Source organism: Ixodes scapularis, unplaced genomic scaffold, assembly GCF_016920785.2.
Source record: "Ixodes scapularis isolate PalLabHiFi unplaced genomic scaffold, ASM1692078v2 PGA_scaffold3__209_contigs__length_174095766, whole genome shotgun sequence".
NCBI lineage: Eukaryota > Metazoa > Arthropoda > Arachnida > Ixodida > Ixodidae > Ixodes > Ixodes scapularis.
This window is the reverse complement of record NW_024609868.1, coordinates 116630805-116758466: the sequence shown is the minus strand read 5'-3', so window position 1 is coordinate 116758466 and position 127662 is coordinate 116630805. Positions and strand designations below refer to the sequence as shown.

Here is a 127662-nt window from a genome sequence, read left to right as displayed (position 1 = left end):
TTTCAATAAATTGTTTTAGACATCCAACTGAAACCTTCGGGATTAACGCTGAAGCCATACATCGGCAGGCCCATCGTTCCAGAGGGAATGGGTCAAGTGGAGATGCGATATAACGGGCAAGTCAAACGTCACGAAATACGAGTAGTGAAGAATGGGTGACCCACCATACTAGGAAGGGCATGGCTTCAGGACTTTTAAGTTAACTGTAAGGAAGTGCACAACGTGTGTGCTTAACTCTCGCAAGTGGTCTACTGAAACACGATTCCGTCTGTGAACGTCCGGGAGAACGGAAGGACTACGCCGTGGAACTCTGCTGAAAGGGGATGCTCAGCCAAAGTTTTTCAGAACAAGGTCAGTTACATACGCCCCGGACAAAGATCGAAGAGGAGTGACGTTTTTTTCGAGAAAGAGCGCATAATCACTCCTGTGGTGAGGAGTGAGTGGGCGACACCAATCGGTCCAGTGATGAAGGCAAATGAATAAGTGCGCATATGCGGAGATTACAATGTTACAATCAATCCAGCCTTGAAGTCAATCAGGTACCCACAACCGAACTGAAGATCTCTTTGTGAAGATTTCTCAAAGGGAGAAGCTCACCAAACTAGATCGCAAACAAGCATACTTTTAGGTCCCATTGGTGGAATAATCAAGAAATGTCACTGTGATCAACACACACAAAGGGTTGTACAAGATGAACAGAGTGCCATTTGGAATAACCCCAGTATCAGTTATCTTCCAACGCGTCATCGAAGAACTCGTTGGAACTTGCCGTACACAGGTACATTTCAGGATAACGTCATGGTAACTGACAAGAACAGTCAACATCACCTGCGGAACCTGGACATTGTAATGCAAAAACTAAAGAAAAATGGCCTTCGCTTAGGAAAATGGAAATGCTGCTTCATTCAGGACTCCATCGAGTACCTAGAACATGTCATAGGCATGCGAAGGATCCACGCAAATTCCAAGATGATGAATGCGATCCTATACAAGCGAAGACGCCAAGGAACTAAAAAGAACTCGGAGCATTTCTTTGGCTGCTGCACTACTACGAAAACTCCACCAGCAACACAGCTGACATCGTATATCCGCTAGAGAAGTGCTACGAAAGACAAAAGGTGGGAATGGTCGAGATCATGCCAGAGAGCCTACAACGAGGCGATGACGCAACTCACCAAGCAGAGCCTGCTAGTGCACTATGACACCGCACTTCCTCTGGAGCTGCACTGTGACGCATCGAGCCATGGCATTGGTGCAGTACTTCAACACATACTACCAAACATGTAACGGAGGTAGATCGCCTTTATGTCAAGAACGCTCTTTAAAGGTGTGCGAAACTACTCTCAGATCGATAAAGAAGAGCTGAACCTAATCAAGGCGTAAAGAAATTTCACCTGTATTTGTTTGGACTCCACGCTGTGGACAAGTCACAAACATGCGGTATCGATTTTCAACCCCAGTTAGAGTATCCCAAGCGTCGTTGCAGCAATAATACAGCAATGAGAGACCGTGTTGTCAAGGGTATGACTTCGGATTAAAGTGTGTGTCAACATATATATGAACGTAGTCGCAGACTTGCTGTCAAGACTCCCAATGATTGACAAGGGCGCTACAAAATCATAAACTACAAGAATGAACAAAATCAAATATCTTCATCTCGGAAATTTTCAAGCATTCCCATTGACAGATAAGCAGATCAGCAGTAAGCCACAAAAGGACACCATGTTGTCTAAAGTTTTAGGACTCAGCATGGAAGGATGGCCGGAAGAAGTGAATTCCGAGAACCTCAACCCTTACTTCCATCGCCAAACGGAACTCACCATGGAGCTAGACTGGTTAATGGGGGGAACACGAGTCATCGTACCCTCGAGGTCCTGAAAACCCGTTTTTAACGACTTGCATCAAGGTCAAGCAGGGATGACAAAGATGAAGAGACTGGCACAACACTCCGTGTGGTGGCCGCTCCTGGACCCTCACATAAAAAAACAATGGTCCGGAGTTGTCGATCGTGCCAGGAAATGACCAACGAGGCACCCAAATTTCCCATACACCAGTGGGTATACCCAAAAAAGAAATGGCAATGCCTGCATGCAGACTTCGCAGGATCTTTTCGAGGAAGAAATTTATTGCTGATCATTGATGCCTACTCGAAATGGCCCGAGGAGTAGCTCGACAACCATGCCATGAGCCAAGAGCCATGAACCGAGCCATGAGCTCGACAACTTAGGCAGCCACCACAAAAGTGTTTCTAACTCGTTTTGCAAGATATGGACTGTCAGAAATATATTGTGACGGACGATGGCCCGCAATTTCGATCAAAAGAACTTCGAGATATCATGACAAGAAATGGAGTGCGGCAAACTTTCTCACCATCAAACCATCCCGCAACGAACGGTGCAGCAAAAAAAAAAACTTCGTGGGAGCATTGAAAAAAGTCTGTCAACGCAAGCCTGAAGTCGGGGCTGACCATCGAAGAAGCAGGCCAAAACTTCCTGGTGGCATACCGGACGACGACGCACATGACAACTGGCTTAACACCTGCCAATATAATGACAGGAGAACTTCGCACAGGGTTCGACCCTTTTAGAACAGGGGTCTCTTATTGGCTAAAGGGCCGCATTAGGCACATGTCCGAGTCTTGAGGGCCAAAAAAAGAGTAAGCATAAAAGAGAGAAAAAAAACTGAATAAAAAACCTAGATAAGCATTTCAACACAAAAGTTATTGTTTGAGTTATTACTTCCATTTGAAATTTTGTATTTAGATAATTATAATTTTACACAAAAACTGACCAAGAAAATTAACCAGCCATAAATCCAATCGAATGGAAAATTTAGCACATTTTCCCAGTGCAACAGACTAATTAGAATAATAAAAGTAATGCTGACAGTATGCAACATTTTTCACAAAGGACACTAAGCACAATGTACATGAGAACGCAAAGAAATTTTAAGATACTTATAGGGACATGAAGCAGAGGATTAAGAAGGGTGACGCTGGTGACAAACTTTAACAAATATTTTCAGAGAGTTTTGGCGGCCAGAAGTTCGGACGTCGCGTCGACTGCGACATTCTCGTTCACTCCAATGAGGACGGGGGGTTTAGTGCAATAAACTGGTATCCCGGTCACCAGGCAAAAGTGACCCCCACTTGGCTGCCGCCCTGTCGTACAATTTTGACCACTAGACACGTGACCGTATCAAATCTTGAGGCTTTTAAGCAAAACTGAGCCATGATTTGTATTGCGACTGCTGTAAGAAACATGATAGACACTTTTTTTAATATTGTTAGCCCCAGAGATCAGTGTTTAGCACCGATAAAAACCCAAAATAGAGCACCGCGGCTAACGGCATCTAGTGGAGGCATTGGGAAGCTGCCCGAGTTTTTGTCGTAAAAGCACATTTTGGACTTCAAAGAAACGATACACAAATTATCTCGTCGGTATTTGTATTAAAGATGAATAAACAATTATTTGTGCGCGGTGCTTCGTTAAAATCTAGACGTAAAACCATAAGGTCACGTGTCTAGTGGTCAAAATGTGCAAGATGGAGGCGGCCAATTGAAAGTCACTTTCAGCTGCCAGTTTATCGCTCTAAGGCCGTCTACCTTCGTACTTTCTGCCGGGACTTCCGGCACCGACCACCAGGATCGCAGTATCCGACAGCATGACACTCCGACCTTTGTGATGTCATTCATTGCCACTTAGGAACCACTTTTGATGTACGGGCGGGATAGGACGTTAAACACACCAGTTGTAGACGCCTTCAGCAACACTACCAGAGGCAAAGGGGAAGCGCTCGGAGGCATGACGTTTAAAGTCGGGAGAAAGCTATTCTGGAAGTCGGGCTTCCCATCGGGCTTCTATTCTTTTTCGTTAATATTTGATTCCGGACATTTTGGTATTTGAACATCGTAGTGCCGTTTACATAATGTTCCAAAATACCATTTTAAATTCACCCATTTGTGTAATAGAGCGTCTATTTGTTGTCATCTTGTTTTGTCTTTTATAATAACATTATATATCTCTAATATGTTTCTGGGGTTGGGTTTGAGAGTTTTTATATTATCTCCACAATAAAACAAAATCTAACTACAGTCTTATGACCAGAGGCCGACTGTCGTCTCATAGCCGCTGTCGCCACCTCGGAAGGTAGAACCGCATGAATCTCGACTCGGGATCGTGCCCCTTTGTGCGTACTTTCTTGTGCTTCTCAGATTCCGGTGCCCACAATCCAGACAATACCAAATATCTCCTGGACGTCCCAAAAATATGCAGACGTCCCATGCTCCAAAGCCGACATTCGACAGACATCCCACCGACATCTTATTAGTCAGGAGGAATCATTAAAAAAATGTCCCAGATTGGCTGTGATCAGGACATGAAATTATAAGTGCAAAAACTCAAAATTGCCCTAAAAACATTGTGTCGATTTCTTTAGTTTTCATGATAATTGAAAGTATACATCACGCGCTCTCGTTGCACACGTACTGCTTCCGCTTGTTTCTGAATATTGTTTTTGTACACCTCCTGCCTGGGCGTTTTACAGAATGTTGGTAGTATCACCCAGGGATGGGCAAAATACATGCAAATATGCATCGAAATACAAATACAAAATATTTCGTCAAAAATGTATTTAATTACAAATCTAATTACATTTCCAAAAAAAAAAAAAAGCATTTAAGCAGAAGATACAAATACAACCAAATGTATTTGGTCTCCTCCAAATACTTTTCCAAATACATTCCTCAAAATTTGCGTCAGCGACTTCAGGGCACCTACAACGCGTTTCTGGGTAGCTCATTTTAATTTTGCCTAGTACACTCGGGAGTTAGTGTGCGAGGCTCTAGTAACGTAATAGAAATATATTCACAAAAAAATGTAATCAGGTTGGACGTGATAGGTGAAAAAAGTACACAGCTTCAAGCAGCTTTTTTGTCGATTACATTTTGGTATAGACGAACAAAGAACCGAGACGAACAAGACGCGCAGCAGTAGCTAGAGAATATTTTACTGTTGCAACTCGCACTAGTTACGAAAATCTGGACGACCGCGCATTGAGAATGTTCCAGGCAAAGATATGGATGGAAATCAGGCTGGAAAGCATCACAAGTTGTCACAGGCAGTTATTTAGCCAGTCTGCCTGTGAACGTCGATTTCGACACTATTCTTGCCCTGGACTAGAACCGCAATCACAAAGTCACCAAACGCTTGTGCTTGATGAGAGACACTGCATTCGGTGCAGAACGTAGTTTTCTTCCTGCCCTGGACAGTGCCTTTAAAATAAAGCCGGAGGAAAAAAAAAAAAGGAAAAAGCCCCACGGCCGAATAAAGGATGGAGACTATATCTTACAGCCACATGCAGAAAAAGAAGAATTGTAACTTTGGCAATGACATTTATTTAACGTAGTAGAGGCAAGTGCCGCGGGCGCCCGGCGTGCCCGGGCGCCCGCGGTGAGCGAGACGCGAACTGCCGCAGGAATGGTGTATGAAAAGATGAAGAGTTTGTTGGTTTGTTGTTGCCGTTGGCGTTGAGATGAAGAAAGAGCAGCTTTGGACACGTCTTAGGATGAGCAAAACGAGTCGTGACAATAAATTTGAGGGATGTATTTTCGCCCACCAAATTGTATTTAATTACAATTGTATTTGGAATAACCACGTTGTAGTATTTAAATACACACATCATTTGCATTACCAAATTTGTAATTAAATACAAATGCAAAATACACAAAGTATTTGAAATACGTATTTCAAATACTTGTATTTGAAATACTGCCCATCCCTCGCGTCATGCATGCGGCCGCAGCACCGTAAGTTTAAGTTTCCAAAGGCTGAAATGTTCATTTGCTCTGTAGTAACATCTACGCTAAAAATAGCACTAAATTTTCAGATGGCCAGAAATTTGCGACAGGCGCTTCTAGTTCCCTTATTTCTCTCCTCGTGGCGTATTCACCTTTAACTCTTACGCCGTGTGCAAATTCCCGCCAAAGGCCCAAAGCGGCGTTAGTGCCGAGTTAAAAAAAAAAAGTATTACCCTCAAAAATAAAAAATAATGAGACAATGAGCGTCTTCCGATTGCAACCTACTGATAACTTTCTCATTCCTTGTTACCACCGCATGGCGATACTGCGTTCTAAGGAAGAACATCGGAACTTCTAAACGATTTGCCAGAATTCCTCTCACGCATTTCTATACAGGTCTATAGTTTACTTGGAGTGCGATATAGTTAGGTACCTTTAGATATACCTGTGTTGTGACTGAGTATAAGGCGTAAAACGTATGCTTTTATTAGTGGTTCATTCCGTAGAGGATATATTAAAGGATGGATTGTCAGCTTATGTAATTCAGGCACATCACTTTTTACGCGTTGATTTATATCCACTCTCTGCCTGGTCTATTGTCGTCACCAATAAAAAAGAGCACATGAATTCAGAACAAACAATAAACGTTTAATGAGGCGTAATTGTGCCTACAAACATAAAGAGAAAGGTTCCACGCACCTCGCGTGGGCGACGGAAGGGTGACTGACCCGAACCAGCGCATTACCGCCACTTTCATACACGCGGCACGGTCAGAAATGTTCTGAGCGAGAACGCTCGATGACTGTCAAGAATGATCGGACATTTTTTTATACTTCGTTTCAGCTTCCGTCCGAGCGCAGCCAAAGCTACGTGTGGCCGGAGCCAATCACACGCCGGCAATAGGTCACGCGATCTCGCCTGCACTTTTGTATCACTCCGCTGCGCCGCTGGTAGTCCGCGCCGCCCGCGCTTGCCGAGTATTTCGTCTGCTACGGCTGTATCAACGGTACCGTCTGCTACAAATTTAAAAAGTGCCCTTTCAAGTTCTGAAATTTAGTCACAGGGGATGTCAGTACGTAGGCTGGCCGCTGGCGTCCGTGTCCGAGCTTTCCACCATTTCGGCATAGTTTCGAGATGTACGTACACATTGCAAAGTGCCCGATGACCCGGCCGTTGATGTTTCGTTGTATTGTCTGGATATGCCAGAGCTCGAGACGCGGTCCTTTCCACCAGCTTTTCGGCGTTCAATGTGATAGGCAGGTAAAAGGGTGCCCTGATTTCGCCGCGTATCAGTGAATTGTAGTGGGCCGGACGCTTTTCTTGTTTACAACGCATTCGGGGTACGACGCGACCGGAGTCTCCTGCTGAATTTGAAAGTAGGCATTCATCACGACCTCTCTCGCCTGAGGCCCAAACGTGCCTTTGCAAAAGGGCTTTTTGAAGCGACTTGGTGAGGAAAGCAGCGAAGCACGTGATTCGACCATTACGGGAGCAAAATCACTAAGAAAAAAACCGAGCGCTGCAGCAGTGTTGCCAGCAGATGTACGTGTTTTCACCAAACCACATGCATTTACATATATTAATAAAAACATAAACTTTAGATATTTAATTCTTTTAGTTGCCAATCATTCTTAGCAGTACACATCTGGAATATTGTGCAATGTTTATGCACAAAAAAGTTATATAAAAAAAAACTTTTGTGGACTACTTTGTGGTGCGTAGGAATGCTCTTCTCGAAGTTGCGAACCGTCCCTCAGCCTGTGGCTGCGCTCGGACGGAAGCTGAAACGAAGCATAGAAGAGTACAGAACTAATAAAATGAGAATCCGGGCTGAGCGGGATTCGGACCCCATCCCTCTGTGCGATAGTCGCATGCGTTACACCGTCACGCACGCGTCATTATCGCCTATACTTCGTTTCAGCTTTAAGTCCAGTCGCAGCCGACGCTACGAGCTGATAGGACCAATCAGAGAGCGTCAAAAAGTCACATCATGGCTTTCGTCGCGTTTATGTCCCTGTTCTATCATGGCTGAACCAATCATAAACATAAAAGGACCAGTGACTTGCGCTTTTAACGCTCCCCAATTGGTCCAATTAGCTCGTAGTGTCGTCTGCGTCTGGACTTAAGCTGAAAATAAGAATAAGAACAATTCTTTATGCGGCATTTATACCACGTCTAAATGTACTACAATATTGAATTTATTACATTTATATCATGTATACAGGGTGTTTGTTTAGGACTTTCTCATCGTTCTTAGAAATACATTAACGATACACTAATGCAGTATAATCACGTAAGTTATACGGCCAGGGGGACATTATATAAGGGGATGCTCGTCAAAATAAGCTCAATAATTAACTGAACTTTATTGAATAGTTTGATTTGGTAAAAATGAACATATTGTTCAAATTAGAAAGTTGCTAGCGTTATCGAAAACCACTAAATCAGTACATTTTAGAAGGAATCGCAGCACATCGGAAAAGCGGTGGTGCGCTGAAGTTACAACTAATGCAACATTACGCAAGCCTGATGGTGCGAAGACGCGGATGACCGTTTCATCATCCGCGTCCATCATGCCAGATTATCAAAAATCAACGCATACCAAGTAGCATCATTTCAAAGTGGGGATGGTGCGGCCGTTTTTACGTATTCGTTCATCCTTTTTTCTTTAATTGGGCCACCCGCGCCTAGGCAGGAAACTTTTTAGGGACAATCCAGTCTTCAAATAAAGCGCAATAAGAAATTTTAAGCCCTTGACCCCAACCTGCTACTATGGCAAATACTTAAAGGACCCATGAAACGAATTTTAGGCTGGAGTAAATCAATTTATATTGGGATTTTACTAATAGCACATCGTTCAGTGGTCCAACAGAACAAAAGTAGAAAGTCAGAAGCCTGACTTTCGCTACGAAAATGTGCAAAACATAGCGGACTATTTAGTACCTCCTTCCCTTCGTAAACTCTCCGCCTTTTCACTGTGATACATCCGCGGACCCCGCAGCGCGTCACCGGGCTACTAGCCACCATAACCGGGCCCCCCGCAGCGCGTCACCAGGACCCAAGCGCACGTCACACGACACCGGACCTCACTTAATCCCTTTACCCCTAAGCTGACATGGCGGTGGAAGCTACGCGCTTGCCGGACCAATCAGCCGCCTACCTTTCATCACCTGACCTCATTCTCTGCGGGTCGGTATGCGCGAGAGAGCATGATCACGTGGAAAATGTGTGGCTGGCCCAACGAGCACGTAGCTTCCAAAGCACTGTCAGCCTCAGGGCGAACGGGGCGGGAAAATCAACTAGTCGGAGTTTTGAGCGACGGGCTAATCTTCTAGGGGGACAATGGCTGTGTCCGGCTAGTCAAGCGAGATTCCGAGCAAGAGGGGACTCCCCCCTTTCCGACTTCTTGAACTGTTTGGTACAATGCGCGATTTATGAGTTGAGGAGGAAAGCTAAACAGAAAAAAGTTAAAAAAGCGTTTCATGACTCCTTTGAAGGACCCATGAAACGAATTTTGGGCTGGAGTAAATCAATTTATATTGGGATTTTACTAATGGCACATCGTTCAGTGGGCCAAAAGAACAAGAGTAGAAAGTCAGAAGCCTGACTTTCGCAACGAAAATTTGCAAAACATAGCGGACTATTTCGTACCTCCTTCCCTTCGTAAACTCTCCGCCTTTTCACTGCGATACATCCGCGGACCCCGCAGCGCGTCACCGGGATACTAGCCACCATAACCGGGCCCCCGCAGCGCGTCACCAGGCCCAAGCGGACGTCACACGACACCGGACCTCACTTAATCCCTTTACCCCTAAGCTGACATTGCGGTGGAAGCTACGCGCTTGCCGTACCAATCAGCCGCCTCCCTTTCATCACCTGACCTCATTCTCTGCGGGTCGGTATGCGCGAGAGAGCATGATCACGTGGAAAATGTGTGGCTGGCCCAACGAGCACGTAGCTTCCAAAGCACTGTCAGCCTCAGGGCGAACGGGGCGGGAAAATCAACTAGTCGGAGTTTTGAGCGACGGGCTAATCTTCTAGGGGGACAATGGCTGTGTCCGGCTAGTCAAGCGAGATTCCGAGCAAGAGGGGACTCCCCCCTTTCCGACTTCTTGAACTGTTTGGTACAATGCGCGATTTATGAGTTGAGGAGGAAAGCTAAACAGAAAAAAGTTAAAAAAGCGTTTCATGACTCCTTTGAAGGACCCATGAAACGAATTTTGGGCTGGAGTAAATCAATTTATATTGGGATTTTACTAATGGCACATCGTTCAGTGGGCCAAAAGAACAAGAGTAGAAAGTCAGAAGCCTGACTTTCGCAACGAAAATTTGCAAAACATAGCGGACTATTTCGTACCTCCTTCCCTTCGTAAACTCTCCGCCTTTTCACTGCGATACATCCGCGGACCCCGCAGCGCGTCACCGGGATACTAGCCACCATAACCGGGCCCCCGCAGCGCGTCACCAGGCCCAAGCGGACGTCACACGACACCGGACCTCACTTAATCCCTTTACCCCTAAGCTGACATTGCGGTGGAAGCTACACGCTTGCCGTACCAATCAGCCGCCTCCCTTTCATCACCTGACCTCATTCTCTGCGGGTCGGTATGCGCGAGAGAGCATGATCACGTGGAAAATGTGTGGCTGGCCCAACGAGCACGTAGCTTCCAAAGCACTGTCAGCCTCAGGGCGAACGGGGCGGGAAAATCAACTAGTCGGAGTTTTGAGCGACGGGCTAATCTTCTAGGGGGACAATGGCTGTGTCCCGCTACACAAGCGAGATTCCGAGCAAGCGGGGACTCCCCCCTTTCCGACTTCTTGAACTATTTGGTACAATGCGCGATTTATGAGTTGAGGAGGAAAGCTAAACAGGAAAAAGTTGAAAAAGCGTTTGATGACTCCTTTAAAGGGGTGATGTGACAATTTTGGTACTTCGCGCAAATACCGCTTAGAACGGATCCCTGACGTTAATGACTTATGAAACACGCGTTCGTTTTTAACCCCACGCAATAGAAGTCCCAGAAAAATATTAAAGAAAAAAGAGCAGCCTTCATTCCCTCAACTCGCAGCCACAACAAGCGGTCACGTGATCTGGAGCCGATTATATGCCGCCAATGTTGATCGCAGCCACGCGCTGGGGTTGGCAAAGCGCAGGACACGCGCTGAGTTCCAGACATTGTTATGGCTCGGCTGTTGTCGTCGTTGCAGCGATTGGACACGGGCCGCTACCCGAATGCTCCTCGAGCTAGTAATTATCACGAGCCCAAATCGAGTGCCCACGCAATGCTCGGGTCCAATCTATGAACCGCATTAAAATATCGTCATTGGGGTGAACTGCGATTCCCGCGTGACGTCATCAAATTTCGCAACGGACGGATTGAATGGAAATGATCGCTTTTGTCCTTGAAATTACACCGAAACAAAGGAGTTTCCAGGCCAGTTCCGTTGCGTGCCAGTATCTTTGAGTCCCACTAGTGCCAGTTAAAGTCACTGGATCCTGGGAAAGTAGCGTCATTGCCTTCCCTACCTGCTAGCCGGACACAAACAGATACTAACATACAGACGACCCAAACCTAGCGAGACGATTGGCTAATCGGTCTGCGTTGCCATGGAAATAGCCATCTTGGTCCATTGAAATCTTCGAAGCTTGCAGAGGGTCGTTTTAAACCACTCGCACCAAGATTACCATGGAGCATTATCGTACTAGAGGCGTTCCTCGCAAAATATAAGAGTCTTTGGCACTCTGTATGCAGTCAACTTATTATTCATGCCCATCTCCACGGATCTCTTACAATTATATTGTTCTTCTTGCGTATTTCAATACAGTAAACTTATTTTTCAGTGCCTCCAAGCACAGACACAGCATCCGGTGGTGGTACGCCGGATGCTGTTTCGCCGGTGTGTGGTTAGCATAATCTCGGTATACAAAAAAACACTCTATAAAGCTACCCGTCACAAGCGAATCTAGATCGGCTCATCAAGAACGTAGAGGTCAAGGAGAAATTGCTCAGTTTACGGACCAAGATGGCGACCACACGGTGAGCTCGGCGTTACTTTCCCAGGATCCAGTGACTTTAGTGCCAGTAAGCTCGTGTAAAGTGAAAAATATTCCAATTGAATATCGTTGCACCGCTCCTTTAAAAATACATTATTTTTGAAAAAACCGGTCTCAAAGTGCAGATGGTTCGGCCTTTTTTACTCGTTCCTCTTTTGATATTTTTGCACGTGCGCCTCGCCAGGAAACCTTCTTAGGACAACCCAGACCCCAGCTACAGCTGGAGCATAAAAGTTAGAGCCCTCGACCATATACTGGTATTGTGGAAAAGGTTTCGAAGTGAGTTCTTTTTGAGAAAACCGGTCTCAAAGTGCGGATGGTTCGGTCGTTTTTACTGGTTCCTCTTTCGATATTTCTGCACGTGCGCCTCGCCAGGGAACTTTTTTAGGACAACCCAGACCCCAACTAAGCCTGAAGTATAAAAGTTAGAGCCCTCGACCATATACTGGTATTGTGGAAAAGATTTCAAAATGAGTTCTTTTTGAGGAAACAGGTCTCAAAGTGCGGATGGTTCGGCCTTTTTTACTCGTTCCTCTTTTGATATTTGTGCACGTGCGCCTCGCCAGGGAACTTTTTTAGGACAACCCAGACCCCAGCTATAGCTGGAGCATAAAAGTTAGAGCCCTCGACCATATACTGGTATTGTGGAAAAGGTTTCGAAGTGAGTTCTTTTTGAGAAAACCGGTCTCAAAGAGCGGATGGTTCGGACTTTTTTACTCGTTCCTCTTTTGATATTTGTGCACGTGCGCCTCGCCAGGGAACTTTTTTAGGGCAACCCAGACCCCAACTAAGCCTGAAGTATAAAAGTTAGAGCCCTCGAACATATCCTGATACTGTGGAAAAGATTTCAAAGTGCGTTCTTGTTGAGAAAACCGGTCTCAAAGTGCGGATGGTTCGGCCTTTTTTACTCGTTCCTCTTTTGATATTTGTGCACGTGCGCCTCGCCAGGGAACTTTTTTAGGACAACCCAGACCCCAGCTATAGCTGGAGCATAAAAGTTAGAGCCCTCGACCATATCCTGGTATTGTGAAAGAGATTTCAAAGTGCGTTCTTGTTCAGAAAACCGGTCTCAAAGTGTGGATGGTTCGGCCTTTTTTACTCGTTCCTCTTTTGATATTTGTGCACGTGCGCCTCGCCAGGGAACTTTTTTAGGACAACCCAGACCCCAGCTATAGCTGGAGCATAAAAGTTAGAGCCCTCGACCATATACTGGTATGGTGGAAAAAGTTTGGAAGTGAGTTCTTTTTGAGAAAACCGGTCTCAAAGTGTGGATGGTTCGGCCTCTTTTACTCGTTCCTCTTTTGATATTTGTGCACGTGCGCCTCGCCAGGGAACTTTTTTAGGACAACCCAGACCCCAGCTATAGCTGGAGCATAAAAGTTAGAGCCCTCGACCATATACCGGTATTGTGGAAAAGGTTTCGAAGTGAGTTCTTTTTGAGAAAACCGGTCTCAAAGTGCGGATGGTTCGGTCTTCTTTACTCGTTCCTCTTTTGATATTTTTGCACGTGCGCCTCGCCAGGGAACTTTTTTAGGACAACCCAGACCCCAACTAAGCCTGAAGTATAAAAGTTAGAGCCCTCGATTATATACTGGTATTGTGGAAAAGATTTCAAAATGAGTTCTTTTTGAGGAAACAGGTCTCAAAGTGCGGATGGTTCGGCCTTTTTTACTCGTTCCTCTTTTGACATTTGTGCACGTGCGCCTCGCCAGGGAACTTTTTTAGGACAACCCAGACCCCAGCTATAGCTGGAGCATAAAAGTTAGAGCCCTCGACCATATACTGGTATTGTGGAAAAAGTTTCGAAGTGAGTTCTTTTTGAGAAAACCGGTCTCAAAGTGCGGATGGTTCGGCCTTTTTTACTCGTTCCTCTTTTGATATTTGTGCACGTGCGCCTCGCCAGGGAACTTTTTTAGGACAACCCAGACCCCAGCTATAGCTGGAGCATAAAAGTTAGAGCCCTCGACCATATACCGGTATTGTGGAAAAGGTTTCGAAGTGAGTTCTTCTTGAGAAAACCGGTCTCAAAGTGCGGATGGTTCGGTCTTTTTTACTGGTTCCTCTTTTGATATTTGTGCACGTGCGCCTCGCCAGGGAACTTTTTTAGGACAACCCAGACCCCAGCTACAGCTGGAGCATAAAAGTTAGAGCCCTCGACCATATACTGGTATTGTGGAAAAGGTTTCGAAGTGAGTTCTTTTTGAGAAAACCGGTCTCAAAGTGCGGATGGTTCGGTCTTTTTACTGGTTCCTCTTTTGATATTTGTGCACGTGCGCCTCGCCAATGAACTTTTTTAGGACAACCCAGACCCCAACTAAGCCTGAAGTATAAAAGTTAGAGCTCTCGACCATATACTGGTATTGTGGAAAAGATTTCAAAATGTGTTCTTTTTGAGAAAACCGGTCTCAAAGTGCGGATGGTTCGGCCTTTTTTACTCGTTCCTCTTTTGATATTTGTGCACGTGCGCTTCGCCAGGGAACTTTTTTAGGACAACCCAGACCCCAGCTATAGCTGGAGCATAAAAGTTAGAGCCCTCGACCATATCCTGGTATTGTGAAAGAGATTTCAAAGTGCGTTCTTGTTGAGAAAACCGGTCTCAAAGTGCGGATGGTTCGGCCTTTTTTACTCGTTCCTCTTTTGATATTTGTGTACGTGCACCTCGCCAGGGAACTTTTTAGGACAACCCAGACCCCAGCTACAGCTGGAGCATAAAAGTTAGAGCCCTCGACCATATACTGGTATTGTGGAAAAGGTTTCGAAGTGAGTTCTTTTTGAGAAAACCGGTCTCAAAGTGCGGATGGTTCGGCCTTTTTTACTCGTTCCTCTTTGGATATTTGTGCACGTGCGCCTCGCCAAGGAAATTTTTAGGACAACCCAGACCCCAGCTATAGCTGGAGCATAAAAGTTAGAGCCCTCGACAATATACTGGTATTGTGGAAAAGGTTTCGAAGTGAGTTCTTTTTGAGAAAACCGGTCTCAAAGTGCGGATGGTTCGGTCTTTTTTACTGGTTCCTCTTTTGATATTTGTGCACGTGCGCCTCGCCAGGGAACTTTTTTAGGACAACCCAGACCCCAACTAAGCCTGAAGTATAAAAGTTAGAGCCCTCGACCATATACTGGTATTGTGGAAAAGATTTCAAAATGAGTTCTTTTTGAGGAAACAGGTCTCAAAAAGCGGATGGTTCGGCCTTTTTTATTCGTTCCTCTTTTGATATTTGTGCACGTGCGCCTCGCCAGGGAACTTTTTTAGGACAACCCAGACCCCAGCTACAGCTGGAGCATAAAAGTTAGAGCCCTCGACCATATACTGGTATTGTGGAAAAGGTTTCGAAGTGAGTTCTTTTTGAGAAAACCGGTCTCAAAGTGTGGATGGTTCGGCCTTTTTTATTCGTTCCTCTTTTGATGTTTGTGCACGTGCGCCTCGCCAGGGAACTTTTTTAGGACAACCCAGACCCCAACTAAGCCTGAAGTATAAAAGTTAGAGCCCTCGACCATATACTGGTATTGTGGAAAAGATTTCAAAATGAGTTCTTTTTGAGGAAACAGGTCTCAAAGTGCGGATGGTTCGGCCTTTTTTACTCGTTCCTCTTTTGATATTTTTGCACGTGCGCCTCGCCAGGGAACTTTTTTAGGACAACCCAGACCCCAGCTATAGCTGGAGCATAAAAGTTAGAGCCCTCGACCATATCCTGGTATTGTGAAAGAGATTTCAAAGTGCGTTCTTGTTGAGAAAACCGGTCTCAAAGTGCGGATGGTTCGGCCTTTTTTACTCGTTCCTCTTTTGATATTTGTGCACGTGCGCCTCGCCATGGAACTTTTTTAGGACAACCCAGACCCCAGCTATAGCTGGAGCATAAAAGTTACAGCCCTCGACCATATGCTGGTATTGTGGAAAAGGTTTCGAAGTGAGTTCTTTTTGAGAAAACCGGTCTCAAAGTGCGGATGGTTCGGTCTTTTTTACTGGTTCCTCTTTTGATATTTGTGCACGTGCGCCTCGCCAGGGAACTTTTTTAGGACAACCCAGACCCCAACTAAGCCTGAAGTATAAAGGTTAGAGCCCTCGACCATATACTGGTATTGTGGAAAAGATTTCAAAATGAGTTCTCTTCGAGGAAACAGGTCTCAAAGTACGGATGGTTCGGCCTTTTTTACTCGTTCCTCTTTTGATATTTGTGCACGTGCGCCTCGCCAGGGAACATTTTTAGGACAACCCAGACCCCAGCTATAGCTGGAGCATAAACGTTAGAGCCCTCGACCATATCTTGGTATTGTGAAAGAGATTTCAAAGCGCGTTCTTGTTGAGAAAACCGGTCTCAAAGTGCGGATGGTTCGGCCTTTTTTACTCGTTCCTCTTTTGATATTTGTGCACGTGCGCCTCGCCAGGGAACTTTTTTAGGACAACCCAGACCCCAGCTACAGCTGGAGCATAAAAGTTAGAGACCTCGACCATATACTGGTATTGTGGAAAAGATTTCAAAATGAGTTCTTTTTGAGGAAACAGGTCTCAAAGTGCGGATGGTTCGGCCTTTTTTACTCGTTCCTCTTTTGATATTTGTGCACGTGCGCCTCGCCAGGGAACTTTTTTAGGACAACCCAGACCCCAGCTATAGCTGGAGCATAAAAGTTAGAGCCCTCGACCATATACTGGTATTGTAGAAAAGATTTCAAAATGAGTTCTTTTTGAGAAAACCGGTCTCAAAGTGCGGATGGTTCGGCCTTTTTTACTCGTTCCTCTTTTGATATTTGTGCACGTGCGCCTCGCCAGGGAACTTTTTTAGGACAACCCAGACCCCAACTAAGCCTGAAGTATAAAAGTTAGAGCCCTCGAACATATCCTGATATTGCGGAAAAGATTTCAAAGTGCGTTCTTGTTGAGAAAACCGGTCTCAAAGTGCGGATGGTTCGGCCTTTTTTACTCGTTCCTCTTTTGATATTTGTGCACGTGCGCCTCGCCAGGGAACTTTTTTAGGACAACCCAGACCCCAGCTATAGCTGGAGCATAAAAGTTAGAGCCCTCGACCATATACTGGTATTGTGGAAAAGGTTTCGAAGTGAGTTCTTTTTGAGAAAACCGGTCTCAAAGTGCGGATGGTTCGGCCTTTTTTACTCGTTCCTCTTTTGATATTTGTGCACGTGCGCCTCGCCAGGGAACTTTTTTAGGACAACCCAGACCCCAGCTATAGCTGGAGCATAAAAGTTAGAGCCCTCGACCATATACTGGTATTGTGGAAAAGGTTTCGAAGTGAGTTCTTTTTGAGAAAACCGGTCTCAAAGGGCGGATGGTTCGGCCTTTTTTACTCGTTCCTCTTTTGATATTTGTGCACGTGCGCCTCGCCAGGGAACTTTTTTAGGGCAACCCAGACCCCAGCTACAGCTGGAGCATAAAAGTTAGAGCCCTCGACCATATCCTGGTATTGTGAAAGAGATTTCAAAGTGCGTTCTTGTTGAGAAAACCGGTCTCAAAGTGCGGATGGTTCGGCCTATTTTACTCGTTCCTCTTTTGATATTTGTGCACGTGCGCCTCGCCAGGGAACTTTTTTAGGACAACCCAGACCCCAGCTACAGCTGGAGCATAAAAGTTAGAGCCCTCGACCATATACTGGTATTGTGGAAAAGATTTCAAAATGAGTTCTTTTTGAGAAAACCGGTCTCAAAGTGCGGATGGTTCGGCCTTTTTTACTCGTTCCTCTTTTGATATTTGTGCACGTGCGCCTCGCCAGGGAACTTTTTTAGGACAACCCAGACCCCAACTAAGCCTGAAGTATAAAAGTTAGAGCCCTCGAACATATCCTGATATTGCGGAAAAGATTTCAAAGTGCGTTCTTGGTGAGAAAACCGGTCTCAAAGTGCGGATGGTTCGGCCTTTTTTACTCGTTCCTCTTTTGATATTTGTGCACGTGCGCCTCGCCAGGGAACTTTTTTAGGACAACCCAGACCCCAGCTATAGCTGGAGCATAAAAGTTAGAGCCCTCGACCATATACTGGTATTGTGGAAAAGGTTTCGAAGTGAGTTCTTTTTGAGAAAACCGGTCTCAAAGTGCGGATGGTTCGGCCTTTTTTACTCGTTCCTCTTTTGATATTTGTGCACGTGCGCCTCGCCAGGGAACTTTTTTAGGGCAACCCAGACCCCAGCTACAGCTGGAGCATAAAAGTTAGAGACCTCGACCATATACTGGTATTGTGGAAAAGATTTCAAAATGAGTTCTTTTTGAGGAAACAGGTCTCAAAGTGCGGATGGTTCGGCCTTTTTTACTCGTTCCTCTTTTGATATTTGTGCACGTGCGCCTCGCCAGGGAACTTTTTTAGGACAACCCAGACCCCAGCTATAGCTGGAGCATAAAAGTTAGAGCCCTCGACCATATCCTGGTATTGTGAAAGAGATTTCAAAGTGCGTTCTTGTTGAGAAAACCGGTCTCAAAGTGCGGATGGTTCGGCCTATTTTACTCGTTCCTCTTTTGATATTTGTGCACGTGCGCCTCGCCAGGGAACTTTTTTAGGACAACCCAGACCCCAGCTACAGCTGGAGCATAAAAGTTAGAGCCCTCGACCATATACTGGTATTGTGAAAAAGGTTTTGAAGTGAGTTCTTTTTGAGAAAACCGGTCTCAAGGTGCGGACGTTCGGCCTTTTTTACTCGTTCCTCTTTTGATATTTGTGCACGTGCGCCTCGCCAGGGAACTTTTTTAGGACAACCCAGACCCCAACTAAGCCTGAAGTATAAAAGTTAGAGCCCTCGAACATATCCTGATATTGTGGAAAAGATTTCAAAGTGCGTTCTTGTTGAGAAAACCGGTCTCAAAGTGCGGATGGTTCGGCCTTTTTTACTTGTTCCTCTTTTGATATTTGTGCACGTGTGCCTCGCCAGGGAACTTTTTTAGGACAACCCAGACCCCAGCGATAGCTGGAGCATAAAAGTTAGAGCCCTCGACCATATCCTGGTATTGTGAAAGAGATTTCAAAGTGCGTTCTTGTTCAGAAAACCGGTCTCAAAGTGCGGATGGTTCGGCATTTTTTACTCGTTCCTCTTTTGATATTTGTGCACGTGCGCCTCGCCAGGGAACTTTTTTAGGACAACCCAGACCCCAGCTATAGCTGGAGCATAAAAGTTAGAGCCCTCGACCATATACTGGTATTGTGGAAAAAGTTTCGAAGTGAGTTCTTTTTGAGAAAACCGGTCTCAAAGTGCGGATGGTTCGGCCTTTTTTACTCGTTTCTCTTTTGATATTTGTGCACGTGCGCCTCGCCAGGGAACTTTTTTAGAACAACCCAGACCCCAACTAAGCCTGAAGTATAAAAGTTAGAGCCCTCGATCATATACTGGTATTGTGGAAAAGATTTCAAAATGAGTTCTTTTTGAGGAAACAGGTCTCAAAGTTCTGATGGTTCGGCCTTTTTTACTCGTTCTCTTTTGATATTTGTGCACGTGCGCCTCGCCAGGGAACATTTTTAGGAAAACCCAGACCCCAGCAATAGCTGCAGCATAAAAGTTAGAGCCCTCGACCATATCCTGGTATTGTGAAAGAGATTTCAAAGTGCGTTCTTGTTGAGAAAACCGGTCTCAAAGTGCGGATGGTTCGGCCTTTTTTACTCGTTTCTCTTTTGATATTTGTGCACGTGCGCCTCGACAGGGAACTTTTTAGGACAACCCAGACCCCAGCTATAGCTGGAGCACAAAAGTTAGAGCCCTCGACCATATACTGGTATTGTGAAAGAGATTTCAAAGTGCGTTCTTGTTGAGAAAACCGGTCTCAAAGTGCGGATGGTTCGGCCTTTTTTACTCGTTCCAATTTTGATATTTGTGCACGTGCGCCTCGCCAGGGAACTTTTTTAGGACAACCCAGACCCCAGCCATAGCTGGAGCATAAAAGTTAGAGCCCTCGACCATATACTGGTATTGTGAAAGAGATTTCAAAGTGCGTTCTTGTTGAGAAAACCGGTCTCAAAGTGCGGATGGTTCGGCCTTTTTTACTCGTTCCTCTTTTGACATTTGTGCACGTGCGCCTCGCCAGGGAACTTTTTTAGGACAACCCAGACCCCAACTAAAGCTGGAGCATAAAAGTTAGAGCCCTCGACCATATACTGGTATTGTGAAAGAGATTTCAAAGTGCGTTCTTGTTGAGAAAACCGGTCTCAAAGTGCGGATGGTTCGGCCTTTTTTACTCGTTCCTCTTTTGACATTTGTGCACGTGCGCCTCGACAGGGAACTTTTTAGGACAACCCAGACCCCAGCTATAGCTGGAGCACAAAAGTTAGAGCCCTCGACCATATACTGGTATTGTGAAAGAGATTTCAAAGTGCGTTCTTGTTGAGAAAACCGGTCTCAAAGTGCGGATGGTTCGGCCTTTTTTACTCGTTTCTCTTTTGACATTTGTGCACGTGCGCCTCGACAGGGAACTTTTTAGGACAACCCAGACCCCAGCTATAGCTGGAGCACAAAAGTTAGAGCCCTCGACCATATACTGGTATTGTGAAAGAGATTTCAAAGTGCGTTCTTGTTGAGAAAACCGGTCTCAAAGTGCGGATGGTTCGGCCTTTTTTACTCGTTCCTCTTTTGACATTTGTGCACGTGCGCCTCGACAGGGAACTTTTTAGGACAACCCAGACCCCAGCTATAGCTGGAGCATAAAAGTTAGAGCCCTCGACCATATACTGGTATTGTGAAAGAGATTTCAAAGTGCGTTCTTGTTGAGAAAACCGGTCTCAAAGTGCGGATGGTTCGGCCTTTTTTACTCGTTTCTCTTTTGATATTTGTGCACGTGCGCCTCGACAGGGAACTTTTTAGGACAACCCAGACCCCAGCTATAGCTGGAGCACAAAAGTTAGAGCCCTCGACCATATACTGGTATTGTGAAAGAGATTTCAAAGTGCGTTCTTGTTGAGAAAACCGGTCTCAAAGTGCGGATGGTTCGGCCTTTTTTACTCGTTCCAATTTTGATATTTGTGCACGTGCGCCTCGCCAGGGAACTTTTTTAGGACAACCCAGACCCCAGCCATAGCTGGAGCATAAAAGTTAGAGCCCTCGACCATATACTGGTATTGTGAAAGAGATTTCAAAGTGCGTTCTTGTTGAGAAAACCGGTCTCAAAGTGCGGATGGTTCGGCCTTTTTTACTCGTTCCTCTTTTGACATTTGTGCACGTGCGCCTCGCCAGGGAACTTTTTTAGGACAACCCAGACCCCAGCTATAGCTGGAGCATAAAAGTTAGAGCCCTCGACCATATACTGGTATTGTGAAAGAGATTTCAAAGTGCGTTCTTGTTGAGAAAACCGGTCTCAAAGTGCGGATGGTTCGGCCTTTTTTACTCGTTCCTCTTTTGACATTTGTGCACGTGCGCCTCGCCAGGGAACTTTTTTAGGAAAACCCAGACCCCAACTAAGCCTGAAGTATAAAAGTTAGAGCCCTCGACCATATACCGGTATTATGGAAAAGATTTCAAAATGAGTTCTTTTTGAGGAAACATGTATCAAATTGCGAATGGTTCGGCCTTTTTTACTCGTTCCTCTTTTGATATTTGTGCACCTGCGCCTCGCCAGGGAACTTTTTTAGGACAACCCAGACCCCAGCTATAGCTGGAGCATAAAAGTTAGAGCCCTCGACCATATACTGGTATTGTGGAAAAGGTTTCGAAGTGAGTTCTTTTTGAGAAAACCGGTCTCAAAGTGCGGATGGTTCGGTCTTTTTTACTGGTTCCTCTTTTGATATTTGTGCACGTGCGCCTCGCCAGGGAACTTTTTTAGGACAACCCAGACCCCAACTAAGCCTGAAGTATAAAAGTTAGAGCCCTCGACCATATACCGGTATTGTGGAAAAGATTTCAAAATGAGTTCTTTTTGAGGAAACATGTATCAAATTGCGAATGGTTCGGTCTTTTTTACTGGTTCCTCTTTTGATATTTGTGCACGTGCGCCTCGCCAGGGAACTTTTTTAGGACAACCCAGACCCCAGCTATAGCTGGAGCATAAAAGTTAGAGCCCTCGACCATATACTGGTATTGTGGAAAAGGTTTCGAAGTGAGTTCTTTTTGAGAAAACCGGTCTCAAAGTGCGGATGGTTCGGCCTTTTTTACTCGTTCCTCTTTTGATATTTGTGCACGTGCGCCTCGCCAGGGAACCTTTTTAGGACAACCCAGACGCCAGCTATAGCTGGAGCATAAAAGTTAGAGCCCTCGACCATATCCTGGTATTGTGAAAGAGATTTCAAAATGAGTTCTTTTTCAGGAAACCGGTCTCAAAGTGCGGATGGTTCGGCCTTTTTACTCGTTCCTCTTTTGATATTTGTGCACGTGCGCCTCGCCAGGGAACTTTTTTAGGACAACCCAGACACCAGCTACAGCTGGAGCATAAAAGTTAGAGCCCTCGACCATATACTGGTATTGTGGAAAAGGTTTCGAAGTGAGTTCTTTTTGAGAAAACCGGTCTCAAAGTGCGGATGGTTCGGCCTTTTTTACTCGTTCCTCTTTTGATATTTTTGCACGTGCGCCTCGCCAGGGAACTTTTTTAGGACAACCCACACCCCAACTAAGCCTGAAGTATAAAAGTTAGAGCCCTCCACCATATCCTGGTATTGTGAAAGAGATTTCAAATTGCGTTCTTGTTGAGAAAACCGGTCTCAAAGTGCGGATGGTTCGGCCTTTTTTACTCGTTCCTCTTTTGATATTTGTGCACGTGCGCCTCGCCAGGGAACTTTTTTAGGACAACCCAGACCCCAGCTACAGCTGGAGCATAAAAGTTAGAGCCCTCGACCATATACTGGTATTGTGGAAAAGGTTTCGAAGTGAGTTCTTTTTGAGAAAACCGGTCTCAAAGTGCGGATGGTTCGGTCTTTTTTACTGGTTCCTCTTTTGATATTTGTGCACGTGCGCCTCGCCAGGGAACTTTTTTAGGACAACCCAGACCCCAACTAAGCCTGAAGTATAAAAGTTAGAGCCCTCGACCATATACCGGTATTGTGGAAAAGATTTCAAAATGAGTTCTTTTTGAGGAAACATGTATCAAATTGCGAATGGTTCGGCCTTTTTTACTCGTTCCTCTTTTGATATTTGTGCACCTGCGCCTCGCCAGGGAACTTTTTTAGGACAACCCAGACCCCAGCTATAGCTGGAGCATAAAAGTTAGAGCCCTCGACCATATACTGGTATTGTGGAAAAGGTTTCGAAGTGAGTTCTTTTTGAGAAAACCGGTCTCAAAGTGCGGATGGTTCGGCCTTTTTTACTCGTTCCTCTTTTGATATTTGTGCACGTGCGCCTCGCCAGGGAACCTTTTTAGGACAACCCAGACGCCAGCTATAGCTGGAGCATAAAAGTTAGAGCCCTCGACCATATCCTGGTATTGTGAAAGAGATTTCAAAATGAGTTCTTTTTCAGGAAACCGGTCTCAAAGTGCGGATGGTTCGGCCTTTTTACTCGTTCCTCTTTTGGTATTTGTGCACGTGCGCCTCGCCAGGGAACTTTTTTAGGACAACCCAGACACCAGCTACAGCTGGAGCATAAAAGTTAGAGCCCTCGACCATATACTGGTATTGTGGAAAAGGTTTCGAAGTGAGTTCTTTTTGAGAAAACCGGTCTCAAAGTGCGGATGGTTCGGCCTTTTTTACTCGTTCCTCTTTTGATATTTTTGCACGTGCGCCTCGCCAGGGAACTTTTTTAGGACAACCCACACCCCAACTAAGCCTGAAGTATAAAAGTTAGAGCCCTCCACCATATCCTGGTATTGTGAAAGAGATTTCAAATTGCGTTCTTGTTGAGAAAACCGGTCTCAAAGTGCGGATGGTTCGGCCTTTTTTACTCGTTCCTCTTTTGATATTTGTGCACGTGCGCCTCGCCAGGGAACTTTTTTAGGACAACCCAGACCCCAGCTACAGCTGGAGCATAAAAGTTAGAGCCCTCGACCATATACTGGTATTGTGGAAAAGGTTTCGAAGTGAGTTCTTTTTGAGAAAACCGGTCTCAAAGTGCGGATGGTTCGGTCTTTTTTACTGGTTCCTCTTTTGATATTTGTGCACGAGCGCCTCGCCAGGGAACTTTTTTAGGACAACCCAGACCCCAACTAAGCCTGAAGTATAAAAGTTAGAGCCCTCGACCATATACCGGTATTGTGGAAAAGATTTCAAAATGAGTTCTTTTTGAGGAAACATGTATCAAATTGCGAATGGTTCGGCCTTTTTTACTCGTTCCTCTTTTGACATTTGTGCACCTGCGCCTCGCCAGGGAACTTTTTTAGGACAACCCAGACCCCAGCTATAACTGGAGCATAAAAGTTAGAGGCCTCGACCATATCCTGGTATTGTGAAAGAGATTTCAAAATGAGTTCTTTTTGAGGAAACAGGTCTCAAAGTGCGGATGGTTCGGCCTTTTTTACTCGTTCCTCTTTTGATATTTGTGCACGTGCGCTTTCCCAGGGAACTTTTTTAGGACAACCCAGACCCCAGCTATAGCTGGAGCATAAAGGTTAGAGCCCTCGACCATATACTGGTATTGTGGAAAAGGTTTCGAAGTGAGTTCTTTTTGAGAAAACCGGTCTCAAAGTGTGGATGGTTCGGCCTTTTTACTCGTTCCTCTTTTGATATTTGTGCACGTGCGCCTCGCCAGGGAACTTTTTTAGGACAACCCAGACCCCAGCTATAGCTGGAGCATAAAAGTTAGAGCCCTCGACCATATACTGGTATTGTGAAAAAGGTTTCGAAGGAGTTCTTTTTGAGAAAACCGGTCTCAAAGTGCGGATGGTTCGGTCTCTTTACTGGTTCCTCTTTTGATATTTGTGCACGTGCGCCTCTCCAGGGAACTTTTTAGGACAACCCAGACCCCAACTAAGCCTGAAGTATAAAAGTTAGAGCCCTTGACCATATACTGGTATTGCGGAAAAGATTTCAAAATGAGTTCTTTTTGAGGAAACAGGTCTCAAAGTGCGGATGTTTCGGCCTTCTTTACTCGTTCCTCTTTTGATATTTGTGCACGTGCGCCTGGCCAGGGAACGTTTTTAGGACAACCCAGACCCCAGCTATAGCTGGAGCATAAAAGTTAGAGCCCTCGACCATATCCTGGTATTGTGAAAGAGATTTCAAAGTGCGTTCTTGTTGAGAAAACCGGTCTCAAAGTGCGGATGGTTCGGCCTTTTTCACTCGTTCCTCTTTTGATATTTGTGCACGTGCGCCTCGCCAAGGAACTTTTTTAGGACAACCCAGACCCCAGCTATAGCTGGAGCATAAAAGTTAGAGCCCTCGACCATATACTGGTATTGTGGAAAAGATTTCAAAATGAGTTCTTTTTGAGAAAACAGGTCTCAAAGTGCGGTCGGTTCGGCCTTTTTTACTCGTTCCTCTTGATATTTGTGCATGTGCGCCTCGCCAGGGAACTTTTTTAGGACAACCCATCCCCAGCTATAGCTGAAGCATAAAAGTTAGAGCCCTCGACCATATCCTGGTATTGTTAAAGAGATTTCAAAGTGAGTTCTTGTTGAGAAAACCGGTCTTACAGTTTGGATGGTTCGGCCTTTTTTACTCGTTCATATTTTTATATTTGTGCACGTGCGCCTCGCCAGGTAACTTTTTTAGGACAACCCAGACCCCAACTAAACCTGGAGTATAAAATTTAGAGCCCTCGACCATATTTTGGTATTGTGGAAAAGATTTCAAAATGAGTTCTTTTTTAGAAAACCGGTCTCAAAGTGGGGATGGTTCGGCCGTTAAAATGCTGAGCCATCGAGCCCATCCTGGTGGAGTGACAAATACCTCAAAATGGATCGGTTTTTTTTTTTTTTTTTTTTTTGACAACCAGTCTAAAATCGGTGATGGTTCGGTCGTTTTTACGCCTTCCTTCATCTTTTCAAATATGGGCACCCGCGCGTTTTACCAGGGAACTTTTGAGGACAAACCAGTCCCCAACTAAGGGTTGAATGTAAAAAATGTAAAGCTCTCGAGCCCACCCTGGCTCTATGGCAAATACTTGTATGATTCTTGACAAAACCGGTCTCAAATTGGTTATGGTTTGACCATTGCTACGCATTCGTTTATGTATTGAAATTTGAACGCCCACGCCTTATTCAGGAACATTTTTTAGGCCGACCGGGAACTTAGCCGGTTACGAAATACATAATTGAGAAATCAAAACTATAAGCTGCTGCTATGGAAAATCCTCTAAAATGAGCCATCTTTGAGTAAACTTGTCTAGAAAGAGACAGGGTTCGACTATTTCCAGGTATTGGTTCATCGTTTCGTGTTTGGGCACCCGCGCCTAATCCAGGAACTCTTTGAAATCGGCAAAGTGTTTAGCTGGTGGAGTACAAACGTTATAGCCCTCTACTACACGCTGCTTTTATGACAAATCATTTAAAGTGAAAAGTGAGTCATCTTTCAGAAAAACTGTCTTCAAGCGTTCATGGGTTGACTTTCTTCAGGCATTCGTTTACTATTTCAAATTTGAGAACCCGTGCCTTGTCCGGCGATGTTTCGTGATCGTGCGAGCTCGCAACATCTCTCAGTATCCAAATTCAAGTTTCAAAATGTTTTCCTCTACTTGGAGAGGAGAGGCAGCTGAGAAAAAAAACTCAGTGTTGGTTGACAATCCTCTGCCCCGATACCAGCAGCAGAGGGAAAACGCAAACACACACACACACATACACATTTCCTATAACATTAGCATAATTATCAACAAACAATATTAGTATCAAAGATAGAAAAGAATAAACTAAATCATACAATCACTTCATGCTCTAACTGTGCGGTGAAATACTTACGAAAGCCCGTCACAGAAGGAGAACGCACCTATTTTCGAGACCCACTCAAAATATTTTTGTTCAATTCACTGCAACAATTTTGGAAGACGCGGTAGTGTGGATCTCACCATTTAATTGCCGCAATTGGTCCTGAAGAGCGGTACTGACCAGATATCTGCACAACGAGTATTGTAAGTCTGTTAACTGAAGTTGCAAGGTGGGGTATTGATTGGAATACATGGTTATGACATGAGGACTTTTTGTATGAGAGGGTACGTTTCGAACTATCGTAATTGATAACTTCCAGAATATTGAATTTTTCGTACAATGGTTTCGTCTGGCTATCATAGGCAGTGTGGCATATTATACGAATCGCTCTTTTTGGAGAATATGTATTTGCTGGATAGTCATAGTCGTATTTCCATATACTACGAAGCAATAGCTAACTGTACATCGTACCCACAGCCTTCGAGACTTTGCTACACGTATATTGTATCATCTCATTCCAAAGCATGTTTTCAGTAAAAATTACACCTAACACTGTCATGCTCTCAACTATATCAATAGCACCAGTACGAAGAGAAAGCACAGACGCATAACTACAATTTGTATTCCGGGATCTAAAAAGACGGCCTTCGTTTTGCTTACATTTATTTGGAAAGAATTCGATAATGTCCAAGCATTTAGTTTATAAAGAAAATGATTACCATTACTAATTACCTGATCCATGTTAACTCTTAAAAGACTGAACTCGTTTCATCTGCATAAATAATGTAGGTCACATTTGCGTTAATGTTTACCATGTCATTAATATACAAGTTGAAAAACAGCGGTCCCAAAACACTGCCCTGTGGCACTCCAGCGGATTGCGGCTGAAGATTAGATCTTGTTTTATTTATTTCAACACACTGATATCGATCATTATGATAACTTTTTTTATTATTTGTAAAGCAACACCACGAAAACCATGAAGATACAACTTTGTAAGCGATGTGTCATGATTTATGCGGTCGAATGCCTTTGTGAAATTAATAAATATTCCAAGTGTCACCAGTTTTGTTTTGATATTACCTAAACGTTTCGAGTGTCATCCGTTCGTTTCGAGTTCCTCGCTTCCATCGAAGTATCTAGGAGGATTCCCCGGGGCCGTTTTGGCACGACTCCGGCGAACCTGCCGAGCAGCTAGTTTCGACGGACGCCATCCTGTTATCTGTTTTGTTTGTTTTTTCGACATTTGTGCGACATAAAAGGAAAAAATAAATGCTGGTGCATGCTTGCCATCCCCTTTATTTACTTGTTTTAGAGCTGCCAACCACTGCCACGTATTGCCTGCTGCATTCAACCAGCGATTCTAAACAAAAGCCGCATTTTAAATTTTGTTACACGAAGCGTTTCCCGCCAACCCCGGTCTCGCTACTCGTCTCGTAAATTCCCGCCACAGGGCCCCGCTCCCAAACCCCTAGTCTCGTCGGAGAGCTGCGTCACACGCGGCATATCCGCCCGGCCTTGGCCGTCACTCGCTTATCGACTCCGACAGAAGAACAGCAGTGAGCCTAGGCGGCGGAGTGTTTCCAACTGCTCGATCAGAATCACGTGTAGCCGCAAGGAGGGAACGAAGCGCGAAGCGTCTTTCCTCCTCGCCCCAGGCGACCCGCAGCATGCGCACTTGCCACCAATCGGCGCAGGAGGCATCCGCCATCAAATTGCAAGAGGTCTCCGCGGTGTACCGAGGTGCTCAATGTCTCAAATCTAGGCTCTCTTCACAGCGGCGGTGTCGCCGCCCTGCCGGACCCAAGTAGGAACGGCGGCAGTGAAAGCAGGGAGCAGGGAGCTCAAGGCTGGATCGAGGGCGGCTCGTTCGCGGTGAGTGCAGACGGCCTTCATTCGCCACCTCGCTCGGCGGCTCGCTGACGACGCCCTTCGTGGAGCTAAAGGCACCGGGTATTTCCACGAGGGGAACTAGGGATGCGAGGGACCCTTACAATGGCTGTAAAGTCTGACATTCGAGCTCGGAATGCGAGCGAAACGCCCCTAGGCGATTGTAGTGCGTTCAGTTGGTTTCAGCGTTTCGGCGGGGAGAGATCACGAGCTGCGTGATGACGGTCGGCAGGTGGGAAGCAGAATTCTGGATCCGTTGATAAAAGCGCTGCACGCGCTGGCTTTATTCGAAGCACATAATAAAAATAGGGACCTTAAGCAAACCGCTGCCGTGCTCCGCGTACCGCACTGCCTGAGCCTTTGAAGCATGCTTTTAAGCGCGCGCCTGGGTGGTACCGTGACCGCGAGGAGTGTGCTTAAAAGCATGCTTCAAAGGTTCCGATAGTGCGGTACGCGGAGCACCGCAGCGACGCAAAATTTAAACGTTCCTCACTTTGCACGAGCCTGCTGCCACGAGTCTGACCCAGATATACTCGCGCTCTACGCCACTGATCAAGAAGCGTCTTTGTCGAGGTGGAATGGGTGTCATATAATCGGCGCCAAATCACGTGACCGCTTGTTCTAGCTGCGAGCAAGTTGAGGGAGAAAACATTGCTCGTTTTTTGTCTTTTTATTTATTTTTATTTTGTATTTTGTTTTTTGTGACTGCGATCGCGTTGGGGGAAAAAACTTAATTCGCGTTTTGTAGTTTATAAACATCCGGGAATAATTCTAAGCGGTATTTACTAAAAGCACAAAAGTTGGCCCAGTTGTCTGCTTTAGAACAGTTACTGTTGCCGACGCCCGCACGAGCAGCGCACGTGTATCTATGCTCGCAAACTGCAAGTAGGTGCTCGATTAATTTAGCAGAAGGTCTCTTTCCAGCCTTTCTTTCCACCTAGCTGCAATCGGCTAGACACTAAAAGAGGGGATGATATTGGAGAGCGCGAGCTCTGGTTGGAATGATTCGTGGGTCGACACAACGAAAGCTGAACTTTTTCTCGACTCACTGTTCGAACGCATTCGAACGTCAAGCGCCGGCGTCCGCTTTCGAATGCGTTCGAACACTAAGCGGGGAAAGATGTAGCTAGCTTCATGTCTACCCATCAAACAGCCCAACCAGAGCTGGCAGCTCTGGCGTTTCCTCGAGCACTCCCATTCTCCTCGCCTTTTCTAAGTTACGCCAGTTACGCGATCTATAGAGTGCCTCGCTGGCTGCATTTACATGGATGCGACCGTAGCGCATCGAGTCGAGATTTCACGATTTTGATTGGTAGCAGTTGGGTGGAAGAGGAAGAAGTAAGACGACAGGCTGCGTGTCATTGGTCCCTGCTCGATTCGATGCGCTACGATCGCATTCATGTAAACGTAGCCAATGTCCTTCTGTTTAGGGTGATGCCATCGTTTGTAGTACCCGATTCCGACACCACGAGCTCACAGGGAAAACACAAAGAAATCGCAGGAAACAAAATGTCGCCGTAGCACAGTCAGCGCCACGAACGCGTGTAAAGACACTCTCTTTCACGCACGCACTTCAGAACAAAAAATAAAAATAAGCGTTCGAAACAAAATGGCCACATGTCATCACCCCAAGTAAAGCGCACATGAAGGCACCCTAACGCGATCACGAAGGAGCATGCTGCGAGTAGGGTGCCTTCATGTGCGCTTTGCTTAGGGTGGAGACATCTGGCCATTTTGTCTCACACTTTTATTTTTATTTTTTGTTCAGAAGGGCGTGAAAGAACGTGTCCCTGCACGCGATCGTGGCGCTGACTGTGCTACGGCGACATTTTGTTTTCGTCGATTTCTTTGTATTTTACCCGTGAGCGCGTGCTGTCGGCATCGGGTGCTACAAAGGGTGGCATCACCCTAAACAGAAGGACATTGAGGCACCCTAGCTGCGAGTGTAGTTATTACACGCGCTGCTCGTGCTTGTGTCTTCAGCAGTCACTGTTCTAAAACAAAAATCTATAAAAAAAATGTTAAAAAAGGCGCTTTGCTCGTATGTTTCTCGGCGGGTTATTTTGAATTTTTGCTTCCAACTTTTTTCTAGAGACAAAGCGAACAGGTGCACCGCGCGTACAGCCGACCTGTTTTAATGACATCGCGCGAGCTCCGACCGCTTGCTGCATCAACGCCTTGTTGCCGCGAAAACAACGGGAACACGTGCATGCGCAGGCGCCGCACGCCGTTATGAGGCACATCGGACAACGTCCTTGTTGCGCTCGTAAGGACTCGCTATAAGGGAACGAACGCTCTGAGCAAACGCTTTATCAATGGAATTCACTGGGGCCAAAAGCAAACTTTTTTTTTTTATGTAGCTCTCCTTTTTTTTTTTTATGGCGGCTCTTCGCATAGAACGGTCTCTTTTTAGGGCTCTTTGAATGCGTCCGTTGGCCACCCCTGGAATATACATTCATCCGCCTTATTTTACTCTAGCTTAATTTTTTTTCTATTTAAATACTCATTTAGATCAATTTATCGGCTGTACATACCTCGCAGATATGACGTCATTAGCTGCCATGCCAGTATTTTATGCGCGAGAGTTCGGTTCGCCGCGTTAGTTTCACGCCGCATGTAGTTGTAGGTCGAAAAAACATGTGAGTCGAAATAACCGCCAGTACCCAGCAACGGCTACAGTCGCGAGCTATGTATTAGTTTTATATTTAATTATTTTATTTGATAACCATCGAGACCGCGACAGAATTTTGATCCGGCCCGCGAGCCAAAACGTTTGGACAGGATCCGACGGAGCCAATCGGGCAGTGTCAAATGTGCCTCACCACGACGCTTGTCTTATTACAGCGAACGCTGAAGTAAGACAAGCGCCGTGACGAGGCACATTTGACGCTGCCCGATTGGCTCCGTCGGATCGTATACAGGCCAACGCGCTGTTTACAGTCAAACCCTAACGAGGTGTGCGCTCTGCTTCTGCGCAGAAACCAGATTCGCGTTAAAGGAGGGGAGCGGTGAAGCTGGGCGCCGCGCGGTCCTACCCATGACGCACCACCTGGCGATACGCGGCGGTACTTGTGGATCCAAGACACATGCACGCAAAAGCCGGTCGCGCGACGCACACAGTTGTTGGGCCACACCACTGTGCACCGAAAGAAGAGCGACTGGCAGAACTGCGCTTTAAAACGTACTATTTATGCTCAAAACGTACATTAAAGTATTCGGGTTATTAATAAAACAAAGAAAACTGGCGTAAACGTTATCTTACGTTACCATTATGTTACTATTAAAGTAATCATGTCGAAGAAAAAATTACCGCAGAAACGTACGTTCACAACACTAGCAACGCCATGTTTGCTTTTCTCTTCTACCCGCTCTATGTCTAAAACTAAGAAGTTTTAGATTTAAGAGGCCCCGATTGGACAAAAAAGGCTAGCGCAAATCACTTATGAGACATTACCAGTTTTCATGAGGCACTCTGGCACTTTCGCTCGAACATACACGGATGTGTTTTATTGACGTCATTCCAAGGAAGTCACACCGCATGCAAAAATTATCAGGCGTTATGACGTTGAAATGAGCAGTGACAAAACGTTATTCCTAACATCATAAAAATAATATGCGTGGGAGTAAAATACCTACCAACGCAGTCCAAAATACTAACGCAGCAGAAAAATTCCGAAACACACAACACATTTCTTCGTCTCGCGGCAGCATCGAATGTCTCCCTCGACAAACCTGACGACGCCAAAGATCTTTCCGCTAAAAAGAGCACCGTTTCGGTATCCTTTTTACACACCTCGTGTTAGCTCCTTCGTCGGCTGTGGCAGTAACATTCCGGCAAACAGATTCCCCAGCTAAAATTCAAACCTCCAACACCTCACCAATCTCGATCGGAGTCATACGGCCGCTTCTCGGAACCGTTCTTGTGGTTCCTAAAGACCCACCTGTTGCTAGTTGAGATAGTGATTTCACAACACCTTACGTGTAACCCATGGGACTTCGAATAGGTTCGCAGATGGCTAGAACGCTTTGACGAGAGCGTTCGAGCCGCACACAGCACTAAATCCACACCGAACCGATAAAACAAACGTTCGCCATATTTATATGTGTGGGCGGCTAAGTTTCAGGAGCTTAGGGGGAGTTCATGGAGGAGAGAGAAAAACGGGCTGTGCTCGAGTCGCAGGTCAAGGAGCTGAACGATGAGCTCAGGCAGGAACGGGAGAACCGTGCCGAACTCTAAAATCTTGGGGTAAGTTTTAAGAGGATAGAAAAAGGAGACTGGGTGGTTGTGTTCGAGGAATCAAATGATATGGGACGGAATTGAACATAGAGAGAAAGAAGCGAGAGGTGCAAGAGGAGGCTTTTGATTGTCAGCTGGAGGAGGTGAAGGCGACCCAAAGGTCCAACAAAGATAAACATGAAACAATGGAATGGCAACTGGACGTGAGGTTAACGAGGGAGAAGGAAGGGCGAGAGGAAGTGGAAAAGGAGAAGGGGTCGGACGTGAGTGCAGAAGATGAAGAGACGGGGGATGGAGGGAGGAGCAGTTGTCGTAGTGTCGGTTGTAGAGAGCGATAGGGCACAGGACGTAGACACTAGTGTGGCGGAAAAGGCAGCGAGGCCATTGTACAGTATGGTGGGGCAACGGAATTCCTGTACTCCGACAGCCGCCAAACCCGCGATGCAGAAAAACATCACGAGCCATTCCACTCTGGGAAGGTAGATGACCAGCGAAGCTGTTCAGCAGACGACACAGACCCGCCCCGAGGAGCCGGAGGAAACTAAACGCGCGCGACGGGACCGCCATCCGGCGGAAAGTATACACGGGCGACGGGACCGCCACCCCGGGACAGCGGAAGGAAAGGAAACTAGGCACACTAGCGCTTGAAACGACAACAGAGAGAGAGCGGTGCTAGAGTAGACTTGGCCGACGCGGGTCGCACAGCGGCCAAATCTTTGAGAAACCTTTATTATCTACCTGAGAGTCTACTGATCTTGAAAATGGTGCCTATTGATAACTAACCTACTGAAAATGCACATCCAAGGGATGATACATTTTTTTTTATTGCGTCAGTTTTGCCACGGGGCATCAGGAAAGGGGGATAGGGTTAGGGAAGTAAAGATTATAGGTAGGCATGCAACCCGGTTTCGCGCAGGTACGCGCACAATGAGTCAGTGTATGAATTGTTTGTAGTCCATTCATCATAGTCCGAGGGACGATTGCTGCGAAGGCCCACTTCTCTGAGCAGGCGATCGCGCACAGGGGCTGTTTCGGGGCACGACCACAAGAGATGTTTTATGTCACATGCATCAGCGGGAGCACTGCAGTGTGGACAATGACCCGTCGCTGGTAACGTCCGATCTCTCCAGCGGTGACGGACCGCGGGGGTGAGCGCCACGCCTGCTCGGATCCTCCGCAGGGAAGTCTCCTCCTCTCGGGTGAGGTTACGAGGGAGGGGATGTGAACACGGGGGAATGAGAGCACGTGTTCGCATGCGGAGGAGGTGAGAGCTGGAGATGTGAGCCAGGAGTGGGTCAGGAGGGAAAGGGGTAGGAGAAGAGGAAGTAGTGGTTGGAGCGCGTGCAAGGGAATCTGCTAGCTCGTTGTTTGAATCGCCGTTGTGGCCGCGCACCCAATGAATGCGGACTGAGGTGGGATAAGACGAGCAGAAGGTATGAATTTCCTGAGCTACCTTCAGGGTGCCGCGGGTAAGCTTTAAATGTTTAATGGCGGCGAGGGAGTCCGTGTAAATGTTGACTGAGCAGAAACTGGGGGCAGAGGGCAGGCAGCGTAAGGCATCGAGGATTGCTTGCAGCTCCAGTGCAAGTGAGGATGGGTGATCCATCGAATACCTATGTTGATCAGTAATGGAAGGGTGGGAAGGGCTGTGGAACGCCGTGGTCCCACAGAACCCCTCAAGTTATGCGTCGGAGTAAACAGTGCACACGCCGGGGTAAATGTCAGGAAGAGGAGGAGTCTTGTTCGTGGTGGGTCTGTTAGTGGTGACCTGTCAGTAGGCCCAGGGTGGCAGTGAGGGACGTCGATGAAGAGCGAGGCTACGCTTGCGTGCCCGGTTCGTTTCCCGCTGTTCAATGAGCTCTGTTAGTGTGTTAAGTTGTGCGTGTTCCTGCAGCACGGGAATGGGCGTGATGCGAGGTAGTCCAGTAATAACTCTCATGGCCTCGCGGTTAAGGGCCTCAAGCGATGACCACTGCTTTTGAGTAAGTCTGTGAAACTGAGCTTGGTACAATATTCGGGGCTGAAAAATAGCACGAACAAGTTGACGCGCTGTATGTGAGCGGGCACCGCCAGCTCGGCGCGCGATGCGGCGGATGAGTCCGAGAGTGGTACGGGACGACTTACGGATGTCAGCAAGCCAGGGGGTGCCCGAGCCAGAAGCATGGAGCAAAAGGCCGAGTATACGGACGCGGTCCACTTCTGGGATAGGTTGGGAGTCAATACTAAAAGTCATGGGTGTAGTGGTGAGTCTGCGTCGGCCTGCTTTGTTGCCTATATGCACGTAGCATGTCTTGGTAGGCGACAGTGTGAGCCCGAGTGGTTGAAGGTGATGGGCCATGGTGTCAAGGGCCACTTGAAGGGCAGTCTGTTGCTTTGTTAAGGACGGCTGTCGAGACCACAAGGTGATGTCATCCGCATAGGCCATGACGCCAATATCTGAAAGTGAGGATAATGCTTTCACCATGGGGATGAAAGCAATGTTGAAAAGAGTCGGTGCCAAGACCGAGCCTTGGGGAACACCGCGATTGGAGACAAAATGGCCCACAGAGTGCCCCCTAATACGTATGCCAAAGGTGCGATTCGAGAGAAGGGAGTAAATGGTAAGGCAGAGGCGGTGTGGGACACCGAGCATTCCCATAGAGACTAAAATAGCATGGTGCATAACGTTGTCGTAGGCCTTCGAGATGTCCGTTGCCAGAACCGTGCGTACAACGTGGCTGTGTGGCGAGCACTGGATGACGTCGCTAGCAAAGATGTCGAGGCCGTCTTCGGTACCAAAGTGCGGACGGAATCCAATCTGGGCGTCGGGGTAGCAGTGACGTTCCTCGAGCCACCACGATAAACGGGCTGCAACGAGGCGTTCGTACAGTTTGCAGATTGTGGGTGTAAGAGAAATTGGGCGTAAAGCAGAGAGGCTAGTGGGTGGTTGACCGGTTTTCGGAATGGGTACGACGATCGAGTGCTTCCAGTCAGGTGGGATGAAGCCTGTGCGCCACACTTCATTAAAAGTTTCGAGGAGTGATTCTAAGGCAGCACCTTCCAGATTCCGAAAAACTGCATACGGCAGACCGTCGTGTCCCGGAGCGGTGTTGGCTTTGACCTTCTCTATGGCAGAGATAAGTTCGGCCCAAGTGAAATCATATGCAGCGGGGTCCTCCTAATCTTCAACCGGATTGGGAGGTGGCGGAATGGCAGGACGGTCGTGATGCGGGAAGAAGTGAGCTGCCGCTTGCTGGGCAAACGCGTCCTCGTCCAGTGCCATGGCTAGGCGGATGCTTTCGGCATAGTCTTTAACTGTGGGGGACTTTTCCATGGCGTGGAATACTCGCCACAGATGTCTGTTCCCCCGGGTTGAAGAGAGGCAGTCACACCAATCCAACCAACGGGAACGGCAAAGTTGTTTTCCATATTGGCGAGCTTTGGCTGTAACCTTGTGTAACGCGACCAGGGCTGAGCTGTCATCCGGGTTCCGTGATACGTAAAGGTCCGCTTGCCTACGGTGCGCCCATAGATTGAGGAGGTAGGTATCTGGATTTGGTTGGTCTTCGTCAACCGTTGTTTTGGTTGTGTGTACCGACAGTACCGTAGACAGCGTTTGTAACGCCGTCGCTGGGGTGAGCGTCGTTGTGCGATCATCGGCGCGTACGGCATCCCACGACGTGGTGCGAACGAAGCGCCGTAACTTGCGAAGTTGTGTTTCAGCGAGGTGGATAAAAATCGGAGCGTGATCACTGCCCCAGGTATCGGGTTCAACGTGCCAGCGTGGATTGCTTGGTCCAAGCCACCATGTGAGGTCGGGTGACGACAAGCCAGCGCGTGGTCGGGTATGGGTGCCTGGCAGGTTGAGGAGGAGGAAGTTACGGTCCGAAAACGTGTCGTTTATATGAGTACCCCGTGGGCTGTCTGCAGAGTAACCCCAGGCGGAGTGGGCGCCATTGAAATCACCGCCCACAAGGATAGGAACGCTGGGGTGTGCAGCTCGGAGATGACGAAGCCAGCCTAGGTTGGGGGATGAGGAGGAGGGCCGGCCGTAATATGACACGAGAATCACAGGGGTGCGGGCAGGTTGGGTGAGGGCAGCGACGACCTCTTGGCGAGTGTTGCACCATTTCTGTAGATTCAGAGACGTGTGGGGTACTGGAGTTTACATAAACCGCAGCTTTGCCAGGGTAGAGGCTATTATCTATGTGACGGCGGTCCGGAATCGAAGGAGTATGGTAACCACAGAAACCAGATATGCGACATAAGGCATTATGCTCCTGGAGGAGAAAGGCCCAGGGAAACAGCTTGCCTTCTTTTATGCGAAGGTTAATTTCAGTTACTTTAGAGGTCAAACCTCGGCAGTTCCATTGCACCACGATGGATGATGTATTAATGGCCATTGGGAAGGTTGAAAGCTGATGCGATCATGGCCATCAGCTGATGAAGGAGAGTCATTATCGCAGCCACCGAAGCGGCCGCGGGCTTGGGGCTAGCGGTTGTCGAGAGCTGTGATGCTGGAACAGTCAGCGGAGCGGAGGCCGCCGTATGGGGTTGCCGCTGACGCCTGAGGCGCGTCAGCTCTGCGAGGTGTTGTTTCGTTTTTTCTATCGCCTGATCAAGTGAAGCGAACTCGTCGGAGTCGGCTATCTTCGGTAGCGACGGCGAGACGGATTGGCGAGATGCTTTCCGTGACGTCAGTGCACGAGCCTTCTGTGCGTACGTACATGGGACCGATGAATCGGATGTTAGCGGTGGGAATTCTTCGTCGTCTTCTGTAGCGAGGAGGGCAAATCGGTTAGCCATGGTGCCAGGAGGCGGCTGACGACGCGGTACACGACGTTTACGTGGACAGAGGGGTGACGTAATTTCGTGGTCATCAGACTTGCATAGGGCGCACTTGGGGGCGGCTGCTCCTTCAGGGGAGGTCTGAACTGCAGTAGGATTAGGGCACGCCTTCTGGATGTGGCCTTCACGAAGACAGTTGTAGCAATACATACGTCGCGGCTGGAAAGGCTTAGGGGTGACGACGGACCCGTGGTAATAAAAGTGCGTGGGAAGTGAGCCCGGGCCTTCAAGAGTTAGCAGAAAGGTACCGTTGGTGCCCAAGCACCTGGCCTGCAGCACCTTGTGAGAGGCAGTGTAGAGGTTGTCGAGGACCTCCTCAGGGCCCTCATTCTTGTCGAGACGGTAGACCACACATCGAAGAATATTTGGGCCGGATGCGAAGTACGCTTGCACAGGGACATGATGCGTCGCACTGAGCGGTATCTTGTCGATCACACAGAGTTTCTTTGCATCATGAAGAGAAGCCAAGGGAACAGTTATACTGTTCGAGGGCTTGTGTAGCACGAAACCTCGGTAGCCAGATGTTCCTAGAGCCGAATCGATGGCAGATAGGACGTTCCTTGAGGGAACCGAGGTGATGTCGAAGCGCAGAGTAGGCTTGATCTTGACCCGAAAGGATTCGGAGCGCGGAGGAGCGGTGTAGGCTTTAGGCTGATGCGTGGAAAGCGGGATGGGCTGATGAACACTCTCGTGTGGTATCGGTTGCGGTAGCAAGGCTGATGGGTCGACCGGAAGAGTGATCGACTTGGCCGGCAGGCCTGAGCAGTCCATTTGAGCTGACGACGAAATGTCGGTGGTGGCGACGGTGGCTAATGTTGTGAACGCCCCCGACGTGGTGAAGGTCGATGAAGTGGCACTACAGGTAGCCTCGGCCGCTGAGGGCAGAGAGGCCATGGCGCCTTTGTTCGGCGTGGCCTCGCTTGGCGGGGCCAAGCTCAGCCTAACCTGGCCACCGAATTTTCGGTGGACCTGTAGATGCCGACGGTGTTTCCAATGAATGGTCCTACGACCGCATGATGAACCAGGAGGTGACTGCAATCGAATAGCGGAGGCCGTGGCCCCGGTGGGGCGCTGAACTCGAAGAAACGAAGGAGAAATCGCAGAGCACAACGCAGTAACGTCAGCTCAAATCCTCGTCGTCTTCGTTTTCCATCAGACATATAATGAGACATATAAGCTTTTGCATAGAATGAAGTGATTTTGCAGCAAATTCGGGACCTGAGTTTCTGTTGTCGCACACGAAAAATCCACGGATCCTTAGCAATAAATAGCTTCGCTGTAAAAACAAAAGGGAAGGGGGCAGAGAGTGTTGGTGGTAGGGAGCACTCATGTGTCGAGGTGCCCAGCGGGGATTGCCAGCGGTTGAGTAAAAGTTGCATCCCTCCCAGGTAGGGGGAAAAAAGGAGGTGATGGACACCGCAGTAGAAATCTTGACTGTGAACAGAGGGAGAGCAAAACCTTGTGGTGGCACATGCGGGATTGAATGACGCCCTAGGTGGAAGGGGAAAGGACCTGGCCACACACATCGAGGAGTGTGTGAAGCAGTTGAGGGTCGTAACTTCTGGGGTGGTGCACATTGTAATGTGCATCCTCCCGGGGGTCAGGGACCGAAGAGTAGCTACAGAAAAGGCGGTCCAGGAGGCTAACATGATCATCAAGAGACTGAGCTCTCAGAACGGATATGAGGTCATTAATTTAAACAGGGAGGTATACCAGAAGAGTTCGATCCCTCTGTTCAGACGGGAGGCATCCACTATGGGGTACTGACATGCGGGTGGGGTGGAGGATGAACGATATAGCAAAGGCTTTTTGAGGAGCCCGTAAAGCCCTCCGGTAGCTGGCTTAAATGCAAATAGGAACGTGGGGAGGAAGCCTCGCTGAAGGAAAAAGAAGCAGCTCAATATAGGATTTATAAACATGGAGGGGGCAGATATAGAATGAAGGGGGAGAGATTGCGGAACAGTTAAATGGTGAAGATTTTGTAGCGTATGGATTGGCAGAGACGCATCTTGGAGATATGGGGGAACCACCCCACTTGGCAGGTTATTTGTGAGTGGGATGCAATCGATGTGAAGGGTAACGGAAAGGAGGTAATTTGGGAGCGCTAGTGAAAGGACAAGGCTGAGAAAGGGTGAAGGAAAGTAGCAGAGAACACTTGTGGTTAAAAGGTTATGTCAGAGGTTTAAACACACGCATGGATTTGTATATCTGAAAACCGGCACTGATTCCAGAGAGCAGAATTCGCAGCACTTGACGTGTACTTCCAATGTTGGAGAATTTCGAACTAATGGGAAATAATTTACTTACGAGACGTGAATGCACACTTAGAAGACTTTGACGATTATACAGGTTCTACAGAGAGGATGTTACAAGAATTCTGCGATGCTCTTGATCTAGTGCTTGTTAACACCGAAGCTAATGTGACGGAAAAATAACATGCGAGAGAAACAAGTCGCACTCAACACTTGATTACTGTCTAATGTCTAGCAAATTGTATAGCCGATTATACTCCGCGACAACTTTTCTTGGCAATGCAGTGGAAGGTACGTCCCGCGTCCCCTCTCCCATTTGGAGTGTACGCAGGCTCTCCTCCTCTCCCCGGAAATGGGGGAGGAGGAGAGCCTGCGTAAACTCAAAATGGGAGAGGGGACGCGGGACGTACCTTCCACTGCACTGCCAAGAAAAGTTGTCGCGGAGTATAGGAGACATGAAAATAGATGAGGAAGGCACGAAAAGCTTAGGAGGTGATCATAATCGACTTAAAATAAATTTTGGTGCCGCAGAACCAGAGAAACTAATTATTGAACGAGAACGTATATCGACCTTAAACGATGCCCAACTACATGAAGTGTCCGAAAGATTTTGAGACTATAGTCTCCAGGCAGCTGGAGGGAGAATGGACATATGACGGTTTAGGCACTTCTGAAAGAGAGTTAGAGTTCGGAATCAAACAAAGAGGAAGAAGGAGAAGGAAACACATACCAGAAAGCTTATGGGACGGTGAAATTAAGGCGGCCATAGCAGGGCGAGAAGAAGCCTTAAGAAAACACAGATGGGCCAAGAAAAAGGGAGACACACCCGCTGGCATAGCACCGAAATGGTATACAATTCAGGAAAGAAAATTAGAGAACTTACTTAAGACTGCTTGCTTGTAAGAATGCCAAAGCACTCCTACACGCAGCGCATTCCTACCAGCGGCGCGCCACGTCTTCGTATTGCACACGGCGCTCTGGCGGTGACATCACGCTCCTTCATTGCGCAGGCGCGGCTACCCCCGCCGGTTCCACGCCTTTCGTGACGAAGCATCTGCGTTGCTGCGCTTTTGGCCAATGGGAATTTAACTGCCGTTTCGCTGCTGCAGACGGTTACTGACAACGCCGGTTTCGCTCCATGGGACAGTTAATGCTTTCGAATTAAAAGTGGCATCTGCTCTAATCCAGTCCAAGATTGGTAGAGCTGGAGTGCAGTGGATGGTGGAGGTAAATCGAAATGCTAGAAACGCAATCACTGTGCGTTTGCGTTATCGTTGTGTATTCCATTTTGCGCGTGGGCGAAGCCCAAACTTCGGTTTTCGATTGGCGCATAGTGACGACTCGCATGCTCAGCGTAGAGCACGCAACGACCGCGCAAACTCACAGCGCTTACGTTCGCTCACACAATACTAAAACTGTATTATTAAACGTCTGGAAATTGTACCCACGTCCCCAGCATTCTGCTTGAGGCACGGGTAATTTATCAAAAGGTTTATAGTGTCCGTATCTATCTGCGGGTCTGCAATGCACTGTCTGGACTTTCAGCTGGTGTTTCTGACTTTCAAAGCCAACGCATTTCCTGCGAATACTCCTAAACAACGACGATTCATATGTCTAAAAGATAAACAAACGCGCACGTATCTCGCATGCCGCTATCGAAACAGAGCCACTCTGCTCGAGTGCCAGGAGCAACGAACCTCTCAATCAACCATCGGTCTAGCGGAAAGGGGGAAAAAAGAAAAAAAATATATATATATAAGGTGATACGTGGGGGCGACGTGCACCTTATGTTCTGATGACGCTGTGTTGCGATGGGGTCATTTATTTCTAGTAGTATAATCACACCCTCTCACGACAGCGACCCGCTGTTCACGTCTAGCGCGAATACGAGACAGGGGTAGCGAACATACCGAGGTTCGGGTTCCACATGGGTTCGAAGGTTTCAGTTAAATCAGTTAAAGAAGAATCTGAATATAAAATAACGTAACATGCGCATATTATACATCATGGATATTTGAGGCCTGCACGTTCGCGACGTCAGCGCAACACGAAGTACGAATGGGACACAGCGGCTGCGTAAGCGTTCATCTCGGAGTTTGGTCCAATGCTCTTGGCACAAGTTTAGCTGGAAAGCCTTTTGATGACGGAACTTTAATGAAGAGGGTCGGTGCTTTGTACTGGTCAGTTATTATGCTCACAACGTCGAAACTTAAATGAATTAAGAAAAGATTACGAGGGGATGGAAGAACCAATTTTCATTTGTCATTGACATGCGAAATTGACGGTGTCCGATGAAATACAGTTTAATGACCGCCATTAGTTTTTCGAAAGTGGAACAGCTTTTTGGGCCGCCAGATGGCACTTAGTTTTGAAAAGGGTATATATGTATCTCAAAACGTCCTCAAGGCGGAAGGCAAATCAACGTTTTAGATTAGAAAGTCAAATGTTATTTGTTTGTTTGTTGTTTTCTTGTTAAAAAAAAAACTGGGTAGTGTAAAGCACATCTCACGTGAGATGGGTAGCTATGCAAAGCCCCCTTGAAGTGAAGCATTAAAACAATCCTTAAAAAAATCAATTAACTAGCGTTTTCTTACTGATGCACAATTGCACAGCAAAAGGACAATAACATCCCAGGACAAATGTGTATCTTACAAACGCCGCTATAGACTTTTCTCCCAAACGTTTAACCGTGAGTGTAGATAATTGATGGATGTTGACCGAACTTTGAAGTGTGTTCCGGCATCATTTCTAAGATTATGATCGCAACAAATACGAAGATAAGAAATAAGACTGAAGTGTGCACGACTCAAAAATACCTATTGTTGCTTGCATGTTGTTTCTTGATGTTTTTTTTTGCGATTTTGATAACATGTTATGCTATATTTCGTTTTATCACATGTACGAGTACAGTCGAAGGCACAAATACACACAGCCACCAACACGCACACTGAATACGCAAGTCACTGGGCTTTCCTGTACATGTTTGGCTCAGCGATGTAGAACAAGTAAAGAAACGTTGCGAAAATCATGACGTTCCGCTTTTCTGGCTGCTTGATTGGGCCCCTTCGACTTGTATCGGCAGCACCCAGATTAAAGGCCACGAAGTATAAGATGCATGTTATCGTATTTTCCCAAAATAAGTTTGCAAAGTGAGCTGCATTCCCAGAGGTACCCGGCCAATTCGTTGACAACTATTTCTTGAAATGCAATTTATAAAGGGCAACTCTTGGTGTATAGGACGATTTTCACTGGGCCTATTTGAAAATTTGGAATATGTTCAATTCGCCCATCAATAAAATCGGGCCGACCACGACAGCCCACGACAGCCCACGACGTCCATCAGCACCATCTCGGGAAAATGAAGGTTTATCTGTGTTGTGAACCACAAAAAAAGAAAGTGGCCGAAAAGTGAACTCCTTTTTTTTCCCCTTTCGTGCAAATCACAGTCATGTTTGACTAATCTGGAAATTTATTGGTGGATTTGGACTCCACGGAAGAGGCACTTTGTTTTTAGCGTGAAACGTTTATAGGCTAGGTTTTCAGGTAAAGTGGAAGCCTCAAAAAGCGTGACCGCGAATTTACCCGTTAAACTTAGCGGGGAAAATGACATCACGTGAACTACACGCAAATTCAGTTTACCCGCTGCCCGTCATTGCCTATACTCTGTGGGCACGGGCCGACCCGACGGGGAAAGTCAATGGGGTAGTGAGGATTTAATCGGATGGAGGGGAGTGGAGAGACCTGGAGGCAGAGCTCGAGAAGAAATGCCGGGAAGTTGCCAGCTCTAAACCAAGAAAGTTTCTCGTAGCCACACAATCGCAGGGCAATTTGCGATACATTTTTCGTTTCTTTTTTTTTTCCGCTCTGACGAAATACCCTTTTTATGATTAATTAATTGTTCAAAGCCGGGTCTAAGGCTGTCTGCCTTAGACTATTCGTCAAAGGCGATGAATGTGCCGTAGCACTTCTTGCGAACGAGCGATGCTTTTTGAAATTCCTCCGTCTCTAGTATACCCGTTTCTGCACGTCAAAAATCGTAGTAGAAATATCCTGCTCCTCGTGTAGCTTCGCTAATTTCTCCCTTTATGTAGAGAATTAGGATAGATGTAAATGTATTTTAGATTAGATATATGTCATCTTGTCAAAACGCACACGTTTCAAACAACAAAAGCATTGTTTATTTCGACAACTAAGTCTTTCGAGAACTCCGCGCGACGTATGAATAATGCGCAACATTTCCTTGTTTTTAGGTGAAAATGAGTATAGATTGTCCTACTGCAGCGAAAAGCTGCTTGGGGAGGGGGGGGGGGGGGGGGGTCAGTATGGTACTTTAACAGTCCAATCACGGCCGACGCTACGAGCTGATGGAAGCCTGCCAGGCAGCGTCAAAAGCGCACCACATCGCCACGTTTTTATACATGTTCTATTATCTCTGAACCAACCAGGAACAGAAAATGCTTAGTGACCTCAACTTTTGATGCTGCCTGGATTGGTGTCATTTCCTCGTAGCGTCGTGTACAGATCGCGACATTGTTTGCGCGAACAAGCGATTGCCAGCTTTTCACATTTTCTTTTCTCTTTAAAATCAAACGATGTCATCAAAGTTATTATTGCTACACTCTAAAAAAAGTCTGTGCGTCTACTTTCATGCACACCACTCGGAGAGCCAATCACCGCAACTTACGGAGGCAGCTCAGCGAATGACGATGCCGAAACATATGTTTAGACCGAAAAACGCAGTCTGAGTTGTGACATTAAGCAACGCAAGCGTGGCGTTTTACATTGCTTAATGTCACAACTCAGACTACGTTTCTTGGTCTAAACATATGTTTCGGCGTCGTCATTCGCTGAGCTGCCTCCGTAAGTTGTGGTGATTGACTCTCCGAGTGGTGTGCATGAAAGTAGACTTACAGACATTTTTTAGAGTGTACGGAAAGAGTTCATTTAGGTCTATAATGCAGGCATTAAAATTTCGTGCCTGTAATACTATTTACAAGTAAAATAAGAAAATGCGCTGATGCAGTGTTCGCGCTAATAGTGTCGCGATGTACACATCTAGACTTAAATGGATGATGCAACAATTTTTGTACTTTGCGCAAATACCCCTTAAAACGGATTCCTTAAACCGGGGTAACACTACCCATAGGGAGTATTCACTGGCGGCCATAGCTGTGTGCGCGAGTGCTGAGCGCGTGCTGACGGCGAGCTTCCACAGTTCTTTCGTCACGTGCATTCCGCACCACCAAGACTTGTGGTCTTAGCAGCCTATTAACGTGAGCTTGTTTCGAGCATGCGCTCTAAACATCGCCCTCTAATATGGCGTCCAGTGAATACTCCCTATAGATTTATACAAAAGACAGTCTGCAAACATGAAGTCACCGCAATATCCGCGGTTCGAATGCCGCCAGCAGGGTGGTTTTTCTTAAACTCATTGCCATGCGGCATTCGAAGCACGGATCTCGCGGTGGCTCGCGTTCGAATCTGCATGCAGACTGCCTTTTGTATGAGGTATAAGCAATGTGACCCCGGCCTTACGTTACTGACCTATGAAATACGCGTTCGTTTTTCACCACACGCAGTAAAAGTCGCACAAAACAGAAATGCAGAAGGACGCTTCGTGGGTCGTGGGTTCAATCCCGTTCCGCCTAAAATCTTCCGATTTTTTTTTTTAATCAAATTAATTACTTATCGACCAATCGGGATTTTCCCATCCCACCGACGCCGACATTGACGCCGATGCCGCCTTTCCTGCGACACGAGCTCCTTAAAGCTGTCACTTTAAAATTAAAAAAAAAGAAAAAAAAACGAGCAGCGTTTGCCTTTTTAAGCTGCAGCGAGAACAAGCGGCAACGTGATTGGGAGTCGAAAAAAATTGGTTGTGTGTACAACCGCTAGCCCTGGGTCTTCAACTTGTGTCGTGTATCACTATAGTGATACACGACCGCACGCCGGTAGGATGCTCATGCAGATCGAAACGGCTAGAGCGCGCGTGTGTATGAAGGCACTCTAGAAAGGGCAGGTGTGGGGATTGAACCTAGGATCCTGGGTCCTGCAGCGCGAGCTTTCGCTCCACGTGCTCCAATTTGTAGTCGATTATACGCCGCTAATGTTCATCAGAGACACGCGCTGAGGTTGGCAAAGCACAGGACACGCGCCGAGGTTCCGATATTGTTATCGTCCGGCCATTGTCGTCATTTCCGCGATTGGACACGGGCGCCGAGGACACGGGCCATCTACCCGAATTCTCGTCGAGCTATTTTACAGTTTTAGTGTAGCGTCCCTGGCTCTTACGTACGCAATACGCAAGAGTATAGCGTACGCCAAAAATGACCTGCTCGGACCGAATTTAGTGGCGCGTTACGTTTCCGAGTGAACACGTCGCATGATCCTGGTTAAATTTGCCAGAGCCGTATGATTCCGCGTGCTTATAGCGCCACCATGCTCCTCAAACAAAAATATTAAAAATGAAACGTTTCCGATTATTTTATTTGAAATTAAACCAAGGAGCAGCTGCCTGGTCGTGTGTTCTTTTCTGCGGGGTGCGGAGGCTGCGAGCAAGAATGCGCCCAATTCAATCACGGAGCCTCTGTCAATCGTCAAGTGGAAGCGGTACCTTTTATCAATGCTATATCGCGGGAAAAGAAATGCATGACTATTGTGATGTCCAGTGAACGCGGCGATTTTTTTCAAGAGTCGTTCGTCCGCCGGCGATGAACTGCGCGAGGAGGCTCAGAGCAAATCGCAGCGTTCACGCACATTGCGAGTGGTGAACATCTTGACTACGCACTCCTTCAGCTCCTCGGCGATATGACTCAACCGCGGTAGGTCCCGGAAAGAATTGCCAACAGAACACCACGCAATTTCACGTAACACTGAACTTCGCGAACACCACCTCGCCCTTGCTTTGCCAGTCGAGCTAACTTGAAACTGGTGCTCTCGCTCGAGATCTCTCAAGAACTTCCGCAAAGCCCGGTAGCCAGCAATGCAAAATCTCCAGCGTTGCGTGCGTACGCAATACGCTAGCCTTTCTATTGCGTTCTGCCCGTGCGCACTCCTGACTAGCAATTTATTTGCGTATGCAAAGCTTTCGCCTAGGTCCACTAAAGCTGTCTATTAATTATCACGAGTAGAGTGCTTACGCAATGATTGGGTCCAGTCTGTGAGCCGCATTTAAATATCGTCACTGGGGGTACTGCGAACCCCCCCCCCCCCCCTTTTTTTTCTAGCTTTTTGCTTTTGCAGGTTTTGCGGAAGAGAGATTGAAAAATAAATGTTCCCTTAAAAGGGGCCGTGCAACGATATTCGCTTTGTAACAAAGAAACTCCTTTGTTGCGGTGTAATTTCAAGAAAAAAAGCGAGAATTTTCTTTTGATCTCTTCTTCGCAAAATTTGGTGACGTAGCTGGGGTCGCAGTACCCCCTAGTGACGATATTTTAATGCGACTCATAACATTGCTTGAACACTCGATTTAGGAGCTCGTGTAAATCGATAGCTCAAGAATCATTCGGGTAGTGGCCCGTGTCCAATCGCTGCAATGACAACAACAGCCGAGCCCTAACAATGTCTGGAACTCAGCGCATGTCCTATGCCTTGCCACGCCGGACTGGAAGCGCGCGCTCTCTTTTTCTTCTAACGGCCTTTGCAATCGCCCAGGATTGTTGTTTGTTTATTTATTTTGGGGTGAAGAGAAAGGGGGGAGCCAGGAGATATGTGGGCCTCCAGTCAGGGGCGAGTCACTACCTGGCTTTTTGGGAGATGGGTAAATAAAGGAAAGAGGAAGAAGAAATGGTTATGTACAAGTTCGAACATACCTGATGCATTGTAGTCCAAAAGCCAATGGGCTTGTTTAGAATTGGGCTTGTGAGAAAATGACTCCACAGCAAGCAGGAAGATAGCATCCACTCCTATAGCAGTGCCGATCCGAGATGGCAAAGTCCTTCAATGTAGCGCGGAGGTTCCCATCTCGGCTCCGCACCAGACCAGAATGTTGCTAACTTGCTGTGCTACCTATTCACTGCATACGTGAATTTAGAAGTTGAATACTTGTCCTAGATCCGTCGTGTAAGTTTTGTTTTGTGTCTGCGAACATCAGAGTCGATCCGAGAGCTCACTGTCCCGGAGATATTGGAGGAGAGCACGAAATGCCTTTTCAACTATTTCCCGCGTTCCACTGGGGTTCAAAAGCTCTTGGGCAGTGGAGTGGGTAAGTCCAACTGCAGCGTAAGATCGCAATAGCACTTTTCGGAGATCCTCATGGGTTGGACACAAAAGTAGTGCATGGGTTGTGTCTTCAAGATCACCACAAGTTGGGCATCCGGGATCTGTCTTGTGGCGGTACATATGGAGACGCTTTGCGGTATGCGGGCAGCCAGTTCGAAGTCTGTGAAGGAGTGATGTCTCTGAACGTGGGAGTTTGCGTGGGATGCTTGGAGGTGGTCTTCCTGTCGCTACCCCTGTGTGGGGGTGTTTTTTGCGGATGGTATCCCGTATAAGTCTGTGTGCCTCATTAAAGCGATCTAAAATGAATGTAGGGTCACCGTCATTATGAGCCCGCGCAGCTAGCTCGTCTGCTCTCTCGTTACCGGGAATTCCAACATGGGAGGGAATCCACTGCAGAGCCAAACTCCAGCCAAGGTCTTCCACCGTTGCAGCTGTTAATGCTACCCTATTTAAAAGAGGGGTAGCCCTCTCGAGGCGTTGAAGTTGTTGTAGTGCGCCTCTAGAGTCCGTGAGCACCACGGCTTTGGTCGGCGGGGTGATGTTTTTAATGGACTCAAGCGCTGCCCAGATAGCAACAAGTTCTGCAGTAGTTGATGATGCCTCGAAGTTAAGCCGGCCAGACACTTCGAAGTCTATTTCGGGAATAGTAATAGCAACAGTTGCTGTTTTTTTGATCGCATTGACTGAGGCGTCCGTGTATGCATGGATCCAACCACCGTAAGATTCCTCCAGACGTTCGAACGTGATCGATCGGGCGACTAACGTGGGGACATTCACCTTACGTTGGAAAATTGGTAGTGTTTCCTGTATCAACAGGGGCGCTCTCTTTGAATGTGGAGGAGGTGGATATAAATATTCCCCTGGTGCTCCAATCTCGTGCTGAAAATGAGATGCCAGCTGTCCGAGGTGAGAATTTTTACGGGCCAACAGGTGGGAATTAATATTGTCCACCGCAGGAACACTGTTAATGCGAGCAATGTGACGCATAGCTCTCTCCTCAAGTCTTAACGATAGAGGCCATTCTTCTGCCGCAACAAGGGTCGGGGTGTTTGTGCGTCTTCCTGTGAAATGTGTCAGTGTCCCGAATCTGGGCCCTTCCTATGTTTAGGACTGGCAGGGAGTAGAGGAGCCTCGACATTATAAGACCTTTGTAGATTTGTAGGAGAGTACGTTGTGGCGCTCCCCACGAATGGCCTCGGAGATGTCGTATGACTCGTAGTAGCTCACGACATCGCTCCAAAGTCCTCCGAACCTCAGGTCTTCAGGTCACGCGGTCATCCACCTGCACCCCAAGATAGAGATGACTACCAACTCTCTTAACAGGAGTTCCAACAATCATTAGCCGCAGTGCGTGCTCGGGTGCTCGTCCTACTGGTCGGTAAAGGAGCGACGCGGTTTTTTTCCACTGATAGTGAGAGGCTGAATTTTGAAATCATCAGAGCCGTAGCATCTAGGGCTACTTCAAGTCGATTTCGGATAGCTACGGCACTTTCGGAGAGACCCTCGCACCACATGGCAACGTCGTCGGCGTATATTGCCATGCCGACATGGAGGGCCTCGTTGTTGGTCGGAAGGCATTGAGGAAGCGATGCCATCACCACGTTGAAGAGTAAGGGGCTGAGTACGGTGCCTTGGGGAACACCTTTGGTGATTGGACGTGAAGTGCTAGTTGCACCAGGGATCTTGACAGTGAAGCTCCGTCCAGTGAGGAACGACTCTATGAATGTGAGGATTCGGCCACAGATACCAAAGTACTTGAGTCGCTGGATGATGATCGAATGAGGCAGTGTGACGAACACACGACTAATGTCTAGAAAGACACAGTGCACCATTCGGCCAGTGGATTTGGCTTCTTCTAGGGTCGACACGAGGTCTCCTATCGCATCGGCTGTGCACCTCCTTGCTCGAAAGCCCGCCAACGAAGGTGGAAAAGCATTCGCTCGATCTAGAAGCCACGCGAGGCGCCGGAGAACCATGCGTTCTAGGAGTTTTCCAAGGCAGCTTGTTAACGATACAGGCCTGTAGGATGAGGTTTCGTCCAATGGTTTTCCTTGTTTAGGTATTGGGATGATTATTGACTCTTTCCATGTATTTGGGAGTGTCCCATCTTTCCAGATGGCGTTCAGTTTCTCAAGAATGTCGGGGTGATAATCTGGGTCTATATTTCGGAGAGACTGATACGTTATACCGTCAGGGCCCGTTTTCTCGAACGCGAACCGTGGTTTAAAGTTAACTATTGTCCCTAGAAGGGGGAATTCCAGGTCACGTGACTAGGAGAGCAGGGGCGCCTAGGGAGATTCAGTACCTAGAAGCAAAATGGCCGCGGCGTCGCGTAGTGAGTGCTAATAGTTCTGCTTGGTTCTGCTGAACATTCATTTCGATCTGGCTGTTATATTAATGACTCACCATCAACCCATTAGCACGTCAAGCAAAGCGATAGTTCAGAGGGACTACTAAACTAACCGACGGCAGCATTCCGCGAACGCATCACTCTTCAGCAGTCCGGGATCAAAGACATATGACGGTACATAAGCCTTGCAAGTGTTTTATGGTGAGTAAAAAAAATGTTTTGTGAACGAGTGTTGGTACATATTTATACTGAGACGTTTAATTTGTTACACTATGCACGCCAACTCGTGAGCAGCGATTACTTTGCGGAGAAAGGAAGTTATCCTCAATAAAGTCTTCGTTCCGGGTGAACAGCTGAGACATTGTACTGTTTTTTTGTTCACAGTGCGCCGACAGTATGCCGACATTATTGAGGTTTCTACATATCCCCGGTGGCCAGCAATTCAACGGTGACGAGAAGCTTAGCTTCTCGTCACCGGTGAATCGGTTGGGCAAACGGAAGAGGGGGCAAACAGTTGAGATCAGCAGGAATCGCGGAAACGTGCGTCGCAAGGAACGAAAACGAGACTACAGCACCGGCGTTGCCAGACTGGAAGAAACACGGGAAAGTTATGCGTTGTTTATGGCGAAACATATTGAAGGAAATGTTTCTTACATTTTCGAATATTCGTCGACAAACTCTAGCATAGTAGCTAAAATTTCTTCGTACCATCGGAAGCAAATAAATTGGTCTTCAAGTACAACATTACTATATTTTGACTTCAAATACCATACTAGATCGATGACAACCAGCGGAAAAAGAGGATAAACAAAATGACTGGCTTGTTTTACCGATAGATGGCGCATCTTATTGCCTAATCAAAAATAATTATTGTTCTATATCCAGCCGTTTGTTACAGTACCTAGGTACTTTTCCCTTCCTAGGCACCGTGGTTTACCAAAATGGGTTTACCATCGCTTCGAGAAAACCGGCCCAGGACCTGGAGCGCTCTTCCTTCAGTGTAATTAAGTGCGTGCGTAAGCTCTGCCAAAGTGAAGTCGGTGCAGCTGGCCAATGTGCTCTCGCTGTCTGGAGGGACACTGGTGAACTGCGGGGCATTTAATGCTTGCTGGTGTACAGGCTGTGCAGTAGAGGACCGAGCAAACTCGTCCGCCAGATGCTCCGCCACTTCAATCATGGTTTGACCTGTCTTGATTGCAAGTGTTGTAATGGGATGTCGCGGAATTTTGGCCCCTTTAAGAGCTCGAACGAGCCCCCACGCCCGTCTTCCTCCCCCAGGGCCACCCAGCGAAGCAGTCGCTACTCCACTGCCACTTTTGCAGCTTTTTTGTGTGGCGACGGAAGCAAGCATCTATGCGGTTGTATCGTGCCCAACCCCATAAAGGGGTGTCCAAACAGGACACTACAAAACTCACGACTCCGGCAAATTGTGCCGCGCTCTGCCGCGATCCGCTTCCGGCCGTCGGAGGGAAATTTCCCTCCGTCAATTCTTCCCGGGGGGAAACTTCCCTCCGTCAAATCTCCCCCTCGCTTCCTCCACGGCGGCCTTGCTCTGCTTATCACGTAGGTCCGGAGAGCCACTCACACGCTCTGTTGGCTGTCGGTCAATCCTCAAGGCCTCCGCTCACAATACGGAACCGCATCGGACGCCATCACGACGAAAGTCAATCTCGACAAAGAAAGCAGATCCGAGGCGGGCGAAACGCACCCTTCGACGCAGGAATGTCCCAAATCCACCCGAAGCCGGACCTCCTTGGCCTTCGAGCCGAGGCGACGGCGGTATGCGAGGGCGTTGGCGAGGTGAGCCAGACGCAGGTGGCGTGTGACGTCAATCCGAAGAGGAGAGCAGTCGTGATCGTAAAAATTTTCACGACTCCTGCAAACATTTTCACGACTCCGACAAACCGTAAAAATAGAAGCGTCCGCTTAAATTTTCATGATTTGCCGGAGTCGTGAGTTTTGTAGTGTCCTGTTTGAACACCCCTTGAGGCGTCCGTATGCAGTGCCCTTCGTTGGGCTTATCGTCGAGCGGCTCGGAGATTAAGCCACTCAAGGTCAGGTGTAGGACGTGTTGCTGGAATCTTAGCAATGCGGGTTGCGCGTTGCAAACACTCCGCAATGCAAGTAGTGATGTCTGTATAGCTTTTACTATCTGCGGCGGAAGTGAAGTATTAAAGGAAAAGGTCGCAGGTTAACCACCTTGCACTCCTTAATGGTCTTCGGAGCCGCTCTGGGATGTATCACGTTAATTGGAAAATGGTCACTTCCGCCCGTGTCCGGCCCCACAGTCCAGAGAGCGTCGATTTCTGCCGAGACCAGCGCTATGTCCAGGGTGCTCGCCTTTGTGTGCCGTCGACAGAATGTAGCCGATCCGTCGTTGAGAGCTCGGAGATTGAACGCTGCTGCCGTTGTCTCTATCTGACGTCCTCGCGTATCCGTGCAAGTGCCACCCCATATTTCATTGTGAGCATTGAAGTCTCCACAAATAATTAAGTTTCCTCGGCTTCTGTTACTTATTTTTTCAAGTGGCTTTGTGTCCCAGAGGCCTTGTGGCGTGATCGTACGCTGATACAATTGTCGTTTCATTCTTTCCCATTCTGATCGTCACTCCAACATACTCTTCAGATGGTGAACAGAGGTCCGAAAGGTCAAGCTCAGAGTGATATACTTCATCTCGCACAAGTATAGAGACTCTTGATCTTTCATTTAGGTTTATAGCCGCGCTATGATATAACACGTAAGGTGATAAGCGTATCTCTCCGGGCAAGACGTTCGTTTCCTGAAGGGCCAGGACATCAATTTTCTTATCTGTGAGGAATCGCCGTAGTTCAGAAAGTCGAGTACGCAGTCCGTTTACATTCCATTGAAGCAGCGAAGGAAACAATGGACTACGCCTGTGCCGTGCTGTGCCGCAGTGTTGGAATTCTCTTGAAGTTCCACACCTAGAGGCTTCTCTTCGCTGGTAACGATGCGCACTTGTATTGAGTGATCCTACTGACAGCCTGCTAGAAGGTGAAGCATTGTCTGGATAATGGATGCAAGGGTGCCCACCCAGGAGTTTTCAATTTTCGCCAAAACTGCAAGTGCTATACTAGCACCTGCCTTTATGATTGATATCCACCCAGGAGCTTCACTTTCCTGTGTAACTTGGTTGCTAGCTTTGTCTTCTTTTTCAACTTTGTCTTTTTTGGCACAGGGGCGTGTCGAAGGTCCCGCGTTGGGTGATGGCTGATGTATAGATTCTTCTGACGAACCTTGCGTCAAGATCTGACTGATTGTGGGATTGGTGTTAATCTTTTCTTAACGTTTTGGCCAGTTCTTTTGAGCGCTGAAGCATAAGTATCCTTACCAGTTTCTTCTGACTTTGACTCTGCTCTTCTGGTGCCCTCGGTGGTGTCCCTGGTCGTTTTTTGACGGAAGATGGCGGATCTTGCTTCAAGAAACCCTACGGTATTCATTTTTGAATATGTAGCTACAGACTGTGCTTCCTTCCACTTCGTGCATATGTGCGATGTAGCCTCATGATTGCCACTGCAATTTATGCATTTCACTGAACTGGACGTGCATCCCTCAGCTGTCGGAACGTGGTTCTCGGAACATCGATTGCAAGCTTGGGCGCGTTTGCAGGCGATTTTTTTGTGTCCGAAACCGCCGCAGTTGTGGCATTGTATGGGCTTCTCTTTGAATGGGACAACAGAGTGTCGCACATATCCCAGTAAGACATGGCTCCGAAGGTGGCTGCCGCTGAAGACGACTTTGACGACTCGAGATTTTCCAAGTCGTCGCACATTGGCAATCTTGGCTTCTGATCGTAGGTGTTGTGCCAGTTCTTCATCGGTGACTTCCGCATCAACGTCGAGAATTACTCCGACGCTTGTTTTGCCTGACAACGGAGAGTATGGTCGAACTTGGATACCGCATAGTAGTATATTGTTCATCAGCACTTGTGCTGCATATCCGTTTCGTACGTCTACTGCAGTAAGGTTGAGTCGTTGACTGTAGCGCACTTGAAGAATGCATTCTGGACTTACCTTCTCGAAAGTCTGTGTGACCTTGAGATTGCTAAGGGAAGTTAATTTCTTCTCTGAGTCAGTCGGGGCATATACGACGGTGAGACTGTTGGAAACGTTGTTTGGCACACGTGTTGTGCCAGAATCGGAGAGTGAGTCATCACTTCGAACACGTTTCCGATTTCCAGAGATGCACAATTGTCCTCCAGAGTCGTTGTCCTGCTCCATGTCGAAATGTCCTAAGTTAGAAAATTCGGGCGAGGCGTTTGGAGTGGCAGCAGGGCTGTCTTCCATGGGGTTTACCGTTGGGCGTTGCCCAGGAGTGACATCAGAAGATGAATGGTCACCGATGTTCGCTACTTTCTCAGATGAAGACATGGTCCCTTTCATGCAGAGGCGTTTGGTAGTAAGAGACAAGCCCAGTTCCACTTGCCGAAACAAAACTGCCAGGTCAGGATACGGGTAGGTTTCAAACGTAAAAGATACCGAGAGAGCAAAATTTTGTGTTCCTTGCTCAAAGCACTTCGTCGTCGTCGTCGCCCAGGAGTCAATTGCATTTTTTCTCCGTATGTAGTTCATGCGCTTGCCGCCAGGGGCGCAACCACCTCACCCCACTAGAGATGAGGACTCCCCCTGTCTGCCCAACATGGCATGGGCACCTTCAAAGAGAAGTTCACACGATACCACTGATGAAAGGCACCAATCACAGGGACAGAACGGATGCGGTGTGGGAAAACTCAGAGAGGCCCCGATCCCCAGCTGCCGCCCCTTTCCTACACACGAGAGCATTCAATCAGCTAGAAAGGCCTCCCCCTATGCCGAACCTCCGACCAAATCCGTGGGTTGCCGGGGGCTTCCTTCGACCCTCTCCTGCCCTCTCAGCACTTGAGTTGACACACTTTGTACACCAAGTAGTGCGACACCAGATCGAAGCGATGCAGAATCAGAAGTAACAAAGATGTGGAGAGTGAGTGCGAAAGACGCAGGTGATCGCACCTCTATTCCTAATCAGAGAGCAAATAAGAGCAAGCGAAAACAGGAAAGTGTACTAATAGTTTTTTTTTAATATGAATGGTGCGACACGTGAACGGAAGCGGCATGAGTTGTACAGTTCTCTCCACACAATGTCTGTGTCTCTATTTGGCGTAGCGGAAACACACTTGCGTGACATGGAAGAACCGCCGATTGATCCAGGATGGTGTTGGGCTGGATGCGATATATTTGAAGGGGAGAGGCGAGGTGGAGGTGTTGGACTTTTTGGGCAAGTAATAGACCAACATGGCTTCGGAGATCTGAGGACTGCAGGGAACACATATGGGTTCACGGGAAAATAGGTAATGTTCCGACAGCGGTCTGCATTATTTATGTTTCGGTGGGAAACGCCCGCAAAGAAGAGAACATTGCCATCTTCGAATGTGTCCGTCGAGATATCCACAACATGGACCACGGTCTCTCTGTGCTTATAATGGGAGATTTTAACGGCCACCTGGTTGAATTGGACGGACGAGAAGATAACAACGGCAGAATGATGAGACAGCTGGCGGAGGACCTTGACTTGGAGATCTTGAATTTAAGAGAAGACTGTAAGGGACAACATATGTGGACTGTTAGAGACCGACGGACTTGCATAGACTATGCGCTCGCGTCGAATAGACTTGGGGTTCATCTTCAAAAGATAGTTGTTGATGAAGAGGGCACGTGGAGCATCAGCAGTGACCACAACAGCATTATTCTACATTTTGGCACTGTTAAAAGAACTCGAGATAGCAATTAGCGCAAAACTATAACCCGGCTACACGAGGAAGACATAGATGCTGTCGTTCAGAACTTTGACGGAAGTACTCGGCGTGTGCAAGCACTCAGCTATGATGATTATGCAAAAGAGCTTAGAATAATCATTGCTGAATACTCCACCGTGAAGAGTGCCAAAGGAAAACGAAAACTCGTGTCGTGGTTGGATTTAGAAATCAAGAAATCTATTCGTATACGACAAGACGCTAACCGGCGGCACAGACATGCGTTAAAGACTCTTGGAAAGGATCCTGTGACTCTACAGCTATGGGAAGAGTATCGCAAGTGCAAAGCAGAGACGCAAGATATGGTAGAAGCGAAAAAACAAGCACATGATTGTAAGGTGATGGCGGACATAAGAAACGGCGGAAAGAAAGCAGTAGAAAAGTTCTGGAGATATATAGCTTCGCTAGACGGCAAGGACAAAGCTCCAGAACTGCTGGATAACGACAGTGGATGTCCAGTTCAGCATATTGGGGAATTGCTTGAGAAACAACTTGTAATCCTTTTTGGTGCTACGGATGTCGCAAGCTTGCCAGAAGAAAGGAGCAATCCGAGTCTGCTCGCCGAAAGCCTCACGCTATCGACATCTACTGATGATGGTACAACCCTAGTGGGACGGGTGCAAGTCGATCGCGCACTCACGCGGTTGAGCGGGAATACTTCTCAGGGATTAGACGGGATATCAGCAAAGGTGTTGAAGAACTTGAGACCAGACTCACGAGAACGTTTAGCACACCTGTTTACTCGAATAATTCGCGGCGAAGAGCCAATACCAAGTGACTGGAGACGCGTTCGTGTCACGTTCATTTTCAAGAAAGGTGACAACAAACATCTGTGTGACTACCGCCCACTTACTGTCACGGCTGTGGCATACAGGGTGTTTGCGACAATTATCAATTGGCGAATCTCATCTTGGGCCGAAGATGCTGGGGTTCTTACGGAACTACAAAACGGTTTTCGTAGGGATCGTCGACTAGAGGACAACGTGTTCACTCTAACTCAATGCACAGAGATCGCTCGGGCGGAAAAGCGAAATCTTATATGTTGCTTTTTGGACATAGCCAAAGCCTACGACTGCGTACCACATACGTTGCTAATCAGGAGGCTACAACAACTCGATATGCCGGAACCCTGGGTGAGACTTATCCAGCGTATCTAGGATGGAAACCACGTAATGGCAACATTCAACGGGACCACATCTGGGAATGTTCCGGTGCACAGGGGACTACGTCAGGGCTGCCGGTTATGCCCCGTTCTCCCCGCAGGGGGCACCTGTGAAAGCAGGTGTTTGGAGAGTGGCGTCTCCACGGACCCCGAGCCATGCGGGTTCGCCCGCCCACGTATGGCTGTGCGTGGCTTTCCCGTGTCCGGGGAAAAGGGCATCCTGGTGGTTGAGCCGAGCCCGGGGTAGGTTTGGACCCTTCGGGGCCCCCCGGGTGAGGCAATACACCACTTCGGCCCCTGCTTCTCGTAGACGGGAGTCCTGGCTTGGCCCGACCAGGATGATACAGTCTAGTCGCTTTTTCTTCTACTATCCCCTCCGATCCTTTACCTTTGTCTTCTCCTTCTTTTCACTCTTCTCGTTTCTCTTCTTTCTTCTTCAACTCCTTTGGCGGCAAGCGCTAACCTTGGATGGCGACAGACCCTTGTCCAGAACCACACTCGGTTATAGAAACTGGGCAGCACTAATAGAGTAACGTCTTCAGCCAAGCCATTCTTGTTATGAAGCGCTACCTATTCCCTTGTTGGGCTCGGTGGTGGGCGGTGCACCACAGTTTCCGAAAACCATTCCCCTCTTATGAGTTCTAAGCAAAAACAACCTGATCGGCCTCCGAAAAGAGGCCGGACCGAAGCACTATCCACATTTCTGAAACAAGACAACTCAAATGATCACTTCACAAGATTTTTCGTTCTACATTCCGATGACTCTTCTATGCCACTCTCAAGACTGTCTCCATTCCTTGTTGCTAAAGTTCTTCAAAACACACTCGGGGCAAAATATGAAGCGAAAAAGCTTTTTTCCGGTGATCTTCTTGTCGAGATTTATGAAAGGTATCAGGCAACTGCCCTCCTCAATCTGAATATGATTCATGATCTCAAAGTGACCGTATCTGCACACCGTACGCTCAACACCATTCGCGGTGTGATATCGGAGGATGATCTCATAACCAGTTCCGAAGAGGAAATCGTGGAGGGTCTAAGCACTCAAGGTGTTGTGGCCGCAAAACGAATTAAAATCCGTAAGGACGGCGAGGAACGACCTACGAAACATGTCATACTGACATTCGAGAAAAACTCGTTGCCCCCTGCCGTAAAGGCGGGTTACATTAACTGCAAAGTGCGGCCATATGTCCCGAACCCGCTTCGCTGCTTTCGCTGCCAGCGGTACGGTCACGGTTCACGAGCTTGCCGTGGTCGTGAAACCTGTGCCAGGTGCAGCGGCTCTGACCATACTGCTGACGACTGCAACCTCGACTATAAATGTGCAAACTGCAACGCCGACCATCCTGCCTACTCTCGATCATGTAACCACTTTAAAAAGGAAAAAGAAATACTTGCTCTCAAGGTGAAAGAAAACATTTCCTACCAGGGTGCAAAGCGCCGCCTCTCTGCTTTCCAGAGAGGATCTTTTGCCGAGGCGGTGTCCAGCAGAGGACCTGCACCGTCTAAGGTATCGGTGGCGACCCAGGTGTCTTTTTCAGACCACGGGAAGCCACTGCAGTCCTCTACTCCCAAGCTGAAGCTTGCACTTCCTGGGCATTCTATCTCAGCTGCGAAAGCAGCAGATCCACATAGTCGCACCAAGGACATAGGTGCCGCAGCAGCGACGGAGGTTACACCTTCGTCCCCGCCTCCTGGTCCCTCCCCTCAGGCAACGGAGCGAGTGTCTCGCTCCTCCTCCCTGGGGAGAACTTACCCGTCTAGGAGGCAGCACGTGCCACGTGCAACAGACGATACCGGCGGGACAACGGGCCGACCTAGCACGTCGACCGCTGGCCCATCAGGTCAATGCAGGGGCCGTGGGTTGCCCCTACGATCCCTAGACAACTCTAAGGCCTCCAGTAGGCCTGCCAAGAAGTCCCTAGAAGCAGAAAAGACTGCAAAGGCAGGCGACCTTTCTGCCCCAGAACCAGATTCAGAGGATATGGAGTGGCAGACCCAGAAACGAAAACATAAAGGGAAAACACCAGTTTTCCCTCCTAAATGAAGCATCACATACATCACCCCTTTTTCCATCGCTCCTCTGATAGTTAAATTTTTATAAAGAATGACGGCGATCATTCAAAGGAATTGCCGAGGTCTACTGAGGAATTTTGACGATATTGAGTTCCTCCAGGAGCAACACCGCCCACATGCTTTATGTTTACAAGAAACGCATCTCAGTTCAAAGCATACTAACTTTCTTAGACGCTACCATATTTTTAGAAAAGACCGAGAGGATGCGTGTATTTCTGCAGGAGGAGTTGCAGTGGTTGTCCCAAGGCACCTTCCCTGTTCCGAAATCGCTCTTAATACTGCACTAGAGGCAGTAGCGGTGCGTCTCCTCCTGCACAAAGTAGTGACTGTTTGTTCTTTGTACATTCCTCCTTCTTTTACATTTTCGACAAATGATTTTAATAATCTTTTACTCCAACTTCCGGAGCCCTTTCTTTTACTTGGAGATTTTAATGCCCACAACTCTCTATGGGGTAGCGACCACGTTGACGCCCGTGGTCGAATGATAGAATCAATTTTAATGTCTCACTCACTTTGCCTTTTTAACACGGGAGAACCAACTTATTTTAGCCCATCCTCATTATCATCCTCGTGTATTGATCTTTCCATCGGTAGCGCTTCCATTTTTACTTCTTTTACGTGGGTCGCAGATACTAACCCACATGGAAGCGATCACTTTCCAATTTTCTTGAAAAACAACTTTTCCCCCAAGTCCGTGCCGATGCGGACTGCCCGTTGGAAGTTCGAGAAAGCAGATTGGTCTGTTTTTACCGAGTCAACGCAGCTTGCCTGTACATCATTTGATAAAATCTCGGTGGACCAAGTTACAGAACTGTTAAGTGAGTCTATTCTTTATGCAGCATCTCTTGCTATTCCTATGACTTCTACGCATCTCCCTCGGAGACCCAAGCCGTGGTGGAATGAAGAGTGCACTGAATCGAGAAAAAAACAAAACAGAGCATGGGGTATTTTTCGACGTTACCCCACGCAGAGTAATCTCCTCGCGTTTAAACAAATGAAAGCTCGGGCAAGATACATTCGCCGCCAGTCTAAGCGAGACAATTTCCAGGGGTATGCCTCTTCAATTAATAGCACTGCAACACTAAAAGAAGTCTGGGATAAAGTTCATCGGATCGAGGGGCGATACCATGCTTTCGCAGTCCCACTTCTTTCCCATAATGGGATCTGTCCAGAGAGCCTAGAGGGTCAGGCCAATCTTCTTGGTCAGCATTTCGCTCATGTATCAAGTTCCAAAAACTCTTCCTCTGCATTTCTTCGATACAAAGAGCAAGCGGAAGCGCATGCCGTGAAGACCTCAGGTGGTGTTCGCGAGGCTTACAATCAACCCCTCACACAGCACGAGCTCGAACTGGTCCTTTGCTCAACTAAGCCTTCAGCTCCTGGACCTGGTGGTATCCACTACCGGATGCTTACTCACCTTCATCCTTCTACGCTACTCCTTATTTTGTACCTCTTCAATCGCGTCTGGCAAGAGGGTAGATTCCCACTGGCATGGAAGGTAGCCACAGTCATACCACTTCTGAAACCCGGGAAGGACGCTTCGTCCGCATCTAGCTACCGCCCAATTGCCCTCACCAGTTGCCTAAGCAAGACATTTGAACGCATCATTAATAAAAGGCTCATGTACTTCTTAGAAAAACAAAACATTTTAGATAAAAATCAGTGTGGTTTCCGTTCCTGCCATTCCACTGTTGACCACTTGGTGCGTCTTGAAACCACAATTCGTGAGGCTTTTGTTAATAAACAACACTGCATATCAGTGTTTTTCGACTTGGAGAAGGCATACGACACAGCATGGCGCTATGGAATCCTTCGTGACTTGTATGAAGTAGGGGTACGTGGCAGGTTGCTTGCTATCATAAAGAGCTATTTATCTGAGCGAACCTTTTTTGTGAAGTTGGGCACTGCTCTCTCCAGAGAATTTGTTCAGGAGGCTGGAGTTCCGCAAGGCGGTGTCTTGAGTGTTACTCTCTTTATAGTCAAGATGAACTCAATAGCCCGGTCTATACCTCCATGTGTGCAATACTCTCTTTATGTGGACGATCTCCAGATATCCGTTTCATCATGCAATCTTTCCATTTGTGAACGTAGACTCCAAGTTGCAGTCAACAACCTCTTGAAGTGGGCAGACGAAAATGGTTTTAGGTTTTCTCCTGATAAGACTGTGTGTGTCTGCTACTCTCGGAGAAGGGGAATCTCCGTAGAGCCTTCCTTACGAATGCACCAGACTCCCATCCCGGTAAAGAAGGAGCATAAGTTTCTGGGTCTTATTTTCGACCGTCAACTGTCCTTCATATCTCACATAAAGAATCTGAAGATAAAATGTCAGAAATCACTGAACCTCCTTAAAGTTCTGTCCCACAAGACATGGGGCTCTGATCGTCTATGTCTTTTACAAATTTATCGCTCTGTGATTCGCTCACGTCTGGACGACGGTAGCTTTGTATACGGATCTGCTAGGCAATCAGCTCTTAAGGCACTAGACCCCATCCATCATCACGGACTTCGTTTAGCACTTGGAGCCTTCAGTACGTCGCCTGTGCTCAGTCTCTATGCTGAAGGAAATGAGATGTCCCTTGACAGACGGCGTTTCTCCCTAGGGTTTATGTATTCGTTAAGGATACGTTCAGTCGCTCAGCATCCAGCCCGGGAGGTTGTGGAGAGCACTAGATACCAGAAGACATTCGAAAACAAGCCTAGCATTATCCCTCCATTCGTGATGAGAAACAGGAATTTGGCAGAATCTATTGGGATAGACAGTAAGCTCCCAGTTGATACAGTTGCAAGGACGGTGGCCCCATGGGATTTTAACTGCGCACGTTGTGATTTTTCATTAACAAAGTTCGATAAGAAGGATACCCCAACTGAGGTCATGCGACAAGAATTTTTCGAACTCCACAAGGAACACTATTCTCATTCCCACTACTACACAGACGGCACAAAAACTGAATCATTTGTTGGCTGTGCCATGATTGGCCCTTCAGTAAGAAGTGTTCGTAGGCTTAATTCGTCCGCTACTGTTTTCACTGCTGAACTGCATGGCCTTCTGCTTGCAGTAGATCACATCATCCAAACAAGTAACTCTCGGTCAGTTGTATATACAGATTCGCTGAGTGCTTTACGGGCTCTGACATCGCTTGAAACCCCAAAGAATGCCCTCGTTGTTTTATGACAAAACAAAATAATAACGGCAACCAGGAAAGGATGTAATGTTCTATTCTGCTGGGTACCGAGCCATGTTGGAATCCCAGGGAACGAAGAGGTAGATCGTGCTGCGGGCACTTCTGGCTCCCGTGCTGTAGACATTAGGAGCATCCCGTGCAGAGATTACTGTGCCCTAATTAAATACCATGTTAAAGCCCAGTGGCAAGCAGAATGGAGCCTACAGGTGTCAAACAAACTGCACATGATTAAGCCTTTTCTTAGTGAGTGGCAGAGTGCTAGGCACAGAGACAGGTTTTATGAGGTAGTCCTTTGTCGACTACGCATAGGACACACGCGGCTCACGCACGGACACCTCTTACGTGGGGAGGACCCTCCTGGATGTGAACATTGCCAGGAACCGCTGAGTGTCTCACATATCCTTCTAGAATGTCCTGCGTATGAAGAAAAACGCCTCCACTACTTTTTCCAACTGTACAAAGAGCATGTTCTTTTACACCTATGTGTGTTACTTGGAAATGAGCCACTACTCCCACCCACCCAGGTTTTTAAGTTTTTAAAAAGCGTTGATCTTTTACACAAATTGTAGCATTATTTATATTGTATGGTCCTACTCTTATTTTATACATTCTGCAAATTACCAACTACTAAAGCTCTTTCTTCTCCAAAATCCTCTTCTGCAATAGTATAATTTCTTGGCGCATCATAGCCTCAGCTGCTTTTGCGCCACAAAACCCCAATCTACTACTATCCCCCGTTCTGTATATGCTATATACGTCCGGCATAGAGAAGGCACTGGAAAAAACCGGTATCGGTTTCACTCTACAACACGGGCAGCACGGGGACATTATCCTATGGCGGCTCCCTGGTCTTGCTTTTGCCGACGATCTTGTGCTGATGGCTGACAATGTGGCAGACATGAAGGTACTGTTGACCACCTGCGAAGCAGAAGCGGCTCAGCTTCGACTGCATTTCAATGCCAGTAAGTCAGCCGTGGTGCTGTTATAAAGCACTTCCTCTTAGTACCCGGTACAGATACTTGGGTGGTACACTGACCTGTTCCGAAGATTATCTAACAGAACACAATGAAAATCTCAAGGCATCGGCACTAAGAAAGCGAAACATGCTGCGTCGAAAAAGTTTTTGGAGCTGTGACCGGTATCTAATAACTCGAGAACTTTGGAAAGCGGTCGCGGTACCAGGATTGACTTTCGCCAATAGTGTTACGTGTACACCCAGCGAGATCCGGGAATACATTGAAAGATGACAACGAGAGATTGGACGCCAGGCACTAGGATGCCACAGCAGGGTGGCTAATCAACTTGTTCAAGGAGATCTCGGATGGTCCTCTTTCGAGGCACGTGAAACCAGCAGCAAACTCGAATATTATGCTCGACTTCGACATATGAATGGAGACTGCTGGGCGAGGAGAATTTTCGTATACATGCATCTAAAAAACGTACACACAACGTGGAGGCGTCGAGTCATTCGACTTGGAACAAAGTATGGTGCCTTCTCAATGACCGACGAGCCATCTACAAAGAAAGACTTGGTAGCCAAGGTTAGAGGGCAGATAAAGACTGTCGAGGCAGACCGCTGGAGGGCAGACATGCAAGAACATTCAAGTATGCACCTCTACGCGTCTTTACAAGACCGACATCGCCCCTATCCACTGGTGTGGAAATACGTTGGGAAGTCGGCTCCTCGCCGAGGCCCGCGGTGGTGCCTTGCGTACCCGTCTGTACAGAAGAAGATATGACACCAACGTAACGGACGTGCTGTGCAGTGCATGTGGTGATGCGGACGAAACTTTACAACATTTGCTTCTCGAGTGTCCAGCACTGGAACCTGTAGCAGGCGTCGGTACTCGCATTGAGCAAGCTCTTGGATTTACAGAAGAAACTAATTTTGTGGCGTGCGCGAAGCGGAGGCTCGAGGCTTGGTGGGCGATTCACCTGTAACGCTCGCCGAGAAGGCATTGCTGGAGACGCTGCTGCGAGACTCGTGCCAACAGATCGACTACTCCGACAAGGAGCGGGAGGCTCTGCTTAGGGTGAACGAGCAAATGGCAGGCAAGATAACTTCAATGCACACCACCATTCATGGTTTAGAAGATGCTTCCCGACGTAGCGCCATTGCTGCTTCCGAGGCAAACAAGGTAACGGAGAAAGGGAAGGCGTTGGTAGAGGAGATGGGGACATACCTGCTGGAGGAAGAGGAGAAACACAGGCAGGCCCCAGAGAAAATGTGGTAGGAGTTTGAGGAGAAGCTACGCTTGTCAAACGAAGCACTTCTTGTTAAGCAGGAGCGTGCGACGAAGGTGATAGAGAACGAAGCGGCGCTGACACTATACAAGCGTCTGCTGCATCTATGAAGGAGGAGGTGCTTCAGCGCAAGGCTGAGGCGCAGGAACGCGTGGACATGCTACAGAAAGCCTTTGAGGAGTCCAAAGATGACCTGGAGCGGTGCAAAGCAAGGCAACGTTCGGACAGCTGCACCAAGCTCAAGGCGCAGCTGGACGATGCCGTAAAGGATCTCACCATTCATCTGGAGATGTCAAACAACCAGAAGTGCGATTTCGAGAGAAAGCAACGAAGCTGAAGCAAGAGCACAGGACAACATCGAGGAGTGCAAGATGCAGGACAAGAGAGGATTGGCTACGGTGAAGGAGTTGAAGAGGCAGTTCCAGACGGAAAGAAGATGGGCAGACAAGTTTTAGGAGAGACTTCAGGAAGTTCTCAACGGCACGAGTCTCGGGAGATCTGACGAGCTGTTTCAGCCCATTAACTACGAGGAGCGCCAGTGCGGTGACTCCAGCAGCAACAATACTTTAATTTCTTCTCCCTTTTTTTCGAGGGGGGGGGGGGGGGGCGTGTCTGTTTTGCAGACGCTCGTTGCAAAGAGCAAGCGCCGCATAAATACATACATACATACATACTTCACCCCGCTCGGAGAGTCCCTTCGAGCTGCTTTGTGGTGGTGTTCGAGCTTCGTAGGGTGTTGTTTTGGCAACGGTTCCTCGGAATACTTCTGATTAACCATGCAAAGACGGTCACGGACAGAAACGAAAAATCAACTGGATATGTGCACAAGCCCTCGAGGAAGCACTTGAGGCTGTAATATGCACTGTGCGAAAATTGTACAGACTACTACACCCTCGTCTAGAGCAGCTGACCGACTTCATGTGCGGCCTATGAAATGATGATGCAGACCACGGCAATAGATAGATTGGGCCTGCTTACATTTCATGAGAGTGTACGAATTATTTATCATTTAAAGTTCCTCCACGTAGAAGGGGTCCGTCTGCTCCTGTTCTTGAGTTGCAGCAGAAGTCCTGGAGGTAAAGACGAGTATAGTTTTTCCTCAATTTCATTCGCTGTCTCTACTTACTACTTTTTACTCCCGAATACCTCGGAGAGGTGCTTGAAATATTCACCGTTTTGGGCTCATCAGAAGCGCATTAGATAGTAGCTGAGGGTCTAAACGTAAGGATCAAATGTCAAAGGCTATAAAAATCTCGGCCGCAAGTTGCGACAGCGTTGAGACACACTGTCAAGCGGGTTTCACATGCAGCGATTCCGCCGCCGAAATCGCTGCCGCTAGCGGTGCAGCGGCACGGATCGCGAGGTTTCATTTCACATGAGCGTTTTCTGCCGTTGCGATGGCCAATGTTGCTTGCAGCAAGCAGATGCACACAGTCGGTTCCAGGGGCTTTTTGCAACGATTTTAATGCCTTAGTTTTCAGTTTCCCCTTATTTCACCTGACTTAAAAAAAAAAAAGTTTAAAATACTAAATAAACCACCGGTCGTGAAATGCACCTTAATCTTATTTGTCTTTGTTTTTTTTTTTTGTTTTTTTTTTTCAAGCTTTGCTGTCGCGGAGGAGGAAACCTCGGATCCTCCTCGGCAGCCTCACGGGTAGCGCCTTCCTCGGATGTACAAACTCCTACTGATACGGCCGATCCGAACCTCCTGGACCCGTAGTAATGTACTGGTTTCGTACCGGCCTTGCCCATCACTTTCACGGCCTAAGTCACCTCTTCCCAGAGTTTCAGTTTGGTCCCATTGCTCCTAAATTCTTTGAGCTGCGCGTCCCAAAGAACCCGACGCTTTGACACTTCTCTGATAAGCAGTTCATTGAACTGGGAGAGCTACATTTTATCTTACTTGGTGTGACGATCTGTGTTGGAAAAGACGCGTCAGTGTCGCTCAATTCTTTTTCTTCTTTTTTGTTTTTCTCACTAGCGCTCGCACAAGCCGCCTCCGACCATGCGGCGGGTTTGAATCCCGGCCGAGGTGCCCGCAATCTGACGGAGGCTTATTGCGGAGAAGGCGCCGTGTAACCGAGCTTTCGGTTGCACGTCAAAAGATCCCCAGGTGGTCCAAATTAATCCTCAGTCCTCCGCTGGGGCGTGCCAGATGCCCGTCGTTGGTTTGGCACGTAAAACCCCCCAATTTGACTTTTTAAGCCGCTTCCGATTAGCGTCTCTTGCGCTCGCTATTGGTACTCAGGCGAGGAAAGTAAAAAAAAGCCGCGTAATTCATTGCGAAAACAAATTTTGAGGAAGGAATCACGCTCCTTTATGATCTCCTGAACAGTTCCGACACGACTGCTGAAGCAAAGAACCTCGAACCGCAAACCAGCTGCTTGCGTACTTTCTCTGCTTGTCGCTTGCTTCAAAAACGTGAAAACGCCGCCGTCCTATGCGCTAGCTTTCCCGCAATGTTTCTCCTCCTGTCACGTGATTTCCCGCCGCGCTGTGAGTGGCCAGCGCGGAAGCTGCCGCTCTGCCGCAGCGAAAAAATTTCAACCTGGTGGAATCGTGCCACTCAGCCGCTGCGGCTGGCCAGAGCGCCGCAACGGTAGAAATCGCGCCGCTCTAGGGCCAAAATCGCTTCATGTGAAACCCGCTTTGTGCGGACGGTGGCAACTGCCGCGATTCCAAAGGCCGTAAGAAGAGAAAGAGAGCGCGCGCTTCCAGTCCGGCCGTGACCTTGCCAACCCCATGGAGCGCGTGGCTATGATCACCATTGGCGGCACATGATCGGCTCCAGATCACGTAACCGCTTCTTCTGGCTGCGGGTTGAGGACGTAAACGCTGCTCGTTTTTATTTTATTTTTTTTTCGTGATTTTTACTGCGTGTGGCACGGGTCATTAACACCAGGGATTCGTTCTAAGCGGTATTTGCTCAAAGTACAAAAATCACTGCGTCGCCCTTACGCTGAAACGAAATATAGCCAAACGCTTGCCCCACACCCTCCCCACTCCGCGCGGAGCAACACCATTGGTCGCGCGCTCTATGGTGTCGGACCAACAGCTGCCCCAAATACTTTACTAGGTAGTACATCTTACTCCGCGAACGTTCAACGCCCTTTGCGCCGACCGTTTGTGCATAGTTCGAACGGCTGGACTTAAAAAAAACTCGCGGCTTTCCCCCTTTGAATCGAGAGGGGCGTGTCGCCGCCGTCTCTCATCGAGGAACTCGTCGAGTGAGCTGAGACATCGTCTCTGCTGTCTTGGCGAATCCGGTATCTCGGTGTACCGGCGGCAGCCCCCTCCCTCAAAGCAGAGCGATAGCGTGGACAGTGCGAAGTACATGCGTTCTCTCGGACGCTAGGTATCTTTCTCCCTGAAGGAGAATTTGACGCTGCAGGCGTGCCGTCTAATGCAAATCATCGGAGTAAGATGTACTCTCGTTGTAAAGTGTCTGGCTGCTGCTGCTGTCTCTCTCTCTCGTAGTGTTGCCACGGTGTGACCAACACCAACAAGCAAACTGCGTGCTGGGATCCCATAAAAAGCTATCGCTTTAAGAAAAAGGTGTGTTCACCAGTCGAATTGCAGACACTTAAAATATCAATCAAATTGTCTTTAAAATACTTTGGGGGGGACGGTTTGAGTTTAATACTAACAGGTAACGTGATGCGATTGAAACCACAATTCAAGTAATCTTGTTTTTTCTCTCTTCTGGGGCGGACTAAAAGACTGATTTGCATACTAAATGCATACCGACTTGGCAGACCCGTCTGCTTTAACTACGATCCGTTGACGACGTCCTCTCACTTAACTGCATTGGTAACAGCACGTCCGAGATTTTGTGTGCCTTCTTATGCCCATTTGCCCACTTGGTGTGCTTAGAACGGAGCGTTGCACGCTGAGCGTAGAAGGTCAGGCAGTGACAGGGAACGTGTTTGGTGCCACAAACTCCGGCGGTCTGGGCTGTCGACGCACTTTATGGGGTGGATGTATCTAGTAAGCTAATCGCAGGTTCTATAGTCTATGAAGGTGCTCCGTCTCTGCGAGACTGTTTGGCGGGGCCCCATTTTGGTGAGTTTTTTTGTCCTCTGCCTGTGTCCGAATGTCCTCTTTATCTTTCGCGCTGAATAATAGCATTAGGTATAATATTATGTGGTAATAATAATGACGATGATGATGATGGCGATGTCATTGACGGAAATAAGGACGATGATGATGATAATGACGATAATGGCGATGGTAATGATGATGTGATGACGACGGTCATGATGACAATCATTTTAATTCGCAAGGCTTATCTAAAAATGTGGAATCCTTTTAACGGAACCCCCTAAAGCGCGAGACACATGGACGGCAGAATCATCCGATCCGACGTCCGATCCGACAGTCCGAACGCCGCTCCGAATCGCCGCACGCGACAGTTTGAGACACACGCTTCCGACCTTGCATGCCACAGGACGATCCGTTCGGCTCCGCCCAGGAGATCCAAGCACTCCAGCGGAGGTCCGCGCTCACAGATCTATGGTCCCAGATTGACGGTTTAGCTCACACGAGCGAAGTTAGAAGCTTGTTCTCGTTAGTTAGGGCGTGCATTCTTTTGTCGGGGCCATCTTTCTCGAATGGATCAGCGAGATCCTCGCGTCCGGCTTCCCGCGCCCGCCCCGTTTTCTTATTCGTCCCGCCATACCCAGTACGTCATCATGACGTCCGCGCTAGCTGTGCTGTCATTGGCTGGACGCATCCGACAATCCGTCCGCCGTGCGAAACTATATGGCGCGTTGGACGCGTGTCGGATCGCCGATCCGACGTCTGAAGCGACCAAATTTTTCGGATCAGGCAGTCGTACTGCCGGATCGGACGTCGGATCGGATGTTTTTTTTTTTCGCGCATGTGTCTCGCGCTTAATCCCCAACATCTGTCCGTTCATTAATACATTTCCCCGCCAAATAGAGTGGGTAAATTGATGTCACGGGACGTCATATCACGTGAAACAACTACTTGGCATTGCAACGTAACGTCACGTGGCCACGCCTCGGGACGTCAATTTCATTCCTATATTTAACGACAAATTAATAAGTATTAAGTTCTTCACTCCCCCAGAACAATAATGATTCGATCCGTTCCTGGATCTCATGCAGTAGAGGTGGTATTCACTGGGCGCCATACTTGAGCGCAGGGTTCACAGCGCATGCTCGGAACGATGTCCCACTTATCTTCTAAGAAGAGTTACAGTCTCGGTGATGTGAAGTGCCCGTTGGGGAAGCGCTGTGAAAACTCATCGTGAGCTTGCACTCTGCCATAGCGGACTCAACTATGGCCGCCAGTGAATACCACGTGTAAGACTTTGGGGAAAAAGGTCGCGGCCAACCTTTTCCCACTCAGCAGCGTGCGAGGCTAAACAGAGAAGTTAACGCAGGTGCTCCTGATGGGCCCGTCGCCCGATGGAATACGTAGGCGGGACTTGTTGATTCTTGACACGGTCAGAATGTGAATCGTTAAAGGGATGGTGAACCGAAATTTGGATTTCAAAAAAACAATGCTGGAGATGTAGGCGGGACGCTACAATCCCTACAGCACTACTAGTAAGGCGACATCTAAAATGGACGGCCGCATTATTTGGAAAAAGAAGTCGAGATTGAACCACGCCGACGAGGCGCGTGACGTCAAGATACCTAGTCTTTCAGCACCTTCGTTACCATTGAATCCAGTGTGGTATTGAAGTGTAACGATCCGGTATTTTTCCTAGAGGGATGTGCCATTTAAAGCGTTTATATTGCTGTCATTAAGTTGATACTGCAGTGGGAGCTAAGCACTCGCCGTGGCGATCAACCGCCTCCCTTTCATCGCCTAACCTGCGCGTGAGTAGGAGCAGGGAAGTGTTCACGCGGCAAAAGATAGGCCCTGGTCCAACGGTCAGGTGGCTTCCACCGCACTATCAGCTTAGGGATGAAGAGTATTGGCAACTTCGGCGAAATTGACACCGTGTAGCGCTAACGCCGCGAAGTTCCGAAAGGAGGTTGTTTTGCCACTGTCGTCTGCTTCCGCTGCTTGTTTCTCGTAGGCAACTTAGATTCGCGTGCTTGGTTATTGGGCCAAACTACGCAATCACTTTTCAGCGGTGCCACGACAGGATAATGGATGAACAAGGACATGAAAACATCTTAAGGGTGTGCGATTTCCTTCATCCGCGAGTTGAAAATGAAGGCCATCACGTAAAACATGTTCCCGTGCAAACTTTGTAATGAAACCCACCAAATAAAGTAGACTTGTACAACAAAAGTCGCCACAAAATTCGCTTCCACAGAAAAAAAACACGTAGTGGAAGGCGTAGAGTCTTTTTTTTTTTTCTTTTTTCAAGGATATCACAACCCAGTGTATTGAAAACAAATCGGCCATGTCGGATCTCATCACACAGGTTGTCAAAATTGATCACGATGGCGTGTTGATGGGAGGAAAGCACATTTTCACGCCTTGCAGAAACTACTTTAAGCACAGCTCTTTTTTTTAAATATTCATTTATAACTTTACAAATTTGGAAGTGCTAACACGTCATGCAATGCATCATCATTGCGAAAACAATATTCAGATTCTCCGCTTTGTCCAGCACCATTTTACATTCGCACAAACAGATTCATTGGAATATAAATAATCGTAAGTAGATTTTATTTCACATTCTTTGTGGTATAATAACCCATAAACCAGAACGCGCGACTACCTGAACATCTCTATTCCACGCTTTTTCCACATTTCTTGCCCACGTCCAGTCGAGTCGTATTTCATTTCGAGCTATTGAGGCCTCTAGCTGCTATTATAACTCGTTCACTTCCTTGCGCAAAATAACGTTACCATGGGCTTGCAATACTGTGAATTCGGTATGACCGGGGCACGGCGGCCTGATCGTAACAAGCCGCAACGCCTCGATCAGCTGTCTCAGAGGACGCGTTAATATGAAGCTTCTTTGCTGATCTTTTGAACTTATAAGATGGCAGTTACAAGTTGTTCGTACCCTAAAATCAATTGCACATGGTTACAAAAGTTCAACGATCTATGAAGTCCATTTGTTGTATTCTTCAGGCGTGAACCTGAGGACGACACTCGAAGTGCGTCGGGCAAAGCCAACGCGAACCCTCATCCGCACTTTGACGCCATTCCAGAAAACAACATTTAGTTGTTTTACAATAGCTGGCTACGCTAGGGGTGGCTTGGAGATATTTCATATCTCCAACGTCGCGAAATTTAGTTCCGCTATATTGAACCAAAAGCCAGCGTCGGCCCACATCGCTTAAAGTAATAATAAAATAAAGAGCGTCGTTTACAGTAATATTTGCTAAGCTGTCCGAGTACCACTTTTACGCGCTTACTAGAACTAAAGTCACTGGATCTTGGGAAAGTAGCCTCATTGCCTTCCCTACTTGCTAGCCGGACACAAACAGATACTATCATACAGACGAGCAAACCCTCGCAAGGCGATTGACTGTGTACGTTGCCACGGAAATCGACATCTCGGTTCATTTAAATCTTCGAAGCTTCCAGAGGTTCATTCTAAACCAGTCGCGCCAAGATCACCATGGAGCATCATCGTACTGGAACCGTTCCTTACCAATATGAGCGCCTTCGGCACTGTGTGTGCAATCAGCTTATCAACCACGCCCATCTCCACGGTTCTCTTACAATTATATTGGTCTTCTTGCGCATTGTAAAACAGTAAACTTATTTTTCAGTGCCTCCAAGCACCGACACAGCCTGTGGTGTGGTACGAAGATGTACGCTTGTGTCGCTGTTGTGTGGATAGCAAAATCTCGGCATACAAGAAACGTCTCCCTAATGGTACGTTTACACTTGCGGATCCGCCAGCGGATCCGCCCAGCTTTTGCCGCTGAGGCGAAACGCTGGGCGGAAAACGCGGCGGCGAGCCGTTTAGGTCCGGGATCTATTTCTGCCGCCGAACGAGGCGTTTCGCTGACCGGATGTGACATTCTTGCGCAGCGCGACGCTGCCTACGTCATGAGTAGGCGTTCTTCCGGGAGCAGCAACGCCCGGGAGAGACAGCCGAGATGGGAACTCTCGCGCCTTCTCGACACATTTGACGGGATGTAACGAGAACAGCTGCCGCAGCCGGCGCCACCGCCGCCGCTCGAAGGAAATAGATGTAAACGCAACCCGCTCGTCGCCACCGCCGCCGGGAGCGGATTTCTTCTCAGTTGTAAACGTACCATAAAGCTACCCGTCACCAGCGAATTTAGTTAGGCTCACCAAGAACGGAGGGGTCAAGGAGAAATTGCTCATTTCACGGGCCAAAATGGCTACCATACGGGGAGCTTGGCGCTGGTTTCCGAGGATCCAGTGACTTTAACTAGAACAAGGCTCTTACCGTTCAAATTAGCGCCTTTCTTTCATATCTAGCAATATTTCCTCTCCGCAACGCAAAACAATCTAAGGTGGTTCGCATACCGAACGATGAAACCGATTTCTATTCGTCCGCCATTTTGCCTGGCTATCGCGCCTCACTCAGATTGCTGGAGCTGTCAAGTGCATAAAAGATTTGGTGTGTTTCTTTCTCGCACAGCTTGATTTCAGCGATGGCACGCACCGATATTCAAGTGCACGCTTAGGAAACGTCCCCTGAGCTTGCCTGACCTACTCTCCGTCACTTAAGATAATCCCGGGTGGTCTTGTTTGCTCGAGGATATCAGCGCTCATACAGAGTCTATTCCTTTTGCCTTGAAAGCTAAAAGTGAAGTGCAGTACGTGTGCCCGCATAATTATATCGCGCACAGAAATGCAAATTGTTACGACCTCCTCGCGACCATGCGTTTGTGTTTACTACAGGACGCCCGCCTGGCGGCGATTGTTGAGACGAAACAAAGTGGGATCACTTAAGCACTCGTCAAAACATACATGACCACGAATCCTCGCTATCGACCCGATCGGCAACTTAGCAATAGAAGCGATAGTTCAAAGACTAAAGATGACTGCAATGCAACGATTGCTCGCAATTTGTAACGAGCAACGGCAGATCCGTCCTATTGTCTTTGAAAACTTCATATATAAGAGTATGTAGCCTGCTGTTGTGTTTGACCATAAAGGAATACCTTGGTGTACTAAACTATCAGCTCAAATCTTTGAAAACATTGCCTCTTTCCCGCACTGCACCGGCAAAGGCAGTGGTAAAGATATAACAAAGAATATATTGAGCATTCATTCGCGGGGCCGTTGCACAGATCAATTTAGTAAGCGCTTGCCTCGTGCTTGTCTTTGTTTTGTCCTCGTTTGTTGCGCGCTTTTTCAAGAGTCAGTACCGAGTGGCCTGACTTTCAAACTTTCAGCATTTTGACCCAAAAACAAAGCGGTATCATCACAGCAGCTTGGGCTAGATGATTTTCCATCTTATGACTTACGACAGCGCATAAACGCCTCACAAACAGGCACTCTCTCGATTACAGACACAAAAACAAACACACAACGCTGAATTCACAACTCTTTGTATTTTGTTTTCGTTTTTTTTCTATATATTGTTAAAACAAAATCTGCAACTGATTTATTCCTCGTTTTTTTCTCCGCCTATTAAAATCAATTCGTAAAATAGTCCGCGATTATCCTTTGAAGGTGAGGTAAGCTAATTCTTTTGCAGAAAAGGTGAGAGATGGGCTGCCCACGGGCATCCATCGTCAAGCCTGGCAACATGCTTCGCTTCAAGTATTTCCCTAGTTGGTTGTTGCTTCGGTCTAGCACTGTGCAACTGCGTAGTTGTGGCGCACACGCGCCATCCCGGCAGTGCAGACCTAGGCGTCCTGAGTTGACTCTAGTAATGTTATTGTGGTGTTCGCGAAGTCGATCGTTGAGGCACCGTCCAGTCTGGCCGATATAGCGTTTTCCATAGTGGAGAAGAAGGGAGTACATGACCTTTCCTGTGCACTGGACCAAACTGCTCAAGTGCTTCGTAGTGCAGCTCTCTAATATGTTTGAAGAAGCGTTCAATTTATTCCACAAGCTCGAGAGCTTGTTCGGAACTGAGAATACCACCTCAACGTTGACTATTTTCGCTACTTTTTTTGAGTCCATGGGACAAGTCGTGAATATAAAGCACAACAATAGGCCTAGTTGACCTGTCTCTTGGTGACGGTGGAGTGACCTTCCATCTTTTCATATCTTTGAGAAGGTTTTCTGCAATCAACATTAATAAGACATTGGGCTACCCTGCTGATCTTATGCGAGAAATTTGAACATCGAAGCTTGTTTTTATCAAATGCTCGCATGATTTGTTAAGTGAGTTTTTAAGGCATGGATTCACGATGTCTCTCTTGATCAGCTAGGAGTGCGCAGAGTGGAAGTGAAGTAGCGGCTTTTTTCCCCGTGGCTCATATGACCAGCACACGTGATCGCTTGGTACAAATAGTCGCAGATCCAGGAATATGGCGAATTTCTCGTCTGAAAGCAAGCGGGAAAGCTCCAACGGATGCATGCAGCCCGTGAAACTGGATAAAACGTTGGCCATCGTCGTTGGGAACTTGCAAGTCTCCACTGCTAGGAAGATCAAATAATCGTCGACGTATCGAAATATTTTTATTATATTCAGGTGTCTATGCTTTTTCACAACAATCTATCGTGGTGTGCTAAATAAAAGTCACTGAGTACCGGGGCGATACATGACCCTATGCATACACCCTTTTTTGCAGGTTTTTTTCCTTCCCACGTTGCAAAGGTGGATTGCAGATACAAGGTAATTAAGTCGATGAATTTGTCTTGGGCGATACTCGCAGCGTTCTGGAAGGCGATGGTACCAAAGAAGTCTATGCTCTCTTCGTGCAGTGTAAAAGGTTGTCTTAAGGTTTTGTTCCAAACAGGTCGCGATACATAACGGAAATGGTAAAGGCCAGGAGTTGAGAAAATGTAGTTAGTGTGGGTAGCTCGAAGAATCGCCGAAGTACCCCTTTAAGCAAAGAAATAAGTTTTGCCCAGAATTTGTATTTTTGTTTCACTTCAGGCTGCCAAACGACGCCGCCATCTCCAATGGACATCTCGACGTTCACGGTAGTGGCGGCACTCATCGCCGTAACGGCGGTGACCGCGGTCCTGTGGGTGCTGAATCGTCGCCATCAGCAGGGTCTGTTCAAGAGGCACGGCATCCCTGGGCCCAGGCCCGATCTTTTGAACGGCAACTGGGCGCAGCTCAAGGAAGACAGAATTGAGGTGGGCTTCGGTGGCCGGATGTGTAAACGCACAGCGGCTTCCGAGCAAAGTTCGCGTCTGTACCGCTGTACAGTCTGCAGACAGTCTGTACAACGACCCAGTCACATTGATCATACAAAAAATCTCTGCACAGATGTTGGAAGCACGCATGCTTGGGGCGTGTGCGCAGATATTTCTGTCATAACGAGCTGCGGGACTCCCGCGTTACAGACATCACGGCTCCATCACGAGGTCCAATTCTACACCAGCTGTCGATGTTCACACTACGTTTAAAGACCTCCGCTGGGCCCTTAATTGGATGCCCAGTATTGCTCGAGATCAACAACTCGAGAATGATTTATTTTCACCCACGCCATGATGCACCTCGATAAATTTAGCGCCCTCTGTCACAAGGGCGAGAATACCTGCGCTTAGCAGCGAAGAATCGAATTGCACCTTCAAAACAGATCACCTCTGAAGCCAAAGTTGACAGGGTATATGAGGTATGTTTGCATGCGTCGTTGACCTCGAAACTCAGAGAAAAAAGACAGGTGCAAATATTGCACATCCAGTTACAAGTTGTCTATTGTGTGAAATGTGAAGTGCACTTGCGTCTACTCCTAGGTCGTAACTGCTTTCGGTCATTGGACGTAAACTAACCTGCAAATTCCCAATGTGGCTCACAATCAACATTTCAAAACTATAAATACGACAGGATAATTTTTTTTCTGAGACCAGATTTCTGTTATCCTGTCTGTTGTGAAACATGTCAGGATTTCTAGGCTACCAGTATTTCAAGTAAAGTTTTGGGCATCAAATACAACTGGACTACACTATGCAAATAGCCCTTCTACAAGAAAGGAACAGGTCCCACGGGTGAATAGCTTCCCAGTAAAACCGTATAAGCACCCTTACAATCAGTACAGTGCGAGTTTTTGTTTAATAAATAATTCTTTAAATATGCAGGTTAAAATTGGACAGCGCGTAACGTTTCATATAAAACAGCTAAGAATTTTTAAAGACATTTAACATTATCGCTATTTTCTCCTTAAGGTATCTCAAAAATCAAATAATTAAAAACACCTTTAAACTAGAACTATTGAAGAAGTGCGCTTTTCAAGGAAGGAAGGACTGAATAGGAAGACAGAGGGCATATCTTAGGTAATTGTCCTGGTTGGCTACTTTGTGCTGGGAGAAAGAGATGGGCAGATTAATGGAGAGGTTTGAAGAGGAGAAGCATATTATAAAAGTTGTAGAAAATACGACTTTCGAACACAATGAAGACGGCACCATTCACAAACACTGAAGTTTATCCTTTACAAGCAAATACCCAGGCATGTCCTCGTTTGAAAAAAAAAAAGCTTTGTAGTCTTTGTTGTTGTTTTCTTTCTTTTTTTTTTTTTTTGTGCGACTCGTCTTAGACACTAAGCACATTTATGAAAAAGAGGGGTGGGTTATCCAGGCATGTAAGCGTGTTTTCGAGTCTACTTCTTTCCAAATCATAGACAGCACAATCGTACAAGATGTTATGAACCGTTTAATTAAATAATCCCTTCGGCAGTCTCACGTGGTGGCTTCTCCAGTCCGGTGAAGAAATGTTTTTGTATATGTTACACCAAGTCATAGTCTGTAAATGACTATATTTATCCTTCTTGACGTGTCGCGTGGAAAGTGATATAAAATATGTGGGTGTAAGGCGTAAATAGTACTGTACTTATGTAAAGCAGTACTCCACAAGTTTTAGTGATGACATGGTCATTAACGAACAAACGTACGTCGTTTGATATGCACCGCAAAACGTGTCAATCACCCTTTCGCCAACAGTAATTTTAAACGAGAGTACTCAAACTTACGATCTGCAGGTGTCCCACAAGAGACCCCTTTTGCCCGATGGAATCATCCTGCACCTCAGGCCACAGTTAAAATTGAAGGCATCAGAAAAAGACCGAGCGTGCCACCACCTTGTACAACTTACTGTGTCAAACACATTTTGCGATTATGCTGCTACTAGTCATGTTTATACCGATGAATCGACAACTTCTTATAGCTCAACTGCATGTATGGTCTGTCCTAATCATGTCACAAGGAAAACCTTTAAGTTTAGCTGCAAAATATTTACTTTTGCATCAGAATTGGTGGAGTTTGCCAAGCCCTTCAATTTTATCTAGTTGAGGGGGGGGGGGGGGGGGGGGGGGGTTCGCCGCCCTAACTATATGGCGTCCTTCAAAAGTCTGAACAAGCATTACTCAAGATGGAGCTGGAGCCTGGAGTAGACCCTTTCCAAAATTGCTCTTGGCGACAATGAGACGCTGCCTTGAGGGCGTTTGAACGTGCGGCTGGCCACTATGATCGGGCAAAGCGCTGCGATTATGTAATATGCGCCCGCGATCGGGGGAGGGGGGTCGGGTTTCCGCGAAAATAAGTCGTTTACAGTGTACTTGGAACAACTTGTTGCATCAAAAAGTGGTGACTGCCAGCAACCTTCCGTGTTATGTTTTCCTCCCCGACGTTTTATAATGGTTTTTCGGTTGCTTCGAAAAATGAATCACTCGAAAAAGAAAACAGTTTTTTCACCTGGAAGTAGTCAGTAATCCGAAAAACTGAATAGCTCTTACGCCACGCCCGAATAAAGTATCCTCGGGGATAACTGTGCGCGTGTTCTCGTAGCTATGATAGTTATTTTTACTGCGCAAGCTGTCACAGTGAATCCTCGTGCACGTGCGCATATCCTGACCTAGAGGGGTCATGAAACGTTATCGGGTTGGTGTGTCCATGACTCTACAGAGGCTTACTGGTCCTAGTCTGGCCCAAGTATACTCGCGCGGATCGCCACTGATTCAAAGGCATCTTGGTCGCGGTGCAATTACGAGAATAAAAGGTGGCTGTTTCTTTCAGTCTTGCCTTCGCAAATCTTGGTGACGCAATTGTGGAATCGAAACCACCCACCTTACGACAATCGAACACGGCTCATGGATTGGACACGAGAACTGCGTGAGCACTGGACTTCGGCTCGCCAATCAATGCCTCGGCGGACACAAGGGTAGTGGCTCGTGTCCAACTGCGGTGCTTACAACAATCGAATTCTAACAATGCCTGGAGCTCAGCACGCGTTTTCTACTCTGACGACCCCAACGCGTGGCTATGATTAACGTTGGCGGCGTTGGGTAGGCATCAGGCCGCGTTGCCGCTATCCGGCTCCGAGTTGAGTGGATGAATGGTGCTCATATTTCTCAAATTTATTTGCCGACTGCCAAGTTTATTTGGTTATTAACCTTAAGGAGTGATTGTGAGTATAGTAATTAGCGAAAGTAGAAAAATCGTTTTTGGCCCCTTTAATTTATTTTGAGCGTAGGGAGCGCGCCCTTAGCGGGTTGTGGTTAGTATTGATGATTTTTGTTTTTTTGTTCACAGCTGTATTTTTGTAGCAAAACAGTAACCTTCGTCCTGTTTGGGAGCCTATCATTCACGCCTTTCTGCTTGCACAGTGCCGCACAGCAGAAAACACGCATCTAAAAATGCGCTATGCGGGAACTACAAAGTATAGATCGTTTTATCGTGGGTAGCGCCATTTTGAGAGCGAGAGAGAAGAGGGCAAAGGGCTACCGGCGCTTCCCCGTTGCTGGTGCGTTAGAAAGAGTAAAAGTCCCGAATGAGAGGCTTCGCCAGTGTCGGGTGTATGCATTGCCCTAACTTCGTTCGCGCTTTATTCTCTGTTTAATCCACGGGCTTTGCTGCCGACAGTCCCCCGGTCATCGGGACACCACTCCCAGAGTGTGCGCACAGTTTGGAATCGGCGCCGTTAGATGGTGTGGCATTGTTAAGTTGGTCTATTGTATGGCTCAGAACGGATTACAAAATGTTTTACTCTTTATTTGTTGATCTTTAAACTAATAAATAATTGGTTACTCGGTCTAGCGTATAGGTTGACGACATTGTTAAGATATAGCAAATTTATCATTACATGTTTGAGGAACACCATTCCTAAGGCTACACACTTCGCAAGGCCTTAGCGATGCAAGAACAGTACGTTTAATAAACAACTCCCTTATTCGATTGTTTGGACTAAATTCAAATGCCCTTTGCTGCGATTGGCAGAACTATTGGAGGAGCCGGGAAGATGGGTATGCCTTCATCTTTTTGCGGATGTCCAGTTGCCAGCTACTAAATACTATATAAGTCATTGAAACGTGTCAGATATTTCTTATTCAATGGGAAATATGGATTCAAATCATATATGAGATAGTTAATTTTAAAGCAAAGCCGTCGGCAACGCCAAGATAGAGAACAAAACACGATGTCAATAAGAAGGGATATTCTTCATCAGGAAGTTATAGCAGCAAGTATAGTATAGCTTTAAGGTTAGTTTATAACATTCTTTGAGTACAAGTTGTCAGGGAGGCACTAACCTTTCATGAAAACAAAAAAAAAAGGCAAGATTATAGTAGATGCCCTTCAAAACACCACAAACTGGTCCACGTTTAACTGATCGACTGTCGGCGATTAATGAGTTAATCTATCAATCGGTAACCTATAAGAATATTTTCGCAGCCCCATAGTCTTCGACATGCTATCGGGCTATCGACATACACAAGACCGAGTAGGTCGATAATTAACCAGCTCGTTTGCCTGGTGACCTTGGCTACAATTGTCATTGACAGCTTCAGAAACTCAAAGCGTGGCTTAATATTGTCACGGGTGGTGACCAAAAGAACAATAAATAAAGAGGAAGAAATAAACGTTTAATGTGGCGAACTTGTGCCAAAAAGGGATGGGGTACAAAAGATAATAACAGAGCGTCACGGGCGTCGAAGTCGGCGTAACAGCAGAGTCAAACGCTGGGGCGAGAGCGACTCCCCGCTCGCCTTGCGGAATCCCTTATGTACCCCGTGGGTTTCTGGATCGTTCGGCGTAGAAGGTTCGGCGCGTAGAACATTCTAACCTCGAATCAGCCAAGACGGTTCTCGAATTCACCAGAACATCACATTACAGTGTCAACAAAAATGTGTAGCCGCGGCCAGGAATCCAACCCTGGCCTTCTGCGTGGAAGGCAAGCGCGATAACCGTTAGGCCACGCGCGCGCTGCCTACTTGGCCAGCTGCGCGCGCGGTATTACTCCCCCCTTTAAAAATTGTATCGTCCCGATGCAACCCAAAATCAAAACAAAGCAAATAAAAAGACCGGTAAACTATAAAGAGTCATTTTGAACACATAAGCTCCACAGTCCTATCGGGCGTAGTACGGCTTCAGTCGCACGACGTGGACGACTGCCGGTCATGTAGGACGGCGTGACGAAGTCCATGTTCCGTCGGGCATCACCTCGTAGTTCAGGTCCCCAGTGGACGAAGCACTTTGTAGGGTCCAAAGTAACGTTTCAGGAGTTTCTCGCTGAGACCGCGGCGGCGAATCGGTGTCCACACCCACACCCTGTCTCCGGGCCGGAAGTGGACGTCCCGACGACGGAGGTTTTAGCGGCCAGTGTTGACACGTTGTTGAGCCTTAATCCGGAGTCTGGCGAGCTGACGGACTTCTTCTGCCCTTTGGGCAACCACCTGGGCGTCGTCGCCTGCGTCGACAGCCGGTTCGTGGGGTAACATAGCGTCCAGCATTGTCGTTACCTTGCGCCCATGCACCAGTTGAAAGGGTGTCACTCCGGTGGTCTCTTGTACGGCCGTGTTGTAGGCAAATGTGACGTACGGCAACACCTCGTCCCATGTCTTGTGCTCCACGTCGACGTACATGGAGAGCATGTCGGCGATGGTCTTGTTGAGTCTCTCCGTGGTGTTTCTCCGTGGTGCGAAAATGGCTGGTGTGGCTGAGACGAAGGACTTCTTGCGTCAGCTGGGCCATGAATGATGATTTACGGTCTGAGATCAGGACTTCGGAAGCGCCGTGCCGGAGGACGATGGACTCGATGAAAAACTTCGCGACTTCAACAGCCGTTCCTGATGGAAGGGCTTTTGTCTCGGCGTACCGCGTGAGATAATAGGTGGCGACGATCATCAATCGGTTTCCTTGCGTCGACGGTGGGAAAGGTCCGAGTAAATCCATACCGATTTGCTGGAATGGGGCAGATGGCGGCGCAATAGGCTGAAGAAGTCCTGCCGGTCTCGTCGGTGGCTTCCGTCGTTGACACTCGTGGAAAGATCGGGTGTAGTGGTGCACTGGCTTCGCAAGCTTGGGCCAGTAGTACTTTTCGCGTATACTAGCAAGAGTCCTGCTGTAACCAAGGTGTCCCGCCGTCGGGTCATCGTGGCAGGCTTGAAAAATTTCTTCTTGAAGACTGGAAGGGACCACCAACAGCCATGCCGTGCTGTTGTCGCTGAAGTTCTCCTTGTAGAGCACACCTTGTCGGATGGAGAAGGTTGGCAGTGTTCGTACAAAACCGCGGGGAACGGCGCTTCCTTGCCCCTCTAGGTGCTCGATGAGTGCTCGCAGCTCGGGCTCGTCTCGTTAGAGTGCTGCCATGTCGCTGACATCCAGAGCACCGAGGAAACACTCATCGTCGTCCTCTTTGGTGCAGGAAGGACCGGCCTCGACTGGGGCCTTCGACAGGCAGTCGGCGTCATTGTGCTTCCGGCCGGACTTGTACACCACGGTCATGTCGAACTCCTGCAGTCGTAGGCTCCACCGGGCGAGGCGTCCGGAGAGGTCCTTCAGATTCGCCAGGCAGCAGAGCGAGTGGTGGTCTGTGACCACGCGAAAAGGACTTGCATACAAATATGGGCGAAACTTTAATATTGCCCAGACGACAGCCAGGCACTCGTTTTCAGTAGTTGAATAGTTCCTCTCCGCGTTAGACAGCGTCCGACTGGCGTATGGGTTAACTCGCTCTGCTCCGTCCTGCACTTGGACGAGTACTGCACCCAGTCCGGTGTTCCTGGCGTCGGTGTGGATCTCGGTTTCAGCAAACTGGTCGAAATGGCCAAGAGTCGGGGGGGTCTGGAGTCTTCGTTTGAGCTCGTCGAATGACCTCTGTTGTTCTTCTGTCCACTCGAACTTTACGGCGTCCTTCGTGAGGTGTGTCAGCGGTGCGGATAGTTTGGCGAAGTCTCGAACAAAGCGCCTGTAGTAGGCACAGAGTCCGAGAAATATTTTCACTGCCTTCTTGCCAGACGGCGGCGCAAATGCAGCTACGGCGCGGGTCTTCTCGGGGTCAGGTAGAACACCTTTGTTGCTCACGACGTGGCCGAGGAACTTTAGCTCCCCATAGGCGAACCGACACTTTGTTGGCTTTAGTGACAGGCCGGCGGTCTTGATGGCTTGAAGCACGGCTCGAAGTCGTCTGCGGTGTTCGTCGAAATCTCGTGCGAATACCAGGACATCGTCCAGGTAGACGAGGCAGCTCTGCCATTTCAGACCTGCGGCACGGTGTCCATGACGCGCTGGAAGGTGGCTGGTGCTGTACTAAGTCCGAACGGCATTACTTTGAATTCGTACAGACCGTCGGGAGTGACGAAGGCAGTTTTCTCCCGGTCACGTTCGTCGACTTTAATCTGCCAGTAACCACTCTTCAGGTCCATCGACGAAAAATATCGGGACTGACGCAGTCGGTCTAACGTATCGTCGATGAGGGGGAGCGGATAAACGTCCTTCTTCGTCACAGTGTTCAATCGACGATAGTTCACGCAGAACCGTGGGGTTCCGTCCTTTTTCTTTACAAGGACGACTGGGGACGCCCATGGACTTCTTGAGGGTTGAATGATGTCGTCGTCGAGCATCTCCTGGATTTGATCTTGGATCACTTTCCTTTCCTTTAAGGAGACTCGATACGACGACTGGTGGACAGGGAGTGCGTCGTCGCCGGTAGTAATGCGATGTTTCGCCATTGGTGTTTGGCGAACTTTCGATGTCGTGGCAAAGCAGTCACTGTATTCGGCGAGGAGATCAACCAGTTGCCGGCGCTTCGGAGCTGGGAGCTCGGGATCGATGTCGAGCGGAAACGGCGTCGTGCTCTTCTGCTGTGCCGACGAGGTTTCCTCGGAGATTGCGGTGACCACGGCTGGCGCCTGAAGCTCCCCGACGTGGCCCACGGTGGTACCCTTCGTTAGGTGCTGCGTCTCCTCTCGAAAGTTGGTCACAAGAACAGTTGTACGTACGTCCTTCTTGGAGATCCGTTACGCCTCTTGCGACACCAATTCATTTTTCGAAAAGCAGTTGGACGCTACCTTCCAGAAGAGCTTCACCGTGCATGGCTGCGTCGGTTATAACGGTGACGAAAACACTCGACCGCGGTGGTAGGGTCACATGGTCGGCGATAATTTGGATAGCGGTTGACGTCGTGTTGGTCTCCACCGGCGGCAGGACAGGCTTTCGCAGCGTCAACTGGTTTGGCGCGAGGTCGATGACGGCGCCATACTCGCAGAGAAAGTCCATTCCGAGGATAACGTCCCTCGAACAGTGTTGCAGAACGACGAACTTGACAGGGCACATCTCACCATGGATCTCGACGCGAGCAGTTCATCTCCCAACTGGTGCAATGAGGTGTCCTCCGGCGGTTCTTATTTGTGGTCCATCCCACGGCGTCATGAGTTTTCGAAGGCGGCGGGAGAGCCTCCCACTCAAGTCTAAGTAGTCTGCTCCGGTGTCCGCGAGTGCCGATGCGTCGAGGCCGTCGATCATAACGTTCAGGTTGTTGGACACCGATGCAGGAGCGTCGTTGTGATGCGTGGCGTCGGGAGAGTGGGAGCGCTCCGTCGTTCTTGGAGGCTCTTTACGTCGGTCGTCTTCGGCAACTCCACCTCCAGGGGTAGCCGCGCCTAGTTTCTCTGGCGAGGAGCGAGGGGCGGCAGGCTTTCACGTCGGGGCCGGTGCATCGGCGAAGCTGGACGTCGCGGCGACGGCGACCGGAACTCTCGGCGAGACGCAGGCTCGGGGGACTGGGGTCGTCGCAGGTACTCGTCGATCTCCCGAAGGCGTTCACCATACCGGGGGCGCGGGTCGTTTGGGTGGAATCCGCGCAGCCCGAGTCGTCGGTATGGGCATCGGTGGTACACATGGTCGGCTTCCCCGCAGTGGTAGCAGAGCGGACGTCGGTCGGCCGTTCGCCGCACGTCGGTCATCCTTGACGAGGGTTGCTCCGGGCGGACGTCCTGGACTTGTCCTTCCTGGCGTCGAGGATACTGTGGCATCGGAGGGTCTCGTCGGGATGGCACCGTGACCTGGCGGTTAGCTTGCGGCGGTCGTCGGGCCATGGCGGCGTAGCTCAAAGTCGGCTCCTCTGGCGTCGTCGTGTTGATCGGAACCTCAGGTTGGAAGGCCCGGTGAACTTTCTCTCGCACGACCTCGGCGAGCGACAGGGAGGACGGGCGATCCGTAGCGGGGAGCATCTTGCGGATTTCTTCCCGGACGACTTCACGGATGATGTCACGGATGCCTGGGAGGTCGGTACCAAGCTCGTATCCGGATGTCGCCAGAGTAGTCACGCCAGGTGTCGCTCGCAGTGTCTGGCGCGTGCTAGTAGGGCACGCTCCATATTCGTCGCCTCCGTGACGAACCCGTCGACAGTTGTCGGAGGATTGCGAATGAGACCTCCGAATATCTCGCTTTTCACACCTTTCATCAGGTGTCGCAGCTTCTTCTCCTCTGTAGCCTGAGGATCGGCGCGGGCGCTCAGGCGAAGAACATCCTCGACGAAGCTGGTGATGCTCTCGTTGGGGCCCTGGGTCCTGGTTCGCAGTAGGTCCTCGGCTCTCTCTCGGCTGTGGTGGTTGATGAATGTAGTCTTCAGATCGGTCTTGAAAATGTCCCACGACGTCAAAGAGGACTCATGGTTCTCGTACCATTGCTTGGCGGTCCCCTCAAGCGAAAAGTAGACGTTGTGCAGGCGCTGCTCCTCGGTCCAGCCATTGTGGCGGGCAACGCGTTCAAACTGGTCAATCCAGTCTTTGATGTCTTCGTAGAGTTCACCGTGGAAGGGGGCAGCCGTCCGCGGTGCGACGGGCATGTAGATGACGGGAGAAGCGGCGGGGGCTTGCGACTGGTTGGCCATCGTCGTCTTATTCGGCTTGGGCTTGTCCAGCAGCAAACCGTACTCAGGATTATCTCCCTTGGTGCGGCGGCTGGTCCGAGCTTCAGGTTCCGCGTTGAGTGGTCGTCTCACCGAGCCGGGAATCGGACTTGCACTGCGGGCCCTTGGAGGGGAACGTTGCACGGGCATGCGGTACCCAGCACCTCCACCAAAAATGTCACGGGTGGTGACCAAAAGAACAATAAATAAAGAGGAAGAAGTAAACGTTTAATATGGCGAACTTGTGCCAAAAATGAATGGGGTACAAAAGATAATAACAGAGCGTCGCGGGCGTCGAAATCGGCGTAACAGCAGAGTCGAACGCTGGGGCGAGACCTCGCCTTGCGGAATCCCATGTACCCTCGTGGGTTTCTGGATCGTTCGGCGTAGAAGGCTTGGCGCGTAGAACATTCTAACCTCGAATCAGCAAGACGGTTCTCGAATTCACCAGAACATCACATTACAGTGTCAACAAAAATGTGTACCCGCGGCCAGGAATCGAACCCTGGCCTTCTGCGTGGAAGGCAAGCGCGATGACCGTTAGGCCACGCGCGCGCAGCCTACTTGGCAACCTGCGCGCGCGGTAATATCTTCGAGCTTCTTGCATCGTCATTGGAGCTTTGACGTTCTTATCGGTCAATGCTGCAATCTGATAGGCTGCAGAGCGATTGCAAGCCGTTGGGGACTAGTCACGACATGCGTTCTCTCTTTGTCCGTGACTATAGTAATGATATTTTTTCCTGAGATATTTTGATAATCGAACATATACCATCTGCACAGGTGATGGAGCGCTGGATCAAGGAGTACGGCAAGGTGTTCGGCTACTACATAGGCGAGGTTCCCTACATGGTTGTCAGTGACGCTGAAATGATCAAGCAGTGCTTCGTCAAGGAAGCCTACACCTTCCACGACAGACCTCGGTTCCTCATAAGCGTTGAACCCTTCGCGAGCTGCATTATTATGCTCCAGGGTGAGTTCTTCGTGCGTTTTTCTATAACTGTGCAGTAACCACTGATCTCCACGGGTCACTGTCATATCGGCCGATAGTCGCATTACGGCCGAGAGGGGTGAAAGGGCCGGGAGTGGCTTTGATGCCGAATAGTGCATAACGGCCCAGGACTGCATTATGGCCGAAAGCCTCCGAATGGGCTGGTGTGGCCGCCTCCTCGGGATTTGCGTTATGGTTGACGACCGTAGTTGTCACCATATTGGATAGATGACGCCACATATTTGTTTTGTTTATTAGTGCACATTGTATCTCTCGGCGACGGCAAATACTGCGTTTTTGGTGTTATTGCTTCATCCTTTACGGTTAATTAAACATGCAGTACTTTGACCGTTTCGACTAGCTTTTCTTTTTTGCTACACTCCGTGTCAACATTATTTGGCAAGGGGCGAAGGCTGTGCCCCCGTGAGCCAATTAGAGAGACGGAACGAAGCACGCTCGGCAAGAATGCACTCAGAATGCACGACAAGGCAAGCATTCAAATGCCCAATACCTTCATCAAAAAAGAAAAAAAAAAGATTCATGCCGAAACTGGTGTTTGGGTACGCTGATTCTTGACCAGATTTGTTAGCATTCGAAGCCGGATTGGACATTTCAACGAACGCCGTTTCATCGAAGCCGTTTCGCTGTAAAAGGATTGACAATACAATTTCTAAAATCAACCTCACTCATCGTTCTCGTAGCCGCCCGGAAGAGTCAGAGACATGAAGTGCTGGAAATTGAAAAAACGCAATAAATTTTCACTGAGCTCTTAATAAGCCGATCATTAGAATATAGGAATATTATACCAAAACAGCGCCCTAAATTCATAGCATATATTTAAAATTACGTGTGCGCGCGCGCGCGTGTGTGTGTGTGTGTGTGTGTGTGTGTGTGTGTGTGTGCGCGTGTGCGTGTGCGTGTGCGTGTGCGTGTGCGTGTGCGTGTGCGTGTGCGTGCGCGTGCGCGTGCGCGTGCGCGTGCGCGTGCGCGTGCGCGTGCGCGTGTGTGTGTGTGTGTGTGTGTGTGTGTGTGTGTGTGTGCGCGTGCGCGCGTGCGCGTGCGCGCGTGTGCATAATTTAAATATGCAGATGACAAAACTACTGATCAAACAAATAAGAAATGATAAAGCGCACAAAGGTAAATAGAAAAAAATTAACAATTCGGCTAGGCAAGGCCGGCGTACCGACTGGTGCCGGCCGTAAAGGGTGAAAACAAACCCAAAACCGTAGTATTTGCAGTCACCGACAGATACACTCTTAAAAATGCCCATACGCGTCTATTTGCCCGTAGAATACTCGGAGCGCCAATCATTGCGATCTGCGAAGAGACTTCGGCGAATGAAAAGATTGAAAATATGTTAAGCTTAAAAATGAAGTCTGGGTTCTGACACTGAGAGTGACGTCATCCGTCTTGCTCAGTGTGGCGCCATCTATCTTATTTGGTGGCAACTAAAGTCGTCACCCACAACGCGACCCCCCAAAAGGAGGCTGCACCTGTCCATTCCAAGACTATCGGCCTTAATGCAATTCTTTGCCCTTACGCCCTAGTCGGCCTCAGAGCCACTTCCGGCCCTTCCACCCCTCTCGGCCCCAATGCACTCTCGGCCGTAATGCGACTATCGGCCTTTGCGGGATGCTCCCGATCTCCACTAGAGCGCTGCATGGCGCATTGAGCAAACAGGTATGAAGCCACCGGATGTAAGCGGCTTGTCCCCGGAAGTGAGCGCTTGACATGCTTTTCAACTCTTCCGGGTGCTGGTTTGAACAGCGTCCAGGGAATGGGATGTTTTTCCCCTTTTTCTTTTTGTCATCTCTCTAGAGAGCCGGCTTATTGCGCCGTCACATGCAGACCCGAGAGGTCTCCTTGCAAGCCATTGGATGTGAAAACTTTGAGATTCTAGTTGATCAAGAGTGCATATGTCCCTCGTTCAAAGGCCTCAGAATTGGGATTTAGATCAGAGCGGGGTTATTAAAACCCCGCTCTGATCTAAATCCCAATTCTTTTTTGTGTCATGCGGCAAGTGAGTTGTTTAATTTTGCTGTTAGCACATATTTTCCTCAGCTGATTCTTTTATCTGGCACGTACATGGAATGCCAGTCACCGATGTTTCTTTCATCATATTCTGGGCTTGCTTTTGATTGAGTGTTTTCCTGTGAGCTTGCGTTATTTCTTGTTTTTTGGTACATATGCACGTGTGTATTTCTACCCTCACAACTATGTACCTCCTCCCCCCCCCCCCCCCTGCAATAATGCCTTCGGGCGCTGCGGGGTAACCCGAAATAAATAAATAAATAAATAAATAAAATAAAGAAAGAAAGCACGAAACAAGCTAATGCGCCGGGGAGCCCAGCAGACGCGCCCGACTTCTAGCACAAGCATCGAACTTCCGGGAACTTCACCTGCGCCAGCCCCGTATAGTAGAGATGAGTGACTGTAACAGGCACTATACTCCGTCTTAATAACATTAGATCCAATCGCAGCCAACGCTACGTATCGATGAAGTCAATAAAACTGCGCCAATGGACATCATTTTAAGTGCAACGTGGCTTTACCTCTCGTGCTCGCGTTCACGTCTGTATTCCTCACTTTGGTTCGCTTGTGCTTTCTATGTGACTTCTTTTCCGTTTAAAGTTTTCTGTAGTAGGTGGGGGCCTACTGCACTACCAAGTAAGCCTGCTGATCATTTCTGTAAGCAGTAAACCTTTTCTTTTCAGTCCTAAACAAAATTGTTTCACGACGAAGTCCGAACAAATCGTGACCAAGTTGATGTACTGAAATGAGTGATAAGGCAGAGGCGAGCTGGTTTACGTTCATGATTTAAGACAACCCTGAGACTGGGGAAACAAGAAGGACAAACACGACAAAGTCTCAAAACACATCTGCGAATTTATTTTTCTGACTCGTCCCTTTTATAGAACGACCCCCACCATCACTTTGAATCGGAATCGTTGGGCCTTGCCCATTTGACGTGTTTCACTGGCTTGACGGCAAGAAGCTCTGGTGATGGTGGGGGTCGTTCTATAAAAGGAACGAGTCAGAAAAAATAACTCCCAGCTGTTCTTTGAGACTTCGTTGTGTTTGTCCTTCTTGTTTCCCGTGTCTCAGGGTTGTCTTAAATCAGAAGTTAATATGGCGGCAGTCTTGGTAGCTCTCGCGACTATCCTCCGTTTCACCTTGCGTTTCACCTAGTGAATAAAAACAAGGCAGCTGAAGCCAGGCAAAGAGGTTGTCACTAGAGCACATGGATAAATTTTAGGACACACTATAACATCCCCCTCGAGACACTATCGATTCTAGCGTTTCATTGCAAGGAACAATTAAAAAATAAAGTAATGCCGTATCTGAGCACACTCTAGGTGAAATAATGCATTAACAACTTCCTGGGTGCATACGGAAGATGTGTTTTTAAATTGTAAAGCTGACAAGACACATTACAGAGACACTTCGCAATAAAAAACATGTGCGTATTTCAGGCACGCAGCCAGGGGGGTAGAGCCCCCCCCCCCCCCCCCGAAATCTTCCATTTTGCTGGGGACTCCTGTCCCTTTCCTCCTCACTCCTCATACAACATTTTGTCATGGGCGCCCCCCCCCCCCCCCCCCCCCCCCCCCCCGAAAGAAAATCCGGGCTACGCGCCTGGCGTATTTCATAACTGCGGGAACGCATTGAACTTTTTCCAAGGGCTGCGAAAACAAACGAGTTTAGTTTTAAAATGCACACTTATATTCTATTATCTTTCAACCGATCCATGACTGCGAGAGCATCAGCTTGTAGCATATGCATGGCGGGTTCAATATCGGTGTGAATGGTAAATAACAAAGTGTCATCTGTATATTGTAGTGTGTGCGACAACAATCGGGAGATAGTTTACATAAATATTTTTTTAAAAAAAAGGCGACAGAATAGAACTCCGCGGCACTCCGGAGAGGAGAGGCACATTGCTATCTCGTACACTTCCCAAGGACACCAACTGTGAACGAGATTGTATAAAATCATATAGCAAAGTGAAGAAAGGACCTTTGAATCCTACACGGTATAGTATCTTAAGTAATATATTATGATAAACAGAATCAAACGCTTTCGTGGCATCGAGAAGGAGAGCGCAGACAAAACAGTGGTTATCGAAGGTCGAATGAAGGAAGTCCGAGGACACGTCTATTAAGGATGACGTACCACACCCTGAGACAAAGCCGTACTTTGAAGATTACAATATGCAATGAGTGTCAAGAAAACTAATCATGGAAGTCAAAAGGTGCTTTTCTCGAGTTTTCGATATGCAAGGCAGAATCGAAATGGGGCGATATGAGAGAGCAGATTTCGAGGGCCACCTCACCTTTGTGGATAGGTAATACGATTGTAGTTTTTAGATCTTCCGGTAAACAATCCAAACGTTTGAATCCGTTTAACATGGCCACTAGAACATCTGCAAGCGCATCAAAATTATCTCATAAGTCTATGGTGGATACACCATCGATTCCTGGCGATCTTTTTTAAGAAAATAAAATAGAACGCAACTCAGCCCGTAAAAGTGTCAGAAAAAAAGCAGACGACAAGTTATATTCATGTCATAAGCATTGGTAACATTGTTTCCTGAGCTATTACGAATGGAAGTGGCGAAATGGTGAACGAAAGAATTTGCTATGGTGGCTAAATTGGAGTCGAAGCTCTTTCCCAACAGGTCAGAGACACTCTTTCGAGCAACGCCGCGAAGCTCATTAATTATGTAAGAGATGAAGCGAGCGTTGTAAATTTTTCGTGTGTAATGATTATGCTTAGCAGAACGTATTAGCGCATTTACACGATTACGAGAGGTCTCGGATTCAGCTCTCAACTCCTTATTTCCGGCCGCACGTCGGCTACGCTTCCATAGAAGTTATTTATTTCTGATAGCCTCAAGAATGTTGTCGTTAAGCCACGCCTGTTCCGATCTATGCTTTTCTAATTTAACAGTTAGTATACTCGATTTCTTAAATGTTCTAATAAGCGAAACTACTTTAGGGTATAGCTCAGATCGGTGTTTCTCACGTAGGAAAGACTCCGCATCATACGAAGAGACAAGATTGTTAAACGAAAAGAATGTTGACAAATCTTAACTCACTAATGCGTGACTGCCCATTAGACAACAACATCGACGCAGTCACCAAGGTTTGCAGCAAGAAGCAAAACTTGATCCTAGCATTTTGTTATGCCGCGTGTGTTCACACGCACATCTGTAACAATACCACTATAAGATGAGTTGCTTTTTAACACGCAGAAGTCGGGCACTTAAGGAACTGTTCTGTCAACACTTTAGTTTATCATTTCAAGGTCCTGTCCACAACTGATACGGACAGACGTGGCCTCGTCTGTTCGCTTAGCGGAGATCTTTTCTATGCAAACCCAAGCATATTTAAAGTGTTTTTCCTTGTAACGGATTCTAGCTTCTCAGAAAAGATTACGGTTGAACTGCTTCAGATTTTCATTGAAATACAGCTGCGGTACAGATTTGTTAAGCACTATAGTGCGCAGTTTTCCTCGTGCGTTCAACCAAATTTCACGGACTTCTGATGATACAAATATAATCAAGGCCGGGGGTGTTTTGTATTTTTGGCCATGTAATTTGTACAAATAGACTATTTGGTAGGGTTAAAAAAAAGACAATTCGTTTTTTTTTTTTTTTTTTTTTTTTTTTTTGCGAGGTCAGTATCGTTATTTATCAGGGTCTCGTTGGGAGTTGTCGACATTCCATAGATTTTGAGGTTTGCAAGGCGACTGTACTGTACGGTCTCGTTCAGCGCCGCCTGTAATTGCACATTGCGGCCAGCATTCTCCGAGACGGTAATTCTGAATTGAGACACCTCCGTCCCGAGCTCTTTGACCTCAGACTCGTTTGTGGTTCTTTTCTTAAGTAGCGTATCATACTGGACCGAGTTGAATTCCAGCAACTCCTTCCGTTCATAAACAACAACCTTCAAGTCATCGATTGTAGACTGCCAGTTAGAAGATGAAGAGAGTCCACTGTTTCTTTCAAAAACAGGAGTTGATCGATTTTCTTATTCATGTTGGTAAACAGGGCAAAGACGTTCGCCAAGTCAGGCTGGGAGGGATCAATGTCCGACACCGAAGCCGCCCGTCCAACCTTTACCCTACAAGTTCGCCAACGCTGGTTCTCGCGCTTTTTAGGTCCCATGCTTATGAACGTATTTTCCGCGACACCAGAACACGTGTTGCCAAGATGTTAAGAGAAGGAACATTCCGAGCAGGATAAAAAACTGTTGTCATCCGGCAGCACCTTGGCGCAGGCTAGGCAATCCTTTGACGTCATAACGTGCCTAAGTGTTAATAAAAATACAACGAAGCAAAGGCAAGCAGACACACAGTGTTGCTGTCGACGGCCGTACAGCACAAAAAAGTTTCGGCTAAAACGTCGCACTCACCTGCCGCACAAAATAGATGGTTACTTACGAGCCGCAGAATGGCCGCCGACTGCCCAACAGTTGTCCAACAGTCGGGCAACTTTTTGCTCGCTCCCCCTGTTGTCCGACAACCCTATCGCATTGTGGCAACAGCAGCACGACATAGACGACAACGGAAATGTCGCCGCGGTATGACAGCTTTCGGAAACAAAAACAGCAGCAACTTGTGTTGGACAAAATGTGCTGCCCTGATCGCTGGCTGAGCGAATTTCGGGCCGGCAGCACGACAACACATAGCTTGGATGGCAGAGCTAGTTTCCTATCAATAACGTCTTACTCAAATAAAATCTTGGAGAACGTTATTTAACAATGATTAAGGCTGGCGTGCAGCTAAAATAATTTGATGAATGCTTTTACTGCGTAATACAGAAAGCGATTGTCGAAATAATCACAGCAACGGTCGGGAACGTTCAGGCTGGTGTTGAAATTAGAACTGCCGAGAGACCAGCTTACATTACTGCTAGTGAAATAAAGTGGCATGCCTACTCACCCATTAATAAATCATAATAAAAACAATCCAGGAAAGCAAAGATAAAAAATCGAAGCTTTAAAACGACCACTCTGATCATGATTCTTGATGCTTGGAACTTGGAAACAGCCGCTACCAGACACATGAGTTGATCCAAAAATCCCCAGAACGTTTTGAGGAATGAAGCAATCACATCTAGGCGATAGTCAAATAGACAGCGTTGAAAAATATTTATTCCCCCAATTGTTATTAAGGCCGATCGTGTCGGTGTCGCAGTTTCTAAGCACTGTCAGTTCAGCTCAACACAACGCTACAAAAGACACTTTGGGGTATTGCCGGTGCTTCTCAATTTTACAGTAGAAATATGAATTGTATTAATGAAAGAACCAGACAGAAAAAGCTTCACACGGTGGCAGAAATCCCGAACATGTATTACCGATCTCACAGTCTACTTTGTCAGCGAATGAAGAACATTTTGATAAAATAAAGCGTGGAAATACTCCATGTTTCAAGTTTTCTAATCACATTCACTGGCTGATGCCGTCCCGTGGTAATTGCTGGCCCTTCGAACGCGCTAGCACTTTGTAGAGTCCCATTTAGAGCAACACCGCACCGCACACGAACGAAGGTAAACAATCAAGATGGCGGAGTGTTCCCCGTGTTGGCCCCGCCGTCAGCGCGGTGTGACATGGTGGTCGGACAACAAACCAGCCAACATGTTTGCTGGGCGGCAGCGCCATGTTGCCCGACTGTTGCCGCGATGTGACAGGGTCGCCAGAAACACGTTTTCATCGTGTTGCCGCATAGAGATATGCCCAACTGTTGCCTCAGTGTGACAGGGCCATTAGTTAGATCGGTCTATTATGGTTCAAGGGGAACCCAAATTAAGAGCTTTGGTGTGCAGCCATTTCAAATGCATGTTGTCGGAAATTATGTCTGATAGAGATCGCATAACAAAATATTCGTTGACTTTCCTCGGTCATTTGTGACTATTACGTTCGCTACAATACAACTTACATCTTGTACAGAATTAGAGCTGCTTATGATGCGCCTACACGATTCATAATGCGTCTTGTGCAGCATACAGCAACGTATTAATTAAACCATAAGTTAGGTGGTAGCTGTATGTTGATTGGGCGAAAGTGTGAAATATCGCGTGACGTATGTGTGTGCATGCATTTATGACAAACTGTGTTTTTTTGGCATTTAAGAACAAAGGCGGCCATGACGAAGCAGCAGGTTGTTCAACAATGACCACCAAGTGCTGATCCTGTGGTGCAGGTGAAGAGTGGAAAAAGGTGCGCACGGTGCTCAATCCCAGCTTCAGTGCTTCCAAGATGAAGCTGATGACGCAGATCATGGGCTCCTGTGCTGACGCCATGGTAGAGGTGGTGGAAGACCGCGCTGAGAAAGGAGAGGCAGTGGAGATGTTCAGGGTTTCGCAAGGCCTTTCCCTTGAAGTCATCGCCAAGTGCGCACTTGCCTGGCAGGTCAGTAGCTTGATGCTGGCAGAAGTCTTCAAAATTAAGACGTTTAAAATTGTTTATATATATATATATATATATATATATATATATATTATATATATATATATATATATATATATATATATATATATATATTAATAAAACGAGGAGGAGGAAAAGAGAGAGAATCTCTCTCCTTTTCCCTCCTCCCTCCGTTGTTGTTGTTGAGAGTGAGGTGAGATGTGCCCAAAGTGTTCATGTAATAAAGAAAAAGACAGTATCTGACTCATGGACATGCCTTGAATAGAAAGCGCATATGTCGTTAGATGGGTGCAATAGTTAGAAGAGCACCAAAACATAAAATTATATTGGTAGAAAAACGCCTTCAGGGGAAACAGGAATTCACAGGGGTAACCTTCATTTCGCTAACAGCTATGACGCTTCTATAGCGAGTTTAATCTCCTGAATAAGACAAACATAGTATTCTCTTCAGATACAGAATGTACAGTTCAAGAAAAAGATTAGCAAAGTGTGAGATTAGACGTTGCAGGTCATTTGTTTTCTGTGTTTTGTAAAATCGGTTTACTTATTTTCGTTCAATGAAACGATAAAAAAAAATTACATGCCAAACAATTGGTCAGTTGAAACATTAAAAATTCGAGTTTTTATTTCTTTAATAACAACACGACTGCATAGGCAGCTGCTCGTCTTTCATGTTTTTTTTTTTCTTCAGAGGGGTATTGCGGGGATGGGAAATCGCAGCAGGCAAGCATGTCTATTCCACCCGTCTAAATCTAATAAAGACAGTGAAGAATATAATCACTTATAATCACCTCCAAAATTTACTGCCAGACTTATCACCACTATAGCTCGCTTCTCTTTCCTCACGATCAGCTTCACCAAGCTTGGGCCTTGGTCTCATTTGGGTAGACAAAGTATTTATAATGTAGATCATATAATTTGTAGCATGGAAGCAGCTTTTCATTCTGCAAGGAAATTAAAGGTAATTAAAACGTAATGTCATTATTTTTAAGTAATTTTAATTATAATTCATTCACTTTTCTGCTGTGCTAATGTGTAACATAATTCAATTATATTTTTGGCAAACCAGGCAATGTAATTAGTAAAGTAAGTTACAAATTAAAAGTCATTTTGCCAGCTCTTGTCCTTGCCCGTAAAACAGACCGCTATAAAAGATAGTATTTAGGGTTATTTCGCTTCATTTAGCATACCACGTCAAACCCTCTACCGAAGTCACAATTTCTGCGTTACTTTCCTACCGAAACATCCAGTATAACTTTTTGCTATCCGGATTATTGAACCGAAAATCTATCTGGATTACATCTGGACTCTATCTGTATTTTGGGTTTTCAGAAATTATTCCCTTATCTGCAATCTGGATTTCGGGCTTGCAGAAACAAATTTCCGGTCCCATAATCCGGATAGTGAAAAGTTATATCGGATTTTTCGGTCGGGTTACGATACACCCCACCAAGCCCCGTCAAGCAACACTGGCAGTCGCCATTCAAAATGGGGGGGGGGGGGGGGAATTTGAGTCATCACCGAACGCTGAAGCAGCACTCGATACAAGCGAAGCCGAGTTCACGATGAATGCTGACGCAGTTCTCGTGTACAATACATGATCAGTGCACGTGATCAAACTACACTCTTAGAAAAAAAGGGTATTGATAGTCCGATCCTCCCTTAAGGGGAGGAACGGTCCTGTAACATATGTTTCTCCCCAAAGGGAGAAACATAGGTTAACTTTCGTCACTGAAGCAGGGGAGCAAAGTTCCTCCGTCGCCTGCATCTCATTATGGCAGCCCCGAATCGAGCAAATCGAGCTCAATAAGGCTTAACGAGTACGTTACGTCTCTTGTACGGGACGAGAGAAGCAGCAAATAAAAGCGTAACACGAGCTTTCCGCGAACTGTGTTTATTTCCGAAGCCAGCTTCCCCCCGCAAAGAAACTTGCGTTTCAAAAGCAGCTATTCAGTCTTCTCGTCGTCAGCACTCCGATGTTAAACGGAGACAACCGATACCCCGTTACTTCGCGCAGTTTACGTCTTACCTTTGTTATTCCTTGAGTCAGAATTCCTTCGTCAATCACACATCACGGAGGAATGGTAAATCAATCCACGAAACCAAAAAGCCACTCTCAAAAGAACTCGAAGCCGCTGTTGCACGGAAACCAAATATTATCGCGTAGCGTGAAAGAATGTTAAATCGCTTGCCACCAGATGGCAGGGTCAAGCAGAGTAATTGCAAGCAGCTAGGGCTAGGTGGCGCTAGGTACCGCCCAATTCATGCTCTACAAAAAAATATTTTCATTTGCTCATGCGACCATTGCGCTTCGGGATCTTTGGGAACACTGATCTCTATGACAACTGCTGGATCGCGCTTCCCCGCTTGTTCACTGCAGCGCGATTGAAGCCATTGGACGGCCATCTTTATTGTAGACGATTTGCGGTTTCACTAGCTTTGCAGAGGCTAGCGGCAGCGTGCTACAGACACGTTTTCTGCTGGTTCGTCGTCATTCGCCGAAGAAGTTTTTTTAAGACCCTGTGTAACCGTTGAGACTTGCCGTTGTGAACGCGTGGACAATTTTACATAGTGCAGTGCAGCAGTGCCGCAGGAAAAAAAACACAATTCGTCGAAGGCAAGTTTCGCCGGTCTCGCGGCGGGATCAAAGCTTCCTTGGCACGCCGAAGTGCTGTTTCTCTGTGCCTTCACACGCTTGGATACCGATCAAGAATCGACGCCGTGTGGATCTGTTTTTCGAGTGCAATGTGCGTGAAGCCGTATGTAAAGGCACAACTCGTCGAAAGCAAGTGTCTCGGGTCTCGTGTCCTGATCAAAGCTTCCTTGGCACGCCGAGGTGCTGCGTCTCTGTGCCTTCGCACGCTTGGATACCGATCAAGATTCGTTTCGGCGCCGTTAGATTTGTTTTGCAAGTGCAATGCGCGTGAAGCCGTGTGTACCTCTAGGCAGCGTTTTACTTTTACTCTGGCTACTTTATTTGTAACTTGCGGCATTCGCGGTCCAGAAACGAGCTTGATTCAGTGTCCAGTGGCGACGGAAGAGGGGGAAAGGAAACAACATCAACGGCGATTTTTTTCTTTTTTTTTCCTCTTTACTAGACGTTTATGGCAATCAAGTCAGTAGCACAAAATCTTTATTTTTGTAGCGACTTTTTCCTGCTGTACTGCACGTTCGTAAAACTTTCCACGTCTTCTCAACGGCAAGTCTGAGCCCTTCCACAGAGTAATAAAAATCTTCGACGAAAGACGACGAACGAATAGAAACGTGTCTTCAGCACGCTGCCGCCAGCCTCTGTAACGCTAGCAAAACCGCAAATCGTCTACGAGCAAGATGGCCGTCCGGTGGCTTCACTCGCGGGAGCGGGAAGCACGATCCGGCAATGGTCATTGAGATCAGTGTTCGGAAACCTTTATTATACGCTCCGTGCGACGCGACTGACGCGCCGCCGCGCGGCTGGTACCGAAGGTAGGCAGTGAGAACCCCAGAGAAAACGAAACCGAAACCATGCCGCGTACGTTGGTACGCATTGAAGTCGGAGTAGTGCGGTTGCGCTGAGTTCACAGCATGAAGTGCTGCCTGTGCTGCGTCATTAAGTGCTTCAATAGTTAAGCGTCGTATCTCGTGGGGACAGTTTCACAGTCTTTCACCTCGCCGATGTTTTGTGCGACAGCGACAACGATGAACCCGTGCCGTACTAAGCGAGAAATTTGGTCTCCCGATCATGTCTGCCACTGTGTCGGCACGGCTGACATATTCTACAGTGCCGCTTTGCGCTCTGCGTTTGTTTGCGTACCAGCAACGCCTACATGTGTTAGCGCCGATGGGACGAACTGAAATGCCATCCCTCACTCGCGGGTATGCGCGCAGTGCCAATTTCGTTGGGGAAAATTCCCTCCAGAGAAGTTTCGTCCCCATCGTACGTGTCGATGATATTTCCGGACAAGTATGGCACGCAATCTGTACTTCATGAAGAAAGATTCGAACGGTAAAAAGAGTGACAAATCTGAATGTAAAGAAAACAACAATGAAACTCGGAATCACTGGAAAATTGACGTTTGAGTATGGAAGTTTATGTGATGTGCTTTCTTTCTTGATCATCTTCCTTTTGGATGTCGAAACGCTGACACCCGGAGTTCTGTAGAAAACAATTTTTTTTCCGGCTTTAGAGCCACCTATCCCAAAGTGGTTCAAACTGAAAGTACCGTTCACTGTTCCCTTCCTACCTGTAAAGCGTGCACCTGCCTCGATGAGCGGTATTCTCTTCACAGCCTTTCACGGTCAAAACCAGTTCCCATTTAGTTACGCCGCCAAAACTAAATTTCCTCCTGGTGTCGCTCTGCCAACTTTTTTGGTATACTAAGTGTTGTGTCAAGTTACGGTCATGTCAAAGTACCTGTGCGCCGAAAATCAGCACCTCGCACAACAGGTTATTACACAAGAGCTGACCGCAAAAGCCGGCCAAACCGTGTGTCGGCCGACAACTTTGTTTTCTCGGCTTCGGAACCACCTTTCCTAAAGTTGTTTCAATTGGAAGTACAGTCCACTAGTCCCTACCTGTAAACGACCAGTGGTATTCTCTTGACAGCCCTTTAATGGTCAAAACCGGTTCCCATTGAGTTACTCCGCCCAAACCAAGTTTCCACGTGGTTTCCCTATGCCACCTCTTTTTGGTATAATAAGTGCTGCGTCATTTTACTGTCGGGTACAAGCACCTGTGTGCCCTAATGTGCACTTTGCAGAGCCCGCTATAACACATCATTTTTGGTCCAATATTCAATATCCCGTAGAGCTTTATTTCTTTATGCATTAGAAACATAAATTTCCCACCTGCTGTCTTGATGAAACTTGGCACACTTCGTGCACAAACTTAGTGAACATCTCACTCGCCTCCAAATATCATCGTTCCAGCAGTCCTAGGTTTACAGCTACGAGCGAAATAAATTTCCCACTAAGAGCAATTATGGTGGCGGCCGTCTTGCTTTTCGGAAAATTGCTCCAACTCCTTTTTCGGCCGCAACTAGAGAAATTGCCCCTAATAACGACTCAAACTCAATATATACGAAGTGGAGAACAGCTGGATGCCCTTTTTATGTCTGCCCCAGCACTCGTGCAACGTCACCCTCAACGAATCGGCTCAAAAAGCAAAAGTTTCGTCCGTGCGCGCTTCCGCCGCCACAGCTTTGCATGCGAAAACGCGCCGCAGGCTGCTGAACGCGCCTCACTGTCGAACGCCAGCTCCTCCGCTAGCGGCGCTGGGCGCGTTTTTCAAAGCGCCCCCTACAGTTCCCGCACGGAGCGTATACACACATGTAGACACATCAGCTGAACATATATTGAGCGCGTACACATATAACAGCACACTAAACCCGATCACTACTTCCGAGCTCTGCGTTTCTGTCTTTTATACTGGTCGTTTTGAACGTACGGAATTTCTCGGTGACCGCCTAAGCAATAAAAAATATTCCCAGCATATTGATTTTTTCCCAGCAACGCCATACCTCTGAAAGCATTTTGAATGGCTCGGGGGATGATTCTCTTAGTAAAAAGTAAACGCTCGATCATGCCGTAATTATTTAAAAGCCAATAAATCAAGCCGCTCCAATGCGGTCCCAAGCCATGTGTTTGCTTCCCCGCACGACACGTCGTAGCCAGTATTTCTATTGTAGTGTTTGTTCTTATTTTTGTGCTGGTCGCGCACGGCTGCAATTGCCGTCTTGGATTAATCTCTGTAGAGCTGATATTCACTCAGCTGGAAGTGATGCTTCACGGGCAGAGAAATCGCTTTTTGATCAACTTAATTGCAGTTAAAGCCGCGACTTGCGGCAGGTGTTATATGCACAAAGCTACGCCGTGGCGAGCTCGAAAACTTCTAGCTCTCATACCGGCGCGCCACTTGGAGGGCAGTTTCTCCAGGAACCGTAGTATATTTAAACAGCAAAATAAAGGATTGTTTTTTGTTGTTTTTGCTCTTTGTCGATTTTACCTATTATCCTTCCTTAATGCTAAAATTCCAAATTGTAAATATACGTACTTTCCGACATATTTTCATACTGTTCAGTCCTTTCCCCAGAACACAATCACACTTGGACAGGAGACAACCGACGGTCGCATTGGCCACTGTACGATGGGAGCTACGGTTCAGACCAGCGTTGCAACATGAATATCCGCACGTCGATCGATTGCACTTAATCCCTCAAGCGGTCTTAAAGTATTTAATGTAAAGCGGAATGTCAACCTGCGATACCCCACCCCCTCCGGCCACGGCCCGACCAGCGGCATCAATGCCCGACAGTTTACGTCATCTCATCTTGCTGTTACATCACGGATACGCGAACACACGGTCACATTGGCGATAATTGCAGTCTTCTGTTCACAACGCACAACACTGCCATCGCGATGTTGCTGCTATGTTGCTGACACGCAGAAATACAGAACCACGTTGACTGCCGGTTGGCACTCGGCATCGGAAAACAGAACCGAAGTCAACACAGAAAGGAACCCAGGCACCCGGCAGCAAAACCTGCCTGTCTTGGACGCAGTTTCTGCGATTTCCATCACGCCGTCAACGTCGACACATCCACTGAGGACATATCGTTCCCCTTGATCCGCATGGGTCCGCGTGGATTCCATAATCCGGAGATGGCCATCTTAGCCCTGTGTACGTGGCGCTGCTGGCACTGCTCCGGAACTTCGCTGTTTCTAGTGGCTTCGTTTGCTCGTTTGATAAAACTAGTGGTAAAAACGTCAATGCAACCTAAATGTTCTGCACGTTTGGACTGGGAGACGGAATTACAGGCGGCCTTCGTTGCCGCTGAAGCTCAATCAACTCAACAAGATTTATTAAACAGCTTGCGCGACGTGCTTGAAAAACGGAACCGAAAGAAGATGAGTCGGGCTGGCGGAAGCTTTCTCCCGTTTGCCTGGAGAAGGAGAAAAACGTCTCGTTACTCCCTTCTTCTCGTGTCCGCTTGGGGGCGCGTCAGTAGAAGCGAAAAAAATGCGCCGTTGCTACCTTTTTCCTCTATTTTTTTTTTTCTTAGAGTGTAGGGGAAGTGGGATAATTTTGCAGCATTTGCTAGATGATGCACACTCTTGAAAGGGTAGATTACACAGTCTACAGAATGATCTCTCGTCTGAATGTGCGATTTTCTTTTTTCTCACAGGTGGACTGTCAGAAGAATCCCAAAGACCCACTCTTGCTTGGTGTACGAAAGATCTTCGAAGACGCAGAAAATGCCGCCGTTCGAAACGCCATTCGATTTCCTATTCTTCGCAAAGTGATTAGCAACTTGTTCTCCTTTACAAGCTACCACAAGACGATGGAGCAAGTGTCCAACAACGTCCGTCACGTCATTGAACTTCGCCGAAATGGACAAAGTCCCAGGACAACGGACATGCTGCAGTTGATGCTCGACGCCCAGGCCGGCATTGAGGATAACATAAAAAACACGGGCGAACGAAAGAAACTCATGGAAGACCGCCATCTTGTCGCCAACCTCTTCATTTTTCTGGCCGCAGGCTTCGAAACTACGGCCACGTCGCTCGCCTTCATCATCCACGTGCTGGCCAAGTACCCTGAAGAACAAGACCGGATTTTGGACGAACTCAACAAGACATTCCCGGAAAAAGACCAGGAACTGACATACGACGGCGTCCAACAGCTCAAGCGTCTCGACATGGTTATCTGCGAAAGTATGCGGCTCTACCCACCCGTCATCCTCTTCATCAGCAGAACTTGCCAAGAGGACACGACTATCATGGGACAGTTCTTCCCTGCTGGAGTCAATATCATAGTCCCTACATGGTACATCCACCATGACCCTGACCTCTGGCCAGAGCCTTTCAAGTTTGATCCAGAGCGATTCGCCGAAGGACTGAATGGCAGTCATTCTGCAGCGTACTTGCCCTTTGGGTTAGGGCCCCGGGTGTGCATCGGAAAGAGGTTTGCTTTGCTCGAAATTAAGATGGCACTGTGCAAATTGATTCGCAAGTACAGGATCAGGCAATGCGAGGAAACTCAGGACCCGTTGAAAATGGTCGTTCCCTCTGTGATAATTAATCCGGAAAAAGGAATCCACGTTAAATTCGAACACAGGTAGCTTCCGTAGACGATAGCCTTCATAGACCAAAGTTAGAGCGTTCTTGCTGACACAGCGTTTATCTAGGACTCTAGGTTCCATATTTACTATGTTCGCCTTCATGGGAATCATTTTTATTGTTGCGATTGTATAAAAGCTGCGCGCGAATAAACGTGTCTAGATTATTCCCTTGCATGTGCATTGTGAAATTACTAATTAACTACGCCGTCAGTCATTGCTTTGGGTTTGTTATAGGCGTTCGAAATAAAGTACACAATGGCAAAGGGAATATTTGGTATACGGTATTTATATACGTAGACATATTATAAGGTTTTAGGCCGAAAAACACACGAAAAAAAGTGAAGAAAACACAGGACAAGACGTACTTTCAAATAACACTTCATTACACGGCATATGTTGTCTAGCAAAATTTTAGTTGAAAGTACGCGTTGTCCTGTGTTCCTTCTCAGTTTTTGTTCCTTTTTTGTTTGTTGTTTTTTGGCATAAAACGCCATTATGTATTAGAACCAACAAGACAACCAAGAAGACAACGCATTCTTCCATTGGCTGCAGCCAATGGAAGAATACGACGACGACAAACACAAAAGGTCACCAAAGCCCAAGCCTCACAAGAGCTCTTGCTTGCGTTCAAAAAGTTTTTGAGTTCAGGGCCTAAATACGATATTTTTTTTCTTTTGTTTTAACTAAAAGGGAGTGTTTTTTTGTTTGTTTGTTGTTGTTGTTTTTTTGCGCACGTTTTTAGACCCAATTTAGGTGGAGGTCCCGGCCAGTTCGGCTTGCGGCCTGAATATCCATCGAGACGGAAGATCCAACTGGTCGAAAGATCCAGTCGGTCACGTGACAGGCGAGATGAAATATCCATCGAAACAAAATGTCCAATTGAGACGGAATGTCTAACGAGACGGAAGATCCAACCAGGCCTGAATGTCCACCGTGACTGAGTGTCCATCGAGATGGAAGATCCAGCCAGGTCTGAATGTCCACTGAGGCTGGACATCCAATGTGTTATGTTTATTTAATTCATGTGATTTATCGCTCGAGCATACTGCTCCCAAACAAATAATGATAAGCCAGGACCTTCTTTTTTTCAGTGCACATTTTTGTATCCTATGTGAAAAGGCTTGCTGGAATGCTCCAAATTATATTTAACAATGTTAAGATCACGTAGGATGCGTGATCTCTGTGCCAAAGCAAAATAAGAAGAGTTTTTTGTTTTGTTTTTTTTTTAGATTATAAAGGAAGGGAATGTTATGTTTGTGCCGCAAATGCGGAAAGGTTTTTTATGTCTGTTCGCCCTCTGGCGATAATGCTTGATATAGGCGCCGCAGGCTCAAACTAAATAAACAATAAAGATTAAAAATAACAAAAAGAACCAAAGTCAACACTGAAGCATAGCAGTCATATACACCCCAGAAAGTATTTTAATAAGAAAAAAAAAACAGAAAAGACAACCCGTTGCAGACAGAAACCAAAAGGATGCGAGAAACGAGTCTTCAATGCAGCGAAGCATTGTGAACCACGGAGTCTAGAAAACAAAAGCGACTGATCGCTCCGAAAACAAAAAGTAGGCGCACAACAAAGAGGTCTTCGAAGCTTTCTTATACGCATACGCGCCCATGTCACCCCTTTTCCGGTTTTGTACCAACGTTATTTTGTATTGTAGTGACCTCAAATCACTTGCCAGGTTAGAAAGGTTCACTCTTGTTCTTGGTTCGATATAACAATGGTACACCTCCTGAGTGGGCTCAAACCCTAGACTGCAGACAACCATCCACTTACCAGTAATGAGACGGAATGTCTAACGAGTCTGAATATCCAACGAGACGGAAGATCCAACTGGGCCGGAATGTGCACTGTGATGGGACATCCATCGAGACGGAATATCCAATTGAGACTGAATGTCCACCGAGTCTGAATCTTCAACAAGACGAACGATCCAACTGGGCTTGAATGTCCAACATGTCTGAATATCCAACGAGCCTGTGTATCCAATAATGGATCTTTCATCTCGTTGGATATTTCGACTCGTTGGGCATTCAGACTCTGAATCGGCCCGTTCTAAGCCCCGCCCAGAGATCAGTGGCGCCTCCGTTACCACTATTTTTGGTTGGCTGCTCGGCTGAACACGCTCGCAAATCTGTTGTCCCTCTGTCGTGACGTCCGGTAGCGTCCAGTCAGCACTTACACCCTACTTTCAGTGCCTGGCAAAAGAGTTGGAAAACAATGAGCCGCCGCCGCAAGCGCCACATTTTGCCGCTACACGCGCCACTAAAACGGTCGTTTGAATGGATAGATGGATCGATGTCTTGCATTCATGGATCCGTTCTAGTTGTTCCGAATATGCGGGTGCTGCGCTAGCGCCGTACCACCCGCACATTGGGAAGAGCATGTGGCCATGAGAAAATTCTGGCGCTCTGATTGGCTTATTTGATATCTAAACGTTCCGCACTTTTGGAAGGACCAGACGGCATGCGTTTTGGTATACTCGTGGCACACCTAGTGTAGCAAGACGTCGCATTCGGTGTCCAGTTTTCGTCGGATGGCAGCAAGCCACGTTTCTCTCAAATCAGTGTCGGACTTCCATGAAAAGACAGCCCTACAGTTTTCGTTGTTGTTGTTGTTGTTGTTGTTTTAATCCGAGTTGCATCAAGGCACACGACGGCAGGCCATTTTAACGGATCTTTGCAGCGAAGTCCAGGTGGACGACGTCGAACGCAGAGCGCCAAGCGCCAAACAAACCGGGGCAGTTTGTTTGCGACGTAGACACAGCACGTACTTAGGAAGAGTAGATTTAAGAAAGGAAGCAACTGAAATTATAAAGAGCGGCTACCCTCTTTCCCCCCGTTTTTCCTCTTCCGACGCCACTTGTATGGTAGAACGCTCCTCGACCTCGAGTTGTGTCGGCTTTTGTGCTTTTTGCGAGGCGATTCCTCCGTCCCAGAAAATAAACCTCCAGGACAATTATAAACATCACCGGATCGGATTACTACCAGCGTGCAAGGGGTGGCGAGCTAGTTTGCCAGGTCGCTTCAAGGTTTTTCTGAGCCTCAACCTCCTGCTCGCCCCTGGCCGTTTCGAACTGGATGAGTCTCGTAAAACAGTGTGTTCGTGCAATCACTACCGCGTGATGCAGGTTAAAGACCCCCCCCCCCCCCCCCCCCCGGGGCTGGCGGTCACAATCCTGCACTGGCAAATATTCCAGCACATCCGGGACACTCGTCCTCTCATTTAATTGCCTGACCAACTTCGCAGAATCTAAATATCACACCCTAACTTTTCTAAACTTGATTTTGTGAAAACCAGTGAGTCGTGAAAACGTTATTTGAAACTAAAACTGTGGAAAAACTTGAAAATCGGACTTCGAACTTTGAAAACTTGGATTAAAAAAAATTCAAAATCGAAGTTTTTTTTTTTTTGTTTGTTTTTTAATTTAGCGTTAAAAGAGAATCGACACCTTCGAACTTTTCGAACTTTATGTAAAAAGAAATTCGAAATATTCGAATTGTTCGAACTTCATGTCTATAAAAATTCGAAGCGTTCGAAGTTTTCGAATTTTTTTTACAAAGAATTTCGAAATCTTCGAATTTATCGAACCTGAAGTAAAAAATATTCGAAATATTCGAAATCGAAATTTTAGAAACCGTGAAAGCTTCGAAATTTTCGAATTCGAAACTCCGCTGTGGTCAAAAGTTGCGAATTTTTCGAAATCGAACCTCGGTCGGTACGAAAATATCGAAATTTTTCGAAATCGAACCTCAGTTCGCTTCGCAAATATCGAAACCTTTCGAAATCGAACCTAGGGTGGTTCGCGACATCCCTAGTGGAAACCTTTTCCCCCGACGGGGGCGAAACGCAGTACCAAAAGCGCGCAAAATGTGACGTCTTTGGTCCTGGGCTTACTACTGGTCAGAGCCGCTAAAAGCTTGCTTTTAGTCGAAATACAAAATATAAGTGGCGCGACCCATTTCAAATATTTATAAAAGTAGGTTTTGTTCACTATTTTAGATCAGAAAAGGAACAAATGCAGTTTATAAAGTACGGAAACAAGAAATGACCCATCGACATACCCGCCACCAAGCGGCGGAAAAAACGACGCATACTATAGTCGGTTACAAGTTAAGAAGGTAGTAGAAGCCCCTCCCCATAAGCGTGATGCGCCCGCTTCAGACGCCTCCGCAGTCGAGAAGATAGTTCGCTGAAAACGCCCCTTCTACTTCAATGGATGGATATTGACTACAGACAGACCTTGTAGCGGGCGGCAGCTTGCGCCACCTAGCCGAGGCAAATTACTCGCTCCGGAAGGTTGACGTAAAAAGAAGGCTTCAGTGCAACGAAAGTTGTAACTTTTATAAGTAATGCATATATGGTTGTTGGTTTTAGCTTGATAACCTTCCTACTCGAATTAGGTACATTCCGTGTATTTTCTGCGTTTGTTAAAAAAAACCTGCGTTTCGGGTTTTGAAAGTTCCTGCGATTCGCGTTTTAACAATGCCGAAGTCGCCGTTTTCCGTTATGAATCCCAACGTGGAGACAGCGGAATGCGATTCCTCCGATTCTTCTTCGTCAAGAGAGTCTGGTGCAGCCTCGCCGCCTACGCCAAGGCGCCTCTACAAGAAGCATAAGAGCGGCGATGTCCTCAACCGAGCTGCACGGCAGCTGATAATGAACGCGTACGTTCAGGTGCGACACGAACCGCCCGCCAAGCCCGGCCAGCCCGGCCTCACTGTGGAGGAGTCCTGCATCAAAGTCAGCAAGCTGCTTGGCGTTGGTGTACGCACCGTCCTCGAGATTAGGAAGCAGGCGAAAGAAACCGAGGGACAAGTTGTGACACCTTCTCGGGAGCGCCCAGCAAGTGAAGGCAAGAGGCGGCGCAAAGTCAGGTACGGCAAGTTCACGTTGTGCGCGCTAAGATCGTGCGTCCACCGTTTCTTTCGACGGAACGAAGTCCCCACGGTCAAGAAGATAACGGCCGAATTCTGCGCGAGCACTGAACTTCCCTCGTTGAAGGCTTGGACTGTGCGTCGCCTTCTCCACGACATCGGATTCGAGCATGACAAGAGGGAACGAAACTCCCGGTTGATTGAACGAGAGGACATAGTCGCCTGGCAGCAGAAGTACCTGCATGAGATCGCACGTCACCGACAAGATGGTCGGAAGATCTTCTACTTGGACGAGACGTGGGTGACGGCAGGGCACACTGTCTCAAAGGTGTGGGTAGACACGACAGTGGCCTCGTCTCACGACGCCTTCATGCGTGGTCTCTCGACTGGCCTCAAGCAGCCATCGGGGAAGGGCCAGCGTCTTATTGTCACCCACATCGGCAGCGATGAAGGCTTCGTCGACGGCTGCCTGGACGTGTTCCGTGGACAAAAAACCGGTGATTACCACGAGGAGGTGGATGGCGCCCGCTTCGAGAAGTGGTTCGACGGTGTCCTCGACAAACTGCCGACAGGAAGCGTTATCGTCATGGACAACGCTTCTTACCATTCACGGCGGTTGGAAGCAGTGCCGACGACGAGTTCCCGGAAGGACGACATCCGACAGTGGCTGACGTCTAAGAAAATTTCATGGGACCCCAAGATGGTGAAGAAGCAGCTGCTCGACATTGTGGCCTTGGTGAAGCCACAGCACCTAAAGTATCGTGTGGACACTGCTGCCGAGACAGCTGGCTGCACTGTGGTCAGGCTCCCACCGTATCACTGCGAGTTCAACCCCATTGAACTGATATGGGCGCAGATCAAGAACGGCGTTGCTGCCCGAAACACGACGTTCAAGATTGTCGACGTGGGGAGACTCCTCAACGAAGAAGTTGACAAGGTCACCACTGACAACTGGATTAATGCTGTCAGGCACGTTATTGACATTGAAGCAACGTTCCGACGAGGCGGTGCCACAAGTGCCCACATCCAGCCCATCGTCATCCAGCTGGATGGAGAGGACACCCCATCCGAGAGTGACCTGTCTGGTGTCGAGCCCCTTGACGAAGCTTAAGGCCACGGAGAAAGCGTGGAACATCTCGGAACACAAAACGGTCCTTTTAAGGACCACTTATTTGCTTTAAGATCGGATTGTTGTTCTTGACCACCACTAACCTCCCGTGTCTCATGTTGTTATGCTTCTCTGCTCGTTGCCGAATAGCATTTCGATATGCAGCCACCAGACAAACTTTTTTTTATTTTTGTTGCGATAATGTCTAAGCTGGTCTATACATTGCACTGTGCCATAAATCACCAGTATAGATTTCAACTTCACGAAAACAAAAGTTTGCAGCCCATCTACGGCAAAGACATCAGATGCCATATTGACCCTTCCCGCTGTCTAAAGATCTTTGCTACGCAGCAAATGGAATTTTGATTGCAAATAAGCTCTTTTTTGTCTAAGAAAAACGACACAACATATCAGTGCCAGTGCTCTGCTTTAAAGCATAAATGGGACGTCTGTGGCCATTTACATGACTGAGGCTTCTGGGAATAACAAAGCCGTGTGTTAGCACAGTGGAGAGCGAAATCGCAGTACCAGTACTCTGTTTCTAAGTCTAAAAAGAACGCCTATGGTCATTCACATGACCGAGGCCCCTCTGAAAAAAACAATAATGTGAGTCAGCATAGTGGGAAGCTAACTCTTAATGCCAATGACCTGTTTCGAAGCATAAACTGGACGTCAGTGGCCATTCACATGACCGAGGCCACTCTGAGAATAACAATAACGTGCATCAGCGCTGCGGGGAGCTAACTCTAACTGCCAATGACCTGTTTCGAAGCATAAACTGGACGTCAGTGGCCATCCACACGACTGAGGCCACTCTGAGAATAACAATAACGTGCATCAGCGCTGCGGGCACCTAACTCTAACTGCCAGTGACCTGTTTCGAAGCATAAACTGGACGTCAGTGGCCATCCACACGTCCGAGGCCACTCTGAGAATAACAATAACGTGCATCAGCGCTGCGGGCAGCTAACTCTAACTGCCAGTGACCTGTTTCGAAGTATAAACTGGACGTCACTGGCCATCCACACGACCGAGGCCACTCTGAGAATAACAATAACGTGCATCAGCGCTGCGGGCAGCTAACTCTAACTGCCAGTGACCTGTTTCGAAGCATAAACTGGACGTCAGTGGCCATCCACACGTCCGAGGCCACTCTGAGAATAACAATAACGTGCATCAGCGCTGCGGGCAGCTAACTCTAACTGCCAGTGACCTGTTTCGATGCATAAACTGGACGTCAGTGGCCATCCACACGACCGAGGCCACTCTGATAATAACAATAACGTGCATCAGCGCTGCGGGCAGCTAACTCTAACTGCCAATGACCTGTTTCGAAGCATAAACTGGACGCCAGTGGCCATCCACACGACCGAGGCCACTCTGAGAATAACAATAACGTGCATCAGCGCTGCGGGCAGCTAACTCTAACTGCCAGTGACCTGTTTCGAAGCATAAACTGGACGTCAGTGGCCATCCACACGTCCGAGGCCACTCTGAGAATAATAATAACGTGCATCAGCGCTGCGGGCAGCTAACTCTAACTGCCAGTGACCTGTTTCGAAGCATAAACTGGACGTCAGCGGCCATCCACACGTCCAAGGCCACTCTGAGAATAACAATAACGTGCATCAGCGCTGCGGGCAGCTAACTCTAACTGCCAGTGACCTGTTTCGAAGCATAAACTGGACGCCAGTGGCCATCCACACGTCCGAGGCCACTCTGAGAATAACAATAACGTGCATCAGCGCTGCGGGCAGCTAACTCTAACGGCCAGTGACCTGTTTCGAAGCATAAACTGGACGCCAGTGGCCATCCACACGTCCGAGGCCACTCTGAGAATAACAATAACGTGCATCAGCGCTGCGGGCAGCTAACTCTAACTGCCAGTGACCTGTTTCGAAGCATAAACTGGACGTTAGTGGCCATCCACACGTCCGAGGCCACTCTGAGAATAACAATAACGTGCATCAGCGCTGCGGGCAGCTAACTCTAACTGCCAGTGACCTGTTTCGAAGCATAAACTGGACGTTAGTGGCCATCCACACGTCCGAGGCCACTCTGAGAATAACAATAACGTGCATCAGCGCTGCGGGCAGCTAACTCTAACTGCCAGTGACCTGTTTCGAAGCATAAACTGGACGCCAGTGGCCATCCACACGTCCAAGGCCACTCTGACAATAACAATAACGAGCATCAGCGCTGCGGGCAGCTAACTCTAACTGCCAGTGACCTGTTTCGAAGCATAAACTGGACGCCAGTGGCCATCCACACGTCCGAGGCCACTCTGAGAATAACAATAACGAGCATCAGCGCTGCGGGCAGCTAACTCTAACTGCCAGTGACCTGTTTCGAAGCATAAACTGGACGCCAGTGGCCATCCACACGTCCGAGGCCACTCTGAGAATAACAATAATGTGCATCAGCGCTGCGGGCAGCTAACTCTAACTGCCAGTGACCTGTTTCGAAGCATAAACTGGATTCCAGTGGCCATCCACACGTCCGAGGCCACTCTGAGAATAACAATAACGTGCATCAGCGCTGCGGGCAGCTAACTCTAACTGCCGATGACCTGTTTCGAAGCATAAACTGGACGTCGGTGGCCATTCACACGGCCGAGGCCCCTCTGAGAATAACAATAACGAGCATCAGCGCTGCGGGCAGCTAACTCCAACTGCCAATGACCTGTTTCGAAGCATAAACTGGACGTCAGTGGCCATTCACACGACCGAGGCCACTCTGAGAATAACAATAACGTGCATCAGCGCTGCTGGCAGCTAACTCTAACTGCCAATGACCTGTTTCGAAGCATAAACTGGACGTCGGTGGCCATCCACATGACCGAGGCCACTCTGAGAATAACAATAACGTCTGTCAGCACTGTGTGCAGCTAACTCTAACTGCTAATGATCTCGTTTCAAAACATAAACAGGACGTCTGTGGCCATTCACACGACTGAGGCCACCCTGGGAATAACAATACCTTGTGTTAGCACAGTGGAGAGCAAAATGCGAGTGCTAGTGCTTCGTTTCGAAGCTGAGTAGACGCGTCGAAAGTTCCCTTGAAGTCGACGGCCATTATGACTCTTGGGTCGCACTTTGGCGAGTTGGCCAACACCTCGTGGTGGATGAGGAGCAGGCTGCCCTGTGCGCCAAAGTGCGGTCTGAAGTAGTGCGGCATAGATTTCCTGAATTTAAGAGGCGCCATTGTACTCGCTTGAAATATATCGTAAAAACAGCACTAATTGCTTGACACGAGAAAACGTCGGCTACAACATTGATGAAGGATTGGTGAGAGGACGGAGATCTGGGGAATGCCAATGCCAGTAACTGGGCCTAGCTCAAGCTTGATATTGTCCGTCTTGCAGAAACGCTGTGATGAAGTGAAGCGGTCTTCTATAGAGACCTCAGTTTTGAGCCTCCCGGACTAGTGCAATGTACAGGATTAAATCTAACGTTTTCAAAGCTGATAAGAACCACAATGCACAGATTGCAGCCAGACTTGTTGCCAAGGGCAGAGTTGTGAAGTACCGAAAGGTTGTCTTGTCCAGTCCAGAACCATATCAAATTTGCCTTATGGCCCCTTATCCAATTCCGGGTCGTGAACTTTAACAGCAGAAGGGCGCGAAATTCATTTTCTTCTTTGTTTAGAGTGCATTTGTTCTGGCAACGAGTATCTAAAAATGATGCCTGCGATAGTGTTTAAGTAACGCGGCTCGGGAACAGGCTTTTTTTTCGCTGCCACTCATTTCATCAAATGAGATTTCCCCGACAGTTTGTTTCAACGCTGCGACGCTTTATCAACAGATTGTTTCATCGACACTCGCTCATCGACATATCTTGCTATGTTTCGTCGACAAGATCTTGGTTTGGTTAGGGGTGCGCTGCTTAGTTGGTGAGCAAGGGTACGGGTACATGCAGGGGGTAGGACCACCCTTACACGCTGCTGCGAAGCGGCATGTACGGGTGGGCTGGGTGGGTCCACATTTTTGTAATGAACTGCTGGAGACTGTCGCCGCAAAGCGTCGTGAACTGGGTCGGTCGGATAGTTTAATATGTGCTTCAGTGACAAACGCACAACAAAATGTTCCTACAGCGTGAAATTTTTGTGTCGATGAAACTTCACAGCACAGTGTGGCAGTATCAATGAAACGAGTCGTAAAAAGTTGATGAAACGTGTCGATGAAACAACAGGGACCCTTCTTTCCAATGGTTCCATGGAGGCTCTGACAATGAAGACTGCAAGGTTGCCTCCAAAAAGCTCAATGTTTTACACGAGTCTGTCTTTGCCAAGGTAGACCAGACAGACGATGGCAGATTCTGAAGAGCTCGTTCGCGGCTACGGCCTGGTATAATCCAGAGATAAACATACATCAGAAATGCAATTAGGCGGTTTGAGCTGTTGCTTGATTCAAACAGTGTTGATTTTATTGTTATAAAGACAAATCATTCTGCCACCTGCATTCGGACCAAGATCAAGAGTATTCGGTATGTTTTAAATTCTTTATTTAAAATATTTCGCATATAAGAAAGCCACAATTCATGAAGCAGGAAACTGCCCTTACAATCAATTTTTATTGACCATACTTTTCATCTTTTACAAATTATTAAACCAACGCTGCGATCCAGTATTATGGACACATTTTCCTTCTTAAGTAAATTGGAAAAATTGGTGCGTGTTTACCGGTAATACCTCAGGCCGCGACGCAAAGCGAGTGTAGGTACAGGCGTCACGTACCCGGGTTTCGAAGCATAAACATACGACTGACAGCGCCTCGAGAGCAAGCAGAATGTTCGGAAGCATTTGAGAGAACCGAATCTGCTTCCCTCAAATTCTCTGGTATTTCTTCCAAAAGAAGACATCAGCCTCTTAACGTCCAAAACAATATCAATTAAATGTTTGTAACATACGCATCACTGGCTTTATCATTTGTGTGCCACCTGTATGTAACAGCTCATTATTGCGAACGAGGGTGTACCCGCGGGTACTATCGCACTCATAGATTACCGTGCAGCCGATTGCGACGCGGAAACTTGACAAGGACGCCACGTTTCACAGATGAATGCATACTGCTTCGAAAGCGTCATTTCAGTAGACAGACTATTTATTAACGCCAGCAAAGGTACGGTCGAAATTGGGTAAAGACACTTACTGTGTTCGCGGTTCACTTATGCCCCTCCCGCACAGCCCACTACACTTATAAAGAAGAGTTTGGTGACCGCTGCATTTTAACGTCGCTCCACGGAAACCACTGCGAAGAAAAGCCGATGCCTTCACGATGTTGAGGCGCAACCCGAGGCAGAGAAGCAGACGGCGTTCGACGTATGTACGATGCTAGGCCTTACTCCCGCATCGAAATTTTCGATGGCAATGCTATCGCTGGATTCTCACGCTGTCGCGCAGAACGTATTGCGAATAAAAGTGGACGCGGTTACGACTTAGCGACGTATGCTCGGGTAAGTGAAAAACCGCATTAAAAACAGAATAATTGCTGCAAGATACTCGAGTCGTAGAAAATCTGCCCGGCAGCCATGTTGAAAATATTCATTTGCCAGAACAAGATTGGTTCGGGCAGGTCGTGACGTCACGGAAATAACGGGACGCGATTGGTGGCGGTGGAATACAAGATTCCCTTTGAGGGGCTTTTGCCGCTACCTTCTTGACTTGTAACCGACTATAGAAAGGGCGTGTGGGATGAGGCGCCGTCGAACGGCAAGCATAGAAAGGTCCCGGATGTACGCGGCGGCGCTGCGGTCGTATACCGGCTCGAGGATCCGACCGGTTCCGAGCGTTCCGAAGGCTTTCGGCGCGGGCTTGGCTCGCGCTTTTGCCATTTGACGGTATGGCAGAGCGAAGTGGCTCCGTTCTGAACTGATATTTACTCCATGTTTTCTGTCGTTTGTGACCCATGAAGTGTTATGTCGAATTAGTCTTTAATCGTGCAGCAAATGCAATGTGAGCCGCCCTGGCCGCCCGCTTCATACAGCCTATCCAACACGTGCTTTATTGGCGCCCTCTCGAGCCGTCGACACGGAGTGCGGCAGCCGTGAGCGCTCGATGAACTCACTACCCCTCCTCTAGTTCACGGCCACTCAAGCCAGGACCTACGACGTCATGAAGGAGGTTATTTTTTGCTTGTTTTTGTAATTCTAATTTGCCTATAACTTTTAAAATAAAGCGAAATTTGAGAAAAGTTTTATTAAGTTACTACGTTCAGTGCACTCAGGTTTGGTGCAAATTAAAAACCAGTAAAAACCCGAATAATTAACTAACAACAAAAAATAACCGTAATATCAAGACATTCAAATATTGTTGAAAAACAGCTCTTTAATTCGACATTAACGTTATTATCGTAAGATACATAGGAAGAAAGTTATAAGCCGTCGAAAATGCACCAAAATGTCATGAACGGTCGGGTTGCATCTTAGCGGCGCGTCGGCGACCGTCGCAACACGCGACCATGAAAGTGACGATATATACAGCGTTTCATCATGCACGCGCTACGGTCCAATACAAGCGTCTGTCAGCGCCTGACGATGTGCTGTGAAAAGCGACCGATACGGCCAAAACAGTAACAAAATAAATATGGAAACCTCTCAACTTTTTTTTTTTTTTTTCACGGCATTCGCGAGCTAGATGGCTGAGCGATGACACACAATCAAAACGCGACCTAGAAATATTCGCTTTGGCAGGCCAGGTGCACCCGCAAAACTTAAGAGCTACTTGCCTTTCGAAACGAAATGACGGGAACACACCTAGACAAACTTCATGTGAGCCAAACACCCGATGGCCTCCAGCCAATGGCTCGCAAATTCTTACCACTGTAGGTATCTTCTCGGTATTGAAACACAGAATAGCCGTCAAGGAGCGCAAGACCGTCCTCGCGCGGTGCCCCGGAGGTGGTCGCAATCCCAACGGTGGCACGATTCACAGAGCAGCGGATCCGCTTTCACGAGAACCAACATCTTTAATCACCATCAACAAGCGCAAACAAACAAATCGTCAAGATCAAGCGTAGCATTCGCGTCAGAGGCTTAAAGGGGCACTGAAGTCGGATTTGAGATCGTCCTTTTGTGGTGACGACTCAGTCCCCTAGACGCTCTAAGCATCTCAACAAACCCGAAATCACAATCGTGCGTAGCTAATTTCAAAGCTCTGTTCAAAGATCGCGACACGCTGTTTTTGGGAAGAATTTTCTTCCGAGTGAAGTGGTCGACGAAGGCGCTTGTCGGCGAGTTGCAAGCGATCATGGCTTCGCCCGCGGTGAAAAAGAGGAGTCTTATCCGAATGACCCTCTTCGAAGCGAGAATGATAAAATCATTCCGAATCTAAGCGTGTTGTAGGGCTTTCATTGGTCCACACACCCGCAGAAAAAAAGAGTCCATGCACATATTTTTCCCTTGCCTTAAGATGAATAGGCAGTTTTGTAATATGCTGCAAGTAGACATGAAATATGCTCATGTGTTTCATTATCAAGCTGTTTCCATGTCGTCGCTGTCGTTTGTTTAGTCAAAACTGAGCTGCTGACGCCACCGCCGCGAATATTTAATTGACTTCGCGTCGCCACCCGCAAGAAGGCGCAGCTCACGTTTTATCACGCCGAACCCTTTTCACTGAACCGGTAACCATCACATGAGATAACGGTTCCGTTCCGGTTCTGATCAGTGATTTCCCTACATAGCCCCCTGGGGGGAGGGGGGGGGGTGTACACCCCCCTTGTTTTTCTGAAGGCACCTTCTTAAATCGCAACGACTCCCCCATTCTCAATGCCCCCCCCCCCCCCCCCCCCCCCCAAATTCAATTCCTGGCAAAACCCCTGGTTCCGATTCTATATCAAATGTTTAATTTCGGTGACAGTTTTGTTCCGATTCAGTTAAAAATAACAATTTTGCTCCGGTATTCAGTTCGGGTTCGGTTCGGCACCATGGTTGAAAGCAGACTTAAGAAGTAATCCGTTACAGGTAACGGATTACTCGTAATCCGTTACTTTTTTAAGTAATTTTGTAACTGCCTCGTTACTCTGTTAACTAATTTGTAATGTAATTTCCTTACATAATATTGGTGATGTATTACTTTAATTGCTCGTTACTTTTTAAAAATATGAGCATAATACAGTATCCGGAGCAATTCGAGCAGAGCATTCAGCAGCATAAAGAGAGAAAGAAAACATTAGGAAGGGGAATCGCCCAAAGACACAATTTTTTGCATGACCGGTCACTAGATCCACTAGAAAACGGGCAGGGCAGGTACAAATAAACGAAAGACAAAGTTTAAGTAAGACAACGCCGACTAGACTCTCCATTGCCTTCAATCGTGTTTTTCTTCTTCTCCCGGGCAGCAGAAATCTCTTTCTGTGTACACGTTTTCGTCTTTTACACTGTTTCACCCTTAACAACTTCTTCGACGTCTCCCGCCACCTGCAAAGACATCAAACGCGGGTCCGTACCCCCTCGATTCGCGGGTTCACAACTCGCGTAACAGACGATGTAGCCTCGCGCGAGGGGGTCGAATTACATTTGTCTTTGATGTGCGCTACTTTATTCTAGCACGGTCTTGAGGCACGGCTGAAAAGCGCCCGGCGCGAGGCTAAGAGCATCGTCTTCGAGAGTACGGACGATACTTCTTTAGGTTTACTTGTCTGGGCATGGTGGTCGAGTCCACTCCTCGCTTTACAGTGAACTGTCAACATAAAGGGGAGGGGGGGGGGGGGGGGTGTTAGGCCATCTGATGTCTGGTGACAGAGAGAGAACGCGTAAAAGTGGTGTGATCCTCTGTTCTTTTTGTGAGACTGATGGCCACCGCTTCTCTTGCACTCTGTGCCCTCCCCTCCTTTGGCCTCCACGAATATTGGTATGAAAGTGAGAATCGATGAACGATCAATAACCCGTAACCGCCACTTTTTCTCTGACTGGTCGAGTTTTCGGTCATGGAGTGTCCGTCGTCTCCATCGCCATCTCTCAATGAGATGTTCAAAATTAAGGCCATTAAGGAGAATGGAAACCTAAAGTTTCAGTGCATACTTTGCTTGCCAAAAAAACACACATTGTCATTAGCAAGATCAACAAACTCTAATCTACGGAAACACATGAAGGTAAGCTGGGACATTTGCATTCTGCCTTAGGTACAAATTGTAACGTTAAAACCACGTGTTTTTTTTTTTTTTTTTTGTTTTTTTTTTGTGTGTGTGGATAACAGGCAAAACACCCGAGTCTAGAGGGAGCTTTCGTAGATCGCTTTTTTAGTTCCGAATCTCGGAGCGGAGGTAGACAATGCTACTGAGCATGCGCACCGCTAGCTTTGTCTGCACAATTCCAGGGATCATTTCCGGAGACCGTAAGCTAGCAGGATGTAGGGTGTGGGCTTTAGTACACCAGAGTGGTCGATCATGATAGGATTCATAGGAGGATGAAGGAGTTGGCACAAGTTGGGCATACTTGACAAGGCTTCATTGGTAAAGATCGAGCTAAAAAAGTTGTTAGTTTCAAGAGCACTATACTATGTTCGTCAGAAAGTGGAAGGCCGTACTCGTCAACGAATTGTAATGGAAGAGAGAGTGCTGGATTAATTACTTTCCAAAACTTTTTAGGTTTATTGGTTAAAATGTTGGGGAGGTCATGAGTATAAAATTTGGATTTGGCATCATGAATCGCTGATTTGTAGGCCCTAGGGCATTCGTGATAGGCGTTCCAAGATGCGTTACTGTTATGAGCCTCTGCCCTCGTATAAGCTCTTTTTTTCCTGTTGGAGTGACAATGAACTGTTTTATCGTACCAAGGGTTAGTGTTATCGGATATAATTCGAGTGAGTGGAACGAAACGTTTGATTAGGGATGTTAGTCTATCTTTGAAAAGAATCCAGTTTTCATTGACCGTCCTTTCTGCGAAGTTAACTGAGAATATGTGGTAAAATTCTTCGAGGTTGGTGTTGATAGATGCGTAGTCGGGTCTCGCGTAATCGTGAATGAATTTGCAATAACGTGATTTCTTAGGAGTAGTGATGGAGAATGTAAGCTCAATGACGAGATGGTCGCTAATGCTGGGTAAGTATGTGACGTTGAAGAGTGAAAGGTCATTGCTTAAACATAGGTCGAGTACGTTGCTGCAGCGATTGGTAATTCTAGTGGGTTGAGTGATAATATTAGATAGGCTAAAATCTAAACAAAGGTCAATAAACTCTTGAGAAAATGCACAGCTAGAACAAATAGTAGACCAGTCAATATTTGGGTAATTGAAATCACCAAAAAGGGTAACTAAAGCGTTAGGATATTTACATGCGAGTTCAGAAAGGCATTTATACAGCTCAATAACAAAATTCTTTTTATTAACACACACCCATTAATACGGAAGGCGTTGTGCAAAGATACACCCAAACAACTTCTAGGTCAGTGGTAAGCGGTATTAGCCGAGATGGTATATGGTATTTTACGGCTACAAGCCCCTCCTTTTCTAGTTTTCAAAGTTTAGGTGCGAGGGAAATAGCTCAACGTTAAGCGCCGTTCACACTCTTGCGACCGAGTACGACTGAGAGAGACGAGACCGGTTTTTCTTGCCATCTCTTAGGATCAGTTCCGCTGCAGCGGAGCTGGTCCTAAGAAGTCGCAAAAGGCTTAAAAACCGGCCTCGTCTCTCAGTCGTATTCGGTTGCAAGAGTGTGAACGGGCCTTTAGATATATCAGGGCTTAGCCACGACTCTGTAAGTACAACAAAAGCGGCCTTACACGTTTCAATTACTGAAATTATTTCGTCTCTCTTTGGTATTAGGCTTCTAATGTTAGTAAATAGGATAGAATGACTTGAAGATTTGTTAGTGATAACATGGTGCTCTGCCGGTCGACTCCTAGAGGGCGACGAGAAGAAGCGCTGGCGTGGCTATGTGTCTTTTTCTTTAACGGCGCCAAGAGCGGCATCGAATACGTAGCACTTATCATTTATAAAAAGTTTATCATGACGCAGTCTGTAGGGGGTGCCTTTTGGCCTTGCAAAATCAAGAAGGTGGCGGCGTGCGAGCCAGACAGAAATTGGGAAGTCTTCACTGATGGCTACGCGAGTTCCTTTAAGCTTGTGGGCTGATGAAGAAAACTTTACTATTATTGGGCGACATTTCTGAGGGTCGAATGCTCCTAGGCGATGCGCCCTTTCAATCATAGATGATTCAACTTGCACGTTTAGTTTTTCGGAGCACAAGCTAGTGACCAAGCACTCTGACTGAGCCCACGTTTCCTTGTCTGCGTCGGTGATGCCAAAAAATAAAAGATTACAGCGACGGGATCTGCCCTCTGCATCATCGCAACGTGTTTTTAGCTGGGATAGTTCGTTTAAGGCTGCAGTAAACTGGGGTTCAGTAGTCGCGGCGCTACTAGTATCCTTCTGCTTTAGTGCGTCGAGTTCACTCGCGAGTTCGTTAAGTCGCTCTTCAAGTGTTGAAACTGTCTGTTCACTTTGTTTTTCTTTTAGAAGGTTTACTTCTTGTTGAAGCATAGCATGACTGTTTTTTTAAGTTTATCGACTGTTTCTTGTAAGCTAAGTAATTGTTCTTCTTGGGGTTTTGACATGGGACCTGGGTTCCGCTCAACATCACCAGACAACAGGGGGGTAAAGGTGGGTGAGGAGGAGTGGCAAATCCCGTGCGCCGACACCCGGGGTCCCGAGTGAACGATCGCAAAAGAGAGCGACAGAACACAAGAGAAAGAAAGCAACGTTGCCATGGTAAACGCGAAGAGTGAAAACTCTCAGCAATATAAACAGTGACAATTTAACGTTGTAAACTAAATTCTGAGCTATTCTAACTCTTATAAAAAGCAATAAAGTCATTACGCTGCATTAACTTCCCTTCTGTCGAAATCTCGGAAATCTGGTGGTTGCGCAGTTTCGTATTCCTCAACCGCGCCCAGCCGCGCCCCACCGGCGAAGCCGGGTATATGGTTTAGTTTAGCGTTAACGCGAGGCCGTACATCTGCGCGCTTTGCAAAAAGAAAGCTTCGAAAGGAACGCGAATATCTTTCCACCGGTAAGTTCGTGGATTGTTGAAGTTCACGAAACTGCTCTGATGATGTAACCGTGTTTGGGACCCCGAGGGTCTGCCTGCATGATCCGCCGCTTGCGGCAGCCAGAATGTATGGGAAAATGGCGGACCTTTTCCTCTAGAGTTAGTATATGTCCTCTATGCCAGACAACAACAGCAGCAGAACTCTTAAAAGACTCAATACAAGCTTCGGGGCTTGGAAGCATAACAAGGCAAACATTGTCTGATTTAAAACAATGGCAAGGTTTTTGTTTACTAACCTGCGGGAGGACGAAAAACATAAGCATTTTCATGGCTGCAGAGCCTCCATGCCCACTGGCGCGCTGTCGCAAGGGGAGCTCCTTTATAGCTGCCGCTGTCGATTTCCCTGCTGATGACGTGGTGTGAACGAGGTTCTCGATGAACTTGATATCAGGACAGGACGGTGCTGTCGACCAGTGATTGGCAGGTTGAAGATTGTCGTCCGGATGCCGGAAGAAAACCGCGCCGTTATCGTGACTCCAGTTAGTTGGGGACCCACGCGCCGACACGCTGAGGAACTGCGGGAGGACGAAAAACATAAGCAACTTCATGGCTGCAGAGCCTCCATGCCCACTAATAAAATATTTGGAGAGCATAAATACCCTCTCAGTGTCCCTTTAAGTCTTCACCGTAAAAATAAGCTACGCACTAACGGTTGAAACCAGAGGTCTCTGAACTACCTGTTATCTGATTTTCACCTTATAAACCAGTTTTTAATGCGAAAACATTAACTGCCTCATGGAGCGAGCTGACGTCATCAGTCTGAAGCGCGAAAACGGCAGATAGTTTCCTTCGGTTCCATTGGCTGGCGCGCGTCGACGGGGCTCCCATAGGCGGCTGCGCTCGTCAGTTTCCACGACCGCTCCCCCCATGGCGCTGCGTGCCCATCAGCGCGGAGCAACGTTACTAAAATACTCAGTTGGGAAACTCCCATAGAGGGCAGCTTTGAAAAAGTGGCACCAAACTGTCTCCGAGCACCGAGCTAATCACGAAGACAACGCCACCATTCCTCCCGCAGCGGCCACTCGATAAACTGCACGTGACTTTTATTTTGGCTTCAAGAACAGATACAGCGGTAGAGGTTACAGGGGTGCCACCCGTCTCCCCGGCGGACGCGCCGCGTTGAGCTATCGAAGTTAAAATGCACCTAGGGCGGGACGTGCTACCTGAAAGGCCCGCTGAGGCATGGTTGTATAAAAACAATATTAATTGTGCCGCAAAACCCTGCAAACTAAAGATTTTAAAAACATAACGCGCCCCTCTTTTGGTACTAAACTCCAATAAATTTCATACAAAAAGAGTCTTTTTCGTTTGTTTTTACGCAAAAACAGGCTTTCAAAAAGCTCAAGGTGATCACAGTACAGACAAACGATAAAGAGTGGCGCTGTTGTCGCATTTAGCTCGGTCTCGGTGGACGCCAGCGGCCCAGGTTTCGACGGCGAGTTTCCCAACTGAGTGTTTTAGTAACGTTGGCGCGGAGCGTCTAAGGTCACCAGGGGAGCACACGCGCCGACAGGCGACGAAAAGTACGCAGCGGACAAAAAGGGAAGTGGACGAGCGGCTTGCATGCTTGCGCGCATTCACAACTCATAAGGAATGCTTAGGTGTACCTCGATCTTTTGACATACTCAACTATGATAATTCAAGCGCGTTTTTGGTAGCAGACGCCTCACACCTATGCGTCTGTGGACTCTGTTAGCCGCCATTTCCTCGTGAAAAATGTACGAAAATTGCTTATGACCTTTGGATTATATGACGACAAGTTCTGAAATACTGCCGTCTGCTCCCAACGGGAGAACCAGTCTTCCGCCCCGCGTATATTATTTTTAAAGTAAGGAAACCACGGTTCACTTTTCTCCAAATTGTTGTGTGTATGTTTATACAGCCGGAAGTTAGTCTACCTTAGTGGGCGTCTGGTGTCTCAGCGGTAGATGAGCAATTTAGCCAGTGCAACACAATCGCTAGCCTGGTGTCTTTAACGTGCACCACGCAGTATGTCTGATACACGATCGCACGCGCTGTACGATACTCATCCAGATCGAAACGGGCAGGGGTGGGGATTGAGCCCAGGAACCCTGGGTTCTGCAGCGCGAGCTTTCGCTCCACGTGCTCTGAGCTGGTGTGCGCTAGTGCCACTAAATAAGCTACGCTTCAGAGTAACGACACTTGTGTAGAGTCCCCGGGTGTGGGGACGTGTGTGAAGAACGACCAGTCCAGTCGGAGCTCTCAGGAAGACTGCTTTATGTCACGAGACATTCCCATTATATCCCAGAATGATGATAACATGACAGATAGGACAACACAGAGAAGAAAAGGAAGTGATAACGAAACATGATGAACACAACATTTCTCCCCCCCCCCCCCCTTAAATGACAAGAAAACTAAAAGTGAATATATTACAGTCGAGAAAAAGAGAAGGATAGAAATAGGACATAGCGTAGAAGACACATAACCAACACACCATCAGTTACATATATGTCAATACAGTTTCAACACAGTTTTAACACGCATGCGAACAATACAGTTATTACATCAAAACACATTCACATCATTCAGACTTAGGTGTTCCTGGCCAGGAACTATAAAGATAATCAGGCTAACTCACACGCATCGATTTCCATAGACTCCTATGTACATTTCGTTAATCAAACAAAGTCGCCATAGTACAACGGTGGTCGACGGTTTCGACGTGGCCTTTGCAGTCCTGGCAGTCGGGGCGTTTCCATTGCACTGTCTGGCGAATGCGCTGCCTCTCCGGAGGGGAAAGGCTCACCGACCGGCAACTGTCCCCTTTGTCCCGAGCCACGTCCCGACGGCGTTGCACAGGGCTCCATCCTGAGTTCACGTGGCTGTCTTGGGGTCTCGAAGGGTGGCGGTGTATAAGGTCGACGCTGTTGTCTTTGCCACCGTATCGGACTAGTCAAGGAAGGCTGTATGTGTGGTCGGTGCTGTTGTCGCTGCCACTGCGTGGGAGTAGCAGCGGTTGGCTGCCAGTCATGGTGGCACCATCTTGCACCTCCGGTAGGGGTTACACCTTGAGGAACTCTTTTGGCTTCACTTGAAGTGGGCTGTACAAGTGTATCGTTCCTCGTTGCTGGCCTGCTCTGGTTGTGCATGCTCGTCTCGGGCTCTGGGACGACCGACAACTTTGAAGCGTTCCACGCCCTGCCATCCTCAAGTTGGTACGTCCATCTCCCGACCTGCTTGATTATTCGCATTGGAGGAGTGAACGCTGGGCTTCCCTTGCGTATATGGCCCGGCTTCTTTACCCTAACGAGATCACCCACTCTAAAACGCGGTGTCTTGGCCGCCCGTCTTCCGTCAGTGTGGAACCCGCTCTTCTCTTGTCGTTGCCGTACGCGGTCGCGCATTCGCTGCATTTCCTCAACAGGGTTCTTAAGGAACTCCGTGTACGAGAGTCCAAGGATGTGTAGCCTGTTGCGCGGCTTGCGACCGTGGAGGAGAAGAGCGGGAGAAAGTCCCGTAGTCGCGTGCGGTGTACACCGGTAAATGAAAATGTAGTCAAGAACTGCGGCTTGTAGCGATCGGTTCTCGAGTGAAGCACACTGTACGTAGGACTTGAATGTGAGATTAAATCTTTCAACTTGCCCATTGGCTTGCGGATGGTAGTTCGAGACCAGCTGGTGCTTTATACCACGATGAGCCAGGAACCTCTTAAACTCCTCGGACGTGAACTGGGGCCCGTTGCCACATACGACACTCTCTGGATACCCCTCGCGCGTGAAGACCATATGTAGAAAATTTGTCACCGCCTTAGTGGTGACGTTGGGGCAGAAGTGTACTTCCGGCCACTTGGAGAAGTAATCGACCAACGTGATTACATAGCGGAGAGCCGGTGGTGCTCTCTCGAAGGGACCGACAATGTCAATTCCGACCTTCGACCACGGCCGCTCTGGCAGTGGGACTGGTTGCAAGGGTGTTGGCGATGTCTTCGCGCTTTTGTCAGCGGTTCTGCAAACACCACATGCTTGTACCGCCGCTTTTACGTCCGCGTTCATGCGTGGCCACCAGTAGAGATCACGAAGGCGAGCCTGTGTCCTGACGATGCCTGGGTGACCCTCGTGCGCTCGCGCGATGAGTGATTTTCTCATGCTCGCAGGAACGACGAACTGATCACCCCGTAGCAGTAGACCATCGTACACAGAGAGTGTGTCTTTAATGCTGTAGAAGATGGCTTCGTCAGAAGACGGCTCCCTCCACGGTGGCCATTCCGAGGTGATAAAGGACATCACGGCGGTCAGTTCCGGGTCGTCAGCTGTTTCCTGTTGAAGCTGAGCCTTTGTGATGCATTCGTCTTCCAGCGCGGTGAAAGACACGATCTCTTCGTCAAAATCTGTGCCACCTTCGTCAGCTGGTACAGGGAGCCTGGAAAGTGCGTCCGCGACCTGATTTTCGCTGCCCCGCTGGTATTCCACTTGGAAGTTATACTTCAGGAGGCGTGTCGACCACCGAGTGATTCGGAGTGGACGAAGTCCAGTTCCTCGCGTGCTTAACAACGACGCGAGAGCCTGGTGGTCTGTGCGTAAGGTGAAACGGCGACCCCAGAGGTAGGCGTGCCATTTCTTGCACGCCCACAAGCAGGCAAGGGCTTCTCGCTCTCCCGTGGAGTACTTGCGCTCAGCCGGAGTGAGCGTACGTGAAGCAAAGGCGACAGTTTGAACTTCCTTGCCGTGAAGCTGCTGCAGCACTGCTCCCAGTCCATAAGCGGAAGCATCCGTGGCTACGATGATGGGCAGGCCTGGATTGAACATCTTGAGGGTTTTAGCAGATGACAGCAACCTCTTCACACGCCGGAAGCTCTGGTCCGCATCTTGATCCCAAATGAAAGGCGTGTCCTTTCGAAGGTACCTACGCAGAGGCTCCACCTCTGAAGCCAGATGGGGTAGGAAACGAGAATAATATTCAACCATACCGAGAAACGATCTCAGTTGCGTCAGATCTGTTGGAATGGGAGCAGCCTGTAGGGCATCCACCTTTGGTTGCAAAGGGGCAATTCCGGCTCCACTAACTTTGTGTCCCAGAAAAGAAAGTTCTGTGACGTCGAAAACACACTTGTTGTTTAGCTTCAGGCCCACGTCAGAAATCCGTTGGAGCACTTCCCGCAGACGTTCCAGATGTTCTTGTGGGGTCCTGCCGAACACGACAATGTCGTCAAGGTAAAACAAAACCCCTTGACAACCATGCAGGATCTTGGACATCATATTTTGAAAAATTGCTGGAGCGGAAGCCAAGCCGAAACATACTCTTTTAAAGCGAAACAGCCCTTCGTGTGTGATGAACGCTGTGATATCACGGCTGTCGGGATGTAAGGGCACTTGGTGGTATGCTGCTGCAAGGTCCAATTTCGAAAAGTGATGTGCACCGTGAAGCGCATTCAGTAGCTCTTCGATGTGTGGGAGGGGGCAGCTGTCAATTACCACCGCTTTGTTTGCGCTACGGAGGTCCACACACATCCGAATGGTCCCGTCCTTTTTCTGTACTACCACAATGGGCGACACCCATTCTGAGGCATTGATGCGTTCAATGACCCCTGCTTCTTCGAGACGCTTAATCTCTACCGAAACCGGTTGGCGAGCAGATTGTGGAATTCGCCTCATGCGATGTTTGACAGGTGGAACTGAAGGACGAATTCTCACCTTGCACTCGATTCCCTTGACTCTACCCAGGCCAGGGGTGAACAGGTGATTAAAGTGCTCGAGACACGGTGGAAGGTTCGGCTGTATAGATGCAGGCTTTGCCGGCGTAGCTGCGGACGTAGGCATCACTGTCGCCCGTGCTTGTGGCTGTTGCCGAACCGCCCACTCTTCCTCCAGTGCCGCCGAAAAGTCATCCGGTGGTGACGGTACGGCGTTTGATATTGAAGAATCTGGTTGTCGAAATTCTACGATGTCAGCAGTCTGTGTTTGTAACAGAGAAGGATCTGACGGGCTCGATGACGCTTCGTCAAGTTCGCCGGTCTCCGTGTAGAAGCACGTTTTGGTCGCTCCACTCATTTGAATGTCCAGTGCCACTATAGCGTCCATGCCAAGTAGCGACGTGCCTCTGTCTGCGATGTAAAACAAGACTTGTGCCTGTCGCGTCTTGAACATTACTGTCGCCGTGAAGGCACCCAGGACGTTGATGGGTTCACGGGAAAAG

General features: G+C 47.8%; 1 protein-coding gene across 2 annotated transcripts; it reads left to right on the top strand.

Moving 5' to 3' along the window:
• The first annotated feature begins 28230 nt into the window (after positions 1-28230).
• Positions 28231-103644, top strand: LOC8032344 (cytochrome P450 3A5). 2 transcript variants are annotated; one of them, XM_029984665.4, is made up of 6 exons: positions 28231-28423; positions 75459-75502; positions 75767-75972; positions 86738-86927; positions 95151-95359; positions 102541-103644. In XM_029984665.4, exons 3-6 carry the CDS (start codon positions 75793-75795, stop codon positions 103474-103476), a joined length of 1515 nt encoding a protein of 504 aa, XP_029840525.2. In that variant the 5' UTR covers positions 28231-28423; positions 75459-75502; positions 75767-75792; the 3' UTR covers positions 103477-103644. The 2 variants fall into 2 exon arrangements, with proteins under 2 accessions (XP_029840525.2, XP_029840523.2); XM_029984663.4 differs by lacking the exon at positions 75459-75502 and having other exon boundaries at positions 28232-28423.
• Positions 103645-127662: the final 24018 nt, after the last annotated feature.

Coding starts and splice junctions, on each gene's coding strand:
- LOC8032344 (XM_029984665.4), top strand. CDS start 75,793: ATGGACATCTCGACGTTCACGGTAGTGGCGGCACTCATCGCCGTAACG. Junction 75,973..86,737: donor TCAAGGAAGACAGAATTGAG/GTGGGCTTCGGT, acceptor CCATCTGCACAG/GTGATGGAGCGCTGGATCAA. Junction 95,360..102,540: donor AGTGCGCACTTGCCTGGCAG/GTCAGTAGCTTG, acceptor TTTTTCTCACAG/GTGGACTGTCAGAAGAATCC.